The following is a 122,751-nucleotide window of genomic DNA, read 5'->3' as shown; positions in this document are numbered from 1 at the left end:
AGTCGACTTTGCATTGATAATATTCATTATAATCATATTTAATCTTGTTCCTCTGCTTCATGGAGCTGCTCCACATGATAAAGCTCAGAGCTGCTCCTTTAACAGAGGATTTACATGATCTGGCTCTTTTCAGACGGTCAATAGAAGTTTGGATGATTTTAGTCTCTCCCTTTCATTTTTATTTAGTCTTATTTTAGTCGACTTAAATATCTGGACATTTTAGTCATAGTTTTAGTCTCATGAGAAACTTTTAATTTAGTTTTAGTCCAATTTTAGTCGTCAAAAATATCACTTTGACTAAAATTAAGACTAAATATTTTAGTCTACGAAATTAACACTGTCATAAATCCCACAATGCTTTCTGAAAAGTAGCAGCAGCGATGGTCACAGCCTGTTATGTCTCGTGTATCCCTTGAGTCGTTCATTTATACTCTGAGTACCCCATATCTCAAGGATCTTGCAAATATTGCAAAGTGACCAACTAAACTAAGATTATTCTGTATTTAATAGTGTTGTGTTCAGAATGAAGCTATTTTACTCTTAAAATCAAACCTTTATTACTGAAAAACTCAATTAATGCTAAACCTTCCTTCAATTAATATTTAAAGGGACTAGATGCAAGTTAGCCATTTTATACTCACTACTGCCACCTCAGGTCATACGTGTAACTGCAGCTTCTATATTAAGCTTGTGCATGACGGCAGACTCGAAATGACACCTTTTTGAGTGACAGTACAGGATTTTAGAGGCAGTTGTGGTGAACAGGTCTGAGCTCATTCTACACATTAGGACATGGCTGGAACATGTGGGGGGAGGAAAGTACTTATTTGTAACATGTTTAAACTCCGTATAGTTCCTTTTTTAAAGTCTACTCCGTTTCACTTTGTTTTTAATTTGAAATAATTCCAAGTACCCCCCCTGCTAAGTGCTCAGGCTCCCCTGGTTGGGGATCACTGATATAGACCACAGTGCAACAGTAAGACTCTGAGAACAGAGGTCCTGGAAGTGAACCAGTGTTAATCTCAATGTCAATGTCAATTTTATTTAAAAACAACCATTGTCAAACAAAGCGCTGTAACAAGAACAGTAACAATATGTACAATAAACACAATAAAAGTTAAACACAGGTCATATATAAAAGCACAAACTGTGTCTGGTCTACATGGAACCGAAGGCCAAAGCAAAAAGTGAGTTTTTAATTTGGTTTTAAACTCCTCTACAGGCTGAGCCGATGTAGAGGAGGCGGTTCCAAAGTTTAGGGGCCACTGAGAAGGCTCGGTCACCTCTGGACTCACGCTTGGATTTAGGAACAGACAAAAGGAGCTGGTCTGCAGACCTCAGAGCTCTGGAAGGACAGTCGAGCTGCAGCAGTTCTGACAAATACTGAGGTGCCAGTGAATTTAGGCATTTAAAAACAATCAGCAGAATTTTAAACTTGATTCGAAAGGGAACTGGTAGCCAATGTAAAGAGGACAGGACTTAAATATTTAGTCTTTTAGTCAAAGTGTTACATTTGCCAACTAAAACTAAATGAAAAGGTTTTCATGAGACTAAAACTGTGATTAAAATGTCCAGATATTTTAGTCGACTAAAATAAGAAACTAAAATATCCAAACTTCTCTGACCGTCTGAAAGAGCCTCATATGTAAAGTCTCTGCCAAAGGAGCAGCTCCATGAGGACCTGATCAAATATAATTATAATAAATATTATAAATGCAAAGTCGACTAAATTTAAGACAAATTTAGTCGACTAAACCTAGACTAAAATTGAAGATATTTTTTTGTCTAAATCTTGACTAAAATTGAATTACATTTTTGTCAAAAGACTAAGACTAAATGTTTTCAAAATTAACACTGAACTAAACACAACATGAATGATTGAAAAGGTCTATTTATCACATGTTGAGTGTTTATCATGAATAAACCACTTAAATATATTATGGTGAAAAGCTGCCAAGCTGCTGGCCTTTAGCTTGAGCTGTTTCATGACTGGTGGCGCCCTCCTCAGGCAAGAAATGCAATAATCCAGGCAGTTTTCTTCATTCATGTAAATCAAACTGATCTATTTATGATTGTGCTTAAAAAAAAAACTGATTTGTAAACTTTATTGTAGATTTAGTTTGGGTACGTTGTTACATTTTTCTTTCGATATCGGTAATGTAACAACACTATAGATACCTGAATGATCACTTTTGCTGGAATTATACTTTTTTCAATACCTGTGCTAAAGTCTTTGTCTAGAGCCAGAACACAGAACAAAAATAATTTATTCTATAAAAGATTTTACTTAAATTTATATCATTTATTTGAGCTTGAACAACCAAATCACTTCCTTTTTTAATGCTGTCCCTGGAACAACGGCATCTAAACTTGGATCTAAAGAGATTTCTTTTGATACTGTTATATTTTTGATACAAGCATTTTATTTTTTATTTTTTATGCCACACTGGTATCTTTTAGCGTTTTTAGATTTAGTGCCCTCTGTGTGTCTGCGATTTGGACACGGCGCTCACTAGTTTCAGCCTTGAAATTTTTTTTCCTCTTTTATAACCCAATGCATGATCTCAGTGAAAGTAATTAACCCAAAATGTCCTTTTATCATCTATGGACAGGATGTGCTTTAGTGAAGACATTCGACCATGACATTTGAAATCTTTTTATAACACCTTTTTTATACAATACTTCACTCCACAAATGACTTTTACGGTTTAGATTTTTTGAGAAATTGTCTTTTTGACATGACTCAACCTCTACATAATTTATAAAACAAAACATATTTTCTCTTCCAATAGATTATCACAACTCCAGCACTCACTCTGAAGGATATTGTGGAAAGTGGCCGAAAAAGAGGCACTACCAGTACAGGGGCAAAGGTCAAGGTCCAGGTCCAGGTACTGTATGTCTGAGTCCATAATGAGGAACAGATACTTTGCTGAAGATTTACTCAATTTATCTTGTAAATGGAAAAAAATATTTGCACTTGTATTGAAGTGAAACAAATGACTTGGTTAACACGTCTAAAAGAAAAACAGTTCTTTCTTTGCAGACCGAGCCCACGGTCAACAGGAAACTTTTTACCCCCTCCACGTCCGACCGGGACAAACCAGAGGTGAGGATTTTGAAACTGATTGTAGAATTTATCATGACTGAATTTGTGCCTCTTTTTTTGCAGGAGGAAAAGGCCGACACTGAGTGAACAAGATTTCTATTGTGATTTTTAAGTATTAAATATTTAAATTGTATATTTTTCAATAAACTATCTTTAAAAAAAAAAACTTTTTTTTTTGGCAGTGGACATAAATACTGGACTGCCTGGTAACATTGCAGCATCAGTTCGGGTTCATGCCAGTTTTTATCTGAAAATATAAATAACCACCTATGTGTAAGGGTAGCCATATCTATCAAGTATTATGCAACTTTTTAATGCGTAAATAAAAAATTTAAAAATTGTACCAATTTGACCTTGTAGACCAGGGGTAGGAAAGTTTTGTTGGCGGAGGCCGATTTTCTTTATTGTATATATAGACCGAGGGCCGAAGCCGCTGATCATTAGCCCAAAGTAAAGCACAACACTGGAAAGTGACCATATTAATTGAGATAAATGACTTAAAATTGCTTGCATTAAAGTTCTATGTTGAATTTGAGTCGGTTTGAACTAATCAAGATACAAATGCTATAGCGCCAATGGAACAAGAATGAAACTGTTTTTCACTTGAAATTACCCCAAATGTTCTGAATTAAGAGAATAACTACTGCTAAAGGTTTTATCTCACCTAAGACCAGTCAAATCTACTTTAATCTCTTAATTCAAGTAGACTTATGTCATTTCTTCCTCATTGTCCAGTGCATTTCCTTCAAATGCCAGTGTTGTACATAATACATGACCTCACTGGGTGCATTGACAGTATTTCCCGTTTAACTCTAATAATGTTCAAAGTACTCTCTGATTTGTGTAATAAGGTTTCTCAAAATCATCTTGAGGGCCAGAGGTTCTGTGCTAGAGGGCCGGATTTGGCCCCCGGGCCTGACGTTGCCTACCCCTGTTGTAGACTGTATGAGTGGTCAGCATGGTGCCTTTACTTTTGATCACGGTGTCTCTACAACGCTCCAGGATCAATTGCTTTGTAGGTTTTCTGATTGATGGGTCCGTCAGCCGTGAAAACCACCCACACAATTGATCCTGGAGCGTCGTAGAAACACCGTGATTAAAAGTAAAGGCACCATGCTGACCACTCACGCAGCCGCTGGGTCACTACAAGTTCAAGTACTCACAAATATCTACCTTTTTTTTCACATAAAAAGTTGCATAATGCACCTTTTAGCGTGTCAAGAAAGGTAGTATGTAATCACTTGATACAATTGGACTAATTGGGAGCAAGTTGGCGTAAATGGTCCCAGTAAAACGTCCACTGCCTTTGTTTTAATGATGATGTATTTACCTAAACCAATAGTATGTTAAACTTTTTCAGTAAGGTACATTAATATACACAGTGTTGGAGTAAATACATGTATGTAGAATAATCATTGAGTGAGTGTATTCTGGTAGTTACTTTCATTTGCGAGTATTTAGAGTGCATCTTCAATGAAGGTTCTAGTTTCCAAATCAAAGAAATACATCACAGTACTCATTAAATGTTGGCTCCATATTGCACATTAAGAACCTTTTTTATGTAGACCTGTTTTCCTCCTAAAATAAAGATTTAAAACGCGCTGTGATCTGCTGCTCCGTTTGCCAAGAGTTCCAACAATCGCAGTCTTCATTTTTGTAATAATATGCCATATTTACACATAAATGTGACAATGTGAAAGCATTCAAGAGTATTCAGACTACAGTACTCTAATTAGACAAAGTAACGGAATACTTTAAATACATTTAAGGGCAAGTATTCAGTAACTAAACACCGCTTATAAACAAAAGCAATAATGCAAGAGTGAGTGTTGACCTGACCAATATGGCGGCTTCTATTGACGCGTCCGGCTGCGTGCGCATCCTCCTGATCACGTGTTCCGTGTGACCCATTATCAGGAAGTAAAAACACTACACTGGCGTTTTCTCTCAAATCCAAATGTTTTATCTCAAACCTAGTCCTAGATGGTAGCATGATCCTTTATGACAATTCATAATCATACGGAGACATGTTGATTCACTGACCTGCTGCCTTCTTCGGAGGTAAAGTTTATCATTTTTCGCCTCGGACTATGTATTTTATTAACATTAGCCTTTTAGCATTTTGGTCAGTCATGTTTATGGACAGGCTCAGCATAAAATGTAAGCTGTAAATAAGTTTTAACTATAAATGTTCATCTCAGTATCCGTGCCCTCTCCCAGCTGTCAAAATATAAACATTAGCTTGGGTGGCTAACAGCTAGCTCCTCCTGTTTCCCCATTATCGCCACTTTCAACTCCCTGTTTCCAAACCCCTGCACATTTCGCTCCGTGCAACCGATTAAACGCAGCCTGTGTGGGGTTTATCCGCAGTTTGTTCGTGTGTGGGGCAGAGAAAGGGATGGAGGAGACGAGCAGGGAGGCGGTGGCCACGGCCGTGCAGCGGGTCGCGGGGATGCTGCAGCGCTCGGACCAGCTCGACAAAGTGGACCAGTACCGGAGGAGAGAGGCCCGGAAGAAGGCGTCCGTGGAGGCCAGACTCAAGGTGCGGCACGCGTGTGTCTGTGGATGGAAGTCAGGTTTGGACAGTGACGGGGTGGAAGAAGGATGCTGAGGTTAGAGCTGCAGGGGGATGAAGGAGGAGATGTTGGATTCACTGTAAACAAATATTCTGAAGAAGAGCCTTAACCGAGTGCATTTTCTCCATTTCGGCATTACCCAAATCTGAAAGCTTCTTGACTGGAGAGCTTGTATAGGCAGGGGTGGCACAAAGGTCTTGACACCCCAGCTGCTCATTGATGTCATGTGATGTTTAGAGGCTCACAAACAATACAAAAGAGTTATTACAACTTTATAGCTAAATAAGGAGCCAGGTGCCAGCCAGTGGTTTTTTCGCTAAGGATAATTTCTCTGCTTCATTTTGACGGGCAGGGTTATAAAAAAATCCGTCATGAGGTATTTTCATCCTTCATGAATTAATCTTGCATTATACGCAATTGTTAAAGACATTTACATAGCCCATATATAGGCTGCATATTGTGTATGTGAGGAAAAATGTGAGCTCGCTGGATAAATGGAGTTAAACTAAACATCTGAACAATCAATGAATTTCAGAATTTTGCTACAGAAATGTGAATGAACTTGTGCGTTAAAGTCTCAGAGGAGAACGACTTATTCAGAGAGTTATCTGCTCCTCAGTATCAGGGCTCATATTACACTAATACAAATGTAAAGTGGAGCTTATTATTTGCATTTTCTAGATTTTAGTTTAGTTTTAGTTTTATTATTGTATTTAGTTGAGCAGCAAACAAGCTACAAACAGATGTTTTCACAGGAAAAGGAGAGCATCACTCAAAAGGAGGAGGTTGAAGTTCACAGAACTAATGTAAAACCTACCCCTGATTTATCAAACATGAAGCTGCAGTTTGTGACATTTTCACTTTGCAAAAGTTGTTTACAGTTTAACTCTTGAAAGGCACCAGTGAACCAGTGTTAATTTTGACAACATATTTTATTTTAGTTTTAGTCTTTTGACTAAAATGTAATTTAATTTTAGAGATTTAGTAAAAAAAAACCTTTCAATTTTAGTCTAGTTTTAGTCGACTAAAATTAAGACTAATTTAGTCGACTTTGCATTTATAATATTCATTATAATCATATTTAATCTTGTTCCTCTGCTTCATGTTTCTGCTCCACATGAACAAAGCTCAGAGCTGATCTTTTGGCAGAGGATTTAAATGATCTGAGGCTCTTTCAGACGCTCAATAGAAGTTTGGATGATTTTAGTCTCTCCCTTTTTATCTTTATTTAGTCTTATTTTAGTCGACTAAAATATCTGGACATTTTAGTCATAGTTTTAGTCTCAAGAGAAACTTTTAATTTAGTTTTAGTCCAATTTTAGTCGTCAAAAATATCACTTTGACTAAAATTAAGACTAAATATTATAGTCGACGAAATTAACACTGCAGTGAACTCTTGATAGACACCAGGTACAAATAGAAAGTGGCGTCTATTTGTGCTCATGTATGAACGTACAAATGTTATATTTACCAAGCATTTTCTTAGTCCTTTGATATTTCCGTAAGACCTATTTTTATCGTTTATGGTCCTACTAATGATAAAAAAAAGAAAACAGAAATACAAAAACATTTACCAGCATTTTCTCAGTCCTTTGGTCGATTCGTATCACCACCTATTTTGTCGTTTATGATCGAACAGATGATTAAATAGAATTGTGAAAATCAAGACTAAAACTGAACTTTTGTGCTAATGTTTATATTTCCAGGCCTTAAAAGCTCAGTCAGATGAAAGACCTCTGTGTTTTTTTGCTGTATTGTCTTGTGATGTGGAGATTGTGCGATAAGGATAACTTTTGCTGGTCTTAATGAACGTTCGTAGATCTTCTTTTAATGTGTCTGGAATTACAGCATTAACTCTGTGATGTTTTCCAGGCCGCGATCCAGTCGCAGCTGGACGGCGTGCGCACGGGCCTGACGCAGCTGCACACGGCTCTGGTGGACGTTAAGGACATTCAGAACTCTCTGGCCGACGTCAGCAAAGACTGGAGGCAGAGCATCAACACCATCGAGAGCCTGAAGGACGTGAAGGACGCCGTGGTGCAGCACAGTCAGCTCGCCTCCGCCGTGGAGAACCTCAAGAACATCTTCTCTGGTGAATATCCCTCTTCTCATTGTAGTGTGTCTCTTCATCCTGCGCTCCCTGTTGTTTCCAGCCTCGTTAATGCTCTGCCAGCAAGGCCGTGGGAACCCAGGGTGCTGAGGGCGCTGCAGCACCCCCTGGTGGATAGTTTGTGAACAGCAGGCAATATCAACCCCTTAACTCCCACCTGAACCGAGCACATTTTCCAGCTTTACCCCAGTCCAAAAGCTTCTGGAAAAAAGGTGTGAAAATAGCAACAAAACTGAGGCGAAAACAATGATGGAAATGTGAAAAAAGGGAGAAAACATTGACGAAAAAGTGACAAAAAATGTACAAAAAATGACAAAAATGGACAAAAATTTGACCAAAAAAGTGAGAAAAATTTGACAAAAAATTAGGAAAAAATGGACGAAAAAGTGATAAGAATTTGACAAAAAAATGCGAATGATTTGACGAAAAGTGACAAAAAATGTACAAAAAATGACAAAAATGGACAAAAAATGGACAAAAAAAAAGTGAGAAAAATTTGACGAAAAATTTAGGAAAAAATGGACGAAAAAGTGATAAGAATTTGACAAAAAAATGCGAAATAATTTGACGAAAAAGTGACAAAAAAGTCACGAAAATTTGACAAAAATGAGACGACTGCCCAACAAAAAAAGTGATGAAAAAAATTCTGATGTGAGGAAAAAAGATCAATTTAGTTTTGTAGGTCTTTCAAATGAGGCGTTACACTGGCCTACAGGATTTGGGTAAAGCTGAACTGGAGAAAATGCTCTTGGTTCAGGCGGGAGTTAAGAGGTTAATAAACAGGATTTATGCACAGAAAAAGTATTTTGGGGGTAAATTTTGTCCCTCAGCGCCCCCTAACTAAAATATCTTCCCCCTGATCCGTGTGTCTCTGTCCAGTCCCGGAGATCGTGGCCTCGACGCAGCAGCTGATCGAGCAGGCCGACCTCCTGCAGGCTCACAGGAAGCTGATGGAGCTGGAGTGTTCCCGGGACGACCTCATGTACGAGCAGTACAGGATGGACAGCAGAAACACCAGCGACATGCACCTCATCTCCATCTACTTCGAGGACGTGAGTGCCACAGGGGGACGAGCACACTGTGGAGGTTTATACAGAGTTACATGGTTAAGGCAGACTGTGTTGGGGCGCCCTCTGTAGGAAACAGTGGGGATTGTCAAGTAAGAAATTGACCAAACTCTCCCTTACATACTTTATGATGTTGTTGTTGTTTTTTTGAGTGTCGCTTCAGAGTTTTCCAGGAAGTAAAACTGACATGTTTGGTATTCACACGTAGCACAAAAAGGGACTGAGATTACTGTAATCCAAATATGGTCATTTCCTTTGTGGGAGACAGCAAAGACGGGAAAAATATGCACAGGGCGCATGTGCAGACAAAGGGACTGAACTTTAGGGACGTTTTCATCCCACTCTTTAACAGCATCTGACCTTTAGTCGCTCCATAAGACTTTACAGGCTTGTGCTCTTTGGCCGAGGTTTTTTTACTATTTTATTTCCTGCCTGATTCATTGAGCGTTGAGCCACAGTTTATTTTTTTTGGCACTTTTTGTTCGCTTATTTATAAATTAAACAACCTCGTGGAAGACCCATTACCCGCTGGTGGGACTATGTCTCCGAGCTGGCCTGGTGTCGCCTCAGGGTCCCCCCAGAACAGCTGGAGGAGGTGTGCGTGGATTGGGAAGTCTGGGAATCTCTGCTGAGACTCCTGAAAAAACAACAAAATAAAACAATTTTGTCTGGATTCATTCTCCGGCTTTTAGTTTCATCGACTGTTTCCATTGGTCACTGAAACTAAAGGCAATTTTGACAATTCTTTGCATAAAAGGCCTTATTTTTACATAAAAACAAAATGCCAGATGAAAAAAAAGAAGTTTCAAATTTGTGTCTTTATATTTAATTTTTTTCCCTATTCTCCTGCAGCGTCTTAGCTTAAATCAGGGGTGCCCAAAGTGCGGCCTGGGGGCCCAATGCAGCTCTCAGACCAATTTTTAATTAATTGTCACGCGTCCAGCTTACATCACCTACTACCTACATATCTCTCAATTGTACTTTTTACCAGACGTTTCATAATTCCACACATTTAAAACCTAAAAAACTTATTTTTTACTGTGAGACAACTATCTTTAAAGGAACAGGCCACCGTTTTTACATACTGAGATATGTTCTTACCTTAGCTTTGACGAGTTCTTTAGGACCTGTCTGATCTTCAGTCACGTAAACACAGCGCAGACGGCGTTAGCATTTAGCCTCTCCCTCTCTCCACTATAGCTCCAAAACCGGTCAAGATAGAAGCTACAAAGCTCTTCCACGTTTTCCCTATTTCCGTAATAATACCAGGAGTAGTTCGAAATCCGCGCAGTAATCTTCACTTTACTGTGCGGATTTCGAACTACTCCTGGTATTATTACGCCTTACAATATAGTTCCCCCTTTTATCCGCTTAGAAAACCCACATTGTTTAATTTTGTGTAATTATACTTTGTAGTGTAACACTTCACGTAACCATATTTAAATAGGGAAAACGTGGAAGAGCTTGGTAGCTTCTATCTTGACCTGTTTTGGAGCTATAGAGGAGAGAGGGAGAGGCTAAATGCTAACGCCGTCTGCGCTGTGTTTACGTGACTGAAGGCACGGGGGAAGATCAGACAGGTCCTAAAGAACTGGTCAAAGCTAAGGTAAGAACATATCTCAGTATGTAAAAACGGTGGCCTATTCCTTTAAGGTTCCCAGCCTAAATAAAGGTGTGGGGCAGTGTTTAAACCTCTCTTAAATGCACCCGGGTGACTGTTTTACTGCACAGACTGTCGATCTTTGGCCCTTTATCTTGTCTGTTCTTCTAAATGTGGCCCTCAATGGAAAAATGCTGGACACCCCTGCCTTAAATGGTAAAACGTGCTGTATCCCAAAGGAATATCAATTCAATCCACACAGATCCGGCCACATTTAGGCAGAGTAGTTATGTCCGCTTTCATCCCACTGTTGCTCACGTGTTGACGCCCGTGTGCTGCTCTCGCTCGTCCAGGTGCAGGGCCTGTCGGACGAGCTGGCGAAGCAGCTGTGGATGGTGCTGCAGCGCTCCATGGTGACGGTGCGCAGAGACCCCACCATGCTGGTGTCCGTGGTGCGGATCATCGAGCGCGAGGAGAAGATCGACCGCCGGATGGTGGACAGGAAGAAGCAGACGGGCTTCATCCCCCCGGGACGTCCCAAACGCTGGAAGGACAAGATGTTTCAGGTCAGGCATGAATCTTTTTACTCATCAGAGGTTTTTGTCAAATTGTTCAGCCAGAGGAAAATGTTAAACTCTTAACTCCCGCCTGAATCGAGAGGATCTTTTTTTCCATCATATTTTTGTTGGGTATTCAACTCTTTTTTGTAACTTTTTTGTCACATTTTTGTAATTTTTTCATGAATTTCTTGTCACATTTTGTCACATTTTAGTCATTTTTTTTTGTCATTTTTTGTCTCTTTTTTATTTTTTTACAATTTCGTCATTTTTTTTGTGATTTTTTTTGTTAAATTATCACATTTTTGTCATTTTTGGTCATTTTTTGTCACATTTTTGGTCATTTTTTCGTACATTTTTTTAATCAATTTTTTGTCACATTTTTGTTATTTTTTTGTCACATTTTTGTTATTTTTTTGTCACATTTATTGTCCAATTTTTGTCATTTTTCGTACCTTTTTGGTCAATTTCTTGTGACATTTTTACCACTTTTTCATCAATTTTTCGTCACTTTTTTGTCAATGTTTTCTCACATTTTCTCACATTTCCATCATTGTTTTCGTCTCAGTTTTGTTGCTATTTTCTCACCTTTTTTCCAGAAGCTTTTGGACTGGGGTAAAGCCAAACTGGAGAAAATGTGCTTGGTTCAGGTGGGAGTTAAGGGGTTAACCAAGCATTATTATTATTATTTCCTGTGATTTATGCAGGTTCTGGAGGGCACGGTGAGCACCCGCATCGAGGGCACTCAGTCCGTGACCCGAGAGGCTGATAAAATGTGGCTGGTTCGACTGTTGGAGATCATGAGGAAGTACGTGCTGGACGACCTGATCGTGGTGCAGAACCTCATGGTGCAGTGTTTCCCTCCACATTACGACACGTTTAACAGGTGAAAGAACTCCCTCTGCTCCGCCTCACCCTCCGGACTCTCAGATCTGAGCTGTGTTTTGATTCTCTTTCAGATTTTTCGGCCTGTACCACAACGCCGTGTCCACTCGCGTCACTGAACTGGCGGCTGAGGATCTGGAGGCCAATGAGATCGTGTCTTTGTTAACCTGGGTCCTCAACACGTACAAGAGGTGAAGACACGATGTTAACGAGTTAAAGACGCTGACCAAGTCGGCTCTTCTAACCCCTTACCTTAAAGGGGGGGTATTATGTAAAATCGACTTTTTCAAGCTTTCCATCATGTTATTATGTCATTCCCTCATTAAAAACATGCCTGAAGTGTTGCCTTGGCACATTCACGTGTTTTTGAGTAATCTGTAAAAACTCTGATGGCGGCCATTTTAGGGATAGGTTTGCCTGAGTCCTCCTAGGAACGCCCCCACCTCCTGGAGACGCCTCCGAGCTTTCGTCACCAGCCGAGTAACCAACCACTGCTCCTCAGCAGAACCCCCTCCCCACTGACGCCACAGACAGCGTGTGGAGGGGGCGTGTCTAAAGGCTCAGAGGTTCTTAAAGAGACAGAGGCCTATTTCAAGACATTCACTACAGCCATTTTGAGAGAGCAATTTTATACAAGGCAGTTATTCTAATTTACTGCATTTACAGACCAACAGAAGGTTTGGTCATCATTGTAGTGTGCTATAAACTGGTGCTATGTGATTGAAAAAAGCATAATACCCCCTCTTTAAGAATGAAGCTGACTACTTCGCGGATTTCATTTATTGCGGGTTATTTTTCAAACGTAACCCACGTGATAAACGATGGACCACTGTGTAGGTAAATAAAATAAAGAGCCATTTGGGAGCCAAAAGAACAGAGCCGGCTCTTCTTTGTGAGCCGGTTCACTGCAGTGCAGAGTTGTTGCCATAAGCATCGCTCGCCTCTTGTGTTGGAGTTCTGTCCCTGATGAGTTCTGTCCCTGAGGAGTTCTGTCCCTGAGGAGTTCTGTCCCTGATGAGTTCTGTCCCTGAGGAGTTCTTTCCCTGAGGAGTTCTGTCCCTGAGGAGTTCTGTCCCTGATGAGTTCTGTTCTGTGTCTGTAGTCCGGAGATGATGGGTCACCCGGACCTGAGCGCAGAGTGTGACATCAACTCCCTGGAGCCGCTTCTTCCTCAGGACGTGGTGGACGAGCTGCTCAGCAAATACATCCAGACCTTCACCGTGAGTAAACGCCAGCCCCCACCTGCTGATGTCACAAGGGGGTGCTGCCCCCCTGTGTCCAAACAGAGTGTGCTTCCTTTGTGTGTTTCAGTCTAATATCACCGGCTGGCTGAGGAAGGCTCTGGAGACCGATAAGAAGGACTGGCAGAAGGAGACGGAGCCAGAGGCGGATCAGGACGGGTACTACCAGACCACGCTGCCCGCCATCGTCTTCCAGGTCAGGACCGGGGATATAAGAACGCAGTTAAACTCAGGTCTAAACGCAATGGACTGAGCTTTAATGGCTCCACCGCGACTAAAACTGCCTCCATTTTTTAAAGGAGCTATATCATGCTATTTTAGCCATTCCAAAGTTAAGTATAGGCATGTATATGATATATTGTACCTCTACCATTATGGAGCACTCATTTTTGTGATAAATATAAGTGTTTTCTGGAGATATTTTTCGAACCCGGAAGACACAACACTTCGATTCAGTTAACTCCGCCCCCTCTCTCCGCACATACAACTTTACCGTAATATAAATAAACAACAATAAGTGAAGTTACTTCACGATGCAGTTATACGGAGTTGACATCTGCAACACAGCTTCATAAATGGCTAACACACAAGCTAATATGCTAACACACAAGCTAATATGCTAACACACAAGCTAACCCGCGTTTGGACTGACTCACCCTCTGGTCCATCGCTGTTTACATTATGGGAATCGCGTTGGTTATAAAAGTTAATCTACTTTGGTTCTGGCGAAGGTTCACCAAACATCCATCAGTGACAGTCACAGAAAAACAATATTTTGGTGATTGTCGCTGAATCCCGGAGAAAAAAACAACTTCTGATGAAGAGTGGCCTCTGCTTGAAAAAGGTTGAATAAACTCCTCGTCCTTGTAGCCAAACGCACTTCTTTTTCTCCGTGACATTATCGTTAGGTAAGAATAAGAACAGTTGTGTCCAGAGTAGGTAACGAGCTCCATCTTCAGCTGCAGCGCAAACATGACTGATCTGTTCAGACGCAATGTGTTTGTTTTGGCCACAGCTGACCTGGAAGCACCTCGGGCACATCCTTTTCTTCTTTTTTTTTTTAATTATTTTTTTCTTTTTTTTTTTCTTTTTGTTTCTCTCTTACGACAGAAATAATGTAAAAGCTGTTTTACAAATTATAATCAGGCCGTAAGCATAGAATTAAGACATAACATTACAGACTCGAACACTTCCGTTCCGCTGTGACGACACAACTGAGCACTCAGTCGTTCACCAGGAGAGGGAGGAGCCTCAGAGAGCAGGATTCAGGAGGATTACTGAGAGCTGCCACAAACCACTCTGGGGGTGTTTCTGATAAGGAAATAGCATAACAACATGGCTAATAGCTCCAAAAAGTCGATTTTGCATGATATAGGACCTTTAAATTATAAATTGTCTTTGTGTTGACGTTAACTAATTTAGTGGTTCTTAACTAGTGAGCATCTGACACAGAATAATTGCAAAAACATAGTAACACAATTATATTTAAGATTTTGCTAAACATTTTTCTATAGTTTGGCCATTTTTTATGATGTTTATAGCTTCACTTCCTTGTACGTTTGTTAAGTGTGACGTCACCACTTCCGCTTCCGGGTCCGAGCAGACCGGCAAATTTGTGAGAAAAAAACATTAAAAAGTCTTTAATACCACAATCAATGTTTGTGAAACTCAGCAGAGAGTTACTGAAGCTACTTATTCCTCAGACTCATTAGCCAAAAATGCTGCACGTTAGCATTTATATCAGCTAACTCGGAAGTACCGATATTACTTTTATGAGCTTTAGAAATTTTAAGATTTGGGCAAAGCCGAACTATAGAGATTGTGCCCGTTTAACCCCTTAACTCCCACCTGAACCGAGCACATTTTCTCCAGTTTGGCTTTACCCCAGTCCAAAAGCTTCTGGAAAAAAGCTGTGAAAATAGCAGCAACTGAGACGAAAACATTGATGAAAAAGTGGCAAAAACTGTGACAAAAAAGTGAGAAAACATTGATGAAAAAGTGACGAAAAATTGATCAAAAAATGTGACAAAAAAGTGAGAAAACATTGATGAAAAAGTGACAAAAAATGGATGAAAAAGTGGCAAAAATGTCACAAGGAATTGACAAAAAAATTATGATTTTTTTTTTTTTAAATGACAAAAATGTGACAAAAAATATGACAAAAATTTGATTTAAAAAAATTGACGAAAAAATGACAAAAATGTGACAAAAAATGACAAAAAAATCTGATGACGTGAGGAAAAAGATCCTCTCGGTTCAGGCGGGAGTTAAGAGGTTAAGGCCGGGGCTAAGAGGTTTAACATTGTGGCAGGTTTCTTAATGTGCTTTGTTAATAGTTTTTCCACTTGTTGCTTGTTGTTTTGTTGCAGATGTTTGAGCAGAACCTGCAGGTGGCCGCTCAGATCGATGGAGACTTCAGAGAGCAGGTCCTCAAGCTCTGCCTCAAGCAAATGAACACTTTCCTACTAAGGTCAGGAGACTCCCGGATGGAGCATCGTGTCCTCACAGACGGAGCGTCGTGTCCTCACAGCTTCGTTTGATGGTGTGCTTTCGCTGCAGGTACCGAGAGGAGGTGGTTCTGTACAAAGAGGAGCATCTCCGAGACCGACAGCTGCCTCAGTGCTACGTGCAGTACATGATCGCCATCATCAACAACTGCCAGACCTTCAGGTGCGTGATATAACGTCTCCCGCCGCCCGGGCACCAGGCTGAACTCTCCTCTTCCCTCAGGGAGTCGATAAACAGCCTGAAGAGGAAGTACAGCCAGGCGTCGGAGTTCATGGACAGCGACGCCGTGATCGAGCGGACGCTGAACGAAGTGGCCAAAGAGGGCTGTCAGTACCTGCTGGACGAGGTCTTCCTGGATCTGGAGGTCAGGTTAAAACGGAAGTGATGCAACTAAGGATCTGTTTTTCAAAGATGGATGACTATATTTTTGACCTTTTTTTTACCATGTCTTGTTTATGATCCTGTGTATGAAGCTTCGAAACTGTAAAATGTGTCAGTGTTGATCTGCAGGGGGAGCATTATTAGGAGCGTTGGGCTAATTTATTCAGGACATTCATGTTTAGTCGGTGCCTGAGAGGGAGCTTGTTTATAAGACAAAAATCAGCAGATTCTAAAACAAAAAACGTCAAGTATCTCCTATAATTACGACATATTAACCCTAGAACACCATTGCCGGGTGTTTTTCACATGCTGAGTTTATCTGAGTGTCCTGGGTCTCTGAGGCTTCAGCTTTGTCTTTGACATCTTTGATGGCCTGGGTGTTTTCCTCCAAAACACACTTTTCCTACAGCCACATGTTCGGGTGATTTTCACCAAGCGATGGTGACAGAAAGTAGGGGAGGGTTAGTGTATTTAATCAGGCTCTTGTTCCCTTTCAAGGTTGACATTCAGGGTTGACACATTTACTTTGCTCCTGTCTCAGAGTTCGGTGTCTCTGGCCTCACAGTACGTGAGGAACACATAGTTTTTTAGTCAAAATAAGACATATTTAGTTTCTCTGTCCTCTGGCTGTTTGTGCCGAGGAGACTGAGCTTCACCAGAGAAGTCTCACATATCCTAGGAATGGATGGACCAAAAACCAACTTTACATCTTCATTATTTTATTTTTTAGGAATATTTTGTTTCCAAATTCCTAATTTTCCAGTAATTTTGTAGCATTTCTATCTGGTCCTCTCATGATGCCTTTCTTTCATTTTATTAGACATGATGACACAGTTTAATATAAAAGAACACGACTCATGTGTCACGTTGTCATGTTTTCATAGATTTTGATGACAAGTACTTTTTATCGGGTAAATTATCTTGGGTAAAAATCACCCGGCGTTAGTGATGGCGTTTTTCCAAAACTGCTCCAACTCTAATTATGACGTGATTAGGACTTTCCATGACGTAGCCCTGAGAAGTTTGATCAAAAGAGCCAGACTCCGAAGATTCCTCAGACATTTGCATTTTTCTAAATGTTTTACTCATTGTCAGACTGATTTATTTTTGGAAACTTTGATCTTGATCAGTTTCCAAAAAACTGAAGGGTAAAGTATTGTAGTTTGTTAAAAATGACTATTGCAACATCATATCGTATTGGGCCGGCTTCATCGTGGTGTTAGTTGATGTGAGTTTGCAGACTGACTTTATTCTCCAAATTCCCTCAGCTTGATCAGAAATCGCTGCAGTAAAAATAGACTCTAAGACATTCTTTCGGCACTCGTCAGTGTTCAATGTGGCGTAACTCACAGCTGAGAAATAAACTGAACAAAGCAGGTCTTTTGTTACATCGACCCTGAAGGGCAAGCCACGCACAGATTCTGAAACTACACCAGAAATGTCAAGGCTGAGGTTCTACATTAGTTTTAAAAGTCTATAATGAAGGATAAGGAGTTGTTAATGCTGCGTCTTTGTCTTCCAGAACCACCTGAATGAGCTGCTGACCCGGAAGTGGCTGGGCGGCTCTCACGCGGTCGACACCATCTGTGTGACGGTGGAGGATTATTTCAACGACTTCAACAAGATCAAGAAACCGTATAACCAGGTCAGGCCACAGATTATCTTCAGACACAACGAGACTTTTGGGTCGAACGTTTGTAATAGAAACTATGGATGATTGATGGTGGAAACCTTTGCGCTGGTTTTGCTTTTTTTGGCGGGGTTTGTGCTTTTGAACGACTTTTTACTGCAGACTTTCTCATGTGATGGAACACAGTATTATGTAAGGGATAATGTATAGAACGCTGGTCATTATCGGGAAAATAAGCACCGACAGGGCGAACCGGTCTTGTTTCGCCCTGAAGGTGCTTATTTTACCGATAATGACCAGCGTTCTATACATTATCCCGCTTATTATACGGCCATTTGCCAACTGAACACACAACATAAACTTCGTACATTTTTATGAAGGTCGAAAGGTTTATTTAATGACTTCCGCGACAAATAGTTCCCAAAAGTTTGCGCGTTGCTCGGCAACGTTTTGCTAGGCTAGAGGCAGCAAGGCTAGCAGCTAGCCTAGCTACTTAGTTGAAGGCGCAGTTGGAGGAATGTTGGTGAATCTCTTGGTAAGTTGAAAGTCAGACTCAAGCTAACTTCACGAGCGATTTCCCCAACTTCTCTCGCAGTGACGGGGACAGATAGTGTCGCTACTACGTACGCGCGGAGTGATATGAAAGCACCAACTCCGTTGCCATTGACAGCAGTCATTATTTTTCTCAGAGGTCCTTTATCAGAAAATAATGACCGGTAGAACGTTGGGAAATCCCATTCAAATCAACGGAGCTTCTACTTACGTTGTGAAGAGCCGTATAATAAGCAGATTAAATGCTTAAATATACAACATAAAGAAGATGGAAAATATCCAAATCTGCAGAAGTCAAATCTAGCGGCCATTTTATCAGCTCATTGCTCATATAAATATATGTATACAGTATTGTTCCAAGGATTGAGGTCCTCCAGGCCAGTTGTATAGCTTCTCTAATCAACAATTTTCACGATGAGCTGACCTCTGCTCACTTGTGTAGGTATTCCATTAAAAAATTACCCGTTTACAGCTAGAATAGGCATTCACCACATTAACAATGTCTAGATTGTATTTCTGATTAATTTAATGTTATACCAATTAAAAAAGTAGTGCTTTTCTTTAAAAAAATAAAGACATTAAGTGACCCCAAACCTTTGAGCGGTAGTGTAGATATATGTACATGTGTTTACTTTGTTCCTTGAGGCCTCATTGGGACAGGACAGATTTGAGACCGGTTAGTTTTGAGGGGGGTCGTCCCCCAGAGGTTTGCGTTTCTAGTGCCTTTGGACGAAAGCGCCCTGGCACTGTACAGAATTGGCCAACAGGAGGCGCTGTGAGGCTACATTCATGCCGGTTAATGCAGAGTGAGAAATACTTAAAGGTTTTTATGAAGTTTTTTAAATACATTTCAAGTCTATTCCCCTCTGTACTACATTTTAACAGTTCATACGGCAAAGCAGTGGATTTTACAAGTGATAGATACTTTCGAATGATTCCAAACAAAAGATGCATCAGGACTAATAAACTTGCTTTGCTTAACCCCTTAACTCCCGCCTGAACCGAGCACATTTTCTCCAGTTTGGCCTTACCCCAGTCCAAAAGCTTCTGGAAAAAAGCTGTGAAAATAGCAACAAAACAATGATGGAAATGTGACAAAAATGTGACGAAAAAAGGACAAAAAAATTGATAAAAAATTGACGAAAGAATGACAAAAATGTGACAAAATGTTACAAAAAAAAATCCAAAATATGATAAAAGTTTGACAAAGAAATTACAAAAAATTGACAAAAATTGACTGAAATCTGATGACGTGAGGAAAAAGATCCTCTCGGTTCAGGTGGGAATTAAAAGGTTAACTAAACATTTAGCTCAACATTAAGTTCTCAGAATACAACACTGATATGTTATATTCTCACCAAAACAGGTGAGGACTTGGTTAAATATGACGAATATACGTGTATTTATGATTTTAGGCTTGTGGTGTTTTCAAAAGTTCATCCTCCCTCGTCTAAATGATAATGTATCTGTGCTGCGCCTCTTCCCCCCAAACCCCTCCTAAACCGGTCCAACAGAAAACCCAGACCCAGGGCTGAAGTGCTCTGGGGTTGGAGCACTATAGTATTTACGTTTTGCTGTCGAAACACCTGTAAAACGCTCTGGCCGGTCCAGTCCACTCCTGTCGAGATGTGACCATTAAGGCTTAACTCACGCTCAGCACCAAACATGGGATTTATAAAACTCCTTCGAGGGTTGGAACTTGGCTTCTCTCCCCGGCAGCCATGACACTGGCCTGGGCATGTGCTGCCTGTGAAATGAACCTAATTCTTGTCTCCTTGTGTGTGTCCAGGAGATGACGGGGGAGGCTCTGCGCCGTGTGGTGGTGGAGTATCTAAAGGCCGTGATGCAGAAGCGCGTCACCTTCAAAAACGCCGACGAGCGTCGAGACGGGGCCGACCGCATGATCAAAGAGGGAGAGCAGTTCAAGTTCCTCTTCAGGAAACTGGCCGCGGTGAGACAAGCGTTTACCGCGTACCTCGTCTCAGGCCACAGACACAGAGGGATTGATCTGGTTCCTGTGTGTCTGTTTTTCAGGGCGAGGACACGGATCGACTGTGCGGAGCCATCACTGCCATCGCCGAAGTGTTTAAACTCACGGATCCCACGCTGCTGTACCTGGAGGTGTCCACGCTGGTGTCCAAGTACCCGGACATCAGGTACAACAGACACAGAGGGACGACAAAATCACCTTTTTACATGACAATAACGTAACAGTGCATGTGTTCATTGATAAGATGTTAGACGATGGTTTATCAGACATTCCCAATCATGGCTTGAGCACGGACGCGCAGAACAGACCAGGGATCTCGTTTAAAAAACTGCGCGTGAGACTCTGACTTTGAAAGTGTGTAGGAAAGTAGCGCAAAATTCTGTACGCACAGCGGTCATCACGGCACGCCCTCTGCCCGCCTCCATTTGATCATATAAGACAAAGTGACCTATGAATGAGATTTCCCTAAACATGAGGTGGTAATGAGAGGGTTTTACCGAGGCCAAGGGACACAGGAGGAGGGGCAGAAGCTGCAGCAGCTCGTGCAGAGGCGACACGGCTCGAGTCAACTCTGCTTCTCTGATCACACATATTGGCATCTTTCTGTATATTCCATCAATAAAAATGTTCATACAGATGTGTAGAATGTAAAAAAGAGCCTTATTAAGACGGCGGATTGTGATTGTATTTGCAAATAGCAAGGTTTGCCTCAGTGTTAATTTCGTCGACTAAAATATTTAGTCTTAATTTTAGTCAAAGTGATATTTTTGACGACTAAAATTGGACTAAAACTAAATTAAAAGTTGTTTGTGAGACTAAAACTATGACTAAAATGTCCAGATATTTTAGTCGACTAAAATAAGACTAAATAAAAATGAAAAGGAGAGAGTAAAATCATCCAAACCTCTAATGACCGTCTGAAAGAGCCTCAGATCATGTAAATCCTCTACCAAAGGATCAGCTCTGAGCTTCATTCATGTGGAGCAGCTCCATGAAGCAGAGGAACAAGATTAAATATGATTATAATGAATATTATCAATGCAAAGTCGACTAAATTAGTCTTAAATTTAGTCGACTAAATGAATGCACATGCTGTACGTGAGCTCGGGGTCTGTGTACGATGAAGCAGTGGTTCGGTCCGGGTGGAGTGAGTGAGGTGAGGTCAGTGTCCGGGTGGTGTGAGTGAGGAGAGGTCTGTGTCCGGGTGGTGTGAGTGAGGAGAGGTCTGTGTCCGGGTGGTGTGAGTGAGGAGAGGTCAGTGTCCGGGTGGTGTGAGTATTAAAGACTGCCTCTAATAGGTTTAATTTGTCGTTCAGCGTCACTTAGTTATTTGCATGCATTCTTGGTCTGTGCCACTAGAGGGGCACACTTGCATGTTTTCCAGAGCAGCAGTATGGTTCAGGTTTGTTCAGGTTTGTGAATAATTGCTCTGTGCTGTGCATCCATAAATAAAACCACACACGACCATTTAAATCAACATTAAAGGGACTGTTCCGATATTCTGGCTCTACGAAAGTAGTGGAAGCTCTTCAATACGTTCTGGCTCGGCTCCCAAATATCCAGAAAGTAAAACTGAAGCCTTGGAATACGCAAGGAATGCTCCCAAGAGTTATGATAGAGTTATGATAGAGTTATGATAGAGTTATGATAGAGTTATGATAGAGTTATGATACAGTTATGATAGAGTTATGATAGAGTTATGATAGAGTTATGATAGAGTTATGATAGAGTTATGACAGAGTTATGACAGAGTTATGATAGAGTTATGATAGAGTTAAGATAGAGTTATGATAGAGTTATGACAGAGTTATGACAGAGTTATGATAGAGCTATGACAGAGTTATGATAGAGTTATGACAGAGTTATGATAGAGTTATGATAGAGTTATGACAGAGTTATGATAGAGTTATGATAGAGTTATGATAGAGTTATGATAGAGTTATGACAGAGTTATGATAGAGTTATGATAGAGTTATGACAGAGTTATGATAGAGCTATGACAGAGTTATGATAGAGTTATGATAGAGTTATGACAGAGTTATGATAGAGTTATGATAGAGTTATGATAGAGTTATGACAGAGTTATGATAGAGTTATGACAGAGTTATGATAGAGTTATGATAGAGCTATGACAGAGTTATGATAGAGTTATGATAGAGCTATGACAGAGTTATGATAGAGTTATGATAGAGTTATGACAGAGTTATGATAGAGTTATGATAGAGTTATGATAGAGCTATACAGAGCTATGACAGAGTTATGATAGAGCTATGACAGAGTTATGATAGAGTTATGACAGAGTTATGATAGAGTTATGACAGAGTTATGACAGAGTTATGATAGAGTTATGATACAGTTATGATAGAGTTATGATAGTTATGATACAGTTATGATAGAGTTATGATAGAGTTATGACAGAGTTATGATAGAGTTATGATAGAGTTATGACAGAGTTATGATAGAGTTATGATAGAGTTATGATAGAGTTATGACAGAGTTATGATAGAGTTATGATAGAGCTATGACAGAGTTATGATAGAGTTATGATAGAGTTATGATAGAGTTATGATAGAGTTATGACAGAGTTATGATAGAGTTATGACAGAGTTATGATAGAGTTATGATAGAGTTATGATAGAGCTATGACAGAGTTATGATAGAGTTATGACAGAGTTATGATAGAGTTATGACAGAGTTATGATAGAGTTATGACAGAGTTATGACAGAGTTATGATAGAGTTATGACAGAGTTATGATAGAGTTATGACAGAGTTATGATAGAGTTATGACAGAGTTATGATAGAGTTATGACAGAGTTATGACAGAGTTATGATAGAGTTATGATAGAGCTATGACAGAGTTATGATAGAGTTATGACAGAGTTATGATAGAGTTATGACAGAGTTATGACAGAGTTATGATAGAGTTATGACAGAGTTATGATAGAGTTATGATAGAGTTATGATAGAGCTATGACAGAGTTATGATAGAGTTATGACAGAGTTATGATAGAGTTATGACAGAGTTATGACAGAGTTATGATAGAGTTATGACAGAGTTATGATAGAGTTATGATAGAGCTATGACAGAGTTATGATAGAGTTATGATAGAGCTATGACAGAGTTATGATAGAGTTATGATAGAGTTATGACAGAGTTATGATAGAGTTATGATAGAGTTATGATAGAGCTATACAGAGCTATGACAGAGTTATGATAGAGCTATGACAGAGTTATGATAGAGTTATGATAGAGCTATGACAGAGTTATGATACAGTTATGATAGAGTTATGACAGAGTTATGATAGAGTTATGACAGAGTTATGATAGAGTTATGACAGAGTTATGACAGAGTTATGATAGAGTTATGATACAGTTATGATAGAGTTATGATAGTTATGATACAGTTATGATAGAGTTATGATAGAGTTATGACAGAGTTATGATAGAGTTATGATAGAGTTATGACAGAGTTATGATAGAGTTATGATAGAGTTATGATAGAGTTATGACAGAGTTATGATAGAGTTATGATAGAGCTATGACAGAGTTATGATAGAGTTATGATAGAGTTATGATAGAGTTATGATAGAGTTATGACAGAGTTATGATAGAGTTATGATAGAGTTATGATAGAGCTATGACAGAGTTATGATAGAGTTATGACAGAGTTATGATAGAGTTATGACAGAGTTATGATAGAGTTATGACAGAGTTATGACAGAGTTATGATAGAGTTATGATAGAGCTATGACAGAGTTATGATAGAGTTATGACAGAGTTATGATAGAGTTATGACAGAGTTATGACAGAGTTATGATAGAGTTATGACAGAGTTATGATAGAGTTATGATAGAGTTATGATAGAGCTATGACAGAGTTATGATAGAGTTATGACAGAGTTATGATAGAGTTATGACAGAGTTATGACAGAGTTATGATAGAGTTATGACAGAGTTATGATAGAGTTATGATAGAGTTATGATACAGTTATGATAGAGTTATGACAGAGTTATGATAGAGTTATGATACAGTTATGATAGTTATGATAGAGTTATGACAGAGTTATGATAGAGTTATGATAGAGTTATGACAGAGTTATGATAGAGTTATGATAGAGTTATGATAGAGTTATGATAGAGTTATGATACAGTTATGATAGAGTTATGATAGAGTTATGATACAGTTATGATACAGTTATGATAGAGTTATGATAGAGTTATGATACAGTTATGATAGAGTTATGATAGAGTTATGATAGAGTTATGATAGAGTTATGATAGAGTTATGACAGAGTTATGACAGAGTTATGACAGAGTTATGATAGAGTTATGATAGAGTTATGATAGAGTTATGATAGAGTTATGATAGCTGCTTCACTCACTCGGGCGCATTACATACGTCACTATCAAACGCTAGCGAAAATCAGATCCAATCGTTTCAAAGGAGTTCACCCCTCCCACCTGATAACGGAGCTCAATTGAGAAGGTCCAGACCCTTGTACGAAATGCAATGAGTACAAGGGTCTGGTAAAACCAGGCTACGGCAGGTATATAGTTTGCACAAAGTTTCAGCATAAATTCTCACAGAAGGACGATCCTCTGATTGGAATGATAATGAAAAGATCTTGTCCTTGTCAGACCAGCCTAACTGGGTTTTTCCATTACGACTAACCCTAATGACAAACACAACACTCTAAAATCACAAAACAAAGAACAAAGGTACAGCCATGAATGTAGCATACAGAGCCTCACCCAAACTAAGACATAAACATTAACCCAGTGGTTCTCAATGGTGTTGGAGCCCACAGTTACCTAAGTTGCAACCCCAAAAACCACAGACTGTTTTATATATAGTGTAAAATGTTTTATACAGCATATCATGTAAAATACTGCGTGCTATCTATCTGTAACCCTACACATTTCCTCTGAACAGACATGTTTTTAATTTGTTGATGGCAATACTTTGGAGTAACCGCCCCGTCCCCCACAGGGAGGAGCACGTGCAGGCGCTGCTGGCCGTCCGAGGAGACGCCAGCCGAGACATGAGGCAGATGATCATCGGGACGCTGAGCGAGAACAGGGCGCCCTCTTCTGGATTCCTGCAGCCCATCTTTAGAGACATCCCCGTCCCCACCGCCATGACCACCATGACCACCATGACTTCCATGGCCACCGCCAAGCTGCTCAAATAACGCCACCTTTGCACCTTAGAACAGAAAACGGACTGAGAATCAAAGTGTGTGATCGACTGATTATGTGTGTGTCACCGAATCAATAAATTAAAGATGTTCAGTAAAGCAGAAGGATGTTTTATTCTGTGAAAGACTTAATGGTGTATGATTTACAGTGCAATATGAAACTACACGGACTGATGATGAAAATACTGTTTCATCCTCAACTCTGCTTCTACAGCTCTGTCACAGAAATTACATGCTCTGGTCAAATAATCCACCAAAGTGTCCTCTGCATAGTTGTGGTACGACACATTGTTGCTGTTTATTAGCTGACCCAATGGAAGCATGTACACCAGGCCTACTCAATAGGTGGCCCGCGAGCCAGTTCTGGCCCGCCAACCAATTAAATCTGGTCCGCGCCTCATTTTCCATAAGTATATCTATTTTTTGGCATTATCCCGGCCGCGTTCGCGCCGGAATCGCGCTGCTTTGCGTAGCAGACAGTGTGCCTGCAGCCTAGCTAGCGTCTCTCCTACAGCGCGACTCAAATGAAAACATGGCTTTTTTAAACGGTGTAAACTGAGTAAACAGGAGGCTTATCGTTGGAAGGACTGACAGGTTTTCTACACCGAAGCACAAGGACCGTGTGCAGCGTGTTTTTGGACTTTTGTTTGGATTATCCCGTGCAGAAGCAGCTCTCTTCACGCACCGCGGCAGATGACCACATGTTTCCCTGTCGTCTTCATCGTTACAAAGGGCTTGACCAGCGACTGTCAGGTAAGAAACACCAGTTTAGCTGTGGATGTTTGAAGGATGTTTGTAAAGTGGATGATGAAGCTGATGGTGGTGAGTTTTGGATAAGTGTCCTGCACCTGCAGCGCGTGTTTAACCGCTCAGAGCTAAACCTGCTCTCTGGGCTCTAACTTTACTAAATAAATCTGAATCATGAATCTGACAGGTGCATTTTCTTCCTTTCTCCCCCGACTTCATTCGAAGTTTCCCTTTGTGGGAAATGTACAAGCACAGAGATGCTCTTTGTGAAGTTAACAGGCAAAAGAGAGGCTGAATATGTGGATGAGCGCGCCATCTCCGATGAGCTTCTTTCACTTTTATCATAAAGCTGGAGGTCTGGACAGAACAGCGGCTCAGGGGTCTGGTCAGTGTATGTCCCTTCAGCTGAGGAGCAGTGGCTGAGCAGGAGTTAGTCATGTTGTTTGAGATGAGCTGGTCTCACATGTAACTCTCTTATTCTGTATCAGGCCTTTGGTCTGGTTTATGGGATTTAGTCCTGCCTCAGCCCTGATATATCATGTTTTGCCCTGGTTTAATCCTGGTTTAGTTCTGAGTTGTCCTAGTTTATTATTAGGCTCTTTATTATTCTGTATTAATATGTTATTGCAATGTTTCTAAAGCCTAAAATGCTGGAATATAATACAACTATTGAGTTTAGGCCCAATTCTATTCTATTCAAGCATTGATGATAATGAAATTATCATTTATTTATCTCAAAAATATGAATACGTTTGGTGGCGGTGGTCGGCTCACGGACTGATCGGCCCAGTGGCCACTGACCTCCGACAAATCTGGCCCAGTGACAAAAGTAATTGAAGAGCCCTGATGTACACGTTGAATAAGAGGGGTCCCAAGATTGACCCCTGGGGGACCCCACAGTTCATGGCAATTTTGTCTGAGACACAGTTAATTTCGACAAAGTACGTCCTGTCCTCGAGATAGGACTTAAACCAGTTTAGAGCAGTACCAGAGATTCCCATCCAGTTTTCTAACCTGTAAAGTAAGATCCCGTGGTCCACTGTGTCAAAGGCAGCGCTCAGGTCCAGCAGAACTAAGACTGAGACCTTACCTGCGTTGGTGTTCATGCGGATATCATTTGTCACCTTGATCAGAGCTGTCTCAGTGCTGTGGTGGGGCCTAAAGCCTGACTGGAAAGTATCAAACACATTGTTAGACAGGAGAAAGTAAGTGAGCTGCTGATATACTACTTTCTCTAGGACTTTTCCTAAGAATGGCAGGTTTGATATGGGCCGGTAGTTGTTCAGATGACCTCTTCGATTGTTTTGTCAGAAACAGGTGTGAAATGTGTCAGCTCAAGGTGTTTATCTGGTGACAGAGTTTCTATTTGTGTTGTGGAAATTATGGCATTTTTAATGCTTTGGACTTTGTCATTAAAAAAATATTGCAAACTCATTGCACTTAGATGTAGAGATTAGTTCTAAGGGCAGTGAAACTGGGGGGTTAATTAATCTGTTTACTGTGGAAAACAACACAAGAGTTATTTCAAAATGCAAATACAAAATAAAAAGGCTTCTTGCAATTTGATGCAAATTATGAAATTTCAAACTTTTTGGGATAGATTTTGATCAGTTTCTGCTGACTTTTAAGTGGGGTGATGTCTGTTACCGTCCAGTATGGCGCTGACTGTCCTGCGTTACCATGGAAATCAGCTTCAGTAGGTCACTAATTTGTTTTAGTTTTCAGATTTTGGGCCAGTTTGGTCTGACATATAAAATTTCACCTGGAAACAAAAAAAAAATCTCTAATCCTCACAATAACATATTCAATTATTCACAGATTCAATGTTTCTCAATAGATTTATTTGGGCGTTCTGGCTCGGCTCCCAAATATCCAGAAATTAAAACTGAAGCCTTGGAATACACAAGGAATACTCCCAAGAGTTATGACAGAGTTATGATAGAGTTATGATAGAGTTATGATAGAGTTATGATAGAGTTATGATAGAGTTATGACAGAGTTATGATAGAGTTATGATATAGTTATGATAGCTGCTTCACTCACTCGGGCGCATTACATACATCACCATCAAACGCTAGCGAAAATCAGATCCAATCGTTTCAAAGGAGTTCACCCCTCCCACCTGATAACGGAGCTCAATTGAGAAGGTCCAGACCCTTGTACGAAATGCAATGAGTACAAGGGTCTGGTAAAACCAGGCTACGGCAGGTATATAGTTTGCACAAAGTTTCAGCACAAATTCTCACAGAAGGACGATCCTCTGATTGGAATGATAATGAAAAGATCTTGTCCTTGTCAGACCAGCCTAACTGGGTTTTTCCATTACGACTAACCCTAATGACAAACACAACACTCTAAAATCACAAAACAAAGCACAAAGGTACAGCCATGAATGTAGCATACAGAGCCTCACTCAAACTAAGACATAAACATTAACCCAGTGGTTCTCAATGGTGTTGGAGCCCACAGTTACCTAAGTCGCAAACCCAAAAACCACAGACTGTTTTATATATAATGTAAAATGTTTTATACAGCATATCATGTAAAATACTGCGTGCTATCTATCTGTAAACCTCCACATTTCCTCTGAACAGACATGTTTTTAATTTGTTGATGGCAATACTTTGGAGTAACCGCCCCGTCCGCCACAGGGAGGAGCACGTGCAGGCGCTGCTGGCCGTCCGAGGAGACGCCAGCCGAGACATGAGGCAGATGATCATCGGGACGCTGAGCGAGAACAGGGCGCCCTCTTCTGGATTCCTGCAGCCCATCTTTAGAGACATCCCCGTCCCCACCGCCATGACCACCATGACCACCATGACTTCCATGGTCGCCGCCAAGCTGCTCAAATTACGCCTCTTTTGCACCTTAGAACAGAAAACGGACTGAGAATCAAAGTGTGTGATCGACTGATTATGTGTGTGTCACCGAATCAATAAATTAAAGATGTTCAGTAAAGCAGAAGGATGTTTTATTCTGTGAAAGACTTAATGGTGTATGATTTACAGTGCAATATGAAACTACACGGACTGATGATGAAAATACCTCAACTCTGCTGCTACAGCTCTGTCACAGAAATGACATGCTCTGGTCAAATATTCCCCCAAATGCTGTTCTTTCCACCGCAGACTCCTGGTTTTAGAGAGAGAGACTCAAGGTGACTGATAACACTTTGTCTTTGTGTCTGTGGGCCAAAAACAATGATCTCAGTTTTGTCTGAGTTTAGTTGGAGAAAGTTGTTTTGCATCCACAAACTGATCTGTTGGATGCAGTGACAGAGTGTATCTACAGGCCCATGTTCACCAGCCGTCAGTGACACGTAGATTTGAGTGTCATCTGCATAGTTGTGGTACGACACATTGTTGCTGTTTATTAGCTGACCCAATGGAAGCATGTACATGTTGAATAAGAGGGGTCCCAAGATTGACCCCTGGGGGACTCCACAGGTCATGGCAATTTTGACTGATACACAGTTAATTTCGACAAAGTACGTCCTGTCCTCGAGATAGGACTTAAACCAGTTTAGAGCAGTACCAGAGATTCCCACCCAGTTTTCTAACCTGTGAAGTAAGATCCCGTGGTCCACTGTGTCAAAGGCAGCGCTCAGGTCCAGCAGAACTAAAACTGAGACCTTACCTGCATTGGTGTTCATGCGGATATCATTTGTCACCTTGATCAGAGCTGTCTCAGTGCTGTGGTGGGGCCTAAAGCCTGACTGGAAAGTATCAAACACATTGTTAGACAGGAGAAAGTAAGTGAGCTGCTGATATACTACTTTCTCTAGGACTTTTCCTAAGAATGGCAGGTTTGATATGGGCCGGTAGTTGTTCAGATGACCTCTTCGATTGTTTTGTCAGAAACAGGTGTGAAACGTGTCAGCTCAAGGTGTTTATCTGGTGACAGAGTTTCTATTTGTGTTGTGGAAATTATGGCATTTTTAATGCTTTGGACTTTGTCATAAAAAAAATATTGCAAACTCATTGCACTTAGATGTAGAGATTAGTTCTAAGGGCAGTGAAACTGGGGGGTTAATTAATCTGTAATCACTGGGTCTTGGTGAAGACCTTATTCTTCGTCTGTTGCCTTTGCCTTGTTTCTTCTGCAGTAGAACTGTTTTTGGCCTGATTTTTATGTTTTAGGTCTTAGTCCTGACTCCTGGTGTAGTCCTTGGGTTGACATGGCTAAATATTTACGCAAAATCAGAGTCCTACTAAAAAACAGTAATACACAATTGAATGCAATGTACAATAGGATAAGGTTGAGCAGAATAAGTTATTGTTGGTAAGGCCCTCTGACTCAATTCAGACTTCTCATCTTTGCCCACCCCTGCTATAGAACAAGAAGTATTTTGCCCAAAATGCAAACAAAGGAATAGTGACTAGTGATTAGTTTAAAGGACTAAATTAATGCAAAATAAAAAGGATTCTTGGAATTTAATGTAATTATGAAATTTCAAGTTTTTTGAGATAGATTTTGATCAGTTTCTGCTGACTTTTAAGTGGGGTGATGTCTGTTACCGTCCAGTATGGCGCTTACTGTCCTGCGTTACCATGGAAATCAGCTTCAGTAGGTCACTTATTTGTTTTTAGTTTTCAGATTTTGGGCCAGTTTGGTCTGAACTATAAAATTTCACCTGGAAACCAAAATAAATCTCTAATCTTCACAATAACAAATTCCATTATTCACTGATTCAATGTTTCTCAATAGATTTATTTGGGCGTTCTGGCTCGGCTCCCAAATATCCAGAAATTAAAACTGAAGCCTTGGAATACACAAGGAATGCTCCCAAGAGTTATGATAGAGTTATGATAGAGTTATGATAGAGCTATGATAGAGCTATGATAGAGTTATGACAGAGCTATGATAGAGTTATGATAGAGTTATGACAGAGCTATGATAGAGTTATGATAGAGCTATGATAGAGTTATGATAGAGCTATGATAGAGTTATGATAGAGTTATGATAGAGCTATGATAGAGTTATGATAGAGTTATGATAGAGCTATGATAGAGTTATGATAGAGTTATGATAGAGCTATGATAGAGCTATGATAGAGTTATGACAGAGCTATGATAGAGTTATGATAGAGCTATGATAGAGTTATGATAGAGTTATGACAGAGCTATGATAGAGTTATGATAGAGTTATGACAGAGCTATGATAGAGTTATGATAGAGTTATGATTGAGTTATGATAGAGCTATGATAGAGTTATGATAGAGTTATGACAGAGCTATGATAGAGTTATGATAGAGTTATGACAGAGCTATGATAGAGTTATGATAGAGCTATGATAGAGTTATGATAGAGCTATGATAGAGTTATGATAGAGTTATGATAGAGCTATGATAGAGTTATGATAGAGTTATGATAGAGCTATGATAGAGCTATGATAGAGTTATGACAGAGCTATGATAGAGTTATGATAGAGCTATGATAGAGCTATGATAGAGCTATGATAGAGTTATGACAGAGCTATGATAGAGTTATGATAGAGTTATGATTGAGTTATGATAGAGCTATGATAGAGTTATGATAGAGTTATGACAGAGCTATGATAGAGTTATGATAGAGCTATGATAGAGTCATGATAGAGTTATGATAGAGCTATGATAGAGCTATGATAGAGTTATGACAGAGCTATGATAGAGTTATGATAGAGCTATGATAGAGTTATGATAGAGTTATGACAGAGCTATGATAGAGTTATGATAGAGTTATGACAGAGCTATGATAGAGTTATGATAGAGTTATGATTGAGTTATGATAGAGCTATGATAGAGTTATGATAGAGTTATGACAGAGCTATGATAGAGTTATGATAGAGTTATGATAGAGTTATGATAAGGCTATGATAGAGCTATGATAGCTGCTTCACTCACACGGGTGTCCAGGTGGTGTGAGTATTAAAGACTGCCTCTAATAGGTTTAATTTGTCGTTCTGTATCGCTTAGTTATTTGCATGCATTCTTGGGTTGTTCCACTAGAGGGGTACACTAGCATGTTATCCAGAGCAGCAGTATGGTTCAGGTGCAGATTGTGCATTGACTCTGCACAGGACTTCTTTTTTTGTGAATAATTGCTCTGTGCTGTGCATCCATAAATAAAACCACACACGACCATTTAAATCAACATTAAAGGGACTGTTCCGATCTGGCTGTACGAAAGTAGTGGAAGCTCTTCAATACGTTCTGGCTCGGCTCCCAAATATCCAGAAATTAAAACTGAAGCCTTGGAATACGCAAGGAATGCTCCCAAGAGCTATGATAGAGTTATGATAGAGCTATGATAGAGCTATGATAGAGCTATGATAGAGCTATGATAGAGTTATGATAGAGCTATGATAGAGCTATGATAGAGCTATGATAGAGCTATGATAGAGCTATGATAGAGTTATGATAGAGTTATGATAGAGCTATGATAGAGCTATGATAGAGTTAAGATAGAGTTATGATTGAGCTATGATAGGGTTATGATAGAGTTATGATAGAGCTATGATAGAGTTATGATAGAGTTATGATAGAGCTATGATAGAGCTATGATAGAGCTATGATAGAGCTATGATAGAGCTATGATAGAGTTATGATAGAGTTATGATAGAGCTATGATAGAGCTATGATAGAGCTATGATAGAGCTATGATAGAGTTAAGATAGAGTTATGATAGAGTTAAGATAGAGTTATGATAGAGCTATGATAGAGTTATGATAGAGTTATGATAGAGCTATGATAGAGCTATGATAGAGCTATGATAGAGTTAAGATAGAGTTATGATAGAGTTATGACAGAGCTATGATAGAGTTATGATAGAGCTATGATAGAGCTATGATAGAGCTATGATAGAGTTAAGATAGAGTTATGATAGAGCTATGATAGAGCTATGATAGAGCTATGATAGAGCTATGATAGAGCTATGATAGAGTTAAGATAGAGTTATGATAGAGTTATGATAGAGCTATGATAGAGTTATGATAGAGCTATGATAGAGCTATGATAGAGTTATGATAGAGTTATGACAGAGTTATGACAGAGTTATGACAGAGTTATGATAGAGTTATGATAGAGTTATGATAGAGTTATGATAGAGTTATGATAGTTGCTTCACTCACTCGGGCGCATCACATACGTCACCATCAAACGCTAGCGAAAATCAGATCCAATCGTTTCAAAGGAGTTCACCCCTCCCACCTGATAACGGAGCTCAATTGAGAAGGTCCAGACCCTTGTACGAAATGCAATGAGTACAAGGATCTTGTAAAACCAGGCTACGGCAGGTATATAGTTTGCACAAAGTTTCAGCACAAATTTTCACAGAAGGACGATCCTCTGATTGGAATGATAATGAAAAGATCTTGTCCTTGTCAGACCGGCCTAACTGGGTTTTTCCATTACGACTAACCCTAATGACAAACACAATACTCTAAAATCACAAAACAAAGCACAAAGGTACAACCATGAATGTAGCATACAGTGCCTTACTCAAACTAGGACATAAACATTAACCCAGTGGTTCTCAATGGTGTTGGAGCCCACAGTTACCTAAGTCGCAACCCCAAAAACCACAGACTGTTTTACACTGCGTTCCAAATTATTATGCAAATTGGATTTTTGTGTCAAAAAGGTAAAAAAAATAATAATAATAATGAAACTCATGGATGGTATCGTGTCTTGGGGCTCTATGAATCACTGACATTAATCTCAGAGACCTGGGATGATTAGTTTTCAGATTAAGCCCAGTTAAGGGAAAAACTACTGAAAAAGGGTGTTCCACTTTATTATGCAGATCATCATTTTCAAGCAATATGGGAAAGAAAAAGGGTCTTTCTGCTGATGAAAAGCGTGAAATGGTTGAATGCCTTGGTCTAGGTATGAAAACCTTCGATATTTCATGAAAGATTAAGTGTAATCATCGTAATGATAAGAGATGTGTGGCTGATTCAGAGCGCACTCCGTTTTGTGCAGATAATGGCACAATATGGACGGTTTCTGCCAGACAAACACATCAGATTAAGAGAACAGATGCTACAAAGCAGCATACAGGTATTTGAAGCTGCTGGTGCCTCTGGAGTCTCCCGAACATCAAGGTGTAGGACCCTCCAGAGGCTGCAGTTGTGCATAAACCTTCTATCCGGGCCTCCCCTAAACTGTTAATTGAAGCTGATGAACAGAAACGGCTGCAGTGGCTCAGAAATACATGAGGACTCATTTACAAACAGTCTTGTTCACTGATGAGGCCGTGTAGCCCTGGATGGTCAGATCAATGGAGTAGTGGATGGTTGGTGAATGACCACAATGTCCCAACAAGTCTGTGACGTCAGTAAAGAGGTGGCGGAGTCATGTTTTGGGCCAGAGTCATGGTGAGAGAGCTGGTCGGCCCCATTAGGCCCTTTTAGGCTCCCTGAAGGTGTGAAAATTACCTTTGAAAAATATGTGGAGTCACTGACTGACCACTGTCTTCTATGCTACAAAAAGAAGAGCCGTGCTTTCCAGAACAAAATGCTCTTCATGCATGACAACGCACCATGTCATACTGTAAAGAATACCTCTGCATCACTGGCTGCTATGGGCATAAAAGGAGAGAAACTCATGATGTGGACCCCCTCCTCCCCTGACCTCAACCCTATTGAGAACCTTTGGAGCCTCAACAAAAAAGATCTTCTATGAGGGTGGGAGGCAGTTTTCATCCAAACAGCAGCTCTGGGAGGTTATTCTAACATCCTGCAAACAGATCCAAACAGAAACTGTCCAAAAACTCACAAATTTAATGGATTTAAGAATTTTGAAGCTGCACTCACACAAGGGCTCCTTTGGTAAAATATAACTTGACCTGTTAATATTGTTTTGATTGAAATAGCTTTCGATTTCAGTAAATATGAGCTCCTAATGCTACAAATACAACAAATGACTATTTTCAGTTAATTACAAGCTTTAAAATGTATTGAAACGATGAGTTGCATAATAATTTGGAACAGTGGATTTTGAGGTTTTTACTATATTTATTTTTGAAAAAAATACTGTTATCTGAGATTTTTTCAACCACATTTAAATGATCCTCTACCTGTGAAAGACTTGAAAATGATGCTGACTCTCATTTGAGTTGACAATTTAGAAAATCTTAGAAAAATGTCATTTGCGTAATAATTTGGAACGCAGTGTCCATCCATCCATCCATTTTCTTCCACTTGTCCGTTGCCGGGTCGTGGGGGCAGTCGTTGGAGTTGACCAAATCACATTGCACCAGCCCGTTATGGCTCCTCCTGCAGGTGGTGGGTCCACAGAAGGACGGCCTCATGGTTCTAACCGGGCCTGTTGGTCTCTCATCTTCTGAACCGCTCTTTGTCTGACCCGTCACCGAGGACCTGTTGTCCTGGGAGACCCTACCAGGGGCACGAAGCCCCCGACAACAGAGCTCCAGGATCATGCGGGTGCTGAAACCCCTCCACCACGTTAAGGTGGCGGTTCCAGGAGGGGGGAACGCAGTGTACAGACTTCTAAATGTCCAGCCTTATACTTAATATTATGGAAGCTCATTCAGAGGGACATTTTTAAATATTTGATTCCTAATCTAATTTATTGACTTTTGAATAATAAAAAAACAAGGCTTTTGCCTTGTTTTTTTATTATTATCTCAATTTTTACAGATTGTTTCAAGAGGGTCTAAATGCAGCGGATGGAGAGTCACGTGATCAGTGGAGCTCCACACCACCACAGGAAATGATGTCACCTCCACCTTTTTCCCCACAACATTTATTTAATTGAATCTCAATACAACATCTTTAGTAAACTCCACTGTCCTTTTTTTTACACGAATAAACAGCATATTTGAACTAAACAAGATATCCAAAATGCCTCCTGAAAAATCTTTGTAACTAATGTAAAAAAAAACATACATGAAAACAGAAAATGACAGAAAATTTGCAATACATTTTTCAATTTTTTTATGTCAGTAATCTACAGCCAAAGTTTCAAAATGATCTCTATAGAAAAAATTCAAAATGAAATTAATAAAGTAAAAAAGTTCCCTGTTCACCTGCAGCCTTAAACAAATTTTTTCCCCTTAGCGCATATATAATAATAATGTGCATTCAAAGTCCTATGATCTTCTAATAAAGGATTTTCATTCTTCAGTGTGCCTCGGAGCATCTATGGACCGGGACAGGTTACTTCTCTGTAACGGGGCTTGGTGTGACGTAGCCCGTGGCCCCCTTCTCCTTTTCAAACATTTTTCTCAGAGGTATCTCTGAATTCCACCCATGCTTTTTGGCAAACTGAAAAATTGATCCAAAAAGATCCGGAAACAATTCCATCACGTCCACTTTGGCAGCATCTTTAGGACTGGACAACATTAAAGAAACAAATCATTAGTGACATTTTAAAATCATAAAAAACAGACACAACTGGTAACACTTACTAGTGCTCACGAAGGTTTCGTATGAAGCGACACAGTCCCAGTATGTTTTCAGGATATGGGGTGCTATAGTCGTCCATTTTCTGAACCAACTCCGCTGGGAACTTCAAAATGATAAAATCAGATAGTTGAACTAAAATGTAGTTTTCTTTGTATGTCTTTATTCTTTTTGTTATACAGTATTATTTTAGTTCTCACATTTGTTTTCCAGTCTTTATGAGACCCCCCAACTAAACATTGTTCCACTGCAGAAATTAATTCATCTTCAGCATTTCGACAATTGGCGATGTCATCACAGTTTCCAAAGTTTCTCAAATACTCAACACGTCTGTAACAAGACTCTTGTTAATAATAGTGAATGGTGTATAAATATCCTGACTCTTACTTACTTGGTCTTGGTCCAGAAAAAGGGGTCTCTTAAACACTGCTCCACACTGGGCCTATTCTTTGGTTCTTCATTGATCATCCACTCAATGAGGTCCTTCACCACCACGTCCTTCACATGTTCCAGGTTATATTTCCCATCGAAAATGTTTGCCTCACAACGGACTCCTTTTCCAAAGGGATGATGGCCTCCAGAGAGGATGTAATAAATCAGCATCCCAGCCACCTGTACATAGACACAGTACAAATATATATATATAGTCACAAAACAGCGATTATCGACCCTCACCAAACACCCAAAGCAAAGGGGCGCTTTTGTGCCCTTTGTCTCCCTCAGTCTTAGAATATGGTATTATTGCTACTGCCTCCATGTTTTAGTTTTTTCTCAGAGGTCTTAGTTTTTGGACCAGGGATTTAGGATTGAAAAATAATGTAGCTGCTGCCCCACCCACTACATATTGATCATGACATTTTATGTTCATGTCTGGAAATCGGGCTTTTGCTGTGGCTGCACTAAAATTATGGAATGAGTTGCCCCTGCACATTAGACAGGCTTCTTCTGTGCCTGTTTTTAAATTTGTTCTTAAAACGCACTTGTTCACTTTGGCTTTTGACACAGCCTGAGATTTTGACATTTTATCAGATTTTATTCATTTGCATTTGACGCACCTTTTGTATTGTATTTTATGTTATGTTTGACCTTTGTAGCACTTTGGTCAACTCAGTTGTTTTAAAGTGCATTATAAACTAGAAATGCAATGGCTGCGCCATTGCGATTGACTGCGGAATTGCGGGAAGCGAATGCAGAAATAGCACAAACTGTTCAAATTGCATAAATTGCTTAATTTGCATAATCTAATTTGCATAAACTGCGTAAAATGTCATGTTGCATAAACTGTATAAACTGCATAAAGTGGTAAAATGCATGAATGGGTTAATTTGCATAAATCCTAAATGGCATAAACTCTAAAGTTGCATAAACGCTTTAAAATGCATTAACTGGTTAAATCCCATGAAGTGGTTACTTTGCATAAATTGTTAATATTGCATAAACTTTTATATTCCATAAACTGGTCAAACTGTTGAAATGGCCTCAGTGCTTGATTGGCAGAAGCTGCACAAATGGCTGAAAGGCCTGGAGTCTCCCCATTGGCTGGATTCCCCCATACACACCAATGCAAAAATTTCAAACCCCCGTATAAAAAAACTGGAAAACTGCAGAAGGACAATTTTTTCTCAAAACCCACAAGTTGCATAAGCTGAACATGCACAAAGTGCAGAAATTGCATAAAATGCAGAAAAAAGTGCAGAAAAGCATGGATTTGCGGCAGCCCCATTATAAGTCAATGGGAAAAATCTCCGACATTTTGGCCGATTGCGGAAAAACCGTAAGTTGCAGAAGTCCCAAAAGTAATAGCACCCTTCTCCTCAACATGCGGAACGTTTTGATGCATAACTTGCATAAATTGCACAAAGCATGAAGGTGCTGAAAGCTGGAAAAAATCGGGAAAAAGATGGAAGAGGAATAATAATAAAGAACATGAAAACCAATAATTGACTGCGGAAGAATTCCGCAGTCAATCAATAAAGTTGCCATTGCCATATTATACAGTGGGAGAAAAAAGTGAGTAAACCGTTTGGAAATTCTCACATTTCTGCCTAAATTGGTCACTAACTGTGATCTGATCTTTATAAAATCAAAGAATGAATAGTCTGCTTGAACTAACACCACCCAGACATTTACATTTTATCATATTTTTATTGGCCCCAACATGTAAACATTCACAGGACAGGGAGGAATAAGTGAGTACACCCACTGAATCTCTCTGAACTGCAGCAGTTTTGTAACTGTAGGAGTTTTCCTCCCACTATACATTTTCGGAAAGCTTTGACCGAGGCCCATGTGGCTGTTGGGGCCATTGATGAATGACCATGTACGGTACTTGGGCCTAATAAGATATATAGAATATTATTCCCATAAAACAATCAGTGGTGTAGTCTTCAGTTTTGTAGTGGGTATACTGGATGTTTTTAGCGGGCTCAGTGCTGAAAAAATTATAAAGACCCTTCAATGTATCATGTATATGTATTTTTCATGATATTTGTAGCACCACAGCGTATTCTTTGTTATAGTTATGTTTAGAATCTATTAGCTTAGAATCAAATTTAAAATCCTGCTCCTCACGGGTTCCACAAACTATGTGTTTCTGGAATGTGCTCGCACATGTTTGAGGGGAGGGGAGCACTTCGAGCATGCTTTGTCCACGTGTAATTATATAATGTTTGTTTTCCGATACATGTGTATATGCGTGAAATGTGCTCGAGGAGAAGAGTGCGTTAGTGAATGTTTGAGGGGAGGAGAGCACACTTTGGGGCAGTGCTCCAGGTACTGCTATGCGATTATAAGAGCCACATCGCCAGCCATGATGGCACTTGGGTTTAAATACATAACATTTTGTGTGAGGAACAAAATAAACAACCTGGATGTCAGTGCTTGACTTGTAGGGCGTCTTGTCCCCCTCGTTCAGAGTCTCTCTGGCCATCCAGCATTTTGTCCCAGCGCTGGCCGTCCTCAGAGTGGTCTGGCCGGTCAACAAACGTCGACTTATACCAAAATCTGCTAATCTCGCTCTTCCATTTACATCTACAAAGAAGAACAGGTGAAATTAAGTACCGTACTGTTATACACTAGACAATATTATGAATTGCTCTCACCTATCAGCACATTTTGTGGTTTTATATCCCGGTGAAGAATTGGAGGGTTTTTGCTGTGAAGCACCTCCAAACTTTCAAGGAACTGATGCACCAGACTCACTTTGGTTTGAGCACTGAGATTATTTTTGAGATGTTCTTCCAATGTGCATTCACAAAGCTGAAGAGCCAAATATCCAAAGTTCTCATCCTCTGCAAAATCAATATATCGTACTATAGAGGAATCGTCCAGCTCTGGAAGTCGGAGAATCCCCTCCTCGTTCTTCAACACTCGGTAGTTGGATTTTGTCATTCTCTTAATGGCCACTTCGGTGCCATCGTCTCTCAGCCCCAGAAAGACCTCAGTCCCATTATTTCCTTTAGCGATGAGAAACTCTTCAGCCTTCACATACCTGATGCTTCCTATTCGAGAGAAGGCACTTTGTTCAGAGCTGTGAAGCTTCTCCAGCTTTTCTCTCCATCTTTTGCTGATCTGGAGCCATTTATGTTTTCCCACAGTTTCATCAAACAAGGGTTTGGTGTGAGAGGAAAATGGCTGAACATTAGAAGTTGATTCTTCAACTGGAACGGTCGATAAGTCGTTTTTGTCTTGCACCTTTGACTTGTTCTTCTTTTTCTTCTTTTTCTTCTTTTTCACTGGTTCAGGAGCCGCTGAACTGTCCTCACACCCAGAGCTCGTTCCGTTAAAGTGACGAACGAGTCGCCTCAGTCCCTCTTTAAGTTTGTCATTATTATTCATGTCTGCAGATGTCAGAACATCTTCAGGCACAGAGGAGACCCCAACGGAGGTGAAGATGCTGGAGGCCTGTTTAAGTGGAAGTAAGTTGGCAAACACACCATATGTGTAAACTCTAACGTTAGAGGAGTGTTGATCTTTCACAAATGGAGCAATACTTTTGCATAAAGTTTCTAGAAAGTGGGTGTCCCATGGCTGTTCCTTGGTTGTTTTCTGTGTTATGACGTACAGGGTTTGGATCACTGCCTCACACAGTAGGATCTCTTTCAACCAATCACACAGATGACGGATTATTGCCACGGCCGGCTCCAGTGGTATTTCATCCATAGTGCAGCAAACTGTATATAAACAACCTGTAGTCTTAGCTCCATTCAATTTATGTATTTTTGGGAAACGGGCAACAAGATTCTCAATATAAGAGACAAGATTGTCAGTTTCTTTTAGCCATTTGATACATAATTGCTTGTATTTTTCCTGAAAGGGTGGTTGTAATGTGAGAAGTTCTATCATGATGAAGTGGGTATAAGGATGTTCCTTCATCATGTCAGCGTGAAATTTTTCAAAAACTTCATCTGCTGGAGTTTTCTCTCGAACAGCCGTTTCCAGTTCCAAAAAGCACCAGACTTTGATGCACTCCTCATTCCCTTGTGAAGCCAGTTTCTCAATCATCTCACAGAGTTTCCTGTTGCAATGGTTGGACATAGTTCGTGGCACAGATGTTACTAGTGCACCAGCAGAAATAAGCAGCTTCATGACATCGTCCCTGTCATTAAAGGCAGCAATGTGCAGAGCAGTGAAATGTATATTTGAAATACATACATTTGGGTTTGCCTTTGCTTCAAGCAGACGTCCTACAATAACAGGTGGAGCCCTAGTGTGTGAGGCCCAATGCAAAGCTGAGAATCCACTCTGGTTCACTATATCTGGGTTTGCCCCCTTCTCTAAAAGGAAATGAAGAATATCCTCATTGTGAAAAGACACAGCAGCCATTAAAGGACTGATCAAATCATTCTGTTCTTTACATGGGTAAAGAGCATTGATGTCATTGGACAAAAGCTGTTTTCTTAACTCCTTCTTTTTATTGTTGATGATGCACTCGATTACAGGGTGTGTTTCATTCACTGGCTGAAGTTGCAGTTGTGCAAATTGTGCAAGATCCATGTCTTCTTTTCACAAAAATCTGGAGAACACACAGATGCATCTCATTAAAAAAAAACTTGTTTTGATCATTAAAGCAGCAAAATTAACTTTAAACTTTAAATGAAAGCTATAAAAATAATCATGCCAAAATGTGACAGTGTGGTTCACATTGTTATGAAACGGCTCCTTTCTCTCAAAAAGCATTTCTACACGTCAATCAATCCATCCATCGCTTACTGTCATTTAAAAGACCAAACAGCAGCTACATAATATGTTGTCAAAAGTGCATACATAAATGGTGCAGATCCCATTGACAAATACCCATTGTGAAAACATCGCATATCAGAAATACACTGCAAAAAGTAATTTACTAGGTTAGTTTAGATGTCTCAATTTGATCATAATAATCCAAATTCTAGTTCTTTTGACTAGTTAAGATGTAGTCGGGCATTTGTCCCAGATTATTTGACTTGTTCCAAGATGTTACTGACTCGTTTCAAAACATTTCACCTGTATTTCAAGTAAGTTTCTCAGACACTGGGGTAAGGAAAATGGTCTTGTCCCATTGGCAGATTTACTTATTTCAATCGAGATTTACCATAGAACCAGTCTAAAATGTCATCAAACTAGCAAAATAATCTTGGTAAGATCAGGAAAAAGGTCTAAATGAATGAAAACCCCTCAAAACAAGATATATTTCCTCAATTCAAGTCATCGAAGTCAATGCTTGATATTTACTTGTTGTAGTGTATTTATCATTACAGGCTCAGTCAGATGAATCTGTTTCAAAATTGTGTTCAAATAGAATATCATTTCATAATAGGTCAAATCTCCTAATGCTGAGCACAGTAGTCAGACTCTCCTCTTCCTCATTTTATACCTGGTAATTTATACTACAACCGATTTAGGCACATCACAACCACAAACATGGTTATGTTAAGTTTCCCAGACCTAATAATAATACATTATTATTATTATTATTATTATTATTATTATTATTATTATTATTATTATTATTATTATTATTATTATTATTATTATATAACATCCTCCCCTGACTTCATTGCTGTAATAACAGCCTACCTTATATATAGAGAAAAAACTTCTAATGCAAAATGTGTACAAACATACCGTGGTGTTGTGTAGCTCTTGTCCGAACAGAAGCTTATGGTGATCTGCTTTATCTTTTGTCTCATAATTTTCATAGGGCAGTGTCTTTCTGCTCCACCTACAAACACACATTCCACTGCTGAGTCACTCACTACACAAGTGCCATGAGCCTCTGAGGCTCCTGGCCCCGAGGAGTCAAGGAGCCTACTTTGGGAAGCCCTGAATTAGAGAACTTACTGGTGCGATGGGGCGGGCTTATTGGTTTTGTTGCATTTTTAATACCTTTTTGCCGCCTGTAACAGGCCGTGGGAACCCAGGGTGCTGAGGGCGCTGCAGCACCCCCCGGTGGATCGTCTATGCATTACAAGCAATATTAAATAAATCGGAAAAAAACAAAGAAATAGCGTTTTGGGGGCAATCTTGTCTCTCAGCACCCCCAGCCATCTTTTGATGCGTTTTATTATTTTTTTAAAAACATTCCTTTTTGCTGCGTTTCATCCTCATTTACGTCTCGTTTTTTGGCGTTTTTTCTTTTTTTTTTAAAGAAACTTTTAGATCTAGGTAAAGCCGATCTGAAGAAAATGCGCTGGGCTGAATACATTGAAGGACCCTGCAGGGGGCGCTCTCCGGTGCTGCTCCGCTCCTCCGCCTCTGCAGAAGAAGCGCAGCCGGCCCAGCGCAGCATCAGTCCCGGGAACACAGAGCGGCGCTGATGGGATGAACGGGGAGCTCTGAGCCAAACAACCGTCCCTTTACCGACCCCAGCGGGACCCCGACCCCCGTGAGACCCCCTTCACCCCCGGACAGGAGCAGGCGGCCAGGCCCGGGAGCGGCGCGGAGGTGAATGTGCGGCTAAAGCGAGGCTAAGCTAATGCTAACGCTAAGGCTTATGCTTCCTGCAAACGTACACAAAGACCTTTTCAAAGATTGCGCTGGAAATAAATGTTTGTCTTCACGTTTCTTCAATGCAATAACTACGTCTTGCCTCCAGACACTCGAGTTTGTCTGAAATGATCTTTTCTTCTCTGGTTTTCTTTTGTCTGCATCGATTGTTTTTGTGCTAGCCATAGCCTCCTACTCAGGCTTTACTCGTCACCTCTGCAGTGAGCTTTAGCGTTTGTTTTCATGACCCAGATAGCAAACATTTAACCAACTGTTTATCTAATGCAAATGCCTATTAATGCGTCATTTACAAAACAATAAGGCGTGTTTATTTCTCTTGTTTAACCCGTTTTTGTTTGATTTACTTTGTGGTTTGTTTACATTCGCTTTCACTGTAAGAGCTTCTGGAGTGATCATGGTTATGGATGATGATGTGTCTTTTCTCCTGCATCATTTCTCCTGTTTCCTCCACCTTTTTCCAGGTTGCAGTTGAGTGAGTGTCCCTTGATGCAGTAAACATGGTGGACTATTACCAGGTTTTAGGAGTCCACAGAGAAGCATCACCAGACGACATCAAGAAAGCGTGAGTTTCAATCTGTCTGAAGCCGAACTTTCAGCTAAACTTGGGAGCCTGTCGTCAAAAGCCACTTACTTTCTGGATATAGGAGTACATTAGATTATAGTTTGATAGAGTTCAGGAAAATCCACTGTTACCATGGAGATCCGCCATGTTTGTGGATGCTAGCGAACATTTTCCATAGATACAGGCGGCATCTCGTCATAGAAGGAGGCGTGGCTTCGCTGAGGGGGAATATAGAATCTTTAAAGAAACACATTTTTTCCCTCTTTTAAGCCATTTTCTGGTGGAATATGAACTCATTCATGACACATGAATAAAGTCAGGTGTAAATCGGGCCCATATGGATATTTTCTCACAGCAAATTTTCAGTAGAAGTGAAAAAACGGCAGTTGTAGCTCGCGCTAGCTAACCATTAGCATTAGCCCAATGCTAACATGTAGCATCAAGTTAGCATTCTCCGTTATTTTATGTATTTATGGGCTGTTGAACAACTTTGCTCCTCCCCATGTCGTTGTTTTTTTGTTTAATAGAAAGATATTGCAAATGCTGAATTATAAATAGAGTAGTTTTTGAATAATAAGAGAAAGTTTAGATTTTTCTCAATTGTTTTCCCCCTTAACTGTTTTCAAGCATGACCATATATGGGCGATTCCAGAGATGCCGTCTGTATCTATAGACTAACATTAGATAAAGACAGAAGAAAAAAGTCGAATGACATCTACATGAGTGTTTTAATGTGAACAACGTCCTGTTAAGAGTTTGATTTGATTTATTTGAGCAATTATTTATATTTACATTGTCACAGGAAACCAAAAATAATAAAGTTTCTCCTCACTCACTTTCACACTAAACAGTCAAAGCCGTTGGGTCTTCAGAGAAACGAATCTTTGTGCTGTATTTGTGATGTAAATGTTTTATTCTCGTCCGCAGATACAGAAAGTTGGCGCTGAGATGGCACCCGGACAAAAACCCAGACAACAAAACTGAAGCGGAGAGGAAGTTCAAGGAGCTGTCCGAGGCCTATGAGGTCCTCTCCGATGGTCAGTGTTTCAGGATGATCATAAAGAGGAGCATTTTAAAGGTTAAACTCATGTCAAATGTTTTTATTTACAGTCAACAAACGCTCCCTCTACGACCGCTACGGGAAAGAAGGGCTAACGGGAAACAGAGGCAGAGGTAAAGGGGGCGATGCCTGTGTTAAAACTGTTTATGTTGACATTTTTAGCTTCTTTTCTCCCTGAAACATCTTAGCTTAGCCTTTTTTTTTAATACTTGAAATATAAAATGACAGAAAACTTTTATGTCAGTAATTTACAGCAGAAGTTTCAAATTGATGTCTCTGTTTAGTTTTTTTCCCTCTTCACCTACAGCAGGGGTAGGCAAGTTTGCTTGGTGCAGGGCCGATTTACTTCATTGTAAAAAGACCAAGGGCCGGACCTGCCAATTTTAGCCCAATGTAAAGCACCATTGTCTGCAAATGCCAGCGTTGTTTGTACACGATTAGGGCTACCATTAAATGATACTAGTCTGGTATCAGGAAAAAAAGTTTAGGTTCTACTGGTATCTAAATGTAGTTACGGGGGGAAAAATACTGCTTTGATGTTGTTGGTCAAGGGACAGCATTAAAGGAAGTGACTTGGTTGTTTTCCCCAATTTTTTATTACAATATTTTCTATATTTCCCCAATGTATTCCCCATTTATTTTTGTCCCATTTCTTCACACATGTTTTCCTTATTTTGAGCCACATATTCCCTCAAATTATTCCCCATTTTTCACACACTTCTTGCCATTGGAGATGAACCCGATATTGTACATTTGCAAATCTTCCAAACATTATTGTTTTCCATTTTCTGTTTCTAAATTATTATCATTATTTATTGAAACAGGGACAATGTACAGAACCATTAGTCTTTACAAGAGGAGATGGTTTGTACCAGATTTAGCTCAGCAGCTATTTTCCATCCGCAGTCCCTGGATAACAGATATTTTTGTATAGGTATTGAAAAACGTATCATTCAGGTTCTGTTTGAAGATTTTATAAAGAATTCACACATTTCTAGAGTATTCACAGGCATTTGATCTCTCATATGTGTCATACTATCATCTTCAAAATAATAAAAAACATTCTGAGGGCCACAGGTTCTTAGCAGAAGGGCTGGATTTGGCCCCCGGGCCTGACGTTGCCTACCCCTGACCTACAGTGTCCATGTGTCAGCCTTGAGGAAAGTGATGAGGTTTTATCAGAACTTGATATTGTGATGTTTTTAGGTGAACACTTCCACAACGGAAACCACTTCCACGAGCCGTTCAGCTTCAGGAACCCAGAGGACGTGTTCCGGGAGTTCTTCGGAGGCAGCGACCCGTTCGCAGACTTCTTCGGTCAGTCCTCTCCCCCAGATTAACTTTGAATGATGAGTAGATGAATAATAATGGTGTTCTGGATCGCCCTGTGCTCTCAGGCCCCAGTCCTTTCGGAGACGACCTGTTCTTCGGCGGCGCCCGGACCCACAGCCGCAGCGGACGTCCCAGAACAGGAGGATCTTTCTTCGGCGGCTTCGTGGGATTTCCTGGGTTCGCCGGAGGATTCTCTCCGTTTGATCCAGGTTTGTTCAACCCTCCTGTTGCATCGGTCATTTTGAAAAGAACCAGGCATGTCCTTTTAGAACAAGGCCTCATGGAAGGCCCAGGACACGCTGGTGGGACTATGTCTCCGAGCTGGGCTGGTCTCGCCTCTGGGTCAGAAAAGCTGCAGGAGGTGTGTGTGGATCGGGAAGTCTGGGCATCTCTGCTGAGACGCTGCCTCGACGACCCCTTCCCCGGGTAAAGCGGAAGAAAATGGATGGATGGATCTGTTTATAATGAAGGTTCTTGAGTCATCGTCTGTTCTCTGTAGTTGAAGTCTCAAACGTTTCGTCTCTCTTCATCCAAAAGGCTTTGTCAGCGATCTGAGGTTCAGCTCAGCCCACATATCAGATAAAGACCACAAGGAGGAGTTGAGCTTGGCCCGGCTCCTCCCCTTTAACCCCTTGCCTCCCACCTGAACCGAGCACATTTTCTCCAGTTTGGCTTTACCCCGGTCCAAAAGCTTCTGGAAAAAAGCTGTGAAAATATCAACAAAACTGAGATGAAAAAAATTATGGAAATGTGACAAAAAAGTGAGAAAACATTGACAAAGAAGTGACGAAAAATTGATGAAAAAGTGGCAAAAAATGTCACAAGAAATTGACCAAAAAATGACAAAAATGTGACAAAAATTTGACAAAAAAATGACAAAAATGTGACAAAAAAATTACAAACATTTGACAAAAACATACAAAAATTTGACGAAAAAAATTACCAAAAAGTTACAAAAATTAGTTGAACACCCAACAAAAAAAATTATGGAAAAAAAATCTGACGTGAGGAAAAAGATCCTCTCGGTTCAGACGGGAGTTAATCACGGCTACTCTCACCTGTGGGTAAACACCTTTGAAATAGAGCGTCTCTAACGACCTGCTCACCCCAGAGTATCGGTTTGTCCTGCCCTGTTCTCAGCTGATCACGGCTCATTACCAGTGCCCTGTCGGCTGTCTGCGAATGAGATTAGTATAAAGTGGAGAAAAATTAAATCTGAGTCCACCATTTCGGTTCATGAAGGGATTTTCCTTAACAAAAAGTGCTTCTTTCACTCCTCCTTCGAACCAACATTCGTCTTTGGCTAAAATGTTGACCTCTCTGTCCTCAAAGGAGTGGTTGGTGGTTTTAAGGTGGAGATGAACAGCAGACTGGGGGCCGCTTGTGCTTTCTCTTCGGTGTTGATAAAGCCTCTTTTGTAATACTTGTTTGGTTTCTCCAATAAAATCTTCTTTGCATCAAATAGAATAAACCACATTGCTTTGTTTGTGGCTCAGAGTTTTATCTTTTGGGATGAACTTATTTTTGTCTCACACGAAGCCTTTTGGATGAGAGGCTTCGACTACTGAGTACAGAAATGACTCAAGTACCTTCATTGAAGATGGACAACTCCTGTGCGACTGAGAGCCTACACAGACATGGTCTAGTTAGCCTTTTAAAGGAGCTTTTTGCCGCACATTCACAGATAATATTCACAAGAATAAAGCTGTATGCAGATGCTTGATTTGGGGATTTGGGGTTTTAGGAGGAGTTCATCCTGGATCAGTCTTTTCAGTCTCATGTAGAAATGTAAATTCCTTGAGGTGCTTCCTGGAAAGGACTGGGTGAAGATCTCTGGCTTGTTCCGTCTCATCCAAGTTCCCTAAACCACTTTCTTTATGTGTTCAAAGCAGATTTATGCAGATCCCTGAGTGTTTCTTGAGAGCTGCTGTAACGAGTTTGTTTCTTCATTGTGAGATCAGTAAAGTCTCATCTTATCTGGCCATTAAAACACTTCTACACAAAGACAAACCTGTAGCCACACCTTGATGTTTTTCAATAGTTTTATTTTCTGTCCCTCAGGCTTCGGAGCGTTCGGTTCCATGGGGGCCATGGGGCACATGGGGCACATGGGACACATGGGGCACATGGGGCACCTCCAAAGCATCGGCGGGGGAATGGGAGGAGGGATGGGAGGCGCCGGCTTCACCTCCTTCTCCTCCTCGTCGTTCGGAGGCGGCGGCGGCGGTGGCGGCGGAGGAGGGAACTTCCGCTCCGTGTCCACCTCCACCAAGATCGTCAACGGGAGAAAGATCACCACCAAAAGGTAAAAGGAGTTCAGTGTCCAGGGAGAGGGAGAGGACTCAGGAAAACATCCGTTTAGTTTTAATCTCTTCTAACAAACCTGGTTCTCATTCTTTCTCCCTCCTTATTCAGCTTCAGAAAACTGTTTTTATGAATCAGCCTTATATTTATGTCAAAAATGTATTGTTGAGAAGAGTTGGCAGTTCGGTGGAGTTACACACATGCTTAAAATACTTAAAATACTTGCCTTAAAATGTATTTTGTAGCGTATTCTGTTACTTTATCCAATCAGAGTACTGTTTTCTGAATACTTTACATACTTTTAGAATACTTTCACACTGATTGTCATTATTTGTATGTGTAAATATGGCGGATAATTACAAAAATGAAGAAACTCACTTACCATAAATTAGGAGCTTTCTCTGTTGGCAAAATGGATGAGCTGTGGCATAAGGCGTTTTAAATCTTTATTTTATTTTAGAAAAATAAAATAAAAACAGGTCAACATTAAAAGTTCTTTATTTGATAATGCTGTGCGATATGGAGCTAATATGTAAGGAGTTGTATGATATTATATTAATTGAATTCTAAATACTCTCAAATGAACTATAGTAACTTTACCAGAATAAGCGGATTCGGCGTCTCACCGAGCGCAAAGCATGCTGGTCCAGGTTAAAGGTCAGGACGACCCAGATCCCAAACTGTTCACATGACCGAGTGTGACACAGATATTGAATATATTGAGCTTTGAAAGTCGATGTTTTGAAAGAATTCTGTAAGAAACAAGTACACAGTGTTACTGGGAAGAGACAAAGAACTCGTAACCCTTGTGGTTAAACCAATAAATAAATAAAAAACAGTTGTTGTATTAAGTAAACAGACGTATTGGTTGTAAGTAGAATTACTAGTAAGATATTTGTTAACTTTACTAATTTAATCCATTTGCGTCATGACGATCTGGATCTTTTCTTCCAGTAGTAAATGTGATGAGTGTGTAATGGTGGCTCCATATACAACACTGTGAGGTTCCTTTATTGCACTGGTGAATATAGAGCAAAACTCTTCCATAGATGATGAAGCCCACGTGGACAGTCTCACTGCCATGGAGGATGAATGTGAACCTGCAAATCGCCATAAAACCACTTTAAGCTATGTAATAGTGACTAAATAGCCGGTTGTTCTTCTCTGATAGTCTGGTTTTAATGGGCTTTGTTGACATCGTGGGTCGTTGTGAACTTTGACATTACCGCGCATGCACTGCTGCTGATCTGGCTTATACAGTTACTCAAAATGAGTTTTCTAAATCCATGTATTAAGTCACTAACCCATCACTGCCTGTCCTGTTATCTGTGGCAGCGCAGCAGCGCCACACACAGGCCTGGTGGATGAATTGCATCAGTTTTACACATGACCAGCCTCATGTGGACTCACATTTTTCTGTGTCGGCGCGAGCCACAGTTCCCTGATTACTCGTGTCTATGTTGAGGAAAAAATCCACGGCCACTCTGACGTAAAAAGTTGAACAAAAATGTATTTCCAGACCTTGTTGAACTTTACAGGAGCATAGAATCCTTAACTAACCTCTTATAAACTACGGTAAGAAACTGTTGGGCTCTTTTCCTAATGTTGCTGCTTCTCGCGCCGGCTCTTCCCTGCCTCTGATCCTGCTCTAGCGCGACCTGCAGCTCTGGGCTTAAAGCTCCAATGCGGACATTTTAAATTACGAATTAGCTTCTAAAATACATCTATTCACAAATTTACCTACCAAAATAAACACGAATGCAATACTACAATTTGACTCTATTTTTCCCGCAACAGATTAACCCATTAAATCCCTTGTAAAATAAAATAAATATTATTATTAAATACAAAATGCAGCATGTTAGGGCTGCTCGATTATTGAAAAAATAATAATCACGATTATTTTTGTCATAATTGAAATCACGATTATTCAAACGATTATTTGTTGCCTTTAAAAAAAATCCATCAAAAACGTGACAAAAATCCATCAAAAAAAGGACAAAAATCCATCAAAAAAGTGACAAAAAGCCATAAAAAAAAGCCAAAAATCCATCAAAAAAGTGACAAAAATCCATTAAAAAAAGCCAAAAATCCAGAAAAAAAGTGACAAAAATCCAGCATAAAAGTGACAAAAATCCATCAAAAAAATTACAAAAATCCAGCAAAAAAGTGACAAAAATCCATTAAAAAAAGCCAAAAATCCATCAAAAAAGTGACAAAAATCCATCAAAAAAGTGACAAAAATCCAACAAAAAAGTGACAAAAATCCAACAAAAAAGTGACAAAAATCCAGCAAAAAAGTGACAAAAATCCAGCAAAAAAGTGACAAAAATCCAGCAAAAAAGTGACAAAAATCCATTAAAAAAATGACAAAAATCCAGCAAAAAAAGTGACAAAAATCCATTAAAAAAAGCCAAAAATCCAGAAAAAAAGTGACAAAAATCCAGCATAAAAGTGACAAAAATCCATCAAAAAAATTACAAAAATCCAGCAAAAAAGTGACAAAAATCCATTAAAAAAAGCCAAAAATCCATCAAAAAAGTGACAAAAATCCATCAAAAAAGTGACAAAAATCCAACAAAAAAGTGACAAAAATCCAACAAAAAAGTGACAAAAATCCAGCAAAAAAGTGACAAAAATCCATCAAAAAAGTGACAAAAATCCATCAAAAAAGTGACAAAAATCCATCAAAAAAGTGACAAAAATCCATCAAAAAAGTGACAAAAATCCAGCAAAAAAGTGACAAAAATCCAGCAAAAAAGTGACAAAAATCCAGCAAAAAAGTGTCAAAAATCCAGCAAAAAAGTGACAAAAAATCCATCAAAAAAGTGTCAAAAATCCATCAAAAAAGTGTCAAAAATCCATCAAAAAAGTGTCAAAAATCCATCAAAAAAGTGTCAAAAATCCATCAAAAAAGTGACAAAAATCCATTAAAAAAAGCCAAAAATCCATCAAAAAAGTGACAAAAATCCATCAAAAAAATTAAAAAATCCAGCAAAAGTGACAAAAATCCCCAAATTAAAAAAAAAAAAAAGTGGGAAAAAAAATTGAAAAAAAAAATTATAATCGATTTTTTTGAGATTATGCTAATTTTGTAATCGTTTACTGTTGTAATGGAAATCGTAATCGAATTTAGATTAATTGCACAGCCCTACAGCATGTATTAATTACACTAAACTTGGCGCCCACATTTACTGAGCCGGTGTAACGTCGAGGTGCACTTCTTTGTCAGGCTGCACTGACAGTATCAACGCGCATGTGCACATGTCTTTGTCTCTCATTAAAAACGAGTTATTAACAGCTGGTAAACTTTGTCTTGCATAATATTACGTAACTAAAGAGCAGACGACTCTTTCCTCAGCAACTTTTATGACATTTAAACGCTCATGCTTTCTGATTATTGACAAAACTTGTACTATTTTTTGTTTTTAAAGCCTATATTTTCAACAGACAGATATTTAAAGGCAAATTGTTTTAGCAGCTACTTCATTTACTAATTACATGTAGAACAGACTGACTAATTCGACAGTAAAATTTATGAAATCATATTATTATTATTATAGTTCTGCACATGCGCAGCAACGAGAAGTAGTGCAACTCGACAAGCCGTCTGTTTCGATTGTACACCGGCTTTGTGTTTATGAAGAACCTTTTTGAAACTTTACCCGTAGCTTTATTGCCGGTGAACATTTTCATAAGCAAGAATTGTCTTCAGCGCAAACATGAAACACGAACGGCGCTTTTTCAAACTTCAGGATCTTGGGAACCTGAGACGGGCCGAACGCCGAGGTCTTATTTCCCATCAGAGCCACAAAAATCTATCTTTACCTGAAACTAAACGCCGTCTCGGACCTGCACTATATTTACATCCGAGCTGCCCTTGTTCCCGACCTTCACGTCTCTCCCTCTGCTTCCCCCCCCCCCCCTCAGGATCATCGAGAACGGGCAGGAGCGCGTGGAGGTGGAGGAGGACGGACAGCTCCGCTCTATAACCATCAACGGCAGGGAGCAGCTGCTGAGAATCGAACACAAATGAGGAAATGTCCGAACGAAAAGCAGAAGATTAAGCCACTTTACCAGCACAAAGACCTCAGCTTCGGCAGAACGTTTCCCGCGCTCCTCTGTACATACTTTCATTACGAGCATTCCATAGTTTTTGTTCCACTTTTTTTTTTTTGCTGCGTTCTGTTTCGATTCGGGGCGGTGATTTTAGTTCTAGTTTTAATTCTCCGGGACCATCTGTGAGTTGAGCCCTGCCTACACTGTTACCTTTTCCCACGAGGCATTTTTTTTAATTTCCTTTTTTTATTTAGGCGGTCACACTGCTGCCCTCTTGTTTACTGCTCTTCCGTTTTAGCGGATTATTTTTATTGACGATACACAGTATTGTAAAGAGAAAAAAAAAAGATGAAAGAAAGAAAGAAGTGATGCAATTTTCTATGTTCAGGAGTCTGTCTGTTATTTAAAAATGCATGTGTCAGTGTCGTCGAGTCTTAAAAATGTTCATTATGATGCACAAAAGTGTATAAATTATATCTGGATGTAGAAAGAATTTTGTGAAATTGTGGAAGCATTAAAGCTGTTTTCAGGATGGTACCGAACGCAGACTGACTTTGACTTTTTTTTTACACCGAGAGTTCCTCCATTTTAACAAATCGTGCACAATATATCGCAGAAACATATTGTGTCAAAATAATGGGTGATGAAATGTCTTTATCACCAAATATCTGCAAAAAATACATATACATAACGTTTGGAGGATTTTGTTGACCTCTTAAAGGATCTGTACCCTGCTATTTTAGCCATTACTAAGTAATAGTAAAGCGTAGGCATCTATAAGATATATTGTACCGCTACCACTATGGCATACTATTCTTTTGTGAGAAATAGTATTAGAAAGTAGTAGTAGAAAAGTATTTTCTGGAGGTATTTTTCCTACCCGGAAGAAAAAAACGCTTCGATTCAGTTACTCTCGATACTAATTATCATACTAGCAACTTACTACAATTATTTTAAAGGTCTACAACTTTTTTTTTAAATTGATTTTAAGGTCAACATTAAAAGTTCTTTATTTAATAATGCTGTGCGATATGGAGCTAAAATGTAATGACTTGTATGATATTATTTTAAGTGAATTCTAGATACTCTCAAATGAACTATAGTAACTTTACCAGAATAAGCGGATTCGGCGTCTCACCAAGACTTTTCTATTCAAAAAATAGAAAAGTGAAAAGTGGGGCGTTAAAGTGGGGCACTAGGGGCAGTAGTTGTGAACATGGATGGAGCCAAATATAGAGACATTTTGGAGGAAAACCTGCTGGAGTCAGCAGGAGAACTGAGGCTGGGGCGGAGATTCACCTCCAGCAGGACAATGACCCTAAACACAAAGATAAATCTACAATGGAATGGTTCAATAAAAACATATTAATGTGTTAGAATGGCCCAGTCAAAGTCCTGACCTAAATCCTATTGAAAATCTGTGGAAAGACCTGAAAACTGCTGTTCACAAAAGCTCTCCTTCAAATCTGACAGAGCTGGAGTTGTTTTGTAAAGAGGAATGAGCTAAAATGTCAGTCTCTACATGTGCAAATCTTGTAGAGTCCGACCCCAAGACTTGCTGCTGTTATTGCAGTAAAAGGGGGTTCCACAAAGTATTCATTCATGCTGTATGAATACTTATGCAAGCTCCACTTTTCACTTTTCTATTTTTTGAAAAATAACAGAATCATGTATCATTTGTGTGAACGTTCAGTAAAAATATCAAAATAAAATCTTTATGTTTAGGGTTGTAAACATGACAAAATGTGCAAAAGTTCAAGGTGTATGAATACTAACGAGAGGCACTGTATATATGCACAAATATTTAGATACACACATTTAGATGCACACATTTATAGATATTCAATACCTTCTACATTTTATACTGGAATGACACCAAATTGACATACTAGTAACTTACTACAACCTTTTTTTATTGGATCTGGACATTTATTTTGAAATGTATGTAAGAATGCGAAAATATATGGATGTTACTCTTTTTTGTTACTCTTTTTTTATATGTATATATTGACAGTTTAGTTGCTGATATATTAATTATTGACTGGTGCCAGTTAAACTATTAAAGAGAAATATCCATAAATTGTCGTATTTTGACATACATTTCAAAATAAATATCCAGATCCAATAAATAAAGGTTGTTGTAAGTTTCTAGTATGAGAATTGGTATAAATTTGGTGCCATTACAGTAAAAATTGCAGAAGGTATTGAAGATCATCCATAAACTGTCATGTCTGCATGTACATTTCAATATAAGTGTCTGTTGTGGAGTTGTATTTAATCTCTTCTGACCAGAATCTGAGCTTCAAGCACTGACTTACTCTCCTGTGCAATCATGGGACCTTCTTGCTGTGAGGCACGAGCTCTAACCACTGTAAAACCCTGCCACTACCTGCTGTGCTGCCCAAGGCTTTCATCCGGGATTCATAGAACTGTAGTTAAATCCGTAACTTTTAGTTACACAGTTGTAGTAATTTCTCTTCATGACTTTGAGTAAAACAGCAAGGTTTTCAATTTTCACAAAAGCTTTGTTTAGGTTCGGTCAGTAAATTTACTACAGCGCTGTGCTTAACCCCTTAACTCCCACCTGAACCGAGCACATTTTCTCCAGTTTGGCTTTACCCCAGTCCAAAAGCTTCTGGAAAAAAAGCTGTGAAAATAGCAACAAAACTGAGACGAAAACAATGATGGAAATGTGACAAAAAAGTGATGAAAAATTGATGAAAAAGTGGCAAAAATGTCACAAGAAATTGACAAAAATGTGACAAAAAAATGACAAAAAATTGATTTAAAACATGACAAAAAAATGACAAAAAAAAATGACAAAATTAAAAAAATGAGTTGAATACCAAACAAAAAATGATGAAAAAAAATAAATCTGATGACGTGAGGAAAAAGATCCTCTCGGTTCAGGTGGGAGTTAAGAGGTTAAGTATAGTTTCTGGGCTTTACTTGAGTAGCATTTATGTTCTTTTACATTTTCACATTTTTGTCACTTTTTGCCATTTTTTGTTGTTGTTGCTGCTGTTTTGTTGCTTTGGTCACTTTTTCGACACTAACTTTTTTTCCAGTAAGCTCTTGCATTTGGGTAATGCCGAACTGGAGAAATGTGCTCGGTCAACCTTTTAACTCCCACCTGAACGGATCCCATTTTCTCCAGTTTGGCTTTACCCTAAAAGCCAAAAAGCGTCTTGGGACAAAAGCACCAAAACAGTCACAAAAAAAAGAGAAGAAAACAAGGATGTAAACGCAACAAAAATGTGACAAAAATTAAACAAAAATGTGAAAAAAAATTCAACAAAAATGTGACAAAAATTCAACAAAAAATCAACTAAAATTAAACAAAAAATCAATAAAATGTGACATAAATTCAACAAAAATGTGACAAAACTTCAACAAAAATGTGACAAAAATGTGACAAACATTCAACAAAAATTCAACAAAAATGTGACAAAAATGTGACAAAAATGTGACAAAAATTCAACAAAAATGTGACAAAAATTAAACAAAAAAATGACAAAAATTCAACAAAAATGTGACAAAACTTCAACAAAAATGTGACAAAAATTCAACAAAAATTCAACAAAAATTCAACAAAAATGTGACAAAAATGTGACAAAAATTCAACAAAAATGTGACAAAAATTAAACAAAAAAATGACAAAAATTCAACAAAATGTGACAAAAATTCAACAAAAATGTGACAAAAATTCAACAAAAAAATGACAAAAATTCAACAAAAATGTGACAAAAATTCAACAAAAAAATGACAAAAATTAAACAAAAAAGTGACAAAAATTAAACAAAAATGTGACAAAAATTAAACAAAAATTCAACAAAAAAGTGACAAAAATTCAATAAAAATGTGACAAAAACTCAACAAAAATGTGACAAAAATTCAACTAAAATGTGACAAAAATTCAACTAAAATGTGACAAAAACTCAACAAAAATGTGACAAAAATTCAACAAAAATGTGACAAAAATTCAACAAAAAAATGACAAAAATTCAACAAAAATGTGACAAAAATTCAACAAAATGTGACAAAAATCCGGCAAAAATGTCACAAAAAGGAAAAAACATACAAAAGGTGACACAGCAACAACGCGAGGAAAAAGATCAGTTTTGTGGGTCTTAGCTTTCAAATGAGGTGTTACACAGACCTATATAATGGCCAAAGAGGACAGAATGCATTTGGTTTTGGCGGGTGGTAAGAGGTTATTTTTATCCATAGTTTTAGTCTCATTAACTCCCTTTAATTGAGTTTTAGTCACATTATTAGTCTATAAAATCTGACTTTGACTTAAATAATGATGAAATGTTCTGCTCGATGGGCTGGACCGCGGACTCCGTGTGTTTTGGCAGAGACCGGCGTCAGTCCGCGCTTCCTGTGCGCTGTCCTTGGTGCTGAAACTTCTCAATCCGATTATCTCCTCGCCTCTTCCCCCTTCTCTCCTTCTCTCCTTCTCTCCTTCTGTCCCTGCGCTCCCCCCCTCCGCCGCTCCATGGATCTTCTCGAACTCCACTTTTCCCGGCCGGAATGTGAGTGCTGTCGCGGGGAGCTCCGGGAGACTTTGCGCGAGGGAACAGCGGAGCAGTGACCGGGCGATGGTGGCACCTCCCGGGCGCACAGCGGTCCTTTTCGCCCCGATCACCCCGAAGGTAGGTGGCTTTGCGGCGGGGGCGGATTAAGCCCCGACGCCGACGGAGTTTTACCTCAAACTAAACGTGTCGCTAATGTTACGATATTTACCTGCATTTTATGCGTTCGTTCCACCAAGGTCGTCGACTTTGAGACGTGTATCCAAACTATCCTCATGCAAACTAGCGCGATCTGCAAGATTAGCTGCAGCGTTTGAAAATAAATCATACTTGCGTCGTGCGTACGTAAGATAGCCCTCGCTTTCCTACGACTTTCCATAGTTTTCTTTCTGATTTAGGATTGTTCTAATTATTTTTTTAATGTTTGAATGCTAATTACGTTTTGAGTAAAGCTTAATTAAATAATATAAAAGTAAGCAAAAGTAGCTATAGCGAAATTTAAAGTGCATGTAGTAGGTTTTCTCTTAATGTTAATCTTAGTTTTAAACCAGAGAAGAAGCCATTTTGTGTCGAAAAGTTGTCGTTTTTGCAGGAAACTGTAGAAAGTATAGATTCAAAGACTCATTGTTTTTTTTATTGTATATTTTCAAGTTTTTAACAGTCCAGTACAGTGCAGATATACATTTTATATAAACTTCCATGCAGATCCAAGTAAATCAACACAAAAATAACAGCAGTGAGTTTCCAAATTGTCGTATTTCAGACAATGCGACTAAGTTTTAATGTGTTCCGCCATTTTGCCAAACTTTTCTACAAAAACTGCATATTGACCTTTAATACAGAATCTCAGCCTTTCCAAAATAACAATATCCAACACCGTGGCTCTCATTTGTACTGAAGGTGGCTCATCCCCAATCCAGTCATAATAGCCTTCCGCCCTATCATGAGTAGAAACTGTATCGTATCCTTGTGCACTGTGAGTGGTCCCGGAATAAGACTAAGTAAACATAATAGTGGACTGGGCTGTATGTAAAGACAGTGGAATCTAGTTCTAAGAATGGTCTTACATTTTGGGCAGTTAAAAGAAGCCCCGGGTGAATATTTACTGTACATTTGCGGTGATATATACACATTTAGTAAAAATATTGCACTGAAGTTCTCTAAATATGTTGCAGATTGATATTTTTGAAGGGTAGAAGCAAGATTTCTTCCCCAGGATTCAGTGTCTATAGTTGTTTTCAGGAGATTTGTCCGTGCCGTTCTTAAAAATGATAATCTGTCAGTGTTCAGGTGTTGGAGCTTTGAGTAAAATGTTGAAATAAAATGACTTTGTTTTGCACACCCTTTTCTAGACTCATTGGTTTAAAGTGCTGCGCCGCGATATTTGTGAGAATTCTGCCTCGTTCTATGTCACTTCCTGTTCTCACGGATCAATAATGAACATCACAGAAACCCGTGGAAACTGGAGCGTATTTGTGTTGAAAAGTCGTGTAATGTTTTGCGCGCTTAAACCCCGGACACTTCCACATCCCCTCGTCCTTCAGATCCCGTTTTTTTTGCCTCCGTGTTCACTTTCTCCGCCCCGTTTCGGATAATTCGAGCGTGGGAGGCCGATTTAGCCGGCGTCCCGTTCCAGGCCGCTGACGCACCGGGCTCGTAACGTGACGCCCGTGTCCTCCGTCTGTCCCGGGGCGGAGACACACGCGCTATATTTAAAACGTAAGCCCGACTTTAGCGCGGCAGACCGAGCCTGCGCAAGCGAGGATTTGTCCATTACACAACCGGCTCAGAGGGAGGACGGTGTAAGCCTCAGTCCCCCCCCCCCCCCCCCCTCCCCCCTCCCTCGGTGGGCCGGGGGCTCCACTGCGCTCACCTGACGCCTACAGGAGCATCAGGAGAGCGGCAACGGAAAATATAAGCCTTGTTTCAGATGATCGGCCTGTTCTGTTTGTTTGCATAACCATGAGCTTTTTCCCTTTTCCTGGTTCTGGTTCTGGTTCTCGGTCGGTTCCAGTTTCAGAACCGGTTCTTTCCACTGAAAATATGCCGGTTCTTGGTTCCAAAAACGAGTGCAGAGTCGATGCTGCATTCATGCGACCTGGGGAACCCGTGTTTCCGATGTGCGACGTCAATGTCCTCAGTTGGTTTGCGTTTATGTGGTTTTTATGTGGGAAAGTTCATCAAGTGAAAACGGTCTTTTATCACTGATTAGCGCTTAGCTTAGCTTAGCATAGCTTAGCTTAGCATCTCAAAAGCTGAACTTTGGTTTGTTAATTATATAAAATAGCAGTTAAATTTCCTTCATCCTAGCGTTAGCATCGGGCATTTCTCTCACAAATAGAGTTCGGGAATGTGACGTCATATCGCTAAGCATTATGGGATTAGCAGCAATTGTAAACTAATGGAGATTTTAAAAGTTCAAATACTGGAGTTATTGTTCACATTAAAACACTTGGACACCACAGTGAGTTAGATGTTTTTACCAGCAGCTAACGGAGCTGTTCCAAGGCTATTTCTCCACTTTTTATACTGTTTTTAGCTAATGCTAGTCAATGGAAATGTGTGCGAACAGCTGCAAAGATGGCGGATCTCCATGGTAACTGTGGAATTTCCCGAACTCTATGTTACTCTGAAGGGCGACAGTTCACACTAAATCAACTTACTGTGTAAAGAGCTTTACAGCAAGGAACCACTCACCCATTCACGCTCCAGTGTAGCAGACACTGGAGGCAGGAGGGGGAAGTGTCTTGCCCCGAGGAGCACCTTCAACCCCCGACCTTCTGATCATGAGACGACCCGCTCTACCATCTGCGCCAACGTCCGACTAGACTCAAGAAAGTAGTAAAATAGAGTTGGCGCAGCTAAAAACTCAACAAAAATGTGACAAAAATTCAACAAAAATGTGACAAAAACTCAACAAAAATGTGACAAAAATTCAACAAAAATGTGACAAAAATTCAACAAAAATGTGACAAAAAATCAACAAAAATGTGACAAAAATTCAACAAAAATGTGACAAAAATTCAACAAAAAATCAACAAAAATTCAACAAAAAAGTGACAAAAACTAAACAAAAATGTGACAAAAATTCAACAAAAATGTGACAAAAATGTGACAAAAATGTGACAAAAATTCAACAAAAATGTGACAAAAATTTAACAAAAATGTGACAAAAATTCAACAAAAATGTGACAAAAAATCAACAAAAAATCAACAAAAAATCAACAAAAAATCAACAAAAATGTGACAAAAACTCAACAAAAATGTGACAAAAATTCAACAAAAATGTGACAAAAACTCAACAAAAATGTGACAAAAATTCAACAAAAATGTAACAAAAATTAAACAAAAAAGTGACAAAAACTAAACAAAAAAGTGACAAAAACTCAACAAAAATGTGACAAAATTCAACAAAAATGTGACAAAAACTCAACAAAAACTAAACAAAAATGTAACAAAAATTCAACAAAAAAGTGACAAAAACTAAACAAAAATGTGACAAAAATTCAACAAAAATGTGACAAAAATGAAAAAAAAAAAGAAAGTTGAGAGTTGGTGCAGCGGAGAATTCTACTTTGGTAACTACGGTAACAGTCAAAATCCTGAGTTTCGGACTTGGTTTATTGGTTATTGTCTCTGTAACGGTTGGACTTAACCACACAAAACAAAAACCGTCACACAGTCCAGCGTCCTCTCTCTCAGCACATTTAAACCAAGGTCACATGACTGTCTTAAAGGCGTCCAAAAGTGGAGACAATGTTCAGAATGATGTGCTTGAATGTTGTTTGTCAATCCAGTCACTTCCAAATAATGATCAGGGCAAACATTTGGACATTTATTTCCAAATCGGTGTCTGTCCTGTTGAGTCGTATCGGCCCCTGATTCGACTGAAATGATCACATGATGATCTAGGGGTGGGCAACGTCTGGCCTGGGGGTCCTTTACTGGCCCACCAGGAAAGGAAGTCTGGCCCCAAGATGATTTTAACCTCTTAACTCTCGCCTCAACCGAGAGGATCTTTTTCCTCACGTCATCAAATTTTTTTCCATCATTTTTTTGTTGGTTGTTCAACTCATTTTTGTAACTTTTTTGTCATTTTTGGTCAATTTTTTCATCACATTTTTTGTCACTTTTTTGTAGTTTTTTTGTCAAATTTTTATCACATTTTTTGTCATTTTTTGTCATATTTTTGCAATTTTTTCATCCATTTTATGTCAATTTCTTGTGACATTTTTGTGTCATTTTTGCCACTTTTTTTTAATCAATTTTTCGTCACTTTTTTGTCACATTTTTGTCATTTTTTCGTCATTTTTTAATCAAATTTTTTGTCACATTTTTGTCCATTTTTTGTCATTTTTTTGTCAATTATTGATCAATTTTTTGTCATTTTTTTTGCTTCATTTTGGTCAATTTTTGTCATACTTTTGCAATTTTTTTGTCCATTTTATGTCAATTTCTTGTGACATTTTTGTGTCATTTTTGCCATTTTTTCATCAATTTTTCGTCACTTTTTTGTCACATTTCCATCATTGTTTTCGTCTCAGTTTTGTTTCTTTTTTCCAGAAGCTTTTGGACTGGGGTAAAGCCAAACTGGAGTAAATGTGCTCGGTCCAGGTGGGAGTTAAGGGGTTAAGAAACGTTAATTTATTACACAAATCAGAGATCAAATACCTGCCCTAAAATGCTGAAAATACTGTAAATCTCTTGCAAATTTCCTGGAGGATGTCCTAGATAGAGACATTTGGGTTTTACTTTGGGGCCACGATTGGGAAGTTTGGCCCCTGGACGTTTGAAAAGTCCATAACCTGATCCAGAATGTGGCCGACTCTAACCTACTCTTGTTCTTCTCGATTTGCAGACATGAGTTTGAGCGGGACGTCCCGTGTCCACAGAGCCCTGACCGTGTGGACCTGACATCACACCTGCTTCCGGCCCCCTCTCTCTCTCCCCCCCCCCCCCCCCCCCCCCCCTCCCTCCGACCCGCCAGGCCCTTCGCAGCGCAGCCATGACGGAGCGCGGCACCATCACCGTCCCCAAGACCTCGTCCCGCGCCGCCCCGGCCCCCGTCCTGCCCCCGGACCCCATCGAAATCATCCGCACCAAGGCCAAGTCGCGGCGCGTGCACCTGAACGTGGGCGGCCTGACCCACGAGGTGCTGTGGCGGACCCTGGACCGCCTGCCCCGCACCAGGCTGGGCCGTCTGCGCGACTGCAACAACCACGAGTCCCTGCTGGAGATCTGCGACGACTACAACCTGCCGGAGAACGAGTACTTCTTCGACCGCCACCCCATGGCCTTCTCCTCCATCCTGAACTTCTACCGGACGGGCAAGCTGCACATGATGGAGGAGATGTGCGCGCTCTCCTTCGGCCAGGAGCTGGACTACTGGGGCATCGACGAGATCTACCTGGAGTCGTGCTGCCAGGCGCGGTACCACCAGAAGAAGGAGCAGATGAACGAGGAGCTGCGCAAGGAGGCGGAGACGCTGCGCGAGGACGTGGAGGAGGAGGAGACGGGCTGCTGTCCCGAGCAGAGGCAGAAGCTGTGGGACCTGCTGGAGAAGCCCGGCTCCTCGTTGGCCGCCAAGGTATGAGGGAGGGGGGCAGGAGGGAAACTAGTCCAGATAAACCAATCGAAACTCGAAACCCTAGCCATTAACCCCTTAACTCCCACCTGAACCGAGCACATTTTCTCCAGTTTGGCTTTACCCCAGTCCAAAAACTGAGACGAAAACAATGATGGAAATGTGACAAAAAAGTGAGAAAACATTGACAAAAAAGTGACGAAAAATTGATGAAAAAGTGGAAAAAATGTCACAAGAAATTGACGAAAAAAATGACAAAAATGTGACAAACATTTGACGAAAAAATGACAACAAATTGATAAAAAAATGGACGAAAAAATGACAAAAATGTGACAAAACAAGACAAAAAAATGACAAATAAAGTTACAAAAATGAGTTGAATACCCAACAAAAAAATGATGGAAAAAAAATCTGATGACGTGAGGAAAAAGATCCTCTCGGTTCAGGCGGGAGTAAAGAGGTTAATCTCTGAACCGAGTGCATTTTTCTTCCAGTTTGGCTTTACCCAAAAGAAAGAGCAAATGAAAAAAAGTGATGAACAAAAGTGATGGAAAATGGGCCGGAAAAACAACAAAAACTAGACAAAAAAGTGACCAGATAAAGCCATGAAAACATGACAAAGAAGCCCAAAAAAAAACATGAAAAAAACACTTAAAAATTGTGACAAAAACATGAATAAAAAGCAATGAAAAAGCCACAAAATGTGACAAAAACGTGATGAAAATTCGACAAAAATACAACAAAAAAAAGCAAAGGAAAAGCAACAAAAAACACATCAATATGGCAAGAAAAGAGACAAAAATGCTTAAAAAATGTGACAAAAACGCGGCGACAACAAGACATGTAGGTCTTTTAAATCAGAGGTTCCACTATTGCCCTCGAGTTGAGAAGCTTTTAGATTTGGGTAAAGCTGAACTGGAGAAAACATGCTTGGTAAGAGGTGAAGGACAGTGATAAGATTCAGATTCTGGGCGTCCTCTGCATAATCAAAAAGTTAAAAAAAAAATACTTTTGTTGAAAAGTCAGCCCCGTACTCAGAGGTGTTTGTGATGAAGTAAGTTTACTTAAAGGCAGAGGTGGGTATTACTCAGTACTAGTTACAATTACCCTTCTGGAGCCGCCACCTTAACGTGGTGGAGGGGTTTGAGCACCTGAATGATCCTGGGGGCTCTGTGGTCGGGGGCTTCGGGCCCCTGTAGGGTCTCCCAGGGCAAACAGGTCCTCAGTTACGGGTCAGACAAAGAGCGGTTCAGAAGCCGCTTATGAGAGACCAACAGGCCCGGTTAGAACCGTGAGGCCGTCCTTCTGTGGACCCACCACCTCCTGCAGGTGGTGGGTCCACAGAAGGACCCACCACCTGCAGGGGGCGCTATAGGGGCTGGTGCAATGGGATCCCTCGACCCGACAACGGACAAGTTGAAGAAAATGGATGGATAGTTACATTTACTCAAGTACATGTGCACATATACTGCTCAAAAAGAAAGAGAACACCTGAACAACACAATGTAACTCCAAGTGTTCCCTTCATCTTAAAGAGAACACTTCGAAGTTGCTTTGTGTGTGAGTAGTGTACTTAAAGGAGCATTAAGCAACTTTTTTATGTTGAAAAGAAAGTTGTAGTGACCCAGTGTCTGTATGAGTGGTCAGCACGGCGTCTTTACTTTCCATCACAGTGGTCTCTGAGACGCTCCAGGATCCGTCAGCCGAGAAAACCTTCCAAACAGCTGATCCTGGAGCGTCTTAGAGACCACTGTGATGGACTCTCTCTGGTGAAACAGGCCCTTCAGGCAGAGCTTCATGTTTTTAAAGACAGAAAGTCACTGTTCACAACACTTTGTCAAACGAATCTGTACTTTAATGATGACTGAGGATCTCCATCGTTCCAGCTCAGTGGGAGAATGTCTTAAAGGTTCAGTGCTTCATGTTGCTGCAGTAGTGGGAGTACTTGTTACTTTATGCTACTGCAGTAGAGTGAGTACTTGTTACTTCATGTTACTGCAGTAGTTGTAGTCTGTGAGTGAGCTCTGATGGGATCAGTGGCTAAGTGTTCCAACAAAGGGATTATATTCATACACTCATGATACTCTCCTAATCCTCTTATTTTAGGCTGACCTTTAGCCACATGTTTCCACAGACGGACCTTGGTTAATGTCAGAGCCGTTTGTTTGAGTCTTTAATCACCGGGGGGGGGGGGGGGGGGGCGGTTCAGTTTTAGCCTCAGGGGCAGAGCGGGTCACTGAGCGGTCGAAGGTTCAATCCTCACCGCCTTCTGTCAGAGCGAACTCGGAAAAGACACTCATGACGTGAAAGAGTCGGGAGTTATGCTGCGTTAGGAAAATAAACGGTTTCAGTTTCAGGTTTGAGGGACACACTGGTCACACTGGTCACACTGGTCACACTGGTCACACTGGTCACACTGGTCTCATTTAAACCTGGAGACAAAGAAACACCTGATCGGCACAACAACATGTTTAATTATTGCACTGATTTAATGTTTCTCCATAGATTTATTTGGGATGTTGTAATTTTCTCACATTGTGGCGACTTTATCTCCACCTCAGTCGCTTCTACCTTGGACTTAACGATATTTTTAAAAGTTTTTCAGAGGGATTTTTTATATCTCATTCCTATAGCCTGATTTATTGAGTTTTGAAAGTTTCACAACAGCTTATTTCAGAAGTCCAAAATCCCCTTTGAAAAAGTCTTTGTAACTAATATGTCACAAAATAAAACCAAATATTTAAATCTGGCTCAATCTGTTGTTGAAAAGATGAAACATTGTCAGGGCTGAAACAACTAATCGATTATTGAAATAGTCGACAACTATTTTAGTCATCGATTAATCGTTTACTGGTTCACACAGACTGAAATAGAGCAAAAATGACCTGAAAATGTAGTATTTTTGATGAAAACCTACTTTCAAAGAAAACAGAATTAGCACTTAGAGCCTCCTACAAACATTTACTTCAAGTTTACTCCATCAACAAGTCCTCAAGCGGCGCCACTTTAGCTTTATATGATAGAAAAAATTGTAAAACTAAAAATTTCCTACACCATTCACAGCCAATCGATTAATGGTAAAAATAATCGATTACAAAATAATCGTTAGTTGCAGCCCTAAACTTTTTAAAACAAAATAAAAATTAAAAACGTGCTTTACAGGTGCTCTTTATATAATTAGAATATCATGAAAAAGTTCATTTATTTCTGTAAATAAAAAAATGTGAAACTAATACATGATATAGATTCATTGCATATAAAGTGACAAATGTCAAGCCTTTGTTTGTTTTCACTTTGATGATTTTGGCTCACAGTCCGTCTTCACAATATTCTAATTTTAGGAGATTTTTAATTTGTGGTTTTTACAAGCTGAGCCATAAAAATCAAAATGATATAAGACTATACAGATGTATATATGTATGTAATGAGTCTGTCATATACTAATTTAAGTTGAATAACAGATCAAAGCACTTTTTCATGATATTCTAATTATATGACGAGCACCTGTACATATTTTTCTCATATTTATGCCACTAATCTACAGCAAAAGTTTCAAAATGATGTCTTTAGGTTTAAAAAATGAGAGTTAGAGTTTAGAGTTTCAGATTTTTCTTTCAACCGTTAAAGTGATAGTCTGTAATTTTGAGGAGAGAGAGAGCGAAATCTGAAAGTAGACAATGAAATTCCTCCTTTCTTTAAGCAGAAAGTCCTTCTTCGTTTGCAAAATGAGGAGAGCAGGAACAGAATATTCAAAAGTAAAGGATCAAGCTCCTCCCCTTCCTCCTGATTGGTCCTGACAGGCTGGTTCACAGGAAAAGCTCGTCTCATTGGTCAACACGGGAGGATACTGGACTCTGATTAGTTGCTGAGATCTGGGAAAGACAAAAATAATATATACATGAAAATAATATACACATCAAAACCAGCAAAACCAGATTTATCATATTTTATAACATTTTCAGTATATTTAGACTTCCAGACTATCACTTTAATGGATGTCCGTGACTCTTTGGGAAAACCTCTGCCAAATAACACGGTTTGAAGAAGCTTTACATTAGATTTATTTCCTTTTAAGTCACTCAACCATCTTTAAAGGTGCACTATGCAACTTTTTATGATTTTTTTTTATTATTAGTGACCGTATCCATGGTGAACATACACATTCCACTCCTAAAACCTACCAGAAACCCTAAAAAAAAAGGTCAAATACGCACTAATATCAACTCTTTTTTTACATAGAAAGTTGCATAGTGCAGCTTTACACAAAATGTCGGCCATTTTACAACAAAGATCCGGCTGCAGCGAAAACAGCAACACAACAGATAAGATTTAAGGATTACGGGATTATATTAAAATGTGACTGAGGAAGAGATGGTTTTATCTGGGCTTAAGCGCGGGGATTTCACCGTCTGTCCCAGCAGCTCAAAACGGGCCGGTCCACCTAGTGATGTCACGAGGTGAACCGGGACAGAGCAGGATTCTGTGTTTCCCACGCAGGATTTCAGATTTTACATGAAGTTCAAGACCTAAATTCCACTGAGAAAACCTTTGTAGCCACACGTTTGAACCTGGATCTGTACATTTATCTAAATTTTGTCCAATTTCTATGTGTATTTATTTGTTTTATTTGATAGAGCCACGCGTACGAACAAAGTGTGACAGAAGCTCATGTGCAGCTCTTTAGTTTGAGGAACAAAACATGTTAAAAATGGATGAGAGACAATGACCTTTATGAACAATACAAACAAAAGAAGACGGAAACACAACACCAGACGTGAGCTCAGCGTCTGATGTTCGGCTTCACGCCCTGATTGTAGAGGATCCCCTGGTCTGTGACTGACAGGAGGAACATTGGGAGAGGATCATCAGGATCATCAGGGGGATTCTGGATCTTGTTTAGTTTTTAATATTATTATACCATGGTCTGGGTGAATGCTCGATTCTGATTGGCTGGAGGGTGTCCGTTAAAAAGGGGTTAGTGCACCTAGTCCGCCAACAGTTAAAGAGGGGGTATTCTGCTTTTTTCAGTCCCATAGCACCAGTCTATATCACACTACAATGATGACCAAACCTTCTGTAGGTCTGTAAATGCAGTAAATTAGAATAACTGTCTTGTATAAAATGTCTCTCTCAAAATGGCTGTAGTGAATGTCTTGAAATAGGCCTCTGTCTCTTTAAGAACCTCTGAGCCTTTCAGACACGCCCCCTCCACACTCTGTCTGTCAGTGGTTGGTTACTCGGCTGGTGACGAAAGCTCGGAGGCGTCTCCAGGAGGTGGGAGCGTTCCTAGGAGGACTCAGGCAAACCTATCCCTAAAATGGCCGCCATCAGAGTTTTTACAGATTACTCAGAAATACGTGAATGTGCCAAGGCAACACTTCAGGCATGTTTTTAATGAGGGAATGACATAATAACATGATGTAAAGCTTGAAAAAGTCCATTTTGCATAATACCCCCCCTTTAAGTCACATTCGTCACAGCTCTACTTCCGGGTCCCGAGATGTGCGACAAACAAAAATAAAATAAAATGTGGGAGAAACTACAAAAAACTCTTTAATACAACAATCAATATTTGTGAAACTCCACAGAGAGTTACTGAACAGACTTATTTATCAGGCCCATGAGCCAAACATGCTGAACCTACTGCTGTAAAAGTCATATTTACCAAAATCACTACATCCAGGTTAGCGGAGATAAATGCTAACGGCGCAGCAGCTACGCTAACCCCGGAAGTACCGACTTTAGTAAATATTACTTTTATAGCAGTAGATGTGGCATTTTCGGCTAATGAGTCTGAGAAATAAGTCTGTTCAGTGACTCTCTGTTGAGCTTCAGAAATATTAATGGTTGATGGAGTTTTTAATGTTTTTTTTTGCATATTAGCTGGTATGCTAGGACTCGGAAGCAGAAGTCGGGAAATCACACTTAACACACGTATGTTTGTTGAGTGTGATTTCACGACTAGCAGACTGGCAAATAGTAGCAGACTGCTAAAAAAGTCTGTACTTCCAGGGTTAGCGTAGCTGCTGCGCCGTTAGCATTTATCTCCGCTAACCCGGATGTAATGATTTTAGTAAATATTATTTTTTTAACAGTAGGTTCAGCATGTTTAAGCTCATGGGCCTGATACATAAGTCTGTTCAGTAACTCTCTGTTGAGTTTCACAAATACTGATTGAGGTTTTAAGGAGTTTTTTGTAGTTTCTCGCACATCTGTGAACCCGGAAGTAGAGCTAGCATCACTCCACTGCAGCTGTTTCCATAGTAACGATAAACAATCGAGCTGGAACTAGTTTCAGGTAAAACAGATTAAAAAGTGAGATAACTCCTGCCCTGGACTTTAAATAAAAGCAAACAGGCCCCAATGAACAGTTTCAGTTGGCGGGACCGTGGTGGTGTAGGCGGGACAACGCGCTCTGAGGAGTTTATTATCAGATATTTAGTGCATTATCCCTTACATAACAATGCCTCACACTTGTATTTCACTTTACAAGCTTGTATTACCAAGTTTCTCAAAGCGCTGGACTGTCATTATTCATTCACTCCAGACTCGATGGTGGAAAGCTACTGTTGTAGAATTGATTGACAGAAGCGAGGCCCTTCCTGCTGAGCCTCTGGGATCTGACGGGGTCGGGCAGAGCAAAGGCCTGGCTTTGAAAATAAGCTGTTTGAGAGTGGAAAAATCTGTGAAAAGGAAACTCAGGCTTGGAATTAGAAATGTAAACATGCCTCGAAAATGTGAAGTCTGTAATATTGACTTACTTTGTTCTTACTTATGTGGAGATATCGTTGCACCAAAGTGAGAAAAAAGCATTTTGAGAAATAAATCTAAGCAGAAACATTGAATCAGTGCAATAATTAAACCTGTTCTTGTGAAGAGGTGACAGTTTATATGTTGGAGACCAAGGCCCAAAACATGAACATTTAAAAGAAAGACTTTTGCCTCCTGTCGTGTCTCCCTTTAAAAACGTTTGCACACACTCAAGATTCAAGCATTTCCATACTGGTGACCTGTGTCGATTTTGACAACATTTTATTTTAGTTTTAGTCTTTTGACTGAAATGTAATTTTATTTTAGTCAAGATTTAGTCAAAAAAACCTTTTAAATTTTAGTCTAGTTTCAGTCGATCACAATTGCATGTCAATTTAGTCGACTTTGCATTTATAATATTCATTATAATCATATTTAATCTTGTTCCTCTGCTTCATGGAGCTGCTCCACATGAACAAAGCTCAGAGCTGATCCTTTGGCAGAGAATTTACATGATCTGAGGCTCTTTCAGACGCTCAATAGAAGTTTGGATGATTTTAGTCTCTCCTTTTCATTTTTATTTAGTCTTATTTTAGTCGACTTAAATATCTGGCCATTTTAGTCATAGTTTTAGTCTCATGAGAAAGTTTTAATTTAGTTTTAGTCCAATTTTAGTCGGCAATTGACTAAAATTAAGACTAAATATTTTAGTCGACGAAATGAACACTGCTGGTGACTGAATAGTAAATATTTGATGTAACAGTTTTATACAAGGCCTGTAAAAATATGAAAAGACATAAATCTCTCTATAATTTCCCCTCATATTTGTGTCATTAATCCTCAGCACAAGTTTCAAATCGATATCTCTCCATTCAAATCCTTTTTCCTGTGCACCTGCAGCTTCTCGTCTTAGTTCGTGGATTATGAGCCCTGAGTAAGTCCGTCCCAGTGAGTGAGCGTCTGCGCTGCCTCGGGAGGAAGGACTGACTAACCAGTTGCCGTTGTCGATCCGTTCTAACTTTAGCGGGACAATCCTATTAGCGGCATCTTAAATGTCCTCAGCAGCAGCAGCACGGCCAGAGCCAGGAGCCTCGGGAACATCCCCGGCCCTCCCCCAAACCCTCCCTCACCTCCTCGCCCGCCTCCTCCTGCTGCTCAGGACCAGTGTCGTACGGGTCTCAGCGGGGGGCGGGGGCCTCGAAGTGGGTCAGAGGAGTTTTCTAAAGACGGTTGATACATTTTTTGGCGGGAACTCTGTGAGGAAATGCAGTATTATCAACAAATGTGACACATTTCAGCTCAAGGTGAAACGTGTCGAGGTTTACAAAGTGGGGTTTCATATTTAAAGGTGCATAATGTAACTTTGTATGTGAAAACAAAAGTGATGTTAGTGCATATTTGACCTTTCAGTGACCCTGTGGCCGGTGGTTAGAGCGGGAACATGGGGTTGGCAATATCAGGCCTCTTACACGTTTAAAATTTGGAAGCAGACACTGATTAAGGCCATATATGATGTACAAATCGACCTTTATGGAAGCAAACATGCCTACCTCTCCTCTGATCAAATTTTTTTTTAGGGTTTTCACTGCTCACCAGAAACTTTAAAGGGGGGGTAATTATACAAAATGGACTTTTTCAAGCTTTACATCATGTTATTATGTCATTCCCTCATTAAAAACATGCCTGAAGTGTTGCCTTGGCACATTCACGTGTTTTTGAGTAATCTGTAAAAACTCTGATGGCGGCCATTTTAGGGATAGGTTTGCCTGAGTCCTCCTAGGAACGCCCCCACCTCCTGGAGACGCCTCCGAGCTTTCGTCACCAGCCGAGTAACCAACCACTGCTCCTCAGCAGAACCCCCTCCCCACTGATGCCACAGACAGCGTGTGGAGGGGGCGTGTCGGAAAGGGTCAGAGGTTCTTAAAGAGACAGAGGCCTATTTCAAGACATTCACTACAGCCATTTTGAGATAGACATTTTATAAAAGGCAGTTATTCTAATTTACTGCATTTACAGACCAACAGAAGGTTTGGTCATCATTGTAGTGTGATATAGACTGGTGCTATGTGATTGAAAAAAGCATAATACCCCCTCTTTAATAACCATTAATCCTGGAGCGCCCTAGTGGCCCCTGTCATGCACACCCATACAACCACAGAGTCACTGAAAGGTCAAACACACACTTTGCTTGCACATAACTGCGTCTAATTCCTAATCGAACACAAAGCATTTTTGAGAACTGACATCCAGAAATAATGAATACATATTTTCCCTGAGAGAGACATGATGCTACTTCCTGTAGAGTAACATCAGTTTCCTGTGAAGAGTTAATGGAGTCCCGCTAAAATAAATATTTAAACAGTACATGACAGAAAAGAAACCGCTGTAGGAAAAACACATATTAAAGAGGGGGTATTATGCTTTTTTTAATCACATAGCACCAGTCTATATCACACTACAATGATGAGCAAACCTTCTGTTGGTCTGTGAATGCAGTAAATTAAGTAAATAGGCAGTAAATAGGCAAACCTATCCCTAAAATGGCCGCCATCAGAGTTTTTACAGATTACTCAAAAATACGTGAATGTGCCAAGGCAACACTTCAGGCATGTTTTTAATGAGGGAATGACATAATAACATGATGTAAAGCTTGAAAAAGTCAATTTTGCATAATACCCCCCCTTTAAAGACTTTATACAGGGTGTGTAACCAAGAAGCTAACGGCTAATGCTAATTTGACACTAGCCGATGTTGTGAAGTAGGCTATATTTTGGGCCACTTAAATTCATTTGTACATTTCGATGTAAAAAAGGCTTGATTTTGTACATTTTTGATCATGTATTTGCTCACAACGCCGTCCTAAAATGTTCCGCCTCCAACGATGGTTTGTAGAAGTATTTTGGACAAAGTAACAGAATTTCTCCAGTCGAGGATTAAAATATGTTGTCCCAGAATTGTGTGCGTCCTGAAAAGTTTGGAAGAGTAGGTTTCAAAATCTGTGTCACACTCCAGTCGTACAGGACGGCGGGCGAAGTGTGTTGCCAATGGGCACAGCAACAGTCTGCCCTGACCTGAACCAGTGTCGCCCCAGGTTCAGTCCTAGTTTGATCGTATTCTTAGGAGCTTCAAACTGCCTGAACTAAAGCTAAAGTTCCTCATGAGCTCACACTTGTCTGTGATTGGTCGATTCCGCCTGTCACTCACTCAGAGCCTGAGGAGTGGGCGGGTCTTTGAGCAGAGCAGTGTTGTTTTCATCGTCTCCCTCATTTTAGCATCATCTTTGTTTCATTAAAACTTTGAATGAAAGTATGAGAAATACTTAAAGGCCCTTTACCTGATTTATTTTTTAGATACACACGAGGAAGCCACAACTTTTAACATGTTTGCAACATCTCGATTCTTCAGTCAATGTCACAGAAATGCTAGAAAATGCTACTTCATGAAACTGATACTAATACTTTATACTAAAGGAGGACAGAACTACATTTGCTCATTACTAGAAATCAGGTATAGTGCTTTAAGTATTCAAAGTAGAAAGTGCAAATCAGTTAAAGGAACTATACTATTTTATTTTCCTCCTTTAGTATAATGTATACAAATGCTACAAACATGTTTAATTTCATGGCTTCCTCTTTCATTGTTTGCAATAAAAATAATAAAATCAGATACAGCGCCTTTAAATAAAGTGTCAGCTGAAAATCTGTACATTGTAATATCTTCAAAGTGATACGATTTTCTCTGCAATTTACTCTGTTTGGACATCCTACCTTCCTAGACCTTTTTTTCATAATTTTCCACTAGACTAGAAGTTCCTCTTGTTCCCCTCTCGACTTCAGCCCAGTTTTCCCCTTTAAAGCCCACTGTGGTTTTGGCCCTTCACAGTCGAGCTGTCGGACTCGTGCGGCAGACGTCAGCCCTAATTTCTCACCCTCCGCTCCGTCATTGGATTAATCAGCTTCACCCGAAAGGACAGAGTCAGTGCCACACTCGTCGGACGTTAAGTTTTTCCATTCGTAAAGCCGGAGTTTGACTTTGAAATCAGCTGCTGGTTCAAAAACAAAATAGACTTTTGAACACAGCATGAGCCTGGTCCTCTGGCAGAAGGTTGAGGAGGGACTGGACACATCGTTTGTAGTGAGGGAACCCTTGTAGCGTGATTAGAAAGTAAAAAGAATCGACTGTACCGAGTGTAGGGCGGTTAAAGGGTGCATTCGCAGCATTTGTAGCATTTGTAGCATTGGTAGCCTTGGTCTTTGGAAAGTGCAGATGTGGGCGGACGGCGCTTGGCCTGGGCTAAGTCTCTCCTTTTGGCACCGGCAGGAATCTGATCAAGAGCTTAATTACGCAGCACAGGTGACACAGGACGACACACAGAGGACACGGAGGGGCAGGAACCAGGACTGACCCGGGACAAGCCTCTGACGCCGGAGCAGGATTCTGCCCTGTCACATCCATGCACAGAAGAGTCAGCTTTAAAGACAAGCCCTCACTTTGACGATGTCGTTGCATGAAACTAGAGGAAGCTTCGGTTTGTGCACTGCAAAAAGTCATCTTGAAATAAGGGATTTAAGTGAGTCTAAATTCAAGGTATCTGTCCATGGGGCTCGATATTTTGACTTAAGAAATCCCCGCACTCAAAACTAGATGAGAAAACTCTTGATTTACTTGAAATAAAACTGCTGTAGTTGTTTTATCTTAAAGGAACAGGCCACCGTTTTTCCACACCGAGATCTGTTCTTACCTGAGCTTAGACGAGCTATAGAAACACACTGGGAGAGGCCAAATGCTAACAACGTCTTTGGTCATTTTGTGTGACTGAGGGCACACACAAAGACCAGACAGGCACACATCAACTCGTCTGAGCTCAGGCAAGAACATATCATAAGGCAAGAACATAAAACGGTGGCCTGTTCCTTTCATTTAAGTGTAAGTACCTCACCACATGGACAGGTGTCTTGAAATTAGACTCTGAAATCAAGGACAAAAGTACTAATTAAAAGAAGAAAAACAAACTTTTTTCAAGATCACTTTTTGCAGTGTATAAAAGTTCTTTCTAAGTTCATGGATCAGCTATTTATTTTTACTATGAAAAAACACAATCAAAAATCTAGATTAATTTCTTTGCCATATTATCATCCAGCCCGAGAACCGACATATATTTGTCATAATATCTCAGCTCTATATTCTTTAAAGACGACTATAAACCCGGTGCCCACACATCAACTAAAATATTTAGTCTTAATTTAGTCAAAGTGAATTTGAACTGAATGAACTGAGTGAACTAAATTAAGACTTTCTCATGAGACTAAAACTATGACTAAAATGTCCAGATATTTTAGTCGACTAAAATAAGACTAAATAAAAATGAAAAGAAGAGACTAAAATCATCCAAACTTCTATTGACCGTCTGAAAGAGCCTCAGATCATGTAAATTCTCTGCCAAATGATCAGCTCTGAGCTTTATCATGTGGAGCAGCTCCATGAAGTCGAGGAACAAGATTAAATATGATTATATTATCAATGCAAAGTCGACTAAATTAGTCTTCATTTTAGTCATCTAAATTGACATGCAATTTTAGTCGACTAAAACTAGACTAAAATTGAAGTTTTTTTTTACTAAATCTTGACTAAAATTAAATTACATTTTAGTCAAAAGACTAAAACTAAAATAAAATATGTCGTCAAAATTAACACTGGTCAATAGTCGATGAAGACAGTTTTGAAAGTCTGTGTATCTGCAGGGCCGCTGTAAAGACATCGGTAGCTTATTTTTATCACCTACAAATGGAAGTCATGTATTTAAAGGTGCATTAAGCACATTTTTTTGGGGAAAAGTTACCATAAAAAGCTTTAAAAGGTAATATCAGCGCGTATTTGACTTTGAGTGACCCAGCGGCTGTGTGGATGGTTTGCACGGCACCAGAAACACTACTCAAGTAAAGTATAGATCCTCAGTGTCCATGATACAAGATATATTCAGAATCTTAAGATCACAACAGGGCTGTGGGCGGGGCCAGGCAGGTCACGTGATCACCGGCCCACCTGGGGCTGGATCTGTTCCTTTAAGCCGCTGCAGTGACAGTGAGGTCAGGGATAAGGTCACACTGAGGCTGGGGGCGGAGTCTGAGATGATGTGTGTTTTACCCCAACACCCGAGGGGCGCCCTTTAAACCGAGCTGTCCCGGTCGTAATGTAAAATAATCTAAAGGTGTTTATTATCTCCCCGTTCAGCGTTTGTAGGGAGTGTGTGTGGTCCGAGGAGAGCGGGGTCGAGGAGAGCAGGGAAGCTGCTTAACTGTTGCTGCTCACAATACTCACCTTTATTTTTAGAACAAGCAGGTCTCAAAGCCGGCTATATTTAACAAGGCTGCGTCCTCCATAAGCTTCTGGCAAATGTCTGTAAGAGACACATTTAGGTGCAATAAATCATATTTATATAGTGATGTTTGAGTCGGAGGCTGCAGGTTTGTTTCTGAGAACAGATGTGGGCGATTTCACAGGAAATATTAAAACTCAAAATTTACATAAGGTCTGACTCCATAAGATCAATTTAAACACAGTTAAACAGTTAAGTTTAAAATATTAAAGTATCAAAAAGGTCTCGCCAGCGTGTTCGTTGATCCCAAGGTCTGAGGAGAAACCACCAGAATTCAGTAGCTTTAGTCAGAGAAGATTTATTCCCCATAACAATTATAATTACTAAACACAGGTTTATTTGAATGCTAAAGTCCCGAACAATATACACTGTGCTCGAACAGGGCCGTTTCAGGAAACGGCACCGTCATAGAAGATGAGTGTAGCTCGGGCCAAGGTCAGCAGGTCCTTCCTGTTGCCTTATTTGGAGTCATTTTTCACAACTCCAGTGAGGGCACCGAACGTCTCCACAGGTTTGAGCAAAAGAACGCAAGAGCAAGAAATGGGGTATTGTTACGGCAATGTGCGTGTGAAAAGATTGGTTTCAACTGAAACTTAAAGCACATAGATTAAGCTCATAAAAAAACATTCAATAGCATTAACATTAGTTAAAAATCATCAATTTCCCACAAACAGATGTCGATAAAGTTAAATCTATGGACGGGTTAATCTGTTAGTGTTTCATTATGGATGGATTGAGTGATTGTGATTAGTTGACTCTGGTCACTCACGACTCCTGACTTTTCCTTTTGAAAATGTCCTCATGATGAGGATAAGATGAACCTCACCTTCTATTTGTGCACTGGAGTTTTGTATAGAAAGTCCTGGCCTGGAGGCTGCAATTGTGTTGATATAAAATACATTATTATTAATGAAGAAATGCACCATGGCGTCACGGTGGCACAGCGGTTAGCGCTTGTGCTTCACAGCTGTGGAGTTTGCATGTTCTCCCTGTATCTGCATAGGTTTCCTCCGGGTACTCCAGTTTCAGTTTTCTCCCCCCAGGGGAAACTGAAGCTGCAAATGTACCACCACCGAGTGTGAATGAAAACAAACTCTCTCAGCATGTGAAACAAGTAAACTTCCATTCCACCCCAGCGGTTCAGTGAGTGAAGCTGAGCATGTGCATGGAACGATGTTCAACTTGATCTGTATCACGCATTTAAAACAACTTCAGCTCAAAATGCTTCACAAAACCATTTCACATGCAATAGTTACAAATATAAAAGATTACAGACCAACATACACTCCACTAGCTCATGTTGAAGTCCAGACACTTATAAACTATCAGCAAAGCCTCCGAGTCGTGGGTTTGATCATTTCCTGAATGTTTTCCCTTTCACTGTGAGCTGTCCTGTTCACACTCTCTCTCTCTCCTGCAGGTCCTGGCCATGATCTCCATCCTCTTCATCATCATCTCCACCATCTCCCTGTCGCTGAACACCCTCCCGGAGCTGCAGGTGGTGGACGAGTTCGGCCAGTACAACGACAACCCGAGCCTGGCGCACGTGGAGGCCGTGTGCATCGCCTGGTTCACCATGGAGTACCTGCTGCGCCTCGTCTCCGCCCCCAACAAGTGGTGCTTCATCAAAGCCCCGCTCAACATCATCGACCTGCTGGCCATCCTGCCGTACTACGTGACGCTGTGCCTCACCGAGTCCAACAAGAACGTCATGCAGTTCCAGAACGTGCGGCGCGTGGTGCAGATCTTCCGCATCATGAGGATTCTGCGGATCCTGAAGCTGGCGAGGCACTCCACGGGCCTGCAGTCGCTCGGGTTCACGCTGAGGAGGAGCTACAACGAGCTGGGACTCCTCATCCTCTTCCTGGCCATGGGCATCATGATCTTCTCCAGCCTGGTCTTCTTCGCGGAGAAGGACGAGGACGCCACCAAGTTCACCAGCATCCCGGCCTCGTTCTGGTGGGCCACCATCACCATGACGACGGTGGGGTACGGCGACATCTACCCGCAGACGCTGCTGGGGCGGATCGTGGGCGGGCTGTGCTGCATCGCCGGCGTGCTGGTGATCGCGCTGCCCATCCCCATCATCGTCAACAACTTCTCGGAGTTCTACCGCGAGCAGAAGCGGCAGGAGAAGGCCATCAAGAGGCGCGAGGCGCTGGAGAGGGCCAAACGCAGCGGCAGCATCATCTCCATCAACGTGAAGGACGCGTTCGTGAGGAGCATGGAGCTCACCGACGTCCTGGTGGAGAAGAAGGACCAGGGCGAGATGCTGTCCGTGGAGAACCACCTGTCGCCGAGCAGGTGGAGCTACCACAAGCACTACAGCAACACGGACGCCAGCCCGGAGCGCGCCAAGCCCCAGTACACGGAGGTGAGAGAAGCTCGTTCATCCAGCTCAGGTGGTGAAGACAGGAAAAAAGTTAGTCTGAGCTCTTTGCTTTCCGTCGGTGCAGTGGTTTGTCAAAGTTATAAGACAGACTTTGGTTTATCTTTATCTTTAGACACATGGCCACTCCTTTGATGGAAGAACGTTCAAGGTTTTAGGCAAGAGATGGTTCGGGAGAGGAGTGGAAGACGCTATATTTGTGAAAAAACAAAACAAAATCGATCTTTGAACAGAAATGCTAAAGTGTTTGTTTAACCCCTTAACTCCCACCTGAACCGAGCACATTTTCTCCAGTTTGGCTTTACCCCAGTCCAAAAGCTTCTGGAAAAAAGCTGTGAAAATAGCAACAAAACTGAGACGAAAACAATGATGGAAATGTGACAAAAAAGCAAGAAAACATTGACAAAAAAGTGAAGAAAAAAAGCGGCAAAAATGTCACAAAAATGTCACAAGAAATTGGCAAAAAATGTATGAAAAACTGACAAAAAATTACAAAAATATGATAAAAATTTGACAAAAAAATTGCAAAAATGTGACAAAAAAATTGCAAAAATTGAACAAAAATTTGATTAAAAAAATGTACGATAAAATGACAAATATGTTTTAAAAATGTCAATGACAAAGACAAAAAATTACCCAAAAAATGACTTAAAAGACTAAAAAAAAACTTAAAAATGACTAAAAAATGACTAAAAACTTACAAAAATGTGACAAAAAATGACAAAACATTTGATACAAAATTGACGAAAAAAAGACAAAAAATGACCCAAAAAAAGACTAAAAATGTACAAAAATGAGTTGAACACCCAACAAAAAAATGATGGAAAAAAAATCTGATGACGTGAGGAAAAAGATCCTCTCGGTTCAGGCGGGGGTTAAGAGGTTAACTCCAGTTCAGAACAAGGCTGAGGTTCACGAGGAAGAGAAAAGAAGGTGAAGAAGAACTAAGCAGATCTAATGCTGCATTCCCACTTTTCCCACCTGAAAATGAATGTACGGCCTCTAAACAACACAGATAATGCTACAACAATTAGCTCAAAAGATGCTAACATTATATGAAGGTTTTCTCACATCAGATACGATTCAAAACATGCTACATAACTTGAAGATTAATGAGATTTCCGAACCTCCCTGAATCCATCATCAGAGCAGGTTCACTACAGACAAAAGACATTCTAGAAGACACTGAGGGCAGCTTTAAGACTTCTCATTACCAGTTCGAGCTCGTTTGTGATTGAATATTATTCATTACTGATCTCTCTCTCGGTTTCTCCAGGTGGCCCAGAAAGGCTCCCCTGAGAGATCCAAGCTTAGGTCCAACAAGGGCGAGCCGGAGTCGCTGCTGGACAAGCCTCTGGAGATGAAGCCTCTGACCTCCTCAGACGTCAGCGCCAACGGCAGGGACGCCAGCTCAGAGCGCAGGGGGTCGGCCGGCCGTTACCGCGTCCCCCCTCCCCTGGACCTCAGCCAGATCAGCGCCCTGGAGCAGAGGGGGGCGGGGGACACGCTGCAGTCGGGCATGGACATCATCAAAGAGGGGGTGTACGAGTTTTCGAACACGCCTCAGGAGGGGAAAGAGAGCGGCTCCGGCCCCACGTACGAGAGCCTGTGCAGCGCGCTCAGGGGCAGCCCGGGGAAGGCCAGGGGGGTGAGGGTGGACTACATCGGGTCCCAGGACGAGGTGCTCACCGCCGTCATGACCCCCATCACCTCGGCAGACTCGCGGCGGTCCGAGCGAGCGGCGCTGACGCCGGACAAAACGGCCGCCCGCCTTTCCCCGCTGCCCTCCAAACACGAGTCCCCCTCCCAGCTCCACTCAGAGGGGACGGCGGAGGGTCTGAGCCCCGGCAGTAACCACACGGAGCGGCCCGCCACCTCCGGCAGCAGCACCCCGCTCAGCAAAAGCAACTGCGCCCAGGAGCGGAGGGCCGTGGACGGGGCGGAGAGCGACGCTGCGGAGAGGAGAGGGAACCACGTCCAGGAGGGCCTCACCCCGCACTGCGAGACCCAGATGTGAGGGACAGAGACGGGGAATCCAACCTGTGACCTGCTGCAGGAGGACAGGCTGCTTGAACCTGACTGAGGTCCCAGCAGGGTCCAAGTCCGGGGCCGGGTCCCGAGACCAGACCGGAGAACAGACTCTGAACTGTCTGCGCCGGCCTTGTGTGGATGTTACGTCCACATCATATTTACAGGGTTTTATTTTAGTCCAAATGCACGAATGGAACTGAACTACTGTGATACCTCCCTCTGAGGGCGTGTCACGGTGTTGCTTTTGCAATAATCTTTATCTTTATTCTATTCCCTGCTCTGTTCTTAACAGTCATATTTGGTCTCCCACATGAGATGATGTTGGCCTGTGGGAGTCACTGTTTGCACAGATGATGATCAGGACGAAGGCCAGGTCAATGGATCAATGTAAACCATTAGTGACACTTAGTAAAGCAGAGCGCTCACAGACCCCGCCCTCTTTAACTCTTTAAATGCCATCTGATGTTTTTCCACATTATTTATTCATCTGAAGAAAAACACTTTAACATAAGGCTTCAGTATTTGTCACTATACTCATTCAAATTAATGTGTTTACATGTCGTTCATATCACATCACATTGTTAGAAAAGTGAACCACGTTTGGGGGCCGCGGTCCCCACTTTGGGACGCGCTGGTGTAATGTAATGCCAAACACTTGTATTGTGTCAGTGAAGCTCGGCTGAAGCCTTAAGCCTCTCTTTGGGAGAGCACTGTCACTGACTGAGAAACCGCACAAGCTCATCATGAAAAGAATATTTTCCAAGAGCTCGCACTCTTGAAGCGCACATTCAATTATCATTTATGTTTCTCTGAAAGGTTTTTTTGGCCCGTGGGCTTTTTTGGAACAGCTCAGGGAGAAAGCAGTGAAGAGCGGGGAGAGACACTCAGGATGTTCACATGTGCAACGCTCTTTGAGTTATACATTTAACAAGAACTCACAATCATCCAGGATAATACACTGCCCCACCCAAAAGAAGTGTCCTTTACCTGGATGTGTCGACCTGTCCTGGTCTGGTCAGGTCTGCGTTCAGCGACCTGAACATCCTGAATGACCAGGTTTCTCCATCAGTGATTCTTCTTCTGCTCTTCCTTCCACTGGGTCTTTGGACTTTGCAGAAACTAAATGTGGTCCAGTGAAATATTAAGAGTGTTTGACCTTTTTGTTTGGTCGGACAGTGTAATACTTCCATATTTTTGATGGAAGAAAAGCTTCAATACGGTGACACTAAAACAGATTTAGACACAACAGATTGAAAGTTTCGTTTTCTGATTGACCTAATTTGATGAGTCTTACTTCTATGCCTTTTTTGGGGGTCGGGCAGTGTAAATAAACAATGTTTCCTAAATCTACACTGTTGGATATTTCTAGGCTCAGACTGTCCGACGTTTTGAAGAATTGGAGTTAGGAAATGTCCAGCTTTGTAGATTTAGTTGACTCTGTTTATTCAGTTATGACCCAAAAGTTAAAGCCACACTGCGGTATATTCCAGGTAACATCTCAGGAGCGACTACGCTGTTGTAAAAATCTACAAACAAACTAGGGCTGGGGAACGTTAAAAGATAAGCCAAAATAAAAGCACCATCTTATTCATTAGTTCAACTTTCTTTCTGCCTAACTGTTAACAGACAAAACACTTGAAATGTGTGTATTTAATTATATTCTTGTAATGTGGCAAATACCTGCCGAACTAATCAACGAGACGAGCTGTGTGCTTTTATTTTGGCGTGCTGGATCGAAACAGGAAGTCACTTCTTAGGCGGCGTTGTTTTGATTTGAAGTTACGCACAGAGTCAATTGAGGCGTTTCCCTGGACTGGAGCTTAAGATACAGAGACGGCATCTCTGGAATCGCCCATATATGGTCATGTTTGAAAACAGTTAAGGGGGAAACAATTTGGAGAAAAATCTAAACTTTCTCCGATTATTGAAAAACTACTTTAACAAACGCTGAATTATTAATATAGATTTCTGCTAAATCAAGATACGGAGACATATAAAGACATGGGGAGGAGCAAAGTGGTTCAACAGCCCATAAATACATAAATAATGGAGAATGCTAACATGGTGCTACATGTTAACGTTAGCTAGCGATAGCGACAACAACCGTTTTTTCGCTTCTACTGAAAAATCTGCTGTGAATAAACATCGACATGGACCCGATTTAGACTTGACTTCATTTGTATGTCATAAATAAGTTCATATTTTGCCAGAAAATGGATAAAAAGTGTGAAAAACTGTGTTTCCCAATGATTCTCTTTTCCCCTCGGCGAGGCCACGCCCCCTTTTATGACGAGATGCTGTCTGTATCTTTAAAACTGGAGAAAATACGCTAGGCGGGGTTAAGGGGTTAAGTGACAAATAAATAAATTACTTTTTTACACATTTTTTCCCCCCCATTTTTGTTTCTTAATGTTTCCCTCATTTTTTTTTTACCGTTTTTTTTTAGCAATATTTTCAACATTTTTATTACTAATATTTCCCCCTATTTTTATTTCATTTTATGTTTTATTTTTTTTAAATTTTTGCCCTTTTTTTTCTCCTTAATTTTATTTTATTTTAATTCAAACATTTTTTTTAATCAATCCTCATTTTTCACACATTTGTTTGCATTACTGTTCTGTTTTCTGGTTCTAAACGGTGACTAGTCTATGGTATAGTTAAAGAACCAGTATCGGTTCCCAGCCGTACTGAAAACAACATAAAACACTTGAAATGTGAGTCTGTCCTTGAAATAACGGCAGTGTGGCTTTAAACAGAGGATTATGAGGTGACGTTCCAAATATCGTCAGTGTTTTCCAGTGTATGTGTTTTATGCTTTTGTTCAAACCTCCTTCAAACCGTTTGATCTGAATCCTCATGGTGTTTTTGGAATCCCGAGGAGGAGCGCCCGCCGCGCCCGCCGCGCCCGCCGCGCCCGCCGCGCCCGCCGCGCCCGCCGCGCCTCCACACAGCGCCGGACGAAATGCCTTACCCAGAAGTCTCCCGGGGCGTTTGGTTCATCACATTTGGTTTTTCTCCCCCTCCTCAGCGATCTCTCTCCTCGCTTGTGTACGGCTCATTTCTTTGTTGTAGTTTTGTCACTCTTTTTAAGTCGATTTGCTAGAGTCTATGTGTCGATGATTGTTTTGTGGGTGCGACGGTTTAAACGCGACTTTAAACCAAGCACAAAGTATCGGTCTGTTTGTCCAGTTCTTCAATAAACCCGTCACGTTGGCTTCGTCTCGCTCTTGTTTTCAGAATATGAATGTCAGACTGTGTTTTAAAGCTGTGGTGACCAGGTTATTTTCTTGTAGTTGAGTAAACTTTATTTGGCACCATAGAAACATACTGTAAACGTGACATTTGTGAAAGAAAATCGGCTGTTTTCCTCCAGGGTTAAACATAATAATTCATGGCCTATAGCAGGGGTAGGCAACGTCAGGCCCGTGGGCCAAATTCGGCCCTCCAGCACAGAACCTCTGGCCCCAAGATGATTTTGAGAATTATTATTATGCAAATAAGACATAAAATACCTGTTAAAGTACTCTTAAAAAGCGAGAAATAGTGTCAGTATTTTAAAAATGTCCTGTCAGAACATCCCACTCGGTCATATATAATGTTAAACAGTGATTCTCTACTGGGGGGTCGGGACCCTAAAGTGGGTCACAGAAGCATTTTCAGTGGGTCGCGAGTCTATAGGTAACTTTTATTCAATATTTTCCATCTGAAACATTAACTGTGTCTGTTAACCTGTTAACTGTCACCTCAGCGTTAGGGTTAGGGTTAACCACTATGACTGGAGACCTTACAGACTAAATGCCAGTGTGATAACTCATTTGAAAGCCAGAGATGAAACACAACATACATTACATTTGCCATTCTTACCCCTAATCTTATCCTGATTAGGGTTAACTAACTCTAACCCTAACCCCTGATCAGGGGGGACGGCAGGTACCAGGTTAAAATGACTGGTATTGGGTTGTTTTGATCATAAATTCAGTCTTGAAGGGAAATAAACTGCTTGTTCAACAAAAACTTGTGAGGAAAATACAATATTTGATACGATATATGACAAATTGCAATTTTATTTGGGTCCTGGGCTCGTCATCCGAGGGTAATGGTGGAACCCAAAGCCACTTGGGAACCACTGATGTAAAACATTGGCAAAAAGTAGTTCTTTACTTTACAATGTTGAGGTTCGGCCCTTGGGTGTTTGAGAAGGATGAAAATCAGCCCTTCACGACGCAAACTTGCCTAACCCTGGCCTATAGCGATAGTGGGTGATGATATTATAAAGAGCAGCTTATTAAAATCTTTACAAGTCAATTATTCATGGCCTATTGATATCTGATTCTATTTAATATCTTATTAATACTGAACAAGCACCACTTAATATGAAGAATCACCAAATACTGTAATGTCTGTGAATGCACCAGGTTTAGCCACGAGGTTCTTTTTCATATGTAGTTTTTGAAAAACAGTCAAAAAATAACACGGGGGTAAATAAATTATATACGATACGTACTTTTTTACTGAGTCTAAAAGGCATTTCTCACCGGCCTGGAGACTAGTTGGAGACTCGAGTTGACGTCCCCTGGAGATGAGGCGAGTCTCCAGGTAGTCACGGTGAAGTCTCCATCTGGTCTCTGAAAGGTCTACTCGGTCTCAAGCAGCTGTGTTGCAAACACAGAGTGTTTGTTGTACCCAGAGTAACGGCTCATTTGAAAGCTAAGACCAACAAAACGTTTTTGTCGCTGCTTTTTCAAAATAGCGACAATAACAAGGCATAAATGAGGATATGAACGCAACAGAGAAAAGCCTAAAAAACGTGACAACAACGCAATTATGTAATGAATTAATCTGAAGTAACTGAAAAAAGTCCCGGCCTTGATGATGATGATGATGATGATGATGATGATGATGATGATGATGATAATAATAATAATGTTGATAATAAAAAATAATAATAATAATAAAAAATAAGAAAAAAATAATAATAATATCATTGTTCTATCATTATTATTATCATTGCCGTTGTTATTATTATTATCTTATTATTGTATTTTTTATTTCGTTCACATCTTCCGTCCAATCGCGTAACCCCCTCGCTGTGACGTCACGCCGCACGTCGCTGGCTGCGTGCTTGTTGTGCTTCGCCGTGACGGAGCGCGGAGAGCCAGGTGAGTGACCAGAGAACCCGCTAATTCACCGATTATCCCGCGCCGCGGGAGACACGCGCACGGAGCGGCGCGTTTACCGTGACAGCATCTGCATACCCGCGCGCGCGTGGCTCCGTCGGTCCCGCTCCTTCCGCCCGGGAGCAGGACTGATGCTGCTGCAGTGAGGCCGGGGCTGTGGCACATCTGCAGCGGGCGGTGTGGTCCTCCGGGCTGGGGGGGGAGGAGGAGGAGGGGAGGGGGAGGAGGAGGAGGGGAGGGGGGGGGGGGGGGGGTCTGTTTATTGTGATGGAGGAAGAAGACGTCTGCGTTAACGTGCACGTGCAAGATAAAAACAACGCTGCTCCTCATCAGTGGCAACTGCACGCGCTAAAATGGCTGTGAACTGTCATCATGTGAGCTGCAAATCCAGATATTTCGAGAATCACGTCGTTCATGATGAGAGTGAGGGGGATTAAAGCTCCCTCAGCAGAAAGAAAGTCAGATCTGGCAGGACTGAGAAGGTCTGGACATCAGCAGAGGAGGGACAGTTAATCTGTCTTGAAGGAAGCTGAGTGAGGCCCATAGACTCAATATCTCCATATATTTGTGGACTTACTGATGAGTCCCCTTACTCAAAAGCAGGTGCCGAAAAAGAAATATCTTTAGAGACGTTTTGGTCCAGGGGCAGCTCAAGTAAAAGAGCTGCCCCTCAGTTCTTCCACACTGAGATATGTTCTTACCTGAGCTTAGACGAGTTGATGTGTACCTGCCTGGTGTTTGTGCGTGCCCTCAGTCCCGCATGATGACCAAAGATGTTGTTAGCATTTGGCCTCTCCCAGTGTATTCCTATGGCTCCAAACGGTGTGAAGTTAGAAGTGACTGAGCTCTTCCACGGGTACAAAGACCAAGCAGGTACGGATTAACTCGTCTAAGCTCAGGTAAGAACAGATCTCAGTGTGGAAGAACGGTGGCCTGTTCCTTTAAAAGAAATGGAAATTCACATTATTGTTCTGTTTTCTGGTTCGAGACGCTAAATATTTTGAGAAGGGTCTGAACGCCTTATGACCACGGTCGCCTTTGCTCTGCCCGATCCCGTCAGGCCTCGGACGCTCAGCAGGAAGGGCCTGGCTGGTACTTGGATGGGAGACCGTTTGGGGAACATCAGGAAGCCTGGGTCAATGTAGTGGTCAAAGGGGATGATGGCACAGACTGGTTGCCTCGCTTCTGTCAGTCTACCATAGGGCAGCTGTGGCTTCAATAGTTGCCTACCACCACTGAGTATGGAGTGTCGAGTATGGAGTGAATGAATAATGAGCCTGTGGTGGTTCCGTGTGTCCCGTTCTGAAGCCTGTGGTGGTTCCGTGTCCCGCTCTGAAGCCTGTGGTGGTTCCGTGTCCCGTTCTGAAGCCTGTAGGGGTTCTGTGTCCCGTTCTGAAGCCTGTGGTAGTTCCGTGTCCCGTTCTGAAGCCTGTGTTGGTTCTGTGAGGGTTCCGTGTCCTGTTCTGAAGCCTGTGGGGGTTTTGTGTGTCCCGTTCTGAAGCCTGTGGGGGTTCTGTGTCCCGTTCTGAAGCCTGTGGGGGTTCCGTGTCCCGTTCTGAAGCCTGTGTTGGTTCCGTGTGTCCCGTTCTGTGTGTGCAGGTGCAGGATGCGGTCTCTGTCGGAGCAGCTGCAGCAGATGCGCAGTCAGACGGAGCTGTGCCTGTACTCGGGGGAGCGGCAGGTGGAGGTGTGGGCCGGGGTCATGGCCATGGCCAACCTGCCCCTGCCCCCTGGCTCCAAGTACCACCACATCAACGCCGAGACGCTGGTGATCGAGAACAGCGCCGGGGCCAACCGCAAAGAGGCGAGTCACAGGGGGTCAAAGGTCATATTTCACCTTTTTGTTTTGTTATTGGGCTGGCATGGAATGAACATTTTACCTCACGGTTATTGTGACCAAAATTATCACGGTTTTCGGTTTTATCGCAGTATTTTTTTTATGTGTGTTAATATGTTCAGAAAGAATTGATAGTCCTGCTGCACAAACTGAAATAGTTTCAAAAAAGTTAAACAGTGCCTATTATATTTTAAAAAATGCAGACAAAGCCTTATCAAAAGTGCAACTTTTCACCGCAAAGTAAAGGAACCATAACGATGTGTTGTGGATCGTTTCGAGGTATTACATGTACTATTTATAGCGCCAGAAACGAAGAAGAAGAATATTTTTGAACAAGATAAACCGTCTATATCAGGAAAATTGTTCTCAGTTTGTTTCCTTCCAGTGAGCTTTGGCTTTGCAGATTTGGGAAAATGCCTCAGACAGTGATTCTTGTTAAATTCATAAAACTGCGGCGAAAGTGAATCTATTGCAGTCGGGCACGGGGAGCCCAGTAACGCATTGTGTCATTGTGCGGAGGTATCCGGACTAGGGCTGAAACAACTAATCGATTAATCGACGACTAATCGATTATTGAAATAGTCGACAACTATTTTAGTAATCAATTAATCGTTTTCTGGTTCACACAGACACAAATAGAGCAAAAATTACATGAAAATGTAGTGTTTTTGATGAAACCCTACTGTTTTTATAGTTAGGGTCTGTAGTGTTTTGTACACTGTAAATTTCTTGAATATCTGTGTCTCATCCGATCAGAAGCAGAATTAGCCTCCAACAAACACTCACTTTAAGTTTACTCCATCAATATGTCCTCAAGCGGCTCCACTTTAGCGCTATGTGATAAAAAAATTGAAAAAGGAAATTTTTCCTACACAATTCACAGCCAAGTGATTAATCGATTAATCGTAAAAATAGTCGTTAGATTAATTGATTACAAAATAATTGTTAGTTGCAGCCCTAATCCGGACACGGCTTATGCTGGCGGTGGCGCTGCAGCCGCACTATGAGGCGACTCGTTACATTCTCACTCAACCCAAAGTCCCACATCAGCATTTCAGCTAAAGCGCTAACGTTAGCTTACTGCTGTAGAGCTGTGACGGTCATGCAGGAGAGTCAGAGGTTCGAAGTTTTGCTGCTTTAGAGACACGTTTTCCTGCACGTTCCACAAACAGGAAAACTCTCGATCAACTGTCCTTCAGCTTCTTAAAATACACAAACATGTCCAGACTTCAGGCTCGGTCTCTGAGGCTGATCCTGCGCTGTCGTCTCGGACATGATTCCAGCTTGGAGAAAGTTTTGTTGCGCCTCTGTAGCTACATCGCGGTAAAATATTATTTCAAAAACAAGACGGTAAATAGTATTGTCAACATTTTTACCGGGGTTTAACGCTACACCGGCAACCGTGACATCCCTATTTTGTTTTTGCTCAGGGCGCGGCCAAAATCCTGATAAAAAGGCATGAAATTAACAATGTTTTCTCCCTTAACATATTTTATCAGAATTTACTCTTTCGCCATTGTTTTCCAGGCCCTGTAATTACTCCAACATGTCTGCGTCACTCCCTGGTCTTTCCCACTCTTATTCATTCACAAATACTGACATGTTTGGTATCCACGTGTAGCAGGAAAGGCTATAATCCAAATATGGTCATTTCCTTTGTGGGAGACAGCAGCGGCTAAAGACAGGAGGATTATACACAGGGCGCATGTGCAGACACAGAGACTAAACTTTAGGGCTGTTTTCCGGGCTTTCACTTCAGAATAAAAGTGATTTTGAAATGTCTCAGACTCTGGCGTCGATGCAGCGTCTGTCCACGGCTCTGAACATCCTGGAGAAATACGGCTGTAACCTGACCAACCCCAACAGGCCCAAGTACTGGAGGACCGTGAAGCACAACAACCCGGTGTTCAGGGCCACGGTGGACGCCATCCAGGTCAGTGCGGGGTCAGTGCGGGGGCAGAGGGGTCAGAGCGGGGTCAGAGGGGGGTCAGTGTGGGGTCAGAGCAGTGGGGGGGTCCGCCCCTTTACACCCGTCTCCAGTACGTGCTAGTGGCAGGCCGTGATATTGCAGCCAGCAGCCCAAAAAGCCCTTTTTGTCATAGACACTCATGTAAAAGGAGCAGCCTGTAAAATGGTCCACGTATTTTTTCCCCCATTTTTAATCAGGTTTTTCCCCCAAATTTTCCCCGACTTTTCCACTTTTTCCCCCACTTTTTCGACATGTTTTTCCCCAATTTTCCCCCAAATTAAATTTTTTTTCCCCCCAATTTTGCCCCGCATTTTCCCAGCTTTTTTTCCATGTGTTTCCAAATTTATCCCAAATTTACAAACATTTTTCCACTGGTTTTGAACTTGTCTTTCACTTTTTGAAAACTTGAATATAAAGATTGTATATTTATTTTCAGTTCCTGCTTTCGATACTTGTATTTTTTCAATATCAGCAGAACCGAAACCTTTTTTTTTTCAATACCAGACTGGTGTTATATAACAGTACCCAGCCCTAGCGTGGGATCAGTGAGGGGTCAGTGAGGGGTCAGTGTGTGGTCCGAGAGGGTGCGGTCGCTGCCCTGCTTTCTATAAACGACTGGTGTCTGTCCCAGGGCGGCCGCGGGGTGCTCTCCCTGTACGGGTACTCGCTGCAGGAGCCCGACGGACTCAGTTTCCCGGAGAACATCCTGACGCCGGACGTGGGGCGAGTGGCGGCGGTGACGCTGGAGGTCATGAGCCTCAGGATGGAGATCGAGATGATCATCAAGGTGACGGGGGATGAAAGGGGGACATCAGAGTGGTTAACACCTCCTGGAGCCTTTAGGGTCTTCATGAGCGGAGCTGTCGTGTTCATGTCAGAGTGGGGTTCCTCTGGTTTCTTATGTTGGTGTGGTTCATCATCAACATGAAAATGCTCTTCTCCAGTGAGGTTCTCCTGAGTCCTGACTGGGATCTCAGCTCAGCTCTGGAGAAGGATGTGTCTCTCTTCTTCCTGGTCCAATGGAAGTTAATTGCTCTTTACTAAAACACCCACAATAAGAAGCATCTGAAATATTACCCTTACTCTGGATTTTCATAGCGATGCTTTTCTGACTTAACCTCTTAACCTCCACCTGAACCTAGTTTAGCACAATCATGCTTGGAATATAACATTACATAGATATTAAAATGTGAACAAACCAAGTCCTCACCACCAGGGGGCAGTGTAACCCCGAGTCATGATCAGACCTGTAATTTCAGTGTGTTTTCCAACAGGAGGCTCATCCACACCCGGAGTTTTACGAGCGGATCATTCCCACACTCAGACACAAGGTAAAGTTCTGCAGCTGCTTCACAACACTTCACAACATCAGCAGTTTTTTTAATGCCGATACTTGAACAATACTTTTTACAATAGGGCCTCCCTATACTAAATCATTTGTCATCTAGAAACAGAAAACAGATTAATAATGTTTGTTTATTCCTTTTTCTTCCATTTCATTTCTTTTGCATTTGTATCATTTGTTTGAGGCGAAACGACCAAAAAACTTACTTTAACTATAAAGGGCGGACAAAACACTTTTTCTTATTTTTCCCCCCATTTTTAACCACATTTTTTTCCTCCTAATTTTCCAAATATTTCCCCAATTTTTTCCCTAAATTTCCTAAAATGTTTATTTTTTCCCAAATTTTTTTTCCAAATTTTTTGTTTATTTTCCAATTATTTTCCCCCCATTTTTTTCTAAAATTTTCAACGTGTTATTTTTTCCTACTTGTTTTTTCCATTTTTTTCCCATTTTTTCCAACATTTTCTACTTGTTTTTTTTTTGTTCACGTTTCCCCCCCAAAAATTTATTTTTTTCCCAATTTTTTCCACTTTTAATTTTTTTTTCCAACTTGTGTTTCAATAGGGCCTCCCTATATTAAATCATTTGTCATCTAGAAACAGAAAACAGATTAATAATGTTTATTTATTCCTCTTCCTTCCATTTCACTTCTTTTGCATTTGTATCATTGTTTGAGGCGAAACGACCAAAAAACTTCCTTTAACTATAATGGGCGGAAAAAACACATTTTCTTATTTTTTAAAGTCACACCGTGGAGAATTTTACCCAAAAAATAAAATTGAAAAGCAAGCATTTATTTTATGACATATACTTTCATCTATGAAAAATACCTCATAAATGTACAAACAAACATGTGCTTTTGCTGTAAGGGGCCCAGCTCTCCTAAGACATGACTCTAACTTTACCGGGAGTGGGTACGTTTCCAGCTCGTTGCCGTGGAGATGTCGAGTAAAGTCAGCAGAATTTCAAATTTAAACAGGTTAAAGGAATAGGCCACCGTTTTTATATACTGAGATATGTTCTTACCTCACTTTAGCCGAGTTAATATATCCCCGTCTGGTCTTTGTCCGTGCGCTCTGCCAGGCAAACGGAGCACATACGCAGCCTCTCCCACATGTCACATAGCTCCGAAAAAGCTCACGATAGAAGCTACCAAGCTCTTCCACGTGTTCCCTATTTAAATAAAGTTACGTGAAGTGTTTTCATGCGAAGTATATTTACACAGAAATGTAACATGTCGATTTTATAAGCAGATAAAAAGGGGAACTATATTGTGAGGCGTAATGATACGAGGAGTAAAACGTCCGCGCAGTAACTCCTAAAGGTTATTGACGGAAGTGAGCGGGGGAAGTCTTTAGGAGTTACTGCGCGGACGTTTTGCTCCTCGTATCATTACGCCTCACAATATAGTCCCCCTTTTTATTTGCTTATAAAATCGACATGCTACATTTCTGTGTAAATATACCTCGCATGAAAACACTTCACGTAACTTTATTTAAATAGGAAACACGTGGAAGAGCTTGGTAGCTTCTATCGTGAGCTTTTTCGGAGCTATGTGACATGTGGGAGAGGCTGCGTATGTGCTCCGTTTGCGTGACAGAGCGCACGGACAAAGACCAGACGGGGATATATTAACTCGGCTAAAGTGAGGTAAGAGCATATCTCAGTATGTAAAAATGGTGGCCCATTCCTTTAAGTTCTTATCCAAATCCATTCTTTGATTAACCACTGCAGTAATAGCATTTTCTGTGTGGAGCTGGTCATTGGGAGAAGGTTTTGCACTGATGGCAACAGCATAGTTCAAAATGTTGCGCGGTGTACCTTTAACCAATTTTTTTTTGCCTCCTAATTTTCCAAATATTTCCCCAATTTTTTCCCTAAATTTCCCCCTATTTTCCCCATTTTTCCTAAAATCTATATTTTCCCCCCCAAATGTTTTTCCCAATTTTTAATTTAGTTTATTTTCAAAATTTCATTTTAAAAAAAAATGTTTTCCCCAATTTTTCCAATTGTTTTTCCACTTTTTTCCAAAATTTTCAATGTGTTATTTTCCAATTTTGTTCTCAATTTCACTCCAAATTTTCCCAATTTTTCCCCGACGTTTTTTCCCCCCCAACATTTTTAATTTTCCCCCAAATTATACCCCTTGTTTTTTCCCAATTTTTTCCACTTTTTTCTCAAATTTTTCCTACTTTTTCCAACATTTTCTACTTGTTTTTTATTCACGTTTCCCCCCCAAAATGTTATTTTTCACCCATTTTTTTCCACTTTGAATTTATTTTTTTTCCAACTTGTGTTTCACTTTATTTTTCTCTAAAATGTCGGTGATTATATATTTATTTTCTGTACCTGGTATCGTTTAACATTCCCGGCTCTCGTGTCCCGTTTCCAGGACGTGGGGCTGAACACGGACGTGGTGGGGCCTCAGTTCACGGCGCATTCGTCCTCCGGTCACAGTAAATCCCTGGGGTTTCCCTCCAAACACCACTCCACCCGGGGCCCCTCGCACTCCGGAGCCGACAAGGGCCACAAGTCGATGCAGCCGAAGCACCCAGGTGGTTCTCCGTCCCGTTCCAGGCTGGGCTGGTCCCGGTCAGACTCCTGATCTCTGCTTCTGTCGCCTCCAGAGAACTGCTCCATCTGCGGGATCTTCCGGATCTCCGTGCACTGCGTGACCTGCCTCCAGGGCCTGTGCTCCGAGTGCGATAAGCTCTACCACAGCGGGGCGGAGCGGGCGGGACATCAGCGCACCAAGGTCACCGCCACACTGCCCCCTGGAGCCAAGACCAGGAAGCACAGGCGAGTCCGTCACTCTGTCTGTGGGAGCAACGTGTCCTGGGATTTTGATTGGCTGAGGAAGATGTGATGTCAGTGTTGAACTGGGACAGCAGGGGGCGCTTTATTATAGGCGTGGGGCTGATTAACCCCTTAACTCCCGCCTGAACCGAGCACATTTTCTCCAGTTTGGCTTTACCCCAATCCAAAAGCTTCTGGAAAAAAGCTGTGAAAATAGCAACAAAACTGAGACGAAAACAATGATGGAAATGTGACAAAAACGTGAGAAAACATTGATGAAAAAGTGGCAAAAATGTCACAAAAATGTCACAAGAAATTGACAAAAAATGACAAAAATGTGACAAAAAAAATACAAAAATGCGACAAAAAAAATGACAAAAATGTGACAATTTTTTTTTTTAAATGTGACAAAAAATGACAAAAATGTGACAAAAATGTGATGAAAGTTTGACAAAAAAAACGACAAAAATGTGACAAAAAATTGTCGAAAAAATTACAAAACATTGACAAAAAATTACAAAAAATGACAAAAATGTGACAAAAAATGATGATGGAATGATGGGAAGAAAAAATCTGATGACGTGAGGAAAAAGATCCTCTCGGTTCAGGCGGGAGTTAAGAGGTTAATAAAGGGCTTTCATGTTTAGTTAATACTTCAGAAGGAGCACGTTTTGAAAGACAAAAGTAAAAAATATGAAATGATGAGCTAAAATCTGCAACACAAAATATAAAAATAGGATCTGAGCTGTACAAACGTGTGTCTAATTTTCACTGTGATGTTTCTCCGCTCCCCTGAGGCCGAGGAAGTGGGAGGAGTCATTTTAAAACCATGACTGAGCTCTTTCCAAAGCAAACAAAACAGGAAGTCTCGAAGATATCGGCCTTTTATCTGCGTAAAAACAAAAGTTTACCATCAGTTTTATGTCTTAGAGTTGAGTTTGTGGTCACGTAAAACAGTCGCTATATTTTCCCGACTCAATACATCAACCTTCAAATATTGTTATTGGAACATATTTAATGACTTAATTTGTTGTTGTTGTTGTTAATGCTCTGCAGAGACTCTGGATAATTATCATAGATCTCATATAATAAAGGCTAGATGTCTTAAGGCGGGGTCAGTTCCGGCATCACAGGCGGCCATCTTGCCACAGGGAAGCTTTCTGGCGAGCTCAAGTGAGTGATCAGCACGAACCCAAATCCTTACAAACGTTATTAATGTGGCTTTAATTCTGAATGCTGGAACATGTAGATTATGTTCATATGTTTGCAGTGTCATAACTACATGTCTGACGTTCATAACAAACCAAACTGTTTGAAAATCAGTAGAAAATTGAGCAAGTTATGGTTATTTAAAAGTACATGCACCGTAAAACACAATGTTACGAGTGAGCGAGCTCCCTGTGGCAAGATGGCCGCCGTGTGTGGACGTCGACCTCCATTGGCCAGCAGCGCGTACGAGACATCTAGCCTTTATTATATGATATCTATGGATAATTATGACTTAAACCAAGGCGCTTCTCTTTGGTCCTCATGGCTGGGAGCTGACATTCCTGCAATACCACCCCCTGGTGGCCAGGGGCACATCCACAAGAGTGTATTTTTTTCTAAAAACGGATATGTCTGTCCTAGTGTCTGCGGAAATCGGTTTATGAATGAGAGAGTGAATGGGTGAGTGGTTCCTTGCTGTGAAGCGCATGAGTGGCTAATGTAGGCGGAAAAGCAGGATATAAGTTGATACCATTTACCATAATATGCCCCCATGACAAGGCTGGGGCTGGGTATATTTTTAACCACGCTGGTTTTTGTTCTGTGACAATAAAAAGTTTAAGCCTGAAGCTTTGATTGACAGACTCTGGAGCTCTGGGGAAGCTCAAAGCCACTCTGCCCATAGAGATCACATAATAAAGGCTAGATGTCTCGTACACGCTGCTGACCAATGGAGGTCGACGTCCACACACATTTGTTCTTGTTTATTTTTGTTGAAGGCAACAAATGTCACACTACGGCGTACGATATTCCGTTACCTCTGACATATTGACCCGAAGCATCCTTGATCCAGCCAGTCACTCCTCACCAAACCTGGCTGTAGATCTGGACTCTGCTCCTGACAGAAACTCCTCTCTTTCCTCTCGTCTGCAGCTCGTCATCATGGAAGTGCGTGACGTGCTCCCGGACCAACTCGAGTCAGGACGTCCTGTGTGAGGCGTGTGAGAGTCCGCGCAGAGGCCTCAGCGACCGGGCGGAGGAGAAGCCGCCCGCCTCCATCACCGGTCAGTCGTCCGGCCTTCTGTGCGTCGCTTTAGGTCTCTCACATCTTAAACTTCCCTCCTGGTCTGTTTGGAGCAGAGTGGCAGTGTAAGAGCTGCACCGTGGTGAACTCGGCCAGCAGCGTGTTGTGTGAGGTGTGTGAGCGCCCCCGTCTGGCCACGCGACCTCCCGTCACCCTGTCCCACCCGCCCATCACACCGCCCCGCCCCCCTGCGCCCGTGCTGGGCATGCCCGGAGACCCCGACAGCCAGGTGAGACCACGGGCTCAGACACTTTAGGATTTTAAGATTCATCTGGGCACTTTGGGAGGGTTCGAAGCAGCCAGAGGGAAAACAAAGACAAAACTGATCTTTCTCCCATTTCTCCATCATTACTTTAAGGAATTAGCAACGAGTTTTTCACTTCTACTGAACAATTTGCTCTTGAGTGATAAATAAGTTTATAGGCCGCCAGAAAACGACTAAAAAGAGGGAAAAATTATGATGGAAAAAATAGAGAATTGCCTTGTATGTTTCATGTCCGTGAGTTAGCACATAGCTGATCAGCCGGCGCCGTGATGTTAAACTCTTAACTCCCGCCTGAACCGAGAGCATTTTCTCCAGCTCAGCTTTACCCAAATCCTTTAGGCCAGTGTAACACCTCATTTGAAAGCTAAGATCTACAAAACTCATCTGAATGAATCTTTTTCCTCACGTCATCAGATTTTTTTTTCCATCATTTTTGGGGGTTTTCAACACATTTTTGTAACTTTTTTGTAAATTTTTGGTCAAATTGTTTGTAAATTTGTTGTCAATTTTTTGTCAATTTTTGTATCACATTTTTGCAATTTTTTCATAATTTTTTTGTCAATTCTTTGCCACCTTTTTGTCATTTTTTGTAAAAAAATAAGTGTCCTTTTTTGTCACTTTTTCATCATTTTTTCGTCATTTTTTTGTCACTTTTTTGTCACTTTCTGTCATTTTTTGTCCTTTTTTTGTCCTTTTTTGCCATTTTTTCAGATTTTTTTTGTCAATTTTTGTGACATTTTTGCCACTTTTTCATAATTTATGTGTCAAATTTTTATCAATTTTTTGTCCGTTTTTTGACATTTTTTGTCAGTTTTTTGTCAATGTTTTCTCACTTTTTTGTCACATTTCCATCATTGTTTTCGTCTCAGTTTTGTCGCTATTTTCTCACCTTTTTTCCCAGAAGCTTTTGGATTGGGGTAAAGCCAAACTGGAGAAAATGTGCTCGGTTCAGGTGGGAGTTAAGGGGTTAAACTCTAAATAGTTGACATTTTTGATCAATGCTATAAATACATGTTTTTTTTTTATGTCGGACCCGACACGTGAGGTGGGTGGGACTGTGGAGCTCTATTGCTTTTCCATCATTTTGTTCGTTTTTGTTTTGTTTTGGCTTATTTTTTCATTTTTCTTGGTTTTGTTTATCACCCAATAACCATTATTTTAATGTATCTCAAACAACGTATAATGTAAAACCATGTGCCACTTGTCAACTTTGTGATACAAGTATTCAGTTACTACCCAACACTGCATGTTTGCAAAGGGCTCTAGTCACAGCCTGTCTGTTAAAAGGTGTATTACAGCTTATATCCTGCAGAGGGCGCACCATGTTTATGACCTTTACCTGTAATTTACCTGGCGTCTGCATCATATTTCCTTCCTGTATGTAGAAGATAATAAACATGTTCTGTTTTCAGCCTGAACACTCACGGGTTCCTCTTTTTTCCAGTGGGTTTGCCAGTTCTGCACGTACCTGAACTACTCTCCCGCCACCGTGTGTGAGATGTGCGACCTGCCCCGCCCCGAGCCGCCCCCTCTGAACCGGCGCCCGCCCTCGCCCGTGCGGAGGGTGCCCGCGCTGCCCGTCAAGTCCAAAGACCCCAGCCCGGAGAGCCAGGAGTCAGTGAGGCAGAGGCTCCTGAAGGAGGAGGGGCTGAAGCTCATCCAGCTCATCAGGGTGAGACGCAGCGATGGAGGGGGGCAGGAAATCTACAAGTTTCTCGAAAGAAAGAGCCAAAATAGCGAGGAAAACAAGGCTGAAAATGCAACAAAAAAGTGACAAATAAGCCACAAAAAAGCAACAAAAATGTGACCAAAAGAAGCAATGACGGTGCAACAAAAAAATCACAAAACATTAGGCAAAAGAGCAACAAAAAAGCAACAAAAATGAGATGAAAAAGAATGTGAAAAAAGTGACGACAACACGGCCACAACAGAAGGAAAAAGATCTGTTGACTTTTGTTTTTTAGGCTTAGCTTTCAAATGAGGCGCTACATTGGCCTATAGATTGTAACCTTTTAGATTTGGGTAAAGGTGAATTTGAGAAAATGCACTTAAGGCACGGCAGAGACGAGTGTGTTATTACGTGGAAACAGCGGCTGTTTTTATGAGATGTTTTGTTGACAGAGCGAGACGTCCAGAGATCAGCCCGAATGCAAAATCCCAAAAATTTATGAAAAAATGATGAAAAAGTGGCAAAAATATCACAAAAAATTGAAAAAAAAAATTACAAAAAATGAGAAAAAAAGACAAAAAAATGACCAAAAAAATGACAAATAAATTATGAAAAAATGATGAACATGTGACAAAAAGTGACAAAAAATTTACTATTTGACAAAAAAGTTGCAAAAATTAGTTGCAACCCCCCCGAAAAATGATTGAAATCTGATGACGTGAGGAAAAAGATCCATCTAGATGAGTTTTGTAGATCTTAGCTTTCAAATGAGCCGTTACACTGGCCTACAGGATTTGGGTAAAGCTCAACTGGAGAAAATGCTCTCGGTTCAGGCGGGAGTAAAGAGGTTAAAATAACTTATATTTGAGCAGCATCAGCTTCGTGGTTGTATCAGCTACGCAGCGGCGGCGGAGTGATCTGCGAGAAAATAGTCCCTTAAAATGCGATTGTTCATATGATGCAGGTCAGCTTTATTCCAAACATGATTCTATGGACACAGACATTTATATGGTTAGTCTGGTGTTATAAGTGATTTGCCTCAGGTGCTCTGTGGAGCGGGTCACACTGTTTTTAAAGCAGGCTAGCTGATACCATAGAAATGCACTAGCCTTGCACTAGCCTAGCACCACGAAACTCTTCAAATATAAGAACTGCATGAATTACAAAAAAAAATATCTCCAGAAATCAGCAACACTCTGGATAACGAGGAAATACCAGCTTCTGTTTGATTCTGACGCCAGTGTTCATGTGTGTGCGTCAGGACGGGGAGAAGAAAGGCATCAGCCCGGAGGAGGTGTACACCAGCCTGAGCGTGTCCCAGGACCCTCAGCCCTGGAGGTGGATGAAGTCCGACCTGCCCCGGATCCTGGCTCAGATCCAGAACCTGGTCTGCACCGCGTCCCTGCAGAGCGACTTCAGCCGCAGCAGCGCCGTCAGTGACAAAGGTCCACAAAGGTACCGCTGCTGAGGGAGGTTTTTTTACACCTGCGCTTTGCTGTTTCAGGACACCAACAAGGACAGGTCGAGTGAGAAGGGGATCCAGATTTCTAAATCGGAGGCGAAGCAGGCCTGGCTGACAGCAGGGGGCGACGTTCAGCGAGCGGCCACACAGGCGCTGAGGGACAGGCAGAAGAAGGTACGACTTACTCACTTTGTTCATATTAGACGTCTGTGCAAAGGTGTTTGATGTGTGTCCTGTCGTTTCAGGTGGAGGAGCTGAGTTCTTTGGGATTCTCGGACCTGGCTCAGGTTAGGGCGACTCGGCCTCTTGTAGAAATAACACACTTCAGAACCAACGGCCGCTGCTCTGGTTTGTGGCCACAACACTAGAGGCCGCCATTGCTGTAGTACCTCCATATCGCCACTGGTCCCCCATTGAAAAGCATTGGACTTTGGACAAAACAACTTTAACCCCTTAACTCCCACCTGAACCGAGCACATATTCTCCAGCTTTACCCCAGTCCAAAAGCTTCTGGAAAAAAGGTGTGAAAATAGCAACAAAACTGAGACGAAGACAAGGATGAAAATGTGAAAAAAGTGAGAAACAATGGACGAAAAAGTGACAAAAAATGTACAAAAAAATGACAGAAATGGATAAAAATTTGACAAAAGAGTGAGAAAAATTTGACGAAAAATTGAGAAAAAATGGACAAAAAAGTGATAAGAATTTGACAAAAAAATGTGAATAATTTGACGAAAAAGTGACAAAAAAGTGACAAAAAAATGGACAAAAAAAATCGAAAAATGTGACAAAAAAGTCACGAAAATTTAACAAAAATTTGGAAAAAAATGGACAAAAAAGTGACAAAAAAATGACAAAAAAGTGATAAGAATTTGACAAAAAATTCGAATAATTTGACGAAAAAGTGACAAAAAAGTCACGAAAATTTTACAAAATTTTATTTAGTTTTGTAGATCTTGGCTTTCAAATGAGGCGCTACACTGGCCTACAGGATTTGGGTAAAGCTGAACTGGAGAAAATGCTCTCGGTTCAGGCGGGAGCTAAGAGTTTAAAGCCTGGTCCCAATTTTTTTGGAACAATCTAGAGCTAGATGTTCCTCCTGTGATAACGCTGGGTTAGTTCCAATTAAGGACCGATGCTCTAATATTAGCTTTGATTCCAGCACATTCTCTGTGGCGTTGTTTCAATAAACGTCTGCAATGTCCACTTTCCACCAAGATCTTGTATTGACGATGGGAGAGTGTGGCCACTGCACAAAGCCATCTCCAGCACATCCCAAATAGTCTCAATGGGGTCAAGATCTGGATCAGGTTTACCCCCGATCCACTCTTTTCTTAGGTGGAAGATGTGGAATCTGGGGGAACCCGATCATTCAGGATGTTCAGGTCGTCACTTAGTGTCACTGAACCGAGACCTGACCGACTGGATTAGTCTAAATGTACCTCTCCAAATCTCAGAGGGACTGATTGAAAATAATACAATAATAATGTATTTTTGGGATGAAAGTAAGGCAGCTCATGTTCACTTTTATACTGAAATATCGACCTGTTTCGTTGGTAATGGCAATAGAATATCCTCCATCCCTCTGTAGGTGCAGGAGGTGCTGACCCAGTCCGGGGGCCAGCTCAGGGGGGCTCTGGCCCTGCTGCAGAGGTCCATCCTGGAGCCTTTTCACGAGAGAATCTGGAGCGACGAGCCAGAGCCTGCGGTGGACGTGCACCACCCGGACAAAGACGTGAGGAACAACTTTTCAGAATCAGCAATTTAGGAAGAAAAGCCTCGAGCCTTGAGAAAATGTTGCCAGAACAGGAACATTTAGTTGACATTGTTACTTTAACCCCTTAACTCCCACCTGAACCGAGCACATTTTCACCAGTTTGGCTTTACCCCAGTCCAAAAGCTTCTGGGAAAAAGCTGTGAAAATAGCAACAAAACTGAGACAAAAAACAATGATGGAAATGTGACAAAAAAGTGAGAAAACATTAACAAAAAGTGACGAAAAATTTATGAAAAAGTGGCAAAAATGTCACAAGAAATTGACAAAAAATGGACCAAAAAATGTGACAAAAAATGACAAAAATGTGACAAAATGTGACAAAGAAAATGACAAAAATGTGATAAAAATTGGCCAAAAAAATGACAAAAATGTGTCAAAATGTGACAAGAAAAATGACAAAAAATGTGACAAAAATGTGACAAAAAAATGACAAAAATGTGACAAAAAAAGTGACAAAATGTGATAAAAACTTTACAAAAAATGTGACAAAAAGTGACAAAAATGTGATAAAAATTTGACAAAAAAATGACAAAAAAGTGACAAAAATGACAAAAATGTGATAAAAATTTGACAAAAAATGACAAAAAAATGAAAAAAAAAAAAGTGACAAAAAGTGACAAAATGTGACCAAAAAATTACAAAAAATGTGATTAAAATTTGACAAAAAAATTACAAAAAATTGACAAAAAAATTGACGAAAAAGTTACAAAAATTAGTTGAATACCCAACAAAAAGATCCTCTCGGTTCAGGCTTAAGGTTAAAGGGACTATACGGAGTTTAAAAATGTATTTTCGTCCCTCTACATGTTCCTCCATGTCCTAATGTGTAGAATGAGCTCAGACCTGTTCACCACAACTGCCTCTAAAATCCTGCACTGTCACTCACAAAGTTGTTACTTAAGTTTAAGTTTAAGTTTAATGGTTTTGTATAGCCCAATATCACAACAGAAGTCGCCTCACAGGGCTGCACCAAACATTAAGGCAATTAACGGCACTTTGGGTCTGAAGTGCCGTCATGCAAGAGCTTAATATAGAAGGTGCAGTTACACGTATGACCTGAGGTGGCAGTAGTGAGTATAAAATGGCTAACTTGCCCCTTTAAGAACTGCCTCCTTTGTCATGAGCTTACACAGCAGACACACCTGTTTGGTATTGTTTTTTCCAGCGCATCTGTCGCCGCCTGCTGGCCGTGTACGACCTGCCGAGCTGGGGCCGCTGCGAGCTGGCCCTGTCCCTGCTGCTGGAGGACAGCGCCCCCTACGCCCTGGAGGACGTGGTGCAGGCTGTGAGGGAGTCCCACGACCGGGAGTTCATCAAGAGGGTCCTCGCCAAAGAATGTCCCATCTGCCTCTCCGTCTTCCCACACAGCAAGGTGCGCAAACACATCGACGCCAGGTTTAGCCAATGTTCATTATGACTAAATACTTTAATTTAGTTTTAGTTTGGAGGAAAATGTGAAGCAGTTTTAGTCACATGGACAAAGAACAGAACTGATCTGAAATGATACGAGGCTTTTTCAAACTGAAGTCACATGGTTTTAGTCCCATCATAACACCTGAACGGAGCATATTTTCTCAAGTTTGGCTTTACCCCAGTCCAAAAGCTTCTGGAAAAAAGCTGTGAAAATAGCAACAAAACTGAGACAAAAACAATGATGGAAATGTGACAAAAAAGTGAGAAAACTTTGACAAAAAAGTGACGAAAAATTGATGAAAAAGCGGGCAAAAATGTCACAAAAATGTCACAAGAAATTGACAAAAAATGGAAGAAAAAATGACCAGAAAATGACAAAAATGCAAAAAAATGTGACAAAAATGTGACAAAGATTCAAGAAAAATGCAAAAAAATGTGACAAAAATGTGACAAAGATTCAAGAAAAACGCAACTAAAAAGTGACAAAACTTCAACAAAAATGTGACAAAAATACAAAAAAAATGCAAAAAAAATGTGACAAAAAATGTGACAAAAATTCAAGAAAAACACAACTAAAAAGTGACAAAACTTCAACAAAAATGTGACAAAAATGTGACAGATTCAAGAAAAATGCAACTAAAAAGGGACAAAACTTCAACAAAAATGTGACAAAAATGCAAAAAAAATGCAAAAAAATGTGACAAAAAATGTGACAAAAAATGTGACAAAAAATGTGACAAAAAAGTAACAAAACTTCAACAAAAAAGTGACAAAAATGTGACAAAAACGCAACTAAAAAGTGACAAAAATTCAACAAAGATGTGACAAAATTTCACCAACAAAATGACAAAAACTCAAAAACAAAAAAAAACAAAAAAACATACAAAAGGTGACACAACACAGCAAACACGTGAGGAAAAAAATCAGTTTTGTGGGTCTTAGCTTTCAAATGAGGTGTTACACAGGCCTATAGCCAAAGAGGACAGAAGGCGGGTGGTAAGAGGTTAAGAAAACTTGCCTAACCCCTGGTCTACTGTCTGGTCGACCCGTGCCCCCCCTGTGTCCTCCCTCAGATGCAGTCCCTGACCTCGTGCCAGTGCAGCGTGTGCTGTGGGTGTTTCCAGCAGCACTTCACCATCGCGGTGCGGGACAAACACATCCGGGACATGGTGTGCCCCGTCTGCTGGGAGCCCGACATCAACGACCCCGAGCACCTCAACAGCTACTTCTCCACCTTAGACATTCAGGTAACGCGTGGGTTTCAAACGCTCGGGCCCGGAAACGTGAGCGGAGCTGATGCCAGATGTTTTGTCTGCTGCAGCTTCGCGAGTGTCTGGAGCCAGAGGTTTATGAGCTGTTCCACAAGAAACTGACTGAGCAGGCTCTGATCAAGGACCCCAAGTTCCTGTGGTGCTGCCATGTGAGTGAACCCTCAAACGTCAGAGTCCCTGTGCCCTCGCTTTGCCCTGACTCTGCCCTGACTCCGCCCCCAGTGCTCGTACGGCTTCATCTACGACGGAGACCAGCTCAAAGTCACGTGTTTCCAGTGTCGCAACAGTTTCTGCGCCCAGTGCAAGAAACCGGTCAGTGCCTCCACCTGCAACTTCACTTTTACATGTTCATATTGTTCTGGATCGTCATGTTTTTGCGAGCAGACAACAGCTCTCTTTGTCGGAGCTTGATATTAAGCTTAAAGGCACTGTACCTGATTATTTTAGAGGTATTGGAACCAAATGAGTTCTCCTTTAGTTGCTGTAGAACCTTATGAGAGACCTACAGACCTCGGGTAATAGTGAGGCCGTCCTTCTGTGGACCCCCCACCTGCAGGGGGAGCCATAGGGGCTGGTGTGATTTGGGCAGCTGTTGGCTGTCGGCAAGTGGAAGTAAATGGATGGATGATTGTAAACTCAGGCATATGAGGGATCTAATTACAAAGTGTTTATTTCAAGAACTTGCAGAAGTATTCTAGCATTTCTGTCAAAGTGACCCTGCAAGTTGAGAAATGTGCCAATGAACTCGTCCCTGTGAAGAATTGGGATGGTAAGAATATGTTCAGAAAGTTAGGGATGAGATTGGACCAATGGGCGACTTCTCTATAGTCTTCATGGAGCTGACATTGCTGTAGCACCCCCTTGTGGCCAGGGGCGACTCCAAGAGACACTTGGTAGACAGGATTCTAACGGGACGTCAGACCTCCCTAGAACGGCCTAAAAGCCTGGCTCCAAAGAGTTTATTTTTTCTAAAAATCGCTATGACCCATGTGACAACGCTAGGGCAGGTGAAATATTTTTTATCACGCTGGTTTTTGTTTATCAGCCCGAAATAGTGGAAGCCTTTTCAGTGCTGTTCACTGTCTCCAGAGCCTGTCAATCAAGCTCTGGAGCTCCGTGGAGGCTCCGCCCACCCCACGAGCGCCGGGCTTCCCGCCTTTTTGCCCTTTTAACCTCTTTAACCTTCCACCTGAACCAAGCACATTTTCTCCAGCTTTACCCCAATCCAAAAGCTTCTGGAAAAAAGGTGTGAAAATAGCAACAAAACTGAGACGAAAATAAGGATGAAAATGTGAAAAAAGTGACAAAAAATTTACAAAAAATGTACAAAAAAATGTCAAAAATTTGTCAAAAAACTGAGAATAATTTGACAAAAAAAGTGACAAAAAAATGGACCAAAAAAAATCGATGTGAGGAAAAGATCGATTTACAGGCTGCATCGGAGGAGATTGAGCTGCCATGTAAGTTTCACAGAGGACTCGGGACCTTTACGGTGAATGGGGCTGAATAGGTAATCATCTATCTCTAATTATTACATCTATGGATTGGACACAGCCAACATTTTAATCTAACGGCTTCCTCTTTCATTGCATGTATTAAAAAGAAACAGGTCTGGGGTCTCAGTCAATATTAAACTCTGATGAAGTGAGCCAACATGTTAGCTTGTAAAAACAAACAGTATTTCAGCCTCAAAACGACTTCCATGACTTTGATTGTAATCCTGGGTGTACCTGCAGTGGGAGTCTCAGCACACGGGCCTCACCTGTGAACAGTTCCAGACCTGGAAGAGAGAGAACGACCCGGAGTATCAGAAACAGGGCTTAGCCGGGTATCTACGGGACAACGGCATCAGTGAGTGACACTTTATGGACAGTGTGAGCAGACGACAGTACAGATACTAACTCGGACTAAACCAGGAAGGAGTCAGTAAAAAGGTTTTCAGTAACATTATTATTAAAATGCTCTCCCTCTGTCCAGCGTGTCCAAACTGTCGGTTCCAGTACGCTCTGTCTAAAGGCGGCTGTATGCACTTCTGCTGCTCCCAGTGCAGATACCAGTTCTGCAGCGGCTGTAACAACCCCTTCCACACAGTAAGAGCCCTCCCACCCTCACCACAACCTCCCTCTCCCCAACAGTACAACCCTAAGTACATTCTCTCCTGTTTGTCAGACCTGTGCTGTGGACGAGTGCAGTGTCTCTGGGCTCCACGCGCACCATCCCCGAGACTGTCTGTTCTACCTGAGAGACTGGGAGCCGTCCAGACTACAGGCCCTGCTGCAGGTGAGCTCTGCCTCGGGCCTGGTGTTAAACATCTGTGTCACCAGGCCTGAGCTCTGCCTCGGGCCTGGTGTTAAACATCTGTGTTACCAGGCCTGAGCTCTGCCTCGGGCCTGGGTTAAACATCTGTGTCACCGTCAGTCACTGCAACACTTTTGATCTACTTCCAGAACAATAAAGTGGCGTTCAACACAGAAGCTCCACCTGGGACTCAGACAGGTATGGTTTATGTGTATTTATCTACAGACCAGTGTGGGTGTGTTTAACCTCTTAACTCCCGCCTGAACCGAGAGGATCTTTTTCCTCACGTCATCAGATTTTTTTTTCCATAAGGTTTTTGTTAGGTATTAAACTAATTTCTGTAACTTTTTAGTCATTTTTTTGGTCAAATTTTTATCACATTTTTGTCATTTTTTTGTCACATTTTGGTCCTTTTTTTGTCAATTTTGTATAAATTTTTTGTCATTTTTTTGCAAAATTTTTATCAGTTTTTTTTATCACATTTTTGTCATTTTTTGTCACATTTTTGTCATTTTTTTCGTCAATTTTTTGTCAATTTCTTGTGACATTTTTGTGCCATTTTTGCCACTTTTTCATAAATTTTTCATCACTTTTTTTGTCACATTTCCATCATTGTTTTCGTCTCAGTTTTGTTGCTATTTTCACAGCTTTTTTCCACAAGCTTTTGGACTGGGGTAAAGCCAAACTGGAGAAAATGTGCTTGGTTCAGGTGGGAGTTAAGGTGTTAAATGTCTTATGTATATTTATCTACAGACCAGTGTGGGTGTGTTTAACCTCTTAACCCCCGCCTTAACCAAGCATTTTCAATTTTTTCTCCAGTTCAGCTTTACCCAAATCTAAAAGCCTCAACTGGAGCTTACAGCAAGTGACGGGATTTACGGCTCTTTTCTGGGAGCCAAGTCTTTTGTATCCATTCATTTCAAAGAGCCGTTCAAAAGACTGGCTCTTTATTAATAACTTCAGCCAAAGAACTTTGATTTAAATCATCTTAAAAAGGCTTGATGCAAGTTGGCCATTTTATGCTCACTGCTGCCACCTCAGGTCATACATGTAACTGCACCTTCTATATTAAGCTCGTGCATGACGGCACTTCAGACCCGAAGCAACACCTTTCTGAGTGACAGTGCAGGATTTTAGAGGCAGTTGTGGTGAACAGGTCTGGGCTCTACACCTTAAGACATGGAGTTGTGGAAGACCGACTTTAATCATTGCCAAAACACCATGGGAAGAACCTTTTTATGCCAATGTTTTACATTAGTGGTTCTAAAGTGTCATGGCTTTGGGACCCACCATTACCCAAAGGTGACGAGCTGCAACCCAAATAAAACTGTAAATAGTCATATCGTTTAAAAAACAGACCAATAACATTCATTTGAACTGATTCCATGCAGTTTCCAATGGAAAATGTATAAAATTTCTTTTAGACTCGCGACCCACAGAAAATGAATCATGTTTTACACTATATATATATAATTTATATATAAATAATTTATATATATATATATAGCCAGGAATTCTTTTAAAATACCGACACTATTTCTCACATTTTTAGAATTTGAGCTCATATTTGCATAAATATATTTCTCAAAATCATCTTGGGGGCCAGAGGTTCTGTGTGGAGGGCCGGATCTGGCCCCCGAGCCGAGACGTTGCTGACCCCTGCCTTAGGACATTGCTGAAACATGTAGGGGGAAACTCCGTATAGTCCCTTTAAATCGCAATGGGACAGATTTTTAAAACCTGCAGTTCAATGTGCTTTGGATCGTACTTTTTTTTTATTTTTTATGAATTTATGGAATAAAATCCAAAAATTAGACGGATCAATAGGAGAAAAAACTTTATTTTGCCGCATCCTCCAGCCCTATAGGAGGCGGATTTTCATAAAACAAAAAGACTTCTTTGTCGTCGCTACCCAACACTGGTAACCAGGAAGTAACCAGCCCAAAACATTCCGTGCTCATTTGCATAATTCTGCTCATCCATTCCATCTCAGTGTGACGTCATAGCAACCAGAGAATTCTGAGTGTTGAGAGTATAGGTCAGCCTTCATCACAGCTCATTCCTGTTCAGAGCTTTAGCGAGACAAGACGTATTTAATATTTCTCTTCAAACTGTCAGACACAAACACAAGACTTTTCCGACTGTCATGGAGAATACTCGAGCACTAACGATGTCCCTACAGCAAAAGGTGAACATCAACTACAAGAACGAAGTCTGTGAGGTTTACGAACTCGCAGCGAAACACAGATTGGACGCTTGTTTCCTGGAGCTGAAACAAGACGGTCCAATCCACAGCGCATCCTTCACGTTGCGTTTAACGGTGGGACGTTTAATGGCGGAGGCTCAAGGCCCGACTAAGATCATCGCCAAAACACTCGCCGCACAGGAGATTCTGCCCGAACTACGGCGTCTCCCGCTCCCGGGGAAAACACTGGCCGGAAACTCTGCTCAAAAGGCCAAGCTCTGGAGGAAACTGCCTTCGTTTGAGGCAAACGCTAACCCCATCGTGTGTCTGCATGATTTAGTGACCAAATGGAGAGGAAAGCCTGCAGAGTACAGAGTCGACAACGTGGACAAATCGTTTGAAACCTGGGTCTTCTACGTTAGATTAACTGTAGCAGAGGAGACTGTTGTGGGAGCCGGACTCTCGAAGAAAGAGGCCAAACAAAACGCTGCTGCCAAAATACTGAATGGCTTTGGCTACAACTTCCTCTGTGTCGAGCCAGAAAACACAAAGGAAGAACTTCTTCTTATGACGGAGGTGAGCTCTGTTCCTGCTCAGGACGTCCCTTTCTCCTCAGACCCTCAGGACACCTCAGTACCTGAGGACATCGCAGTACTTCAGGACGCCCCAGTGCCTCAGGACGCCTCAGTACCTGAGGACTCTTCAGTACCTGAGGACACCTCAGTACCTGAGGACATCGCAGTACTTCAGGACACCCCAGTGCCTCAGGACGCCTCAGTACCTGAGGACGCTTCAGTACCTGAGGACACCTCAGTACCTGAGGACATCGCAGTACTTCAGGACACCCCAGTGCCTGAGGACACCTCAGTACCTGAGGACATCGCAGTACTTCAGGACACCCCAGTGCCTCAGGACGCCTCAGTACCTGAGGACGCTTCAGTACCTGAGGACACCTCAGTACCTGAGGACATCGCAGTACTTCAGGACGCCCCAGTGCCTCAGGACGCCTCAGTACCTGAGGACGCTTCAGTACCTGAGGACATCGCAGTACTTCAGGACACCCCAGTGCCTGAGGACACCTCAGTACCTGAGGACATCGCAGTACTTCAGGACGCCCCAGTGCCTCAAGACGCCTCAGTACCTGAGGACGCTTCAGTACCTGAGGACACCTCAGTACCTGAGGACATTGCAGTACTTCAGGACGCCCCAGTGCCTCAGGACGCCCCAGTACCTGAGGACATTGCAGTACTTCAGGACGCCCCAGTGCCTCAGGACGCCCCAGTGCCTGATGACACCTCAGTACGTGAGGACATCGCAGTATTTCAGGACGCCCCAGTGCCTCAGGACGCCCCAGTGCCTGATGACACCTCAGTACCTGAGGACATCGCAGTACTTCAGGACGCCCCAGTGCCTCAGGACGCCTCAGTACCTGAGGACATCGCAGTACTTCAGGACGCCTCAGTACCTGAGGACGCTTCAGTACCTGAGGACGCCTCAGTACCTGAGGACGCCTCAGTACCTGAGGACGCTTCAGTACCTGAGGACGCCTCAGTACCTGAGGACGCCTCAGTACCTGAGGACGCTTCAGTACCTGAGGACACCTCAGTACCTGAGGACATTGCAGTACTTCAGGACGCCCCAGTGCCTCAGGACGCCCCAGTACCTGAGGACATTGCAGTACTTCAGGACGCCCCAGTGCCTCAGGACGCCCCAGTGCCTGATGACACCTCAGTACCTGAGGACATCGCAGTACTTCAGGACGCCCCAGTGCCTCAGGACGCCTCAGTACCTGAGGACATCGCAGTACTTCAGGACGCCCCAGTGCCTCAGGACGCCTCAGTACCTGAGGACGCTTCAGTACCTGAGGACGCCTCAGTACCTGAGGACGCTTCAGTACCTGAGGACACCTCAGTACCTGAGGACATCGCAGTACTTCAGGACACCCCAGTGCCTGAGGACACCTCAGTACCTGAGGACATCGCAGTACTTCAGGACACCCCAGTGCCTGAGGACACCTCAGTACCTGAGGACATCGCAGTACTTCAGGACACCCCAGTGCCTGAGGACACCTCAGTACCTGAGGACATCGCAGTACTTCAGGATGCCCCAGTGCCTCAGGACGCCTCAGTACCTGAGGACGCTTCAGTACCTGAGGACGCTTCAGTACCTGAGGACACTTCAGTACCTGAGGACATCACAGTACTTCAAGACGCCCCAGTGCCTCAGGACGCCTCAGTACCTGAGGACGCTTCAGTACCTGAGGACGCTTCAGTACCTGAGGACATCACAGTACTTCAAGACGCCCCAGTGCCTCAGGACGCCGCAGTACCAGCACGACGAGACGTATTAAATATTTCTCTTCAAACTGTCAGACACAAACACGAGACTTTTCCGACTGACATGGAGAAAACTCAAGCACTAACGATGTCCCTACAGCAAAAGGTGAACATCAACTACAAGAACGAAGTCTGTGAGGTTTACGAACTCGCAGCGAAACACAGATTGGACGCTTGTTTCCTGGAGCTGAAACAAGACGGTCCAATCCACAGCGCATCCTTCACGTTGCGTTTAACGGTGGGAAGTTTAATGGCGGAGGCTCAAGGCCTGACAAAGATCATCGCCAAAACACTCGCCGCACAGGAGATTCTGCCCGAACTACGTCTTCTCCCGCTCCCGGGGAAAACGCTGGCCGGAAACTCCGCACAAAAGGCCAAGCTCTGGAGGAAACTGCCTTTGTTTGAGGCAAACGCTAACCCCATCGTGTGTCTGCATGATTTATTGACCAAATGGAAGGGAAAGCCTGCAGAGTACAAAGTGGACAACGTGGACAAATCGTTTGAAACCTGGGTCTTCTACGTTAGATTAACTGTAGCAGAGGAGACTGTTGTGGCAGCCGGACTCTCGAAGAAAGAGGCCAAACAAAACGCTGCTGCCAAAATACTGAACGGCTTTGGCTACAACTTCCTCTGTGTCGAGCCAGAAAACACAAAGGAAGAACTTCTTCTAATGACGGAGGTGAACTCTGTTCCTGCTCAGGACGTCCCTGTCTCCTCAGACCCTCAGGACACCTCAGTACCTGAGGACATCGCAGTACTTCAGGACGCCCCAGTGCCTCAGGACGCCCCAGTGCCTGAGGACGCTTCAGTACCTGAGGACACCTCAGTACCTGAGGACATCGCAGTACTTCAGGACGCCCCAGTGCCTGAGGACGCTTCAGTACCTGAGGACACCTCAGTACCTGAGGACATCGCAGTACTTCAGGACGCCCCAGTGCCTGAGGACACCTCAGTACCTGAGGACATCGCAGTACTTCAGGACGCCCCAGTGCCTGAGGACACCTCAGTACGTGAGGACATCGCAGTACTTCAGGACGCCCCAGTGCCTGAGGACACCTCAGTACCTGAGGACACCGCAGAACCTCAGGACACCTCAGTACCTGAGGACACCGCAGAACTTCAGGACGCTTCAATACCTGAGGATGCCCCAGAAGTGGAGCTGAACGCTCAGCTCGCGCTGGAACTGCAGCAGCTGTTGGCAGATGTTCAGCCCTTGTTGGACTTCATGGGGGTGGAAACCAACCCCGAGACTCTCTGCAGTTTAGTTCAATCTCCACTCGAAGGGAAAACAGAGACCAGTCCACCAGCGCCGGACGCAACCGATGTGGACACTTTACCCAAAGACAATGATCAAGGAAAGAGGTCAGCAGTGAAGAGAAGTGTCTTCACGGTGGTGGTCAGCATGGCTACTGTTGACCCAGCAGAAAGAGTTGGAGAGGATGAGGTCCACGTTCTTGGAGGGAGAGATGTATCTACTTCTTCCCTCCTCAGTAACGCTCATGAACCAGCTGAACCCGTGGGAGAGGACAGTGTCCTCACTCCTGAGGAGAAGGATCCACCTGGCTTTACCTCTTCCAGTGGACGTCCGGTGTCCGACATTCTCGCTCACGCGCTGGTCAAGAAAGTGCTTAAATTGGCCGGATCGCACAACAGACAGGACAGTGTGCAGATGGCCGTCAACCTGAGTGAGAAGATCAAGAAACAGCTGATCGTTGGTGGAGGATGTGACATCAGCTTGAAAGACCTGAAGAAGATTGGAAAAACAGCAGCTAAACAGCTGGTGTTGGAGCACGGCTCGGCCCGCGCTCTCCTGAAGGCAGGACAGGACACTTGTGAAGAAGATGTGGTGAAGCATCTAAACATTGAGCTCAAAGCCTTCCTAAACCGGCCTAAACCGCTCTCAACTCGCTTCTTCACCAGACTCGGGAGGGCTTTCTGCTTCTGCTAAGATCATTTCTACAAGCACAGTTTTATTGAAGGATGAAAATGTGATGAAAATACGACGAAAGAGCAACAAAAAAAGTGAGAAAACCAAGATGAAAACTAAAAAAACAAAACAAAAAGTTATGAAAAACCCACAAAAAAAGCAACAATAACACAACAAAAAGGTGAGATAGAGACATAGGTTTATACTAGTTTACAGTTTTCAAATGTTGCCCTGGAAAATGCTGGCATTGTCGTGGCGCCATCTCTGCCCTGGAGGTCCAGGCGGCGCTGGAGCTCAGCCATGGAGACCATGACCTTTGACAAATGGTCTCAACTTCTTTCCACCTACATTAGGCTCAAAGCGCTTTACAGTGAGGATCCACTCACTCACTCACACTCTCATTCATGCACCAGTGTGCGCAGACACTGGAGGCCAGGTGGGTGAAGTGTCTTGCCCAAGGACACAACGACAGCGTGCATCTTCAGGAGGCGGGATGAACCCCCAACCCTCCGATCATGAGATGACCCGCTCTACCAACTGAATCACTGTTGCCCCTTCTTTTTCTTTCTTTCTTCCTTCCTCGCTTTCTTTCTTTCTTTCTGCTTCCTTGCTTCCTGGCTTGCTTCCTTGCTTGCTTCCTGGCTTGCTTCCTTGCTTCCTGGCCTGCTTCCTTGCTTCCTGGCTTGTTTCCTGGCTTCCTGTTTGCTTCCTGGCTTGTTTCCTGGCTTACTTCCTGGCTTGCTTCCTGGCTTGCTTCCTGGCTTGTTTCCTGGCTTACTTCCTGGCTTGCTTCCTGGCTTGCTTCCTGGCTTGCTTCCTTCCTTGCTTCCTGGCTTGCTTCCTTCCTTCCTTTCTTTTCGTTTGGGGCGACAGTAGTGCAGGTGGTTGAGCGCGTCGTCTCGTGGTCGGAAAGTCGGGGGTTCAAATCCCAGCTCCCGCAGATGCACACTGTCATCGTGTCCTTGGGCAAGACACTTCCCCCTCCTTGCCTCCAGTGTCTGTGTACATTGGTGTATGAATGAGAGCGTGAATGGGTGACTGGTTCCTTTCCTTTAAAGCGCTTTGGGCCTGATGAAGATGGAAAAGCGCTTGTTCGAGACCATTAACCATTATTGATTTCATTCTGTACGTCAGGGCGTGGTCTCCTGGCCCCAGAGTCAGGACTAAACACGGTAGAATGCACGTGATTGAGGACTTTGTGGCCTTTCACAGCTGGAGAATTTGGGTTTTTCTGTCAACTTCACATAATGCTATTTATCGGATTAATTCATCAGATTAGCCAGTTTACATAATAGATTAGACATTATTGCATCAGATTATGATCGGGTTCCTCATATTAACCAGTGGTTCTTAAATGGTTCGGCTTCAGGACCCACTATTACCCGAGGACAAGGGTCCTTTTGGCATCATGTCCAGGATCCGGACTCATGCAGCCAATGCTCTTAGAAATGTTTTCATCTTTCATTTTCAGTCCATTATTTTTTCTGTTCAAACTGTGACATTTCTGTATATAACATTGTATTTCCTACACAGGTTTTTATTAAATTATTATTTTATTATTTTATTATTATTGTATTATTTTATTTTTATTTTATTTTATTTTATTTTATTATTATATTATTATTATTTTATTATTATTTTTATTTTATTATTAACAAGCTGTAAATGATAATAAACAGTAAAAAAAATAAAAATAAACAGCCCAATAACAGACTCCTGTAGTGTTTCCAAGCCATTTCATATGGAACATTTTTCTAAAAAGTAGTTGGGAATCACTGATATAAATAAAGTCACTGAAAGTATTTTATCGGACTCTCTTTATAATTTATATTCCTGTTTTAAAGATTGTATTTGCTCTTGCCTTGACTTGGCTTCAGATACTGTATATAAAAATATAAAATAGTCCTTACACTCGTCCCGCGGCCCAGAGAAGTGACCGCGTGAACTCCTGGATGGCGCTTTGGCTTTGGGTAAATGCGATAAACGTCAGATGAAGTCGTCCTGATTGAGTTCAGGTGCAGTTAGCCAGTTCACTCAATTTTAAACCAAAATAAAAGGATCAGCTCCGTATTTGACAGTGATGGGATTCACGACTCTTTATTGGGAGCCGAGTCTGATCCGGACAATTCATTTTCAGTGTGTTTTGCTTTGACTTTAGTGCAGAAAGCTTCACTTGTGTCGCCTGCTCCGCTGTTGGGCTGATTCTTGTTTGTTTGGGGGAGTTCTGGGTAAAATTGACTGAAAAAAGATCTGGCTCTTTTCACAATTGAGATGCGGTTCTAACCGTTCACCTAAAACAGCCGTTCAAAAGAGCCGCTCGGTCATGAACGTCACAGCACTACTTACAGCCTATACAATGAAACTCATGGATGGTTTTGTGTCTCAGGCTTTGAATCACTGACATTAATCTCAGAGACCTGGGATGATTAGTTTTCAGGTTAGGCCCAGTTAAGGAAAAAACTACTGAAAAAGGATGTTCCACTTTATGAAGCAGATCATCATTTTCAAGCAATAAGGGAAAGAAAAAGGATCTCTCTGCTGATGAAAAGTGTGAAAGATTAAGCGTAATCATCGTACTGTTAAGAGATTTGTGGCTGATTCAAAGCACACACGGGTTTGTGCAGATAAAGGCACAATGAGGACGGTTTCTGCCAGACAAATACATCAGATTAAGAGAACAGTAACAGGTATATGAAGCTGCTGGTGCCTCTGGAGTCTCCCGAACATGAAGGTGTAGGACCCTCCAGAGGCTGCAGTTGTGCATAAACCTTCTATCCGGCCTCCCCTAAACTGTTATTGAAGCTGAAGCAGAAACGGCTGCAGTGGCTCAGAAATACATGGACTCATTTTCAAACAGTCTTGTTCACTGATGAGGCCGTGTGACCCTGGATGGTCAGATGGATGGAGTAGTGGATGGTTGGTGAATGGCCACAATGTCCCAACAAGGCTGTGACGTCAGTAAGGAGGGGGCGGAGTCATGTTTTGGGCCAGAATCATGGGGAGAGAGCTGGTCGGCCCCTTTAGGATCCCTGAAGGTGTGAAAATGACCTCTTTCTGACTGATCACCTTCTTCTATGGTACAAAAAGAAGAGCCGTGCTTTCCCGAACAAAATCATCTTCATGTTTTTGTCGCTGTTTTGAAGCTTCTTTCAAGAACCCTTAGAATTGGGCCTGGACAAACTGGACAGAACATGTGGTCAGTTCAGGTGGAGGTTAAGAGGTTAAATGTCTTGTGTCTTTATCAACAGGCCAGTGTGGGGTGCTGGAGCAGAAGGACGAGGGTGGGCAGCAGTCGGACTCGGCCTGTGGAACTCAGACTCAGCCTGGTCACGCCGGGCTCTGCGAGTGAGAACAATTACACTTTACATTTCAGATTATTAACAGTAAGTCCCTTTGGAAACATGTTCAGATATTGCGCTGCTACTGCAATTGTCAATGTCAGCTGCTTATTAGTAAAAAGTCAAGTCAAAAATCCTACTTTAAAAGCCTGGGGGATGATGTAAGAGGCACAGAACACCAGTCAGTCCTCTGTCAGCCAGCCACAGGGCAGCTTCAGAAGTGACTTTTATTCTCCAAACCCCCTTTATGTTCATGTAACTTTCAGGAAGCACTACCGGGAGTACCTGGTGAGCCTCATCAACAGCAGCTCCCTGGACCCGGCTCCTCTGTACAACTCCACAGAGCTGCTCCTGGCCTGCAGGAGGTACAAGGTGGACGAGGGCCGGCGAGACGGAGAGGACAACCTGAGCTACTACACGCGACTTCTGCAGGTCCGTCCGACCCTCCTCTGATCCACCTGAACCTCCTCTGATGCATCTGACCCTCCTTTGATCCATCTGACCCTCCTCTGCTCCATAAGACCCTCCTCTGCTCCACATGACCCTTTGCTCTGCTCCATCTGACCCTCCTCTGATCCACATGACCCTCCTCTGCTCCATAAGACCCTCCTCTGCTCCACCTGACCCTCCTTTGATCCATCTGACCCTCCTCTGCTCCACCTGACCCTCCTTTGATCCATCTGACCCTCCTCTGCTCCACCTGACCCTCCTTTGATCCATCTGACCCTCCTCTGCTCCACATGACCCTTTGCTCTGCTCCATCTGACCCTCCTCTGATCCACATGACCCTCCTCTGCTCCATCTGACCCTCCTCTGCTCCACATGACCCTCCTCTGCTCCATAAGACCCTCCTCTGCTCCACATGACCCTCCTCTGCTCCACATGACCCTCCTCTACTCCACCTGACCCTCCTCTGCTCCACATGACCCTCCTCTACTCCATCTGACCCTCCTCTACTCCACATGACCCTCCTCTTCTCCACCTGACCCTCCTCTGCTCCATAAGACCCTCCTCTGCTCCATAAGACCCTCCTCTGCTCCACATGACCCTCCTCTGCTCCACATGACCCTCCTCTACTCCACCTGACCCTCCTCTGCTCCACATGACCCTCCTCTACTCCATCTGACCCTCCTCTACTCCACATGACCCTCCTCTTCTCCACCTGACCCTCCTCTGCTCCATAAGACCCTCCTCTGCTCCATAAGACCCTCCTCTTCTCCACCTGACCCTCCTCTGCTCCATAAGACCCTCCTCTGCTCCACATGACCCTCCTCTTCGTCCCATCTCACCCTGACGTTTCTCTCTCCGCAGAAACTCATGGACGAGGTGCCGCTGGGAGACAAGGTGCCGCGCAAAAAGGCCTGAGGAACAAACTGGGATTAAAGCTGTAAAATCCACATGAACGGCTGATGTTTACGGCGCGGCTGATGCCGAACACGTCGCTGTGTTTAATGTTCCCCTGCTGCTCCACACTGACAACACTGTACAGAGATGTGACCAACGCTGATCCACGACTCAATGCTTTAGCCGACAAATGTAGATTCACAAAATGACTATTCACTTCTGTGGACAATCAGTTTAAAGTGGACGTATCCTGCACTACTTAAAAAGATCATTCTTCTTTAGAACAGAAATCACAGAGACGCCTTTAGCTCTGAGCCTGTTCCTTCATATTTAGTTTGACAAATGAATAGGGAAGCCGGCGGCAAGACTAACCTATGGTGAAGGAACAAACTCACATATATTCAAAACTGTGGGAGAAACAAGCAAAACACTGCTCCAGGTGTTTTTGATGAGAGAATGATGGTTAAAGGTTTTGCAGGACATGTCTGCTTTACATTTACTGATGAAATGAATGGATGCACAGATTGATTCTCTGTTTACTTTTATTAAACGCTCTGCAACAATGTTCTGTTCGTTTGAGTGGTTTGAACTGTGGCTTAGTGGTTAGAGCCTTTCACTGGTTTACATCGTCAGAAAAATCAATATTCAGTGGGAGGGAATCTTGTTTGTACATAATATGATGCAAGTCACACCCACAGAAAGGGAGGGGGTTCATTGTGAGGCCACGCCCCCTTTGCTCTGCCCAATCCCGTCAGACCTTGGAAGCTCAGCAGGGAGGGGCCCGGCAGGACTTGGATGGGAGACCGTTTGGAAACATCAGGAAGCCTCGCGAATGGAGTGAGTGAGTGGTTGGTGGTCGGAGGGGCAGATGGTGCAGACTGGTAACCTCGCTTCCGTCAGTCTACCCCAGGGCAGCTGTGGCTACAATAGTAGCGTCCCACCACCGAGTATGGAGTGACTGAATAGTGCAATGTAAATGTCTTTGAGTGTCCAGAAAAGCGCTATATTAAGTAACTTAATATAGTTTAGTTTAGTTAATATAGTTAACTTAACTCCCACCTGAACCGAGCACATTTTCTCCAGTTTGGCTTTACCCCAGTCCAAAAGCTTCTGGAAAAAAGTTGTGAAAATAGCGACAGAACTGAGATGAAAAAAATGATGGAAATGTGACAAAAAAGTGACAAAAAAAGATAAAAATGACGAAAAAAATGACAAAAAAAATGACAAAAATTTATGAAAAAGTGCCAAAAATATGAGAAAAATGTGGGAAAAAAAGGGGAAAAAATGAGTTGAATACCCCCAAAAAATGATGGAAAAAAAATCTGATGACGTGAGGAAAAAGATCCATTTAGATTTGGTTTTCATGTTCTTTATTATTATTCCTCTTCCATCTTTTTCCCGATTTTCTCCAGCTTTCAGCACCTTCATGCTTTGTGCAATTTATGCAAGTTATGCATCAAAATGTTCCGCATGTTGAGGAGAAGGTGCTATTACTTTTGGGACTTCTGCAACTTGCGGTTTTTCCGCAATCGGCCAAAATGTCGGAGATTTTTCCCATTGACTTATAATGGGGCTGCCGCAAATCCATGCTTTTCTGCACTTTTTTCTGCATTTTCTGCAATTTCTCCACTTTGTGCATGTTCAGCTTCTGCAACTTGTGGGTTTTGAGAAAAAATTGGCCTTCTGCAGATTTCCAGTTTTTTTATACGAGAGTTTGAAATGTTTGCATTGGTGTGTATGTGGGGAATCCAGCCAATGGGGAGACTCCAGGCCTTTCAGCCATTTGTGCAGCTTCTGCCAATCAAGCACTGAGGCCATTTCAACAGTTTGACCAGTTTATGGAATTTAAAAGTTTATGCAATATTAACAATTTATGCAAATTACCACTTTATGCATTTTAAACCGTTTATGCAACTTAAGAGTTTATGCCATTTAGGATTTATGAATTTTAAAGAGTTTATGCAATTTACATAATTTATGCAAATTAACCCATTCATGCATTTTACCACTTTATGCAGTTTATGCAACATGACATTTTATGCAGTTTATGCAAATAAGATTATGCAAATTTAGCAATTTATGCAATTTGAACAGTTTATGCAATTTCTGCATTCGCTTCCCGCAATTCCGCAGTCAATCGCAATGGCGCAGCCATTGCATTTCTAGTTATTATTATTATTATTATTATTCACTCCATGCCGATGAGCAGTGTTCATTTAAACATATTTTAATTTAGTTTTAATCTTAGTCTTTTGACGAAAATGTAATTCAATTTTAGTCGAGATTTAGTAGAAAAATATGTTCAATTTTAGTCGTTTTAGTCGACTAAAATTTCAGGTAAGTTTAGTCGACTTTGCATTCATAATATTCATTATAATCATGTTTAATCCTCTGCTTCATGGAGCTGCTCCTTTGGCCGAGGATTTACATATGAGGCTCTTTCCACTGTCAGTGGAAGTTTGGATGATTTTAGTCGCTCCTTCTCATTTTTATTCAGTCTTATTTTAGTCGACTAAAATATCTGGAAATTTTAGTCACAGTTTTAGTCTCATGAAAAACGTTTAATGTAGTTTGAGTTTCCTTAAGTCTCTTTTCTTCTCCCTGAGGCAGACTGACAGAAGCGTGGCTGCTCACATCTGTGCCAACGGTCCCTTCGACCACACATAGCCATTGGGTGAAGTGTCTTGCCCAAGGACACAACGACAGTATGCACCAGAGCCGGGATTCGAACCCCCGACCTTCTGATCTGTTTTATGTGTCCCGTGTTTTGTTGAGTTGTCGCAGATGCTTTTTCATTGCATATCATTTTCGTCATGTTTTTCTCACGTTCGCTCTTTTGTCACTTTTTTTCGTTTCGCTTTTAGTTTTGGGTGAAGCTGAACTGGAGAAAATGCGCTCGGTTCAGGCGGGAGTGAAGAGATTAACCCCTTAACTCCCACCTGAACCGAGCACATTTTCTCCAGTTTGGCTTTACCCCAGTCCAAAAGCTTCTGGAAAAAAGCTGTGAAAATAGCAACAAAACTGAGACGAAAACAATGATGAAAATGTGACAAAAAAGTGAGAAAATATTGACAAAAAGTAACGAAAAATTGATGAAAAAGTGGCAAATATGTCACAAAAAAATGACAAAAATGTGACAAAAAAATGACAAATGTCCATCCATCCATCCATTTTCTTCCGCTTTATCCGGGGCCGGGTCGCGGGGGCAGCAGTCTCAGCAGAGATGCCCAAACTTCCCGATCCACACACACCTCCTCCAGCTGTTCTGGGGGGACCCCGAGGCGACTCCAGGCCAGCTCGGAGACATAGTCCCACCACCGTGTCCTGGGCCTTCCACGAGGCCTTGTCCCACTAGGAAATGTCTGGAACACCTCCCGCGGGAGGCGACCAGGAGGCATCTGAAACAGATGCCCGAGCCACCTCAGCTGGCTCCTTTTGATGTGAAGGAGCAGCGACTCTACTCCGAGCTCCTCCCGGGTAACTGAGCTCCTCACCCGATCTCGGAGGGTGCGCCCAGCCACCCTGCGAAGGAAACTCATTTCGGCCGCTTGTATTCGCGATCTTGTCCTTTCGGTCATGACCCAAATCTCATGACCATAGGTGAGGGTGGGAACGTAGATCGATCGGTAAATCGAGAGCTTTGCTCCGACTCAGCTCCCTCTTCACCACGACAGACCGATACAGCGACCACATCACTGCTGACGCCGCACCGATCCGTCTGTCGATCTCACGCTCCATCCGTCCCTCACTGAGAACAAGACCCCGAGATACTTGAACTCCTCCACTTGAGGCAAGGACTCCCCACCGACCTGAAGAGGGGAAACCACCTTTTTCTGGTGGAGAACCATGGCCTCGGATTTGGAGGTGCTGATCCCCATCCCGGCCGCTACACACTCGGCTGCAAACCGCCCCAGAGCAGCTGAAGGTCCTGGTTTGTTGAAGCCATCAGAACAACATCGTCCGCAAACAGCAGAGATGAGACTCTGAGGCTCCCAAACCGGACGCCCTCCGGCCCCTGGCTGCGCCGAGAAATTCTGTCCATAAAAGTAATGAACAGAACCGGTGACAAAGGGCAGCCCTGGCGGAGACAAACACGCACCGGGAACAGGTCTGACTTACTGCCGGCAATGCGAACCAAGCTCCTGCTGCGGTCATACAGGGAACGGACAGCCCTTAACAGAGGGCCCCGGACCCCATACTCCCGGAGCACCCCCCACAGGGCACCACGAGGGCCCCGGACCCCATACTCCCGGAGCACACCCCACAGGGCACCACGAGGAACGCGGTCGAACGCATTCTCCAGATCCACAAAACACATGTGGACTGGTTGGGCGAACTCCCACGAACCCTCGAGTACCCGATGGAGGGTATAGAGCTGGTCCAGTGTGCCACGACCAGGACGAAAACCGCATTGTTCCTCCTGGATCCGAGGTTCAACTATCGGCCGGATCCTCCTCTCCAGCACCCCGGAATAGACCTTACCGGGGAGGCTAAGGAGGGTGATTCCTCTGTAATTGGAACACACCCTCCGATCCCCCTTCTTAAAGAGAGACCACCACCCCGGTCTGCCAATCCAGGGGCACTGTCCCCGACCGCCACGCGATGTTGCAGAGACGTGTCAGCCAAGACAGTCCTACAACATACAGAGACTTAAGGTACTCAGGGCGAATCTCATCCACCCCCGGAGCCACCGAGGAGCTTTCTCACCACCTCGGTGACTTCAGCCCCGGTGATGGGCGAGCCCACCTCCGAGTCCCCAGCCTCTGCTTCCTCATTGGAAGACGTGACGACGGGATTGAGGAGGTCCTCGAAGTACTCCTTCCACCGCCCGACGACATCCCCAGTCGAGGTCAGCAGCCCCCCACCCGCACTGTACACAGTGTTGGTGAAGCACTGCTTCCCCCTCCTGAGGCGCCGGATGGTTTGCCAGAATCTCTTCGAGGCCGACCGATAGTCTTCCTCCATGGCCTCCCCGAACTCCTCCCAGACCCGAGTTTTAGCCTCCGCGACCGCACGAGCCGCAGCACGCTTGGCCTGCCGGTACCCAATCCAAAAGCTTCCGGAAAAAAGGTGTGAAAATAGCAACAAAACTGAGACGAAAACAAGGATGAAAATGTGAAAAAAGTGACAAAAAATTTACAAAAAATGTTCAAAAAAATGTCAAAAAATTGACAAAAAAACGAGAATAATTTGACAAAAAAGTGACAAAAAAATTGACCAAAAAAAATCGATGTGAGGAAAAGATCGATTTACTTTTGTAGGTCTTAGCTTTCAAATGAGGTGTTACACTGGCCTACAGGATTTGGGTAAAGCTGAACTGGAGAAAATGCTCTCGGTTCAGGCGGGAGTTAAGAGGTTAAACAAACAGGCTGCATCGGAGGAGATTGAGCTGCCATGTAAGTTTCACAGAGGACTCGGGACCTTTGCGGTGAATGGGGCTGAATAGGTAATCATCTATCTCTAATTATTACATCTATGGATTGGGCACAGCTAACATTTTAATCTAATGGCTTCCTCTTTCAT

At 41.8% G+C, this 122,751-nt stretch overlaps 5 protein-coding genes across 6 annotated transcripts; 4 read left to right on the top strand and 1 right to left on the bottom strand.

The window, feature by feature from the left end:
- Positions 1 to 5,471: 5,471 nt before the first annotated feature.
- On the top strand, positions 5,472 to 25,538 carry exoc3 (exocyst complex component 3). Its single transcript, XM_079561022.1, has 15 exons — positions 5,472 to 5,651; positions 7,558 to 7,777; positions 8,675 to 8,847; positions 10,816 to 11,028; positions 11,727 to 11,905; positions 11,979 to 12,095; positions 13,007 to 13,124; positions 13,216 to 13,341; positions 15,515 to 15,615; positions 15,705 to 15,815; positions 15,876 to 16,017; positions 17,557 to 17,679; positions 20,006 to 20,167; positions 20,251 to 20,372; positions 25,199 to 25,538. Exons 1-15 carry the CDS (start codon positions 5,508 to 5,510, stop codon positions 25,398 to 25,400), a joined length of 2,253 nt encoding a protein of 750 aa, XP_079417148.1. The 5' UTR covers positions 5,472 to 5,507; the 3' UTR covers positions 25,401 to 25,538.
- Positions 25,539 to 36,310: 10,772 nt separating this feature from the next.
- Positions 36,311 to 41,498, bottom strand: LOC306967264 (uncharacterized protein). The gene is made up of 6 exons (XM_079562210.1): positions 39,659 to 41,498; positions 39,424 to 39,587; positions 36,949 to 37,169; positions 36,758 to 36,887; positions 36,563 to 36,663; positions 36,311 to 36,486 (listed from the first exon to the last, which is right to left on the bottom strand). Exons 1-6 carry the CDS (start codon positions 41,379 to 41,381, stop codon positions 36,312 to 36,314), a joined length of 2,514 nt encoding a protein of 837 aa, XP_079418336.1. The 5' UTR covers positions 41,382 to 41,498; the 3' UTR covers position 36,311.
- A 1,779-nt stretch (positions 41,499 to 43,277) lies between these two features.
- Positions 43,278 to 53,210, top strand: dnajb6a (DnaJ heat shock protein family (Hsp40) member B6a). Of its 2 annotated transcripts, none has more exons than XM_079561054.1 (8): positions 43,278 to 43,481; positions 44,006 to 44,106; positions 45,034 to 45,143; positions 45,217 to 45,279; positions 46,373 to 46,483; positions 46,564 to 46,707; positions 48,569 to 48,803; positions 52,733 to 53,210. In XM_079561054.1, the coding sequence occupies exons 2-8, from the start codon at positions 44,042 to 44,044 to the stop codon at positions 52,836 to 52,838; spliced, it is 834 nt and encodes a 277-aa protein (XP_079417180.1). In that variant the 5' UTR covers positions 43,278 to 43,481; positions 44,006 to 44,041; the 3' UTR covers positions 52,839 to 53,210. The 2 variants fall into 2 exon arrangements, with proteins under 2 accessions (XP_079417180.1, XP_079417179.1); XM_079561053.1 differs by having other exon boundaries at positions 48,560 to 48,803.
- A 9,194-nt stretch (positions 53,211 to 62,404) lies between these two features.
- On the top strand, positions 62,405 to 80,515 carry LOC306966799 (potassium voltage-gated channel subfamily B member 2-like; the record flags this gene model as incomplete). The annotated part of the gene is made up of 3 exons (XM_079561615.1): positions 62,405 to 62,986; positions 77,530 to 78,483; positions 79,775 to 80,515. The coding sequence occupies 3 exons, from the start codon at positions 62,405 to 62,407 to the stop codon at positions 80,513 to 80,515; spliced, it is 2,277 nt and encodes a 758-aa protein (XP_079417741.1).
- A 5,119-nt stretch (positions 80,516 to 85,634) lies between these two features.
- Positions 85,635 to 117,249, top strand: LOC306966798 (E3 ubiquitin-protein ligase RNF31-like; the record flags this gene model as incomplete). The annotated part of the gene is made up of 25 exons (XM_079561614.1): positions 85,635 to 85,688; positions 87,306 to 87,510; positions 89,330 to 89,476; positions 90,144 to 90,299; positions 90,787 to 90,843; positions 93,250 to 93,412; positions 93,485 to 93,672; positions 95,743 to 95,923; positions 96,000 to 96,172; positions 97,653 to 97,880; positions 99,139 to 99,309; positions 99,382 to 99,513; positions 99,585 to 99,626; positions 100,931 to 101,074; positions 102,282 to 102,488; positions 103,603 to 103,776; positions 103,851 to 103,949; positions 104,023 to 104,112; positions 105,537 to 105,651; positions 105,778 to 105,890; positions 105,970 to 106,080; positions 106,248 to 106,296; positions 115,795 to 115,891; positions 116,151 to 116,316; positions 117,196 to 117,249. The coding sequence occupies exons 2-25, from the start codon at positions 87,313 to 87,315 to the stop codon at positions 117,247 to 117,249; spliced, it is 3,255 nt and encodes a 1,084-aa protein (XP_079417740.1). The 5' UTR covers positions 85,635 to 85,688; positions 87,306 to 87,312.
- Between the last annotated feature and the right edge of the window lie 5,502 nt (positions 117,250 to 122,751).

The sequence above is a fragment of the Gobius niger genome, assembly GCF_951799975.1.
Source record: "Gobius niger genome assembly, chromosome: 8".
Lineage (NCBI taxonomy): Eukaryota > Metazoa > Chordata > Actinopteri > Gobiiformes > Gobiidae > Gobius > Gobius niger.
Note: the sequence above shows the minus strand (reverse complement) of the source record. Positions and strands in the feature narration are given on the sequence as shown.

Excerpts from the sequence above, each read along its gene's own strand:
- exoc3 (XM_079561022.1), top strand. The coding sequence starts at position 5,508 with ATGGAGGAGACGAGCAGGGAGGCGGTGGCCACGGCCGTGCAGCGGGTC. Across the intron at positions 12,096-13,006 it reads GTCCTCAACACGTACAAGAG|TCCGGAGATGATGGGTCACC; the intron begins GTGAAGACACGA and ends CTGTGTCTGTAG. Across the intron at positions 13,342-15,514 it reads TGCCCGCCATCGTCTTCCAG|ATGTTTGAGCAGAACCTGCA; the intron begins GTCAGGACCGGG and ends GTTTTGTTGCAG.
- LOC306967264 (XM_079562210.1), bottom strand. The coding sequence starts at position 41,381 with ATGGCTGCTGTGTCTTTTCACAATGAGGATATTCTTCATTTCCTTTTA. Across the intron at positions 37,170-39,423 it reads AGTCAAGCACTGACATCCAG|GTGGCTGGGATGCTGATTTA; the intron begins GTTGTTTATTTT and ends GTCTATGTACAG. Across the intron at positions 36,888-36,948 it reads TTTTTCTGGACCAAGACCAA|ACGTGTTGAGTATTTGAGAA; the intron begins GTAAGTAAGAGT and ends GTCTTGTTACAG.
- dnajb6a (XM_079561053.1), top strand. The coding sequence starts at position 44,042 with ATGGTGGACTATTACCAGGTTTTAGGAGTCCACAGAGAAGCATCACCA. Across the intron at positions 46,484-46,563 it reads CCCGTTCGCAGACTTCTTCG|GCCCCAGTCCTTTCGGAGAC; the intron begins GTCAGTCCTCTC and ends CTGTGCTCTCAG. Across the intron at positions 46,708-48,559 it reads ATTCTCTCCGTTTGATCCAG|GCTTCGGAGCGTTCGGTTCC; the intron begins GTTTGTTCAACC and ends TCTGTCCCTCAG.